Raw genomic sequence first — 144,179 nt, forward strand, 5'->3', positions numbered from 1 at the left:
GGGAGTGTGAGAATTACCTCTATTTTCGTAGGGTCTACCTGGATTCTAGCTTCAGAGATAAAATGTCCCAAGACCATGCCTTCTTCAATCAGTAGAAAGCATTTCTCACTATTAAGAGACAAGTTGTGTTCTTCACATTGGATTAGTACTTTCTCCAAGCCCTTACCAAATGTAGTGAAGTCATTCATGTATATTTCCATGCAATCATGTGATATGTTAGCAAAGATGTTGATTATAGCTCTCTGAAAAGTAGCAGGTGCACTACATAAGCCAAATGGTAATATAAAATAAGCATAGGTACCCTAAGGACATGTAAATGTGGTCTTCTCTTGATCTTCTAGAGCAATACTTATCTTATTGTAACCACTATATCCATCAAGAAATGAGAAGTATTTCTTTCTAGCCAAAGTATCCAAAACTTGATCAATAAAGGTCAAAGGAAAGTGATCCTTCATTGTGTCATTATTTAAATCTCTTTAATCTACACATATCCGCCACTTACCTCCTTTCTTAGGTACAATAACTAATGGTGATACCCATTTTTTATCAGAGATTGGATAGATGAATCCAGCATCCAACAACTTCTGCAACTCAGTCTTAACTATCTCATGCAATGTTGGATTTATTCTCCTCTGAGGCTGATGGAGTGGCAAGCTTCCATCATTGATGTAGATCATATGGGTGCAGATTTTAGGGCTCAGTCCTAGCATATCCCCATAATCCAAAGAAAAGGTTTTTTCATGCTGATGGAGGAGCTTAGTTAACAATCCCAATTGTGATTGGGACAACTTATTGTTTACATGGAGATTATGACCAAGAGAAAGTTCTACAGTATTTGTTAACTCTACCATTGACACTTCTAGTACTGGACTTGTAGCTACTTCACTTGGCAGTAATTGATCAATTATCTCAGGGCTTGTTCCAGTCTTCATAGGTACATAGCTTTAAGATAGAATTCTCAGCAATATCTCTGGCCACTATACATGCATTTGGTAAGAATGCTCTATATTACATCATATTCCTCCTGTATTTTTAGAAAGAGTGTGTATGCAACATCATGAGATGGGCTACAGAATTCAACTCTTCCTCTTCATCCCCTAAATCTGGCCAAATAGGTTCTCCCAAGTCTGGCTGGGGTTGAGTAGGTGGATATAGTGTTAGCTTCCTTATGGTTTGACCATTTGAAATTGTCATACTAACTAATTTGCAATTAATTTTAGCATTAGTGTTGGCTAACCAAGGTATCCCTAATATGATAGGATAAGAAAATTAGTAGGGTATTCCCATGAATCTAAAGTCACTATCACATCTTCTATGAGACCATCTAGAGTGACAGTTGAACTATCAGCAAGTTGTAACACTATGGGAGTTATCCTCAAGCCTTCTATGCATAACCTATGCATTGTATCTTTACTCATCACATTTATTATTGTTCCCAAATCAACTAAAGCATTTTTCATAGCCTGTCCATTTATGATCAGATTAACTACTAGACTACCAGGATCTGAATACTTTGGTATCACTACCTTCCTTAACCTGATATTTGCTAATTGCCTGACAACATGGACTATTTGAGGATCTTTCTTCTTCTGCCTTGGATTCTTAAGGCATGCTTCCTTAATAACCTTTCCATAAAGAGAGACATCTTTGATAGCTTGGAACAGAGGGATTTAGATGTGCATATTTTTCAGCTACTCAACAATATCATATATATCTTCCTCTTGGGATATAGATTTCTTGTTATTTAGCCTATGTGGAGAGGGAGGATTCACTGAGGTGTGGTCAGTAGTCCTATTGGGTACATCAATTGGTAAGTTGGTATTTGGTAGTATAGCTTCTGGAAGTGGTGTTGCAGGAGTGTCTACAACTTTCATGATAATAGGATATTTTGGTGTAGGCAGAGTTGTACAAGATCTCAAATGGATATCAAATATCTCTAGTGAATAAGTAGGGCACTACTAAGTATCAGTAGTGTACGTTTGTTGTTACTGTTGCTTGTTGCTTGGATTTGGCTAAGATTGAGCATGAAATTGGGTTGGCTTAGGATTAGCATTATTTGGTGCAGGAAGTGGCATTATTGTAGGTGGTTGCACTGGAGGTGGTATTTATGGGTTACCATAATTTTGGTTAGGCCACTATGGAGGCCCTCTCCATTTGTTATTTTACTGCCAATTTCCTTGCAGTGGTTGCCATTGATTCTGTTGATTTTGCCACTAGTTACTTTGTTGATTAGGCCACTGGTTGTTTTGCTGGTTTTTCCATTGATTATTTTGATGATTAGGCCACTGGTTGTTTTTTTTGGTTTTTCCAAGGAGGTTGGGAGTACTGAGAAGGATTCTGATAACTTTGGTTTTGCCACTGATTATTGTAAGGATTTGAAAACTATAGAGGATCTTGGGGCATACCTTGTCTTGAAGCCCATGGCCGATGTTGAGCAATGAAGAACACTTGATTATTGTCCCTTTCTATCTTCATATACTCAGTTGGAAAATGTTGATTCTCCATGTTGGCTACCAACTTACATGTGTAGTCTTGCTTTTGTTTGTAGTAGTGAGGACAATACTCTACCAATTATGATTCATCTTTTGCATGCTTCTTCTTTCTAGTCACGGTGTTGAGATGTGTAGTGACATCATTTATGATCTCCTACTTGAAATCTAAGAGTAAATTAGATATCTTGAGCTTTGAAATACCCTGACTAATCCCTTTAGTGACTATGGACCGGTACCCTCTACCTTTCTTCATAGTTGACCTTGAGTAGTTAAGATAGATTTTCTTGAGGTCATCCCAAGAAGATTGGTATATATTGCCACTAGTCATAAGGTCTAATGCTTCTAGACAATTATCATTTACCCCTCTTTAGAAGACTATCTTTTGTGAATCCTCTGTCAGTACATGCTAGGGGTTCTTCTGCATTTTGTACAAAAAATGTGAAACATAGTCTTCCAATATTTCATCCTCCTTTTGTGATATTCTAAAAATGCCATCTCCCCTTGGATCACTCCCCTTGTAGTAATCTTTGTATTTTTCTAGAAACAAAGTCTACATCTCATCCCAGGTACCTGTTGCATTGGCTCCTAAACCCGTGAACCATTATAAGGTTGATTCTTTCACTATTGTTGGAAACAACTTGAGCTTGTGGGCATCGGTGTTATAGTCAAAGCTACGACAGAGTATGTTGAACTTAAACAAGAAAGTATCAAGATCCTCAATTAGAAGGCCATAAAACTTCGACAGAGCAGTTGCAAATATATTTTTGAGATTAGCATTATTTATGAGGCTTGGGAGAGGAAATGGAAAAGTAGGGTGTGCCATTATTATAGGTATTTGATTATGGGGTTGCTGGTGAAAAGGAGCATTAGCTACAAGATTGTTAACAATAGGTGGATTTGGACCAAAACTATCAAGAAAGCTGGCCAAGATTCCAACAAAAGGTTAAAGACCACTTATTTCCAAAGATTCTACTCTAGAGGAAGATGTTGCAGGAAAATTGGGACTTGCATCCTCAAAAGGAAACTCAACTTCTTCAATTCTGTCATTCAAATTAATAGGCCCTCATGGAAGAAATCTACCATATTCATCTTGTCATCTTCCTCTTTGATGTATGCAATTGAATTCTTCACTCTTGTGAAGCAATTTTTAGGACTGCAAATCTCTATTTAAAAAAAAAATAGCTATATAAAAAGAAAAACTATGACTCAAAAAGATGTTCCTAGCTTGACACCATCCCCGGAAATGGCACCAAAAATGGTCTGCCTCACAATAGGTGTGTGATAATCATGCCCAAAGCCTTACTTAGGAATAGTTTATTCAATCTAAGGATTACTTCTCCCACCATGAGGTGCATTTTATTTGTCAACCCAAGGATGTATACTTGAAATGGTTAGTATGGTATGTGCACTAGATTCCTTGAAGAATCATTATGCTTATGCTGCAGAAAGTAAAATGCAAATAAATAACCTACACTAGTGTTGTAGGAAAGTAACACACTTAACTTCTTACTGAAATGAATGCTAGAAATGCAACTCTATGCTAAACTATATTTCAACCCAGACCATCCACTATAACTGCTCTTGCAAATGCTGCGAGAATATTCACAAACTATGATGTTGCTGGAAGAAACTGTAAATTCTATCCAAAATACTAGAAATGTTGGAAGTAAATCTACACTACTCTAATCTAATCCACCTCCCAAGTGGGCCCCCTTGGTTGGATTCTGCTAATCTACTAATACAGTATGTAAACCAAGAATTACTTCATTATATTTCAAAAACTCCTTACATAAGAATAATACATAAAATTGTAGATAACTTGCTACAAGAGACAACAATGTTTTTCCATAAGCTTTTTCCAACTCCCTTAAACTATCGATCCAATCCCTATATATAGAGGATCAACACTTATTCTAAAATAGAAAAGAAAACAAACTGACTGAAGATCTACCATAGAAGAAGAGGGAAATATAACAGCCTAGGGAATAAGAAATAAAGTTTGGGTGACCAATTCAGCACAATGGTAAATGCAGAGGGAATATAGCAACACTTCATCCCTGCATTCCTGGAATGATGGCTCCTCCTTTGTAGTAGTCATGTCTTATGGTGCCATAATGATTCCTCCACCACAACTGGGCCTTGATGCTCCTTCTTGAATGTTGTCGACCACTCTCCAGCTTCTTCCTTTCCTAGCAAGTCAATTGTGATGCAGAAATATTTATGCCAATAAGCATAATCAAATTAAATTCCAAATATTAGAAAACGCATTCTGATGATTATATGGAATACTACATTATATGTATAATATTGGCAAAATATGACATAACTATCTACCCATGGTTTAACAGTTCTATCTGGACTTTATCATAAGTTCAATTGGTTATGAGTTCACAAATTTAAAATAGAGTATTAAAATTAATATAAAATAGAGGCAATAATTGGCCTCATCAAGGACCATGCTTTTCATGAAGGGCTTATGGTTTTAATCATGAATCTACCGAAAATGAAGAAAGTGAAAATGTTACATATTAGCAGGAAGACCTTGGAGGATTATGATATGGAAGGGAGTGAATCTGAAGATGGCTATGAGGATGAGACAGATGAGGAGGAGTATCAGCTGGTGGAGAATAAGAGGAAGATTTCTAGCCACTATGGTTTGTCTTCTAATAGAAGGAAAAGGAACAATGAGGAGGTGGATTATGATATGGATTTGGGTATTTATGAGGAGATTGTTGAGAAAAAGGTAAGAAGGGTAAGGTGGGGGAATTATAGAAAGTAGTTGCAGAAGAGCTAATACCATAAATAAAAGAAGAATGCTAACAGTGGTAAGGACATTTCATTGGATGAGGAATCTCTTTCCTATAAAGGGGCTATGGACATTGAGGGAAAGAATAAGATGTCCAAAGGGGATGCCAATCTAAACCTGGAAGATAACACTGAGAATGTCAATTTGGACTTGGGGGAGGAAAATCTGAGATAGAGCCCTGATAAAACATTTCATGGGAATGTGACTGGTGTGTTTGGAAACCTAGGACTAATGAGGAAGGATATTGATCTGATTAAGGGTCAAATGTAGGATATCTAGAGGGAGTTTGAGCATCTTAGTAAAATCAATAGGGGAGAGAGAACTTTGGGACAAAATCTAGATAGACTTACTGATCTTATTGGTAATGTTGAAAATGTAACTAAAATGATGAAATGAGTGTCACCCCTAGAGGAGATAGACATTGAAAATACAAACAATGTGATGAGAGATGTGCAGAAAAGGGTGGATAAGTTAGACAGCGGGGTCATAGAAATGGAGAACACTTTAAAAACAATTGTTGAATAGAGCTGCTCAATTCTTAAGGGCACGGTTGAAAATCTTAAAATCCTTTTGGAGAAGCTAGAATAGGGGAGAAGGACCATGAAAATAAATATTTGAGGGATGAACAAGGACCTAGTAAACAAACTAGGGAAAGTTCAAAGAAACTTGAGGCTATGGATGATAACGAGCTTGATGAGCTAAGGGCTTCTACAGTTAAAATGAACATTCTAGCTGATTAGGTAGTGGACTTTTTGAAGACCTTATAGTTGTTCTTTTGTTGTCTTTTTTTGGTTTTTTTGTTGTCTTTGTTGTATGACCCTTTGTTGGGGGTTATTTGTTTCTAGATGTTTTTATTTCTGGCTGTTGATGCATAGTTTCATTTGGACTTCTTATGCTTACTTGTTTGATCTTTGTAAAAGGTTTCAGGTCCTATCAAAACCTATTTTTACTTAATCAAAATAATTGGGTCAAATGTTTCCTTTGAAATCTATAGTATCACATCTACTAATTGCCTATATTTTTAGCTGAAGCTATCTAGAAGCCACTAATTCATAACTATAAAAACTTCTCTATTAAAAACTTATATAATATCCTCTATTCATATGGTGATGTACTCTCACATTTTTCAGTTATCTTTCCTAAATTTCTATTTTTTCAAATAGGGCTTATAAATTGATAGAAGCTAACCCTTGTAGATTGAAATTATTTAAAATATAATGACTTTTTAAGCAACTGCTAATGGAATTGGCCTAGTTACATCTATTATTATTTATATAGGGATTGAATTTGGGCTACTTCCCCTTATATAAAAATATATTTCCATTAACTATAGGTACTTTGAAAATATTGAACTAAAACCTTGATGTTAGCTTTTATCTTTCTGAATGGAAATGCAAATTCAAGAATTTTCTTATATGGAAAACAAATTAGTGACTTTGAATGTCAAAGGAATGAGAAGGGACTATTTTATGCACTAGATCTTGGTGGAATCAACTTTTGGGTCTTATGTGTACAACTAAGAATGTGAAATGAGATATTAACCAAGAATTTGAAGAAGTTCCAATAATGCCAAATTTGATGGTTAACACAACCAAGGTTGGTGCCAGATTGGTTAAATTTGTATTTTTTTTCTATTTGCATAGAAAGTTTAGAGAATAAATTCTTAGCAACCTGCCAGAATTAGGCTGCAAGAATTGTTTGACTATATTGGACTAAGATTACAAGAAATAAAATGTACTTTATTTTTACCTAGTTTAGTTTTTATTAAGCATAACAAGATAGGTATACAAGTATCTTTTAATCTACTTAGAAAAAATCATCCAATACCATGTCTGAAGAATTTATTTACTTGAGGTCAAGCATAGATCCATTGTACATTTACAACTCTCATGGCTAAGCAGTAAGAAATTCAAGTGACAAATTATACAATGAATCTACTTTCCTCTAACTATATGCATCTATAGAAAATAGATAGTTGTTTGAATATGGTTAGCATGCAATGGTTCTACTTAAGCACTATGAAGACAAATGTCATTAATCATCTTGCTAGACCCTTGAATGGGGTAGTAAAATTTTAAATAATAAAGTCATCAATCCACCTTATAGTAGACAAATTTTAATGGTTGGCATTATGCCCCAATGTATTGTCCCCATCCTATCCCTAAGGCTAAAACCAATCAAGCATTAAAAACATCTTTTGGTCCAGGTGTGGCAAGCCTAGGATACCTTCAAGTTAGATAGCAATATAAGCATCAATTATGCATAGCAAGAGTACTAAAAGAATGAATTATTATCAATCATCATTAAGTAGTTTTTAAATGTTGAAAATAGTTAGGTTGAGAGAAAGTTCCTTATATTATCTTATGGATGATAGAAGCATATTTTCCTATGAGAATTTACATGTAGCTATTCAATGTCAAATTCTTTTACTAACAAAAAATATATTAAAAAAGATAATTGAAATGAGATAAAATATAAGAAATCAACTTTTTAGGATAGGCATGTTCTTTTGATACCTTTAGTGTATATGGTGAAGGTCCTAATTTCTTATGAAGTTATTTTGACTAGTACATTGGTGATCTTATGAGATGATTTTGGCAACAAGGTTAAACCTACACAATCTTAATTTATATTAAGGTTATTTTGGTCTATATTTTGGTGGTTTGCGGGATGATTCCAATAGAAAGACCAAACCGACATAGCTTTTCATTGTCTTCTTTCTTTTTGACAATGGAAATTTAAAGTAGTTAACAATTTTATGTTGTTGAATGTTGTCCCCATTTTAAATGAGTCTTTATCCATTCTATTTTTTGGTTTCTAGTTCAGGATGACATGTAATAATATATTGGAAATGATGTTGTGGCAGCCTTAAATGAGGCCCTACAAAGGAAAGGGTTAGACATCTGAGTTGCATCACTGGTAATGAATATTAACTATAATGCTAGCAGATTTTTATGTTAAATTTTAAGCACAATATACATTTATTTTCAACTATAGAAATCAAATTTTTTGTTTTTCTATGTATATATTTGTTACTCTTTTAAGATGGAATGAACATTTCATTTGAAAACACAAGTTGTGTTGCTTCAAATTTTAGCATGAAATCTTTCATAACTATTTCCTGCACTATAGAGGCTTTGAAAACCAATATATCTACTTATACAATGTCTAATAATTTAAAATAGATCAATGATATAATTGGAACTTTGGTTGGGGTAGGGACTAGGACTAATGCATGGTATGTGTAATGTGTAGATGTCATTCCAAAGGGGAAGAAACTTCTTCAAGAATCCATTGACATTGTTGTGTGTAGAATTTTATCATGTTTTCATTTATCTCTTTCAAATTCCTAGCTCAATAGGATTAAAATTATGTTATTGACTCTCTGAGTAAAATTGCAATACAAATTATTAAAGTATAGGATAAAGAGGTACTAAAATACTATCAACATTTATTTGATAAATTGGAAGACCTTGACTACTTACAGGTTATAAACTTGGAACAAGGAGATTTTTGGTCTTCACATCTTCCTGTAACTGAATTTGACAAAGCCTTGGATGTGGAAACATTAAAACTTGGTTATTAGGTAAAATCAATCTATATTAAGTGAATAATCTTTTAAAATGGATGTCAACTATTCATTAGAATCTAAATTGTTCATTTTATTAATGGTTTTGCATTATATACCAACTATTTGAAATTTTAATATCATGAATGTTCCTTGGAGATATTGTACGAAGAGTATTTTTGAGGATGGTTGAAGCAACTTCTTTATTTGGAGATTCCATTTTACCCAGACTTTCTATTCCATTTGCATTACGGTATGGAATCTTTTTATTTTGTATCATAAGACCATACTATCAGTCCAAGCTTTTGATTGCACAATTGAACCACAATGCTTATTTGTTACTCGTTATTCCCTCTATTTCCTTTTTAAAAAATAGCTTGTACAATATTGTTACAATGGTTATGGTGAAAATGATCTACTAGCCCCTATAAATGCTCGATGAGTAAATAAAACTTCTGATATACGCTTTACATTAAAATCATAGAGTTCTCTTGCCAACGCAGGATTGGTAGCATTCAGAATGGGTCTTGCCTCTTCAAAATTGGAAAAGTATTTTGTCAATCCTGTTTAGAGTAGGAGAAGCTCCCTTCAATGTGAAATGTTTATTATTCTTTGGGCTTTTATTCTTTTTGCACTTTGACAACCTGAAACTCCAAAATTCCTATGTATCAATTTTTTTGAGTTCTATCATTAGTTGATCAAATACATCTTAGTGCCAAGGGTCATTAATGCATCTTTTACTATATTATTTAATTTTTCTTAGTATAATATTCATTTATTTCAAAAGAAAATATACAAGTGTCTCTTGTACAAATTACGAAATGACATCTTCTTAAAAAGTAAAGGTAGCTTCTCCTTAGCACATCAAGTACAAGTACTAGAGAAATCTACCTTGATCTAAATTAATTGATCAAGATTTTAGGATCAAGGACACTAACATGGGAAACTTGGACTAGAATGTCTTTCTATAGTATTGCAAGAAATGTCACTAGATAGATCTAAAATGTGTATTGTCATGGTGCTAGTTGGACTACTACTCGCAATAACTCATCCTATGGCCATCTTATCTTCTAATCTGATAATGACATTGATGACCCATTATTTACCTAATGAGAAAGTAGCTAAGAACATAGTTAGAGGGGTCATCCTCAACCTAAGGCTAGATGTGATTGAACAGGTTTGCCAACAAATGGTATAAGGAGGATGTGGGAATTGCCAATAAGTTAATACTGAAGATAAAAAAATTTAAATTAAAATACATGACAATCATCAAAATTTTGACAAACTTTGGTAGAAGATTTGATGAGGACTATTATTGATGATGTAACATCATCATTGATCAACTATTTTTCGATGGCGAATATGGTGGAATTTATGATGAAATTTGGTTGAATGTTTGACGATGATGGTTGTCAAGGACATATCACCCTAGCCAAACAACTTTTTTTTGACAACCAATATGGTAGAATATTCTACACAATTTGATTAAATCAACTCTTTGTTGATGCCTCCTTAATTAGACACAAATTGCCTATTTTTTGACACCACCATCCATTGATAAATAGAAACACAAATACATTCATTGAAAGTTCAACAAAAACTTAACGACAAAGACTTTTGTCAAAATTTTGACCATTTGGCATTGAAAAATTGACCATTTGGCATCAAAAATTGAGTCCAAATTTAGTAGTGACATGTGATTGAACAAGTCAGATTAGTATCATAGAATTAAATTGACAATAATTTGAAAAGTATCTTAACTGATAGCCCATTCACTTCTTGTAATTTCAAATCTAGTTCCCAGGGGTATTGACTAAATAGCCAACTACAACGTAAAACATATAAAGGTGATTGAAAAAAAAAACTACCTCCCTTGGTAAGATATGTGTTTTAGTTAATTCACAAGTAGAATCTTTTTTTTTGCAGAGCCTTAGTTTTTTTTTGTATTATCTACTTTACAATTCTCCATGTTGTTGTAGTTGAGCTTTTAATAGCATTGATGCTCTGATGTCTTAATATATTTACACTAGAGAATAACAAAATGAAGAAACTCGCAAACTGATAGTACAAGAGCATGTAAACTACGTCAGAATTGGCTTTGGATGCTATGTGGAATTTAATTGTAAGTATGTTTGATATCAAGGCTAGCCTTCACATAGATCTAGATACAAAGTTCAGATTGAATTTATGTTTTTTGCCTCTCAATTTTTAAAAATTTTGCTATTGTTGAATTCAAGCATTTTAAATATCCCAAATTAAAAAATGTCAATATATTGTATTAATTAGCCTTAGTTGCAAATGCCTCCAATCAACTTCAATTTTTAGATTACTTGGCAATATATCTACATTAATTAGCCTTAGTTGCAATTATCTCTAAACAACTTAAATTTTAAAATTACTTGGCAATTTGTGGGTGCTATTTTGTATTTATAATTCTAAACTATAAATGCTTGTTTGTACTCTTTCATGTCATGTCTTTTGGTTGATGTACCAAGGAATCACATCTTGCACACCCCACACTTTGGGGGGAGCATTGCACCCAAGAAGACAATTTGTTGGAATTGATACATGTTAGGGCAAAATTGCAAGTTCCCCTACAACACGTGCTTGGGAATATTTTAATGGTTATGATTTTGAAAGATGGTTGGTTCGAGTTACAACTTGTGGTCAAAGGCATTGAAATGACTCAATGATGTGATTTATTAAATCATTTGATTTGAAAAAAACTTGAAACATGGTGAAAGTACTTTTTTTTTAAAAAACTTTTACCATGGTTCATTAAGATGGATAGATGAATGAATAGATTTTCCATTACAAACATTGAATTTGTAGAGTAAGGAAAATAAAATAATTTGTACCAAAAGATAAATGAAAATGAAAATTACAAAATTTGTTTTGATTAAGTAAAAATAGGTTCTAAAAGGACCCGAAACCTTTAACAAAGTAGCTAACAACAAGAGAAAAGAAGCCTAGAAGTACTGTGCATCAGCACCAAAAAAATAGAACTAACTAAAACCATAAATCTTAATACAAACAATAGGAAAAGACAGCAAAAAGATAGCTACAGGGTCTTCAGTACATCAGTAGCCTGATCTGCAAGGATATTCATGTTAACCATAAAGGCCTTTAGATCATCCATTTCTTTAGCTTCCATGACCTCAATCTTCTTAGAATTAGCCCTAGTATGTTTTCTAGGGCCACGTTCCTCTTTCAAATCCTTAAAACCTTGCATTCTCCCCTGTTCTATTTTATCCAGTAGAGTGTTAATTTTGTCCACCACAGTCTTTAAGATGGAGCAACTCTGATCAACAAGTTTATTAACCACCTTCTCAGTGTTGACCACTCTGTTATCCATGTCATCCAACCTTTTTTGCAAATCCTTCACCTTCTATTTTTTAGCTCTATTATTGGCTTCCAAGGGTGGGATTCTCTTCATCATATTGTTAACCTCTTCTGCATTACTAATCACCTCAAAAAGTCTATCAAGATGCTAACCAAGAGTTCTCTCACCTCTAGTGGTCCTACTTAACTGATCAAACTCTCTCCTAATGTCCTACATCCTACTAATATCCCTTTTTATCAATCTCATATTACCAATCATACCCTTCTAATACCCTTATTCCTTATAGTCCTTGTTATGAGCCAGGTAATCCTCATCTCTTTCCATATTGTCTCTTTTAGAATCTACTTCCTTAAAACCTTTATCATTAGCCCTCCCTTGATAAAGCATATTCTTCCCTTTTCACTCCATCCTCTTGATAAGAGGTTCATCATCAGAGGGAATATCTTATTTTTGGTATCAATATCAGAATTGCTAGTGGTTTTCTTCCCTGTACCCTCCTCTAGCTCCTCTTCAGATTTCGTGTCCATCTCAGAATTCACCTCCTTAGTCTTCCTTTTCTTCGTAGATGAGCTCCTAGGAGCAATCCTATTCCTCTTCTTAACCTCCAAATCATCATCTCCCTCCTCTATGTCCTTATTGTTTCCCTCATCCTGTTCACTCCCCTTGGTTTCATACTCCAAAGTTTTCTTACTAAAATGGGGTCTTTCCACTTTCTTGGCTTTAAGGAGATTCATAATTAGAACCATCAAGACTTCATGGCAAGCATGGTCACACTCAGGATTGTTTTGTATAGCCAGAATGCTTTTACCCAATGACTGCTTGAGATAGAAGGGTAGATTAAGTCTAACCCTACGCCTAAAATGGTTAACCAACATAAAATGATGCCCAAAAACCTTAGCAAAATGACCATATAGGGTTAGGTATTCAATCACCATGAACATGATAGACCTCCAAGGGAAAGAAATGGAACCAGGCCTAAAATAGGCATTGGCAATTTTAACCAACATGTTACCTTAGTCATCTCTATGAATTCTTTAATAATATGATCTGACAGCTTCCTATCCTTATAAAATTTGATACCCTCTGTATCAAGACCAGTAGCTTATGCTATAATGTCCTCTGTGACATTCATTCTCTGATTTCCCACCATAATACTACCATCCTTCTAGGTCTTAATAAATTGGCAAGTAATGGAAGGATTGCTACCCTTTAACTTCTTCATAAAGCCCATGAAATGACCTTGTTCCAAAATATCCCAAATATATATCTTCTTCTTCCATTCCTTGCAGCTTGCAGGTTCGAATCTCTTTCTCCTACCTCCCATTTTCCTCCAACTACAATAGATTCTCCCAGTTGCTGCAAAAATAGTCAATAAGGAAAACTCTATCTCGATATCACAACAAAGATTTTTGTTATGCATAAAAACCCACAATCTGTGTGGCAATGAATGAATAGTCCCTTCAAAATTACAAAATTTGTTACACATAGAAGCCTTGAATACATACCCATAATAACTCTAACATGTGTGCATACAAGCTACCTACATACCTGATTATTGGTAAACCCCTTGGGTATGGTGAATACAAGAACACCTAGTGATGATGTTACCATTTCAAGCAATGCTTCATAGACACCTCCACCCCCTTGGGTTACAACTGAGAAAGGAGCATCTGAAGCAAAATGTGCTTTCGTAAACTAGATGAGATCACAAGAAAATAAGTTGAAATGACTTGCCAAAAATATCATTGCTAATAGTACAGAAAAATTAAGGAATGTGAGTCGAGCGAATAACTCTATGCAGTGTGCAAGATGACGAGAAAGAATAAATGGAGAAGGCTATGTAGGGACACCATATAATGTGTGGAGTGATAGAAAATTATTGTAATTTAGAACATGAAATAAGATATGTGATTATTACAAAATGGGAAATTCTGGTACACTGAGATGTGCATAGCATACTTTTTCAAAAAATGTGTGGAATAAGGCCTTTATATATATGAATGAAAATTAGGTACTATGTTCTTGTAAAAAGATGGGATAGGTTAGAAATATGAAAGTTAGTCGCTCTTTATTCTATGTAGAAAGCTAAGACCTAAATTTTCTTGAGGCACTCGACAAAAGATTATAGTGGCCATTACATTCAAACTCACACGTGCTCTTTTGTATTAGTCTTCCAAAAAAGATAAAAGTGAGAAAATAAAAAGTCAGGGTCGAGTGTATTTTTTGTCTTAGTAGTATTACATGTACAGATCCATGTCCCTAAATTTAAAATAAATAAAAACCTGCTCATACAAAAAAACTTATTTTGCTTGGTGTGTGTAATTGCAAGATTCACGTTGTTAAATGGATGTATCTGTCCAAATCAGATGTACACACTTAATTTGTAAGCATTGACTATGCTATAAAATAATGATGTATTTCCATTATGCAAACAATATGTTAAGTTTTACTAAAATTTAGCTTGGAATGAACACACACCAACAAATTAATAGTTTAAATAATGATAGGCCAATACAAAACCATGTACAATAATGTTTGTGCTAGAATCTCTAAATTTAACAATAATTGCTTAAATCAAAGAATAATAGATTTCAACTTAAATTTTAATAACAAGTAAACAAATTAAATCTACCAATATTATTTTAAAAAATTGGTATCACATTTTTTCATTTTCAATAATAAAAAATAAATAGAGAAGTAATAAATCAATTCTTTAATATAAACTAGATATGTATAAATATATTTTTAAGTTAGTAAAAAATTAAAAATTAAATCAAACAATATAAGTTATTAACTTTAAACATAATGTTAACATTCCTTGTTGACCTATAAATTTTAAAAGATTTGGATTATTAAATTTAAATAATTGTAGAAATAAAATTTAAGTCAAGAAATTTAAATAATTTATGAATTCAACACCACTTCAAAAAAGAATGAATCTATTTTATTTATCATTAATCAATTTTAAAAAATCAAGGTACAATATTATTGTCCAAACAAATTAATGTTATTGATTAAATAGTTTAAGTTTTGACCTCACTAAGATTATATTCTAATTAAGAGTAAAGGTAGTTGTAGGGTATGTCATAGATGAGGGTTAGTTTGGGACAAGGAGGAGGTTTCAATCACATAAATAATTTGAGAAATATTACAATATCAATATAGGAATACCAAACTCTCGATAGAGTTAGAATCAAAGATACAATAAACCAAAGGCAACAATGAAAAATGCTATACTCATGAAATATATAGCTAATAATTAACCAAAGGTAACAATGGAAAATATTATACTCATGAAATGCACAGTTAACGTACAATTGAAATATCACATTAACATAATTGACAAATAATGAAGAATTACCCTAAACAAGGAATACTAATTAGAAATATGAGCCAAGATAAAGAATTGTATCTAACAATTATGATATTTTTGCATAAGCATAAAAGGTTTAACATAATGTCAACAAAATTGACACATGATGTTATCAACCAAATTTATAATGGTGCAACTATAAATAAGCCCACTATACATATTATAATAGTTTCTAGATTTGGACAAGGTGAAGAGTGCAACAAACAGTATAAAGTAGGCATATCTAATGCAAAACGCAAGCAAACGATGTCCCTGCCTATGCAATATAATCATTATGTGACATCGAGAGACATATATGAAGGAGTGATCATTCAATTGATGAAGTACAATTCTTCAAAAAGAAGTAAATTAAGGTGTACAAAATAATTAGACTTGGATTATGTATTGATCTCTACCTTGTTAATTACTTGACAAGTTGTTAAAGTGATATAAATAACTAAATGTGCAATAATTATGCAAGTGGATTATAATTTATGAGCTTGAAGTCAGAGGTGCACAATACAAGATCATTGGCCAACCAATATGAATTGGGATGGAACAAGGAAGCCTTGGTGAAGAAGACCCAAATGCAGCTTTGACCATGATGAGAAGTCCAAGGAAGGGTAAATTAATAATGCCAGTAACATCCAAAAAAATTGTATTTGGTTTGCAACCTATGCAAAGAGAATCACTAATCGCACCCATAAATAAGCTAAACCCATTCCAAACAAGGTGGACTATAAAAGTTTGTGTAACAACAAAGAGAGAAATACACTAATACAATGGGAAAAGGGAAGTGAGATAAACCTTCAACTTTGACATAATAGATGGAGAAGGTGGTGAAACACGAGTCCCCTATTTTAATGAAATTATCAATGTCCACTACCAAAAGATCCATGTTTGACAAGTATATGCATTGTCAAGAGGGACTATAGAAGATGAAAACCAAGCATACAACAAGATTAACAATGGTCTTGAGATCTTGTTAGCAGCTGAATCCAAAATCAAACATTGCAATGATGACCCCTATTCCTACACACACAAAAAAAATTCTACACACTTATAAATGAACTTGCAGAAAAGAGCAATAACATGATAGTAAATGTGCTAGGATATGTGACAGATATGAGCTCGTCATCTACAATGAGGAGAGATGAAACAATTGTCCTTCGTTGGACCATTAAAATAATGGATATGTTAGAGAAACATGTGGACATTGCATTGTAGGGACCAATAGAAAAAAGGGAAGGATATCATCTTGAAAAAAAATATTTAAAATTCAAGTACTAGTAGTGCTTGCCATAATAGCTATTCAAGTTTGTAAATATAATGGGAAATCTTTGAGCACAACAAGAAATAGTACATTGGTAATAGACCTACTCATAGAAGAGACATCAAAACTGAAGGCTTGGTATGAAGAAATTGGTTTTGCAAGATATCTTCTACAATAAGGTTTGTTCCTACACCTTTACCTACTACAAGAATGTCCATTATAGAAATGTGCAAAAAACTTCAAAATGTGATAGAACCCCTATAATGCACAATACATGCCACATTACATCTTGTAAAAATTGATAGTTTTTGTTATTTAGCATGTCCAACTGAGATCGATGGGAACCAATGCAGAAAATATTTGGTAATAGATGAAGGAGGAAATTTGGTTTGTCTGAAGTGTAAATTAATATTTATTGAGTAGAATTATAGATATATACTTAAGATTAAAGCATGGGATTACAATGATGATATGTGGGAATTGACATTTGATAAGGGAGCAACAAAATTAATGGGAATGTTGGTAAAAGAGCTATACTTGTTATAGTTTGCAGAATACGTGGAAAAGGATGCTCAGTAGGTCATAACAGATATACTCAACAGGTTACATGTGTTCACATTGACATGCAAAAGAGAGAGATACAATAATGCAAATTAAATAAAAACAATATTTATAGGAGCAAAAGCAAATGACTACAATGAAGAATGGAAAATTCTAAATAGTGAGATTGATGAAATCAAGACAATGACCATAATAAAGATTGAAATGTGAGTACAACTTCACCAAAAACAAAGGAATAAAAGAAATGGGGACTCAATGTAAAAATGGTTTTCTGGTAGATGTAATATTGTCTCACCATCCTACTAAAGTAATATATCTTCTATACATTGTGACAATCTAAAAACACATACCCATACTTATTGTAAACTCAAGGATATGAAAAAACATCTATATGTACCTATTTTCTATAAAAACAAATGGAATGTACTTAATAGGTCTCTATGTAAAAAGGATTTTTTGTAGATGTCATATTATCTGACCACCCTACTCAAGTAGTACATCTTCTATACTTTGCGACAATATGAAAACACATACTAATTATTATTGTAATCTTGTAGATATGAAATATCATGTATATGTACACTTAGTTGTGTTACAAAATGTTTTAGTAAATGTATATATTTTTAATGATCTTTGGTACCTAAAAATGCCCACTTGGAATAAAGGCCTCAAACCTATTTAGTTATAATATGCACACTTGTCCTATAAAGTTTGTTTTCATAATAAAGAAGAAAGTGATTATTCTAATGTTCAATGTATTCCTTAGATGGACAATGGAACTAGAGAGGGATAACCATAGACTCCGCTTCATAAAACAACACAGTAGGAAAGGCAAAGAAAAAGTAGAGAATACAAATAGTAGTTTGTAGGCACATCAAAAAGTTAAGCTAAGAACAAGATGCCAAAGACAAAGTAGAAGAACAATGATTACAATAGTGAAAGGTCACTCAAAAAGGTCGTGTCTATCATAGTGAACAAGAAACTATGCCAACACTAATTTTGAGTAATGACATAGCAACATACATATATCAACAAACACCACACAACAAGAAATTGTACATACATAGGGTAATAGGAAGGTCGAATACACAAGAACCCTAAAGAATTTTTACCAAAGAATAGACACACTATCCAACTTAAGAGTCTTCAACATATGCAATGAATATTACAAGGTCATGCTTGTCCAAACATCAAACTTTTCCCACTTGTAGAAAATGGTTTACCGAAAAGGGTGTACATCGATTCTTAGCAATGAACAACATGGACTCGAGAGACCAACCCGAGGTACTAAGGATACTGGCCCAGGTAGAATAAATTGTCATTGCAAAAGTGAATTTGGTGGTATATGTAACACAAAGTTTTTCAAGTCAACATAAATATAGAGGGCACACGATAATCTTTGCACAAGATATAAGAAAAATTACACGAGTGCTCCCACGAAGAGTACACGAGTTGGATGTCTCATTGCTCAAAAGATACATACACAAGGCTATTATAATGACTACTATGTGAGTAGGAGCCATGTCAGGGATGCACTACTATATAAATTCAGGTATGATGCATACTATAACAATGTTAATATAGATGCTTTTTAAGTCAAATTACCTAATAAAAGAACATATATTTCCAATATACTCAGTAGAATTGAAATAGAAGAAGACACAATATTGTTAGGAGATGGAATGGATGTTAATGAAGATTTGGACAAACAAAGAGAGCGTGACTTTCACATTATCCTTTGTGTTTGAACTTCCAAATGGTTGTCGTGAGCTAGAAATTAAAACAAATATTGAACCTTGAGAATGATGCAAACAACGAAATAACTTGGTCTGAAATGGACACTTCTCTAATAAATGAGTACAAAATAGAGGGTCAACTTGACATGGAATCTCCCACCCTATTCCTTGATGGATCAACACAACTCATGAAACCACAATTAAGAGAGGTAAAAATTCATGATTTTGCATTACACTTGATGCAATATCATGACCAGAGGTTTGGGAGACACTAGAAATTTTGATATTTTATCTATAACCTTATGATGAGACATAATAGTTAGAGAATTGCAACCATCTTTGTTGAGAAAAAAGAGGAGGAAAATATACTACCAATATTGAAAACCTTTGTGCCCACCTCAAGGACCTTATGAATGTACAAAAAGTAGAAGAGACCATGAACTTTGGATCTACAATCAGAGGTACAAGACCTTACTAGAGAAAGTGTTAATCAGATCTAGCTAACATGATCAATCAATTAGGTTGACCCACACTATTCTTTATATTAAGAATGAAAATACAAAGTGACCTGATTTACAATGCCTATTCTCACGAGGCAAACCTATAAATATGCAATCAAAAAAGTGACAACTATAAAACATAATTAACAACCCCCCCATCACATCATTATACCTACACCAATGATTCAAAAATTTTAGGGAAGAAGTGTTTAAAAAGTTGTTAAATGTGAAAGAGTGCTCGTATAGATATGAGTGGAAAAATAGAGGAATGACACGTATACATGGGTTTATTTGGCTTCATGATGCACTAAATATAAGCTAGATTAGATGAATTTTGCAGAAGTTACCCAAGCCAAAAAGTACTTTGATTGTATGTGTGTGCATGGAATTCTTGCAACACATAACAAATGAGCAACCCAATTCCTCGTTGTCCATAGGATGACCCTTATTTTCTAAATACAACTGAAATATATTTTATTGATTCCAAAGATGACTATGAGAACATTGTAAATCATGTTCATTGACATACCAAATGTAGAGAAGGAATGTGATTGTGAGAAAAAGGAAAAAAGGTAGAGAGACGATACAAAGCTCCATGGAAAGAACAACGTATCTCCACCTTATCTTGTGATAACAAGGGGATTAAAAATATGAACCTACAAGAAATGAAACCAAGTTGAATATACACAACCCAAACATGCTAGTGATATGGAGAGAAAATATACACTATCAACTAGTTGTCTCAACAACCCTTATTCTAAAGTGCATTACCAAGTATGCATCCAAAGAAAGTAAGATATTTGAGACTTGTACATATATGTTGGCAAGAATATCATCAACACGATAAGTATATGAGCTAGCTCTCACAACATACCATAAATTCATGGTAGGAATAGTAGCCGAGTGTGACATAGGAGCACAAGAAACATGCCACGTGCTCCAAAAGCTACCCCTAGTTGTTTGTAGCCATCCTTTGACATATTTGAATGTTGGATGAAAGTTATTCCAATGAATAGCATGAATGATAGATGAAAGCCAAATTTAGTCTACTTACATACAAACATAACCTCAAGAGCTAGGGACAATAATGTTGTCAGAGTCTGTAAGATCTTATACCTACTCAGAAAGTCGTAAACAATGCAATGGAAAGAGAGAAAAGGAAAATCCATAGTTAGTGTTTACCCAAAGTTCTTCAACATGCCTGATGAAGGTTCATATAACTTTGAAGTATTATGTTGGAGTGAGATGTTCTTGTACAAGCATTTTCAAGACATACCAAGGGAAATAGGTATAACATGGGATTTGATAATTATAAACTAGAATAAAATGAATGTAGATGGCTATCCATGGCATGTTAGCCACTCTATGCAAAAAGAAACTACCTCAAGAGAGGAAGAGAGTGATAGTGATAGAAATAGTGAGGAAGCAAAAAAGATGAATGAATGGCAATTATTTCCACATTTGGGCCCCTCAAATGTAACCATTTTAGATGAACTTGATATGATCGATAAGCACAAGTTTGATAAAAACAATAAATACTCGATCTAATTGAAATAACTAAAGGCATGCATGTTGTTGTAGTGCAATTCATAAATACAAAGAAATCATGTGGGAAAGATGGAAGCACTATGTTAGACTTCACAATGCCGAGGTATGAAATATTGACATAACAATAAATGACACTCAAAATAATCACCAACCATAGTCAATGCCTACATACCCAACTACTGTGCATGATCATACAAGGGATAACATGTATCAAAACATCATACTTGATAGCTTGCATAAGGAATGCATTGAACGATGTGATATTAGAGGGAAAAAAACTAGTTTCCCACCCTTGTGTCAATGTGAGTATTAGCATTCAAGATACATGCATCAACAATACATTTAGTCCTAAGGATTTCCATAAAAGAATGTAGTTGTTGCAGGGGTAGACATTAACAAGATTTTAGGAAGATTTATAGGGTCAAAACTATTTTGCGCTCCCCTTAATGCTGCAACAAACAACACAAATTGAGAGAACAAAATATGGGCGTCTTATTATCACTACAAATGTGGAATTACATAATTAAAATATGCAAACTCACATGGGCACCTTCCTTACAACAGTCTATAAGACAAAGATGCGACTATTACCTAGGACTACCCTTAACAACCTACATGTCTTCCTTGTATAGGCACTTTTAATCACCCAAGAAGGTTCTAGACACTAATCCCTAATCCTTGAGGTTGACCAACCTCATATTATATCATTTCATTACACTTTATTACATAAGATCAACTCAAGGCAATTCACAAATTATATTTTTCATATGGGTCCACTTATAGAGACCATAACTAGCAAACCATTGACCTGATGGGATATTATAACCCCATTCTATAATCCTTAGCTAGTGATCTATATCAATTACTTGCACAATTATCTGTCAGCTAAGGTTTCACCTCATTTCGGAGCCATTTAGTCCTTCATTACTAGACCTATAATTTGGATAGCCAAAATTCATACCAAAAACCTATAATAACTACACCAATACATATGATATGACAATAGAACTTATCTGATAGGCTAATATGTCAAAGATGAACCTCCAAATATGAGATTAGAACAATCTGAGCATATAATACCAACTTAATAAAATTAGCAAGCTCCCACAAATAGAAACTTTGTATAATAATAGCCCTTATTCAAAATTGGAAAATTAGAAAATTGGAAATAAAAATATTTTTGGGTGATGCAAGATTGTCCTTACACGTATGATGCTCCTGCATCAATAAGGAATGCATTGAACAATGTGATACTGGAGGAAAAAAACTAGTTGCCCACCCTTGCATCAACAGGAGTATTTGCATTCAACATACATGCATCAACAATAAATTTAGTCCTAAGGATTTCTATAAAAAAATGCAGTTGTTGTATAGGCATCCATTGACAAAATTTTGGGAAGATTTAAAGTACATAAGGTACATCTTAATTGATGAACTAAGTTTCATAGGGCCAAAACTACTTCTAAAAATTGTTCCACATAATCAACACATGTACTTTGGAGGAGTCTCGATAATTCTTGTTAACAACCTCACACAATTACCACCTATGATGGACAAGTCTAACTACACAGTGCAATTGATTGCAAGAGCAATATGGGAACAATTCACAATGGTGGTCACCTTGAAGATAATGTTTAGATAAAAAGGCACAAGAAAAGAGCAATATCACTTTTGTCAGCTATTAGAGAGCATGTTTCAAGTGGAACCAAGGATAGAACATTGGCATGCCTTAATGACACACACACACACACACCCACAAATAAATAAATAACACCAACAGAAAGGGAAGATTTTGATAAGCAGTGCACTTATTTGCAAATGACTCAACCAAGGTACACAATAGAAGTATGTTAAAATGATTGATTTTTCTAGTACCACTAAGCACAATAACAAGTACACATAGTACAATATAGAAAGAGGTGAGCAGTGAACAACTTGAAAAATACATCCAACTTTGCAAATGCCAATGTACAATGCTGACAATAAACATTTTAACAAAAGCAGGCCTTGTGAGTGGTATTCTTGGTGAAATAATAAACATTATTTATGGCCCTGGTGCTAGCCCATTCGATGTCCCAATGTTTGTTATAGTAAGAATTGAAAATTATCATGGACCACCATGGGATAAAGACGAACCCAAAGTTGCATCAATTATGTAGTACCCCTCCTTTGCTATCATTGTAGGCTTAGTTGTTAAAGTTCTATATGACTCTTCTATAGATTTTTTAGCCCCTATTTGATAATTGAAATGCAATACCTTGATATGCTGAGTAATTGATTATGCTAGGTTGTAGCAATTTCCTACTTGCAGTGATGATGCTTTAATTGCTTTTAGTTAGTTAATGAAATTACTTGTATGATATCGTCATATATTGTGTCTTAGAAAGATGTTTATTATGTCTCATGATGATGAGATATTCATGTTAGAATATAATGCTATTTATATTTAGGATTTACTATTATACTCACCCCATACTTGCATGTGTGTGTGTGTGTGTGTGTATGTGTGTGTGTGTGTTTTACATTTTATGTTTGATGTGCTTGATATGGTTGAGGGAGGGAGTCATAGTCATCTACTAATCATGATCCATACAATGTATCACTCCCCACCATTGTTTGGTTAGCTTATATATGCACATGTTAATGCTCGTATTTTATATAGATTTGCAAGTACCAGACATCGACTTCCCTAAATTGCTAGGATGGGTGTGCCCTATCGCAATAACTCAATGGTAAGAATGAGGAGATAATGTTAAGTTTCAATCCCAACCATATCATAATTACTTATCCTAAGAAGGAGGACATGTATATATTAGCATGAATGTTGATGCTATGGGGGAGAATTGCAGCACATTAATATGATGTATTCATGATTGTGTTTGTCATTGATGACAACTTAGTAATATGTTTGTAAAGATTGACAGAGCAACAAACAATGATTTTTGTATTAAGAGTATTATATTACTTATCTGATGATGCGTGATTCCAATGCATACTATAGTATGTATTTGTTACAAGGGTAAGTGTGTAGAACCTAATTTGACAGTGTATGGAAGATATGGTTGATCTACAAAGAACCATATGGAAATAGAGTATTAGGAAAGCGGTTCCTATTGTGTGATTGCTACAGTTCATCACAAATATAGTGAAAGGTAGCGCAGTTAACTAGAGATAGTATAATGGACGTTAATGATGTTAGAGAGTGCGCATGTATGGAAGTCATGCATGTGAAAGTTTGTTTATAACTATAATCCAAAAACATTAATTAAATGTGTATTCATTTAATTAACGTATTATAATTAGGTGGGAAACTAACTCAAGAATATATTATTGAGCATGGTATAAAGGAAAGATGTTTTTTGTGTTTAACATATACAGAGCAGATAAGACTTGTGAATTATTGAGCAGTAGAGCAGAGTGACTTACCAATGCATGTAAGTGGCCTTAAGGGTTATTATTACTGAGTATAGAGTTCCAGATCTGATTGCATGGTCTAAAGGAGGAGTCTGACATACTGGATAGAGGAAGAAGTAAAAGCTTGTTTTACATCTATTACTTTGAAAGGAATAGTCCTGAGGTCAATTAGACAGTGGGTTCGTTGATCTAATTCTAAAGCTATTTGAATAGTGGGTTCAACTATCTTCCACAACTCCTAATAGGGTTGGAATCTCATAACAGGGATTCAAAGTCTCCTAATAGGGACTCTTTGTACTAAATGTTGTAATAGACTACTAATAGGGTCCAACATCTAACAAGGAATATTTATATTAGTACATCATCTTGTGGGCATCATTCCCAACAGGGTTTTCCCTCTGATTAAGGGTTTCCCTAGTCAACATATCTGGTGTAATTGTTTATGTGCTACATCTTTATGGTTGTTGTTTACTTTCGTTGAATGGTTAAGTTTGTTGAAGAAGATAAATGTTTTAACACCCACCCCACCCCCCCCAGTTATCTTGGTGGACTATTGTTTCTAACAATTGGTATCAGAACCTCAAGTCCTTGAAGAAAAAGTTTAACTTTGGGAGATCCATGGAAAACATGTTCAGAAAGGAAAGTCCAAGATTTGATGGCACCAATTATGACAACTAGAATGATAAGATAAAGACTCATTTTTTTTGCATGGGTCTAGGGTATTGACTTGTAACCAAGACATCTAAGAATATTGTGGAAGACGACAATCTTGAAAGTTGTATTGAGGAGTAGAGAGAAGTATTAATGTGCAACATAAGGGCAAGAGAAGCAATATTGTCAGCTCTACCTAAAAGTGAGTATAGTCAGGTAAAACTACTCAAAACATCTCATGAAATTTGGAAAACTTTAGAAGCTAATTATGAAGGTATGTTTCTTAGCTATTCATTAAAAAGTAAAGCTTACAGATGTTTCAACTATAGAACATAAACTATAGTAGAATGCACAAATGTGAGAATAGATGAAAATTTTGGCACCAAAGAAAAGATGATGGATTGTAACTCTAATAAAGATAATTATTCTGGGATGATCAACAAATGTAATATATTATTTCTCAAGACTAACATTGACTTGCAGAATAATGTGCAAACTAAAGAAATAAGAAAAGAATAGAACACAATACCAAAAATAAGAGTTGAAGCAACATCTCCTACCCCAAATAAGAATATGATAAAAAAATCATCCTTCTGATCACATAATAGGAAGTAAAGAAAAAGGAGTAATGACAAGAAGCAGAATCAATGAAGAACTATGTCTAATATCTCAAGTAGAACCAAAGAGCGTAGATGAAGCAATCAACGATGATCATTGGATAAAAGCAATGGAGGAAGAACTTCAATAGATAATAAAGAATGACACATGAGAATTATTCCCTAGACCTAAGAACAAGAATGTGATTGGCACAAAGTGGGCATTCAGAAACAAAATGAATGAACAAAGAGAAGTAATAAGAAACAAAGCAAGACTAGTATGCAAAGGCTACTCTCAACAAGAAGGAATAGACTATGAGGAAACATATGCACATGTAGCAAGAATGGAAGCAGCCAGAATGTTCTTGGCATATACAACAAATAAAAACTTCAAGGTATATTAGATGGATGTTAAGTTAGCATTCTTGAATGGAGAACTTGAAGAAGAAGTTTATATTGAGTAGCCTAAAAGTTTTCCTCTGACAGATGAGAAGGATATGGTTTGCAGATTAAAGAAAGCCTTGTATGGATTAAAGTAAGCACCTAGAACCTAGTATGCAAGTTTAGATAAATACTTAGCAAAGCTTGGATTAGCTAAAGGAACAAAAGAAAATAACTTGTACCTGAAAGAAATAGAAAATAGTTTGTTAATAATCATTGTATTTGTTGATGATATCATTTTTGGAGGAAACAATGAAGCCAGTAACAAATTCTCATAAGATATGAAGAATGAATTTGAGATGAATATGATAGGAGAAATTAAATTTTTCTTAGGATTGCAAATTTTTCAAAACAAAGAAGGTATGTTTATTTCTCAGACTAAGCATTTGAAAGATTTGCTGAAAAGATTTGGACTAGAAAATTGTAAACCTGTTGAAACTCCTATAGTAACTAGTCACAAGTTATCAAGCAAGGATGAGACACCTATTGTTGAACAAAAGAAGTACAGATCTATGATTGGAGGATTTCAATATCTAACTCATAGTGGACCAAATATAGCTAATGCAGTTGGAATTGTGGCAAGATTTCAAGCTGATCCTAAAGAATATCAATATGTAGTAGTAAAAAGGATATTAAAAAATTTGAAAGGGACATCTGATTATGGCATTTGGTATGATAGAATTGATGATTTTACTCTTTGCCCTTATATTGGTGTTGATTGGGCTGGAGATATGGATGATAGAAAAAGCACCAGTGGAGGAGTATTCTTTCTTGGTGGAATATTAGTTTCTTGGCTCAACAAGAAACAAGATTGCACTTCATAAAGTACTGCAGAGGCAAAATATGTTGCAATAGCAAACAACTGTAACCAAGTTATATGGATGAAATAGATGATGAAGGATATTGGAATTACATTCAAAGAACCTATTATCATTTTTTGTAATAACACAAGTATAGTAAGCATGTCTACGAATCCTATCTTACATTCTAAGACTAAGCACATATCTATAAAATATCATGTGTTGAGAGAGAAATTTGTAGAGAAAGAAATCAGACTGGAGTATATTAACACTAAGGATCAGATTGCAAAAATTTTCACAAAGGCCTTACCAAAGGATACATTTGAGTACCTAAGAGGTATGCTTGGGTTTATGCCTTTGCCTACTTCAGAATAGAAGATGCAAAAGTGCATCAGTCCATGGTACATAGCAGTATCGTTAGATTGGACTGAATGTTGATGCTTCCTCAGTGGGGGAGCATATGTGATGAATAGAGTCAGAAAATGACTCTTGGTAATTGGTAATTAGTATGCAACAATGTCTCTAGACACTTAAGTTGTTTATGGATTTATATACAAAAATTGTAAAGCAATAGACTGACTTGTGGTCATGCTGGTAAATTATTGTATGTTCAAGAAATTGAACCATTTGTGTATTATCTTTGGTATTGATGTCAATGGGGGAGAGAGTGACATGAAAAACATTCTATGTTGTTCAATTGGGAAGAAAGCAAAACATAATGATGAAGAAGATGCATATTTGGTATTCTTGGAACTTAGATGTTTTTCATCTATGTTGCCATCAATGTCAAAGGGGGAGATTGTTAGCATGAATGTTGATTTTATGGGGGAGCATTGCAGAACATTGATATTATGTATTCATGACTATGTTTGTCATTGATGACAACATAATAATAAGTTTGTAAAGACCAACTATAATGGGCACCCTAGAAATGCCCAAGAACTGAACCAACTGTTAAAAGAGATTTTAATGTCTTTGCATTAGTTTTTGAAACCATATAACATGAACAAGAAGGAATTTAACATGAAGATTGAACCACTACTGAAATAATATTAGTTCTCAAATACATAGCAATGAATTCCAAAGGCCAAACCCCAAGGGAATGACATCTAGAATGTTACAAGAGAGGATAGACGTCCTCTAATGCCAAGAACAAATCTATAACTCACACCTCCAAGCTCTTATCAAATGCAATTCACAATCATTCGATGCTAAACAATGAAGCTCGTGCCTCTATTTATACTTTCCCTACACCCTTCTAGAAGGAAATCAGATATTAATTAATTGCAAGTACTAGAAGTTTCCCCCCTTCCAATAATTAAGGCACTCTCTAGAAACTCCTCCCTTGTAGTACAATAATTAATTGTGCTTCTAGAAAATTAAATTATTAGAGGCTTCCCCCTTTCCAATAATTAATACACACTTTAGAAGCTCCTCGCTTGTAATACAATAATTAATTTAATTAATTAAATATAAAGTCACCTTTTAATTTAATTTTATTTTTATTTTTTTTATTTTTTAAATCGGTAAATGGCCAAGGCCTTGATTATTTTATTAATTCAAAAGATAAAAAGTACAAAATCTTTCTCCATTCAAATGGGGATTGGTAGGAAAGAACGAAGAAGAAAACCTCCAGCCTAGCCCGGGACAAACATCCTTTATTATTACAACTTAAAAGGATCATACCCTAGTCAGATCTCATCATATTAAATTACATCAAATTGGATTACAACATATAAGGGAGGGACCCCAAATTAATTACATTATTATTTAATTGGAACTTATGCTTTGTTAGGAACTACTATGTTGCTTCAAATAGGTACACAATCACCTTATGCTAACCTTCTTCCCAATCTAGTAAAAGCATACAACCCTCCCTGTAGTCTAATCAACTAACATGGTTAGTGACAAATAACAACTATATTAATTAATGGCAGCCTTTCGAAGTCACCAAATTATCCTAATCTATAAATCTTCCATAATCAAAACATATACCAGCTGATTACAAAGCCAAATAGTGATTAACAAATGTAAAACCAAGTTAACAATGAAAGAACTAATAAATCTACTAATCATAACATATCTACCACTATTATTAAGATGAGCAGATTAATAATAAATACTAATAATCTGCCAGGCGATAGAGAGATTTATACACTACAAGCCCCTAACCAAGGAGAAACCCGAAAAATTACATACCTATCTAATTAAGGAAGAGAAGTCACACTCTACCAAAAGACTAAGTTGCTTAATTAGATCTAAACTGAAGAACCATGAATGATTACTTTCAATGTCACAAGCCAGCAAACTTAGCCTTTGCCATCGACATAATATCTAAATTTGAACTCACCCAAACATACATAGAAGCCTAAACACATAGAGCGTACAACATCTCAGCTACCTCTGACCCAATGAAATCATGGAATATTAATAAAATATCCATATCTAATCAACTAAATAACTAAGTTGAGAGCCTCAATAAGAATATCAAACAGAAGGCTTAGCCACAGAAATACTAATCTAAAACAACCCAAACAACAAGTCCCAGCATAATTAAAGTAAATGCATGCCCATAGCTAAGGGGAGAAATTATCCAAATAGAAGGTAGATGATAAATTGACCTGTGTAGAGCCTCCTCAAAATAGAATGGATCCATGATAGACTAAAACTATCTACATAATGTCATCTACCATCTACAATTATCAAAAGAAAAGAAACATAGAGACAAAGTCCTACGATATTACTGAATAAAGCAGGGAGCCCGAACCATAGGGGCTTAAATTCCAACCAAGTAAATACCACGCATCCAGATAAAGTGTTTAATGAAATTAAAATTGCAACCATCCTTATTATAGTAATCAACAGAAGGTCATAAGAATCGAGAACTCGCGATATAATCAAAATGCAACCAGAATCACCTACCCAAATACCAAATAGACTAAATATCTCAACCAAGATTAAACCAAATAGGAATAGCAAAAACACATACCATTAAATCTAAAAAACTAGAGTTATCCATAGGAACCATATAGCATAATATTATCATCGCAATGTCCATTTGAAAGTAGAGGAGCTAGTATCTCCATACAACTGTAAAAGTACTACAAACAACCCTATCACAAAGTGCCTACTAAATACACATGTATATATATAGTCCAGTACAAACACCAAAACATAGTATTAGGCTATACAATAAACACCAATCCTAATAACATTTCGACCTAAACGATACCAATTCAAACATATTGTCCAACTGAACCAACAAAACTTCCTTATTTCCAGTATACCATTATGATATCAGAGATGTCATTAGGATTTTCTGCATGAAAATTAGGAGGAAATTTGAAATCAAATTTAGCCCTACTTGTCTTCTCCATATTTGGAGTGTAGAACATTAGGGCTTCCAGATCCTCAAAAGTAACCCTGGGCTAAATGTAAGCATTAAAAAGTTTCAAGTAATTGAGTAACCAATCTCTATTCTCCTCCTCCACAATGCCCCTCCAACAAAAAAGGAATTGGATATTGGCCTCCATTTTGGGTCATTCTTTGTGTAGAAGGTGTAATTTTCATGAATAACTAAGGATGGACGACGGAAAGCAACTTCCACCTTTGGCGACCCTAGCGGGAGATCCATGTATTTCTTTGGAAGTGGAATCCTCAGCTTTTCATCAATACTACAGACAACTTGTTCTAGCCCCTTCCTCCACGTAGGATCAAAGATATTGCAGCAAAGGTAGATGATAGCATCAGAATTCACCCTTGCCCTCACCATACATCCAATGAAGGAACCAATTATGTCACTAATTTTTCTCCATGTATACTTGTAACCGAAGACACCCTCCCCAATTGCCCTACTCACTGCAATCCTTGACATTTTGTCCATAGGTTTCAAAATCTAACTCCAACGTTTAGGTTTGACATTGCCACAAAATGCCATGGTGCAAGATTTTGAAGTGTGGAAGACATAGACATTCGAATACATATTCAAAGAAATCAAACAAACTATTGGCAGAGAAAATGACTCCAATAAAAAGACAAAAAGTTGAACCCTCTAGAAGTCTAGGTTGTCATGACCTCATGTCTTGCTAACATTAGCAGGCCTAATCATGGGAAATAAATGCCATAATGAAAATTTCAAAAACCAAGAAATCATGTCACAAAGATTAAAAGGCAGAAAAGGAAGCCACCACTCCCAATGATAGGTGAAAAAAGGAAATGATTAACTCATATACTAAACACATAATACCAACAAAGAAGGCATATAAAACTTTAAAAAAAAGAGGCACCACCCCATACCAAGGTCGATCAAAATAGCAATAAGCTAAAAATAAAATAATAGAAAATGAAGAACGAAAAAATAGACCTAGGAGGAAGAACTAACTAAGATGAAATATGAACAATCCATCATTATAGATATGAAGATTAACCCCATCAGCTCCTTTGTTTGCTAAATAATCCGCTTTCTTATTACCTTCTCAGAAAATATGACAAATTTGAATATCCATGAATCGGCCTAGAAGATCGAGTACTTTGCCTAATTTAGAATTCAGGACCCAATTAGGGGTAACACACTTCCTAACCGCATTTAGGATAATCTGAGAGTACCTTGTATGATGACCCTAGTCAATCCTAAATCATGACACAACTGTAAACCTTTGTCCAAGGCTTCAAGTTCTGCCAAGTTATTAGAGGTAGGAAAAATGGACATAGCTTTCTTTGCTACCCACTTACCAGTATCATCATTAATGATACAACATATTCTTGTCGCACCACGATTACCTCTAGCTACTCTGTCAAAATTGAGTTTATACCATCCATATGGAGGAGGTACCCATTTGCACCTATCCCTAGCCTCCTTGTTTTTCCTAAGATATACAAGAGGTGGGTTAATCAAATTGGTCCAATTCTTCTTCATGAGACCATCCCAAATAGAGAAAGATCCTTCATCTTTCATAGATTTTCTAAGATGGGAATTTGTTATTTCCATTATTCTAGCCTCAATTTTTAATAATAACTCTTCTAATTTCATTTTAGTTTCGCAAAAAATGCATCAGTTTCTCTCCTTCCAAATTTCCCATGACACAATAGAGGGGAATATATTCCATAATTTATTATAGACTCCCTTCACCATGCTTTTAGGCCATGCTTTAAGAAAATCTAGGAAAGATTTCAACAATGGTGTTGACCACCCTAACCTAAGTTTAAGCCATTCCCAACAAGCCTAAGAAAAAGGACATCTATATAAAAGATGATCCATATCCTCATTGTTATGTTTACATAACACACACCAAGATGGACCTAGAATGCCAAATTTGGATAATCTATTGGCAGTCAAGATTCTATTCTGGAATGCAAGACATAAAAAGAAACCTTCCTTAGGGAGACACATAGCATCCCAGTAAAGCTTGAGAGGTATTTCAACTTTATTCCAACTTTATGAGTGAACCAAAGCTTTATATTCATTTTTTACACTGTAACTTTCGTCATTTGATGTAGCCCAAATAAGTTCATCTTTCCTTTCTGATTGCTTAATCTTCCTATCTAACAAAATCTTCTCATAAGCCTTAATAATCAAAGGGTCTATCCCCAACCCTTCCAAAGATCTCCACACCCATCGATGGGTACCTTCCGAAGAAATTTTAGTCTTATAATTATTGACTTTAACACCCCATAATGAGACCAATTTATCTTTGAGAACCTTAGGAAAGGGACAAGAAGTAATCAGAGAGTGTCCATCCCAGGAGTCTTCCCAAAATAAGGCTTCATCACCCAGACCCACATCCCAAGTGAGAAACTTGCAAATAAATGCCGACATTTTGTCATAAAATTCTAGCTCTTAGACCCTCTAGCAATTTTTTTCATTCTGAATATTGAAAAAGGGTCATCCAGATTAAGACATTTGTTGTAAAATATCTTAGCCCACTTATGGTCTCTTTCTTTATAAAGAAGCCAAATTGATTTCACACCTAAAGCTTCATTTTGCCATTGAAGATTCTTAATCCCTAACACCCCCATATCCTTAGGTTTACATATATTCTCCCATTTGATAAGTGCCAAATTTTTATCTTCTTCACAATCTTTCCAAAGAAAATTTCTAAGTTTGGCTTTAAATTTCAAGAGCGAACTCTTAGAGAGGGAAAGACAAGAAAGAGGAAAGGTAGGAATGACAAATAAAATAGATCTAATTTTAGTAGTCTTTCCTAGCTTTGAGAGCCATTTATCTTTCCAACTACCAATCCTAGTGTCTAGCTTCTCAAAAGTATTGTGCCAAACCTTACTAGATTTCAAACCCTTCTCTAAAGCAATACCCAGATAATTGCGCGGAAACTTACCTTTTTTATAGCCCATTATCTTACAAATATGATCTTCTATTTTTGTTTTAGTATTTAAAAAATAGATCTTAGATTTAAATTCATTCACTTTTTCACCTGAAGCATCCATATATGATTTAATGATGGCCTTAAGTCCCAATGCCTCTGAAATTGTACTCTTGCCAGGCAAAATCATATCATCTACATATTGTTGATGCGTAATGTTGGGCATGTCCCTAGCAACAACAATACCAAAGATTTTTTGATTATGATAGGCATTTGATATAACTCTCCCAAAGGCTTCCGCCATAATGATAAAGAGGGAAGGAGATAATAGGTCTCCTTGTCTTATACCCCTTGATATTTCAAAAAAACCTTCAGGCATCCCATTGATAATAATAGAAATTTTGGGAGTAGAGATAAATTTAAAAATGAGATTAATCCATTGATGAGAGAATCCAAAGGCTTCAAGAACCTTATAGAGGAAATGCCAATCAACCATATCATATGCTTTTTATATATCCAATTTCATAAACATGCATGCCTCTTTATTTTTTGAAGCAGAATGAATAGTTTCTTAAATTGTTAGAATGCCATCAAGAATGGATCTGCCAGGGACAAAACCTGTTTGTTCCTTAAAAATTAACTTCGGAAGAAAACCCTTAAGCTTATTTGCTAGAATCTTGGAGAAAATCTTATAAACCGTGTTGCATAGTGCGATAGGCCAAAAGTCCCTCAGAGTCTCAAGCTCATTCTTTTTAAGGATCAAAGTGAGAAAGGAGTAGTTAATTTCTGATAGTAGAGATCCACCATTCCTCAAAGCTTCAATGGATTTCCATAGATCTTCCCCAATAATATCCCAACATTTCTAAAAGAAGAAGGCCTAAAAGCCATCAAGACTTGGAGATTTATCCAAATTCATATTAAAAACTACCGATCTCACCTCTTCCAAAGTGATCAGTTTGTTTAAGACCTTATTATCCTCAGGTGAAATTAATTTTGGGATAAATCTAAGTAACTTCTCTTGGGCCTCTCTATTTGATCCTTCATAATTATTTAATATATCCTAAAAATGGGCTATGAAGGTATGCTTAATTTCCTTTGGTTTCTCAGTTCGTATACCCAAGAGACTTTTAATGCTAGTTATTTTACTCTTTGATCTACTATATAGGGTGGAATTATGAAAGAATTTTGTATTCCTATATCTCTCATCTAGCCATTTTTCTCATGATTTATGTCTCTAAAATATTTCTTCTTTGGATAATATGTCCTCCTGTCTAGCGAGAAGTTCTTTTCCTAATAGAAAACTTTCATTGTTCATACTTTTCTTAATTATTTCTAGGTTCAGATTTCTTAATTTATCTTCTATATCTATTTTTTTCTTAAAGATATTATTGAAATGTTCTTTATTCCATCTTAGGATCCTTTCTTTTAACATTTTCAATTTAGAAATGAAGATAAACATCTTGGAGCCTTCAAACTTATCTTGCACCCACCAATATTTAATATTCTTAATAAAATTAGGATCTTGGAACCACATCTTTTCACATTTAAATGGATTCCTAGTAGGTTTCGCTAGCTCACTAAATTCGAATCGGACTGGGTAGTTATCAGACCCAACAATAGGCATAATGGAAGATTGGAAATTTAAATTATAATCATCTATATCGCCTATGATAAAAAAAACCTATCTAATTTTTCAGCAATGAATGAAAAATCTTTCCTTCTATTATTCCATGTGAAATTTCCATTATTGATTGGAATGTCTATCATATTATGCTTATCAAACCATGCTTTAAAATCCAAAGACGATTGTGAGAGATGTCAAATACCACCTAATTTTTCCTCTAGGTTTAGAATAGTATTAAAATCACCTCCTGCCAAAAATGATCCATCTTTAAAGTTATTAATGAAAGTGCTAATTTCATCCCAGATGAATTTTTTCCCCGTATGACTAATTAGACCGTATACACTAATTAAAATGAATTGCATATTTGATTTTAGAATCTAAACACTCACACTAACCCAATTGTTACTATATTTTAGACAATTGATGGATACCTTCCTAGGGTTCCAAATTAAACCTAAACCCCCTAATGCACCAACTGACTATTGAAAGATGGAGCCCCAAAAACATAGCATCTTATTTAATTTCATACCTTCTGCCTTATTTAACTTTGTTCCTGAACTAGAATGATTTCTGATTCAAAGGTTTTAAGATTTTGCTTTAGTAACTTTTTTTTGCTAGGGGCATTTAAGCCCCTAGTGTTCCATGTGGTGATCTTCATGATTCCTTGGGAAGGCACTTCCCCTTCCTGTTGTTTATTAACTTATCTATCTTTTATTGTTCCCTACTAGGTCCATCTAATTCCCTGAGTTCCTTTAATGATTTTCTACCTCTTTTACCTTTCACTCTACCATATTTAGGTGAGCTCAGGCCTTCTTGATTCATTTGGATCTCGAGGTACTCTAAATCATTTCCTACATTTTGAACATTAGAAATCTTAATGCCACATTGTCCTTCCAATTCTTCAGTTTTGAGCTCTCTTATGATCTAATTAATTATACTTGGTTGATCTCCATCTTCCACATTTAAACCTTCCATGTTATCTTTTCCAGTCCCTTTATCTTTATGCTCTGTCTCTGTTACGTTTTCACATATTTGAATCTGACCCCTGATAGTATCCTCAATCTCTATGTTTAGTAGATCTCTTCTTAAATCTTCAGTTGTATAATTGTTACCCCCTAATTTAAGGATTCTTTGAATTAATCCCTCCTTCTGAGTCTCTGTACTATTATCAATATTCTCAAAGTTGAATACCTGGACTAATCATCAATTAATTGATCAAGATCCTTATCTTCTGATTTTAAGGTTTCCAATACTGGATCGATAATGATATCCTTATTTAAAAAATTATGTACTTCTTTTGACAGGGAGTTGTCTAACCTTTTTGCATTGCCATTCTTATCTATTTGATTACCGTTTGGAGTAAAAGGTGAACTTATAGTGGTAGATGGAGTCTGCCAAAACTTGGATTGTCTGATAGCAATCTCTTTGCTAGGAGTTGTATCTTTGTCTTCTGTGACCCACTACTGACACTGTTCCATATGGATATCTTCCTTCATAAATTTGTGAATTTCATCTCTATTTGTATTTGATTCGAAAAGCAAGGAATTCTCCAACTTCTCTATATAATCTTTTTCAGGAAACCATGATGCCTTATTTTGTGTAAATGTTGATACCTCTTTGTCTAGTTCTTCCTCACCCGTTAGACTTAACTGATTATCTGGGGCTCTACTAAGAGAGGTATTCATGCCCTATTGTTCAGTGTCAATGGGACTTGATGAATTTAATCCCCTTACACTAGTAGTAGATTGTTCTTGAATTTATTTTGCCTTTGTCTCACTATTTGTCATGTCTTCCCCTTCATTTGTTGTCAAACTTTGCCCTAAATTGCTCTTCGAGACTTTCTACTTCTTTTTAGATCTTTGTTTAGTTGATACATCCTTCTTTTGTATCAATTTTAGACTCTCTTTGTGATCAACCACTATGATAGATTTGATTCTTACATTAGGTCCCAAACTTTTCTTATTCTTTTCATAAGCAATCCTTTTAGTACGTCGAAGATTAGTTTGAATCTCATTCTTTCCATGAAACTATGAAGATGTATTCATATATGAGGATCTAATTCCCAAATTCTTTTTTTGGATGCTTATCATAGAAAACATACTCTGAAAGTCTGAACTGAGAGGTAAAGTTTTAAAACCTATTTTCCTGTTGTCATATAACTTTATAATTTCTAAAATTTCCCCTTCAAATGTTTGCAAATTTAAATTGTAAGATGCCTTTTTTGTTGTCACTTTTCTATGTATATGAAGAGATTGATTAAACTTTGTTCTAATCAGCAATTTCACATTATTGTAATACTAAAAGGAGGCATCTATCCCTATGAGCTCTCCTATAGTAGACCCTATTGATCTGAGTATCTCAATTTGATTCAACTCAGGCTGTAAAGATTGAATATTGAACTAGATTGGGCACCTAAAATCTATCCCCTCTATCTTAAAATTTGGATTTCGTTCTACAAATTTAATAGCATGACCATTGAAGAAGCATTCTAATACATTGATAAATTATTTTTTAATAGACTCATCCATACAATGCAAATATAGGGTTTTATCCGAAAAGTAAGAGATACATACCTGGTCGTGGCAGTTTTCTTCTAACCAATTTGAGAGAAAGAACAAATCTTCATTAGGGCCATTCCACACTGCAAAAATTCCAACTTTTTGGCATTCACACCATGCAGCTTCAAATTCCTCATTGTGAATAAAGATGGAATTATCTTTGCAAACTGGATTAGCCTTAGAATCTAGATTTCCTTTAAGGTTTGATGAATTCGTGTTAACCCTATTCGTGGATTGTCGGTGTGGAGGAATATAGGGGCACGAAGAATTGTCATGAGACACAAAAAATCTGGACCAATTGGAGTGAAAAGGAGTAGAAGATGCTACCCTATCAAACTCTGATGGAAGTTGAAGTAGCTTATAGAAGTTGGGGTGGGCATACTTTGTAAGATTGAAGACCCTAAATTGATTGTCTAGACTATCTATAGTGAAAATTGGTTGTGGATGAAAGTTACCAATTAATTCTAATGCATCATTAGGGGATTTAGTCTAAGAAATCTTTGACATAGCACTCCTTCCATTTAATGCTTCTTGCTACAGAATTGATTCACAGAGATGTCAACTTTGTCTCTTTTTTACCTCCAAATTTGCCAAGATGGAAAACTTATTTGTAGTCTTTACTATATATTCTGAATGTGGTAAATCCTGGATGCCCGCGAAGGACTGTCTGGAACAATAAATTGCCTTAGACTTGTTCCTGTTATCTGCAAAATGTTCCATTTTAGGGTGTCTATTTTTGTTTTGATTGTCGTATACCTCCTTTGCTTTTTTCGCATAATTGCCAAATTTTGCCTTTTTTTTCATAAATAATCAAAAAAAAATTATATAAAAAGATCCTACAATATTTTTAATTTATTTAATGACTTTATAGGAAATCAGTTTAATTTCCTCTAATGCTTCACTTAACCTTTGGAGAACATGAAGGCTAAGAACTCCACTTAGTTGCTAAAAAGATGGGGACATTACACCAACAAAATAGTAGACTATGATGTTTGTATTAAGAATATTATATTACTTATATGAAGATGCATAGTTTCCAATGCATACTTCAGTATGTATTTGTTACAAGGGTAAGTGTGCATAATCTAATTTGACAATGTACGAAAGATATGATTGATCTACAGAGAACTATATGCAAACAGAGTATTAGGAAAGCAGTTCCCATTGTGTGATTGCTATAGTTCATCACAAATATAGTGAAAGGTTGCATAGTTAACTGGAGATAATATACTAGACGTTGATGATGTCAAAGAGTGCGCATGTATAGAAGTCGCACATGTGAAAGTTTGTTTATAATTGTGAGCCAACACCATTAATTAAATGTGTATTCATTTAATCAACATATTATAATTAAGTGGGAAGCTGACTGAAGGATTTATTATTGAGCATGGTATAAAGAAAAGATGTTTTCTATGTTTAACATATATAGAGCAGATAAGACTTGTGAATTATTAAGTAGCAGAGCAAAGTAACTTACCAATGTGTGTAAGTCACTTTAAGGGTTATTGTTACTGAGTACAAAGTTCTAGATTTGATTGCATGGTTTGAAGGAGAAGGAGTTTGACGTATTGGACAAAGGAAGAAGTAAAAGCTTGTTTCACATCTATTATTTTGAAAGGAATAGTATTGAGGTCAATTAGGAAGTGGGTTCGTTGATCTAATCCTAAAGTTGTTTGAATAGTGGGTTCAACTATCTTCCACAACTCCTAACAGGGTTGGCACAACTCCTAACAAGGTTGGAATCTCTTAACAGGGATTCAAAGTCTCCTAGCAATGACTCTTTGTACTAAATGTTGTAATAGACTCTTAACAGGGTCCATCCTCTGGCAAAGAATATTTATATTAGTACATCATCTTGTGGACATCATTCCCACCAAGGTTTTCCATCTAATCAAGTGTTTCCATAGTCAACATATCTGGTGTAATTATTTATGTGCTGCATCTTTATGTTTATTGTTTACTTTGGTTGAATGGTTAAGTTTGTTAAAGATGATAAATGTTTTAATTCTTGAATAATTGATTCACCTAAATGTTTTAATAAAGTTAGTGGCTTTTGAAATATTAGGGAATAGAAACCCTAGTTAGGGTTATGATTCTTTATTAGAGGGTTTGTAGTTCATTTGAGGGACACACATGTTTTGAGGAGCAAAATTCAGAATTGGATCAAAATAATTATTGAAAGTTTTAGGGTTTGGATTTGCATGCGAGACAGTCTCAGATTTTGGCTGTGGTTTCGAGGTAGAGTTTGAAAACCCATTGTAGAATTTTATAGAAAAATCTTCTACTTCGTGTCTTCCTAGGTGCTTGTATGATGCTTATTAATTTATAATATTGATTTTTGGATAAAGAATTATGTTGTAGCTATTGAAAATGAAAACTTATTAATCAAGAAAACTTGACTAAGGAAAATTGTAGAAAAAATAGAAAATTATTATGATTGTATTATTTTAAAACCCTTTCTAATATTGGAAAAATTTGATTATCGAAAATTGGAAGAAAACAACAAATCGAACAGTTAAAATTTCAAATTTAAATTTGTCATTAGAACCATGTGATTATCATGAATTTTCTAAATAAAGATACATTATTCTTATATCTAAAATAATCTAGTTGTAAAATTTTTGGAAAAATAAAATATTAATTGAAAGGAAAGCATGTTGTAACTAAACTTATACATGCATGTAAAAACACATATATCAAAGGTAGAAAACCAAGTATATTATAGGTGCATGAATTGAGATATCAAAGACATGCAAAAATAATAATTGTATGTTTATTTTTATTTTATAAAAATACAATTTAATTTTCAAATTTATTTAAGATAAAAAAAAAAATAAAAAAATTTATGATTAATTATTTATTTCAATTTTTTATAATAAATTATTTTTAAAATTAAATTAAAAATAATGATTATTTACTTATTTCAAAAATTAAATAAATAAATAGTACTTATTTTCTTGCAAGTGAGTTTTTAATATTAATTCTTTTTAAAACTCTTAGTTGATTATAGCTTATTATATATTTATTAATGTAATTGTAGTTACAAATTAATAAATATATAATTGTGATTTAGTTGTTTTTTAAGAGAATTTAAAGTGGAGTTCACTATATAATGATCTAGTTATGAATATTTAATATTATGAGAGAAATTATAGATAACTTAATTAAAATTATAATTCAAGTTTGAGTTATCTTTAGTTGCATTGTGAATTAAAGAAAAAGTAAATATTAATATCGAACTTAAATAGAAGTTAAATCAATATTTTAGAAATAAAATTGATATTAATATTTAATCCAATATTATACATTTACATTATTAATTAAATCATTTATGATTTACAATTATTTAAATTAATAACATAATAATATTACATGATATTTTATATGTACAAAGAGATTGAATATTTAAATACGTATATTAGCACGCACACGCGCATGCGCATGCGCATGCACACGCACACGCACACGCACACGCGCACACACACACACACATTCTTACTTTATTTTTAAACACGTCTTTATGGCCCAAACTAAATAATAGAAAATGATGGAATAAAATCTAATGACTAAAAACTATATGTTTTCTTAGATTCTATTTATAGCTTTGTGATGTTTATTTTTGTGATGGTTTTCTTTGTGGGTTGTTTAGTTGGCCAAGTTAGGATGTGTATTAGAGGCATTTTTAAAATTTCTTTTATCATTATTTGACTAGATCTCATCATTTATTTTATGATTCAAATTGAGATTTATTTTATGAAATTTATTTTGATGAGCATTTATGAGAACTTGAGTTTTGAGAACTAATGTTATTTTCGAGTTGCCTATTAAGGGACCAAATTCAACCAGTATTACTTTTGTGGTATGAGACACAATTGTGGTTTGTGAGTTTTGGGAAGGTAGTCTATGTGCATGCCTATGAGAGTAGCTTGCAATGAGGGACGAGGCCCAAAATGGCTATCAGGGTAATTCATTATAAGTTGTGTAACAAGTGATAACATAGTAATTTAACATATTTAGACACATATTGAAAAGATAAGTTAGAGATATTGCCTTGCCCATTCTTTGAGCGCTTGCATAGGCTAAGGATGAGAATGTGATGACACGTAATGAGAGGTATGACTAATTTTCCTCCTCTTCATGAGAGAGTATTCTGGTTTTGCATGTGTCATGTTGAGGGTCCATGGTCCAAAGTGGCCAATCTAGGGTAACTCAATGTTTGAGGGTCTGGGGTCTAGTAAGAGACTTGTCTAAGGTAACTCAAGTAGTTTGACCATGTGATGACACTCCCTAGTATGTAGCTTGAGTCTCTTGCATGATTTTTTTAATATTTGCCTCTAGTGGTGTACTTGTAGGATGTACCTTTGATGGTGTATTTATTGTTAGTTGTTACTTATTGATTAGATGTCATTTATTGTTGATAGTTGGCTTTTATTTATTAGTGTTAGATATTTATTGATGGTATTTTATAGTTGGATGTATTTGTTGTTGATGATTTACTTTTATTAATGATGGTGATTTGTTGGTTTTTGTACTTTTGACTTGGAGTGGATATCTTTTGTTGATGTTATCTCTTGATTTATAGTTGGTAAATGGATGTTGACTTGGTGTGCGATGTTGGTATTGGAATGTGTTTCCTTTCTATTTTGATTATCTCTTCTTCTTGAGTAGTTTATGTTACCCTTGAGGTAGATTTGGCTATTAAGATTCATTTCCTATAAATGTTTTATGATTGATTAGCCATTTGTGGATCGTTCATTATCTTCGTTGCACGATGGGAGTGGAAGCCTGACTAGGTAACCACACGGTCGGGAGGTAGTGTATTCTTACCATTTGGGTCCCCCTCAGTTTGACAGATCTTAGATGCTCATGGATGTAATTGTACCATTATCATTCTTATTCCTATCTCGAAGATTTATATTTAGTTGATGTATATGTGTTATCATGTTATCTTGTAATTTGATGTACTTGTATCTATTCTCGCATACCCTGCGACATGTGCAATGGATGTTATTCATTAGATGTATTTCATTGTATCAGTTGTTTTTACGCATTTGCTTATGAGATGATATATCTGTTATTTCTTTATGATGTGAGACATTGTACTTGAGACTTAAACTAATTATTATAAACTTCTTAAAAGTGACTCAACATGAAGGAACCCTTGAGGAATGAAAAATTGTATTTATAATTGCTTATGTGTACTTGACATGTATGTGTATATTGCTTCTACGTTGTTATCTTATTTTGTTTAAACTTAAAAAAAATAGTCCAGTAAACATTGTAACATGGTAAGTTTATTTCTCTTGGGTCCTCAAGTAGGGTGTTACAAATCATTCTTGTGTCATTAGGCAACAAACCAAATATGTCATTGACAATGGCATGGGCCTCAACCTTACACAAATCCCAAGGACTGACAGCATGTAAAGCGACCATCGATATTGGAAAGACATAGAGACAAGGGTTGACATTTACAACCACGTCAAGAGCGAAGTCACTAAATGATGCAGGCAAGGGATGAATAACTAGAGCCAAAGGCTCACCCAGCAATCCAAACCACCCTGCAAGAGTTAACACAACTGAAGCAAACACAAGGGACAACAACCAAAGGAGGTGAAATACTTTTATTGATTCAACAAAATATCTTCATACATGCCCAGTTTTAAGGCCTTCTAAGTTACGACCAATTAAAAATACATTCACATTCAAAGATCCAACTGTAAATTCGCACTTTCAGTTCTTCTCTGCAATCTGCTCCCAAAAACTTTCCTAACTCTAACCCTAAACACTCTATATATACTTGCCAAAATGGCTTATAGATTATTCTAGAATATTACATAAGATGAGGGCCGACCCAACAACGTTTGGACACATCCCAAGAAAAGATCTCAACATAAATGTCACAATAGAAAATAAATCCTGCAAGTCAGCTAGCAGAAATCATGTCCAAATGTTGACACTCAGCATACATGAGGTAACTCGGCACATGAAGAAACACTTGGCATACACTGGGTAACTCAGCACATGAAGAGTCACTCGACATACATTGAGTAACTTGACACATGAAGGAATTGCTACAGTAACTTGACACATGAAGGACTGCTAGGCACATGAAGGAACTGCTAGGCACATGAACAAAAATGAGCAGGATAACAAGGCAACTCAAGATGCTCCTACATCAAACAATCGGGGTTGAAAGAAATGATTCTCCTAAATCATTGAGATGTCACAATCTAAGTTGAATCCAACTCAAATTGAGAAATCCACGAAGCATCTTCAATAGGTCTGTTCTTCCATTTCACCAAATATTCATAGTAATCTTTTCCTCTTGTGCTCTTGCCAACTCTCTGATCCAATATCTGTTCAAATTCTTCAATCTACTTCTTAGGATAATCGTCTGATATAACAACTTCATCCTCTGACTCATGAGACTTATACAAATCAAAAATATTGAATATAGGAGATATATCCATATCATCAGGTAACTCAACTTCATACGCATTACCACTGTCAAACTTCTTTAAGATTTTACAAGGTCCAAATTTCTTCATCTTCAGCTTACTGTATGTTCCAATTGGGAATCTTCCTTTCTTCAGATGAACCATCACCTCATCACCAACTTAAAAATCACAATGTCTTTTAGACTAATCAACATTCTCCCTATACTTCTAATTACTTTGTTCCAACCTCAACTTCACTTCCTTATGCAAAGACTCTATAAAATCAACAAATTTTTCTCTTGCAGCGCTTCTCTTTTCTTCACCAGCAATATCTCTCAAATCTGATATACCTCTAGGATGCATTCCAATAACAATCTCAAAAGGTGTCTTCACTGTACTCCTATTCACATAATTATTATATGCAAATTTAGCTTGTGCCAATACCATCTCCCAATTACTTGGCTTATTCCCAACTAAAACCTTTGTCCGACCATCTGTTTGTGGATGGAATGTAGAACTAGACTTCAATTCAGTACCCATCTTCTTCCATAAAGTCTTCCAAAAGTAGCCAACAAACTTACTATCTCTGTCAAATATAATACTTCTTGGTAATCCATGCAATCTCACAATCTATTTAAAGAAAAGTTCAGCAACACGCTCAGTATCTGATGTCTTCTTGCATGGTATAAAATGAGCGATCTTAGAAAATCTGTCCACTACAACAAATATGGAATCATACCCCTTCACTGTCTTAGGTAATCCAAGAACAAAATCCATACTAATGTTAGTCCAACGTTTCTCAGGAACAATAATAGGTGTATACAAACCAGTATTTTGACTCACCCCTTTTGCAACTTGACAAACTCCACAACTCTTTACAAATTTCTGAAGATCCTTATACATTTGTGGCTAATAATACTTCTCTTTCAACAAAATCAATGTCTTATCAATTCCAAAATCTCTAGCTAATCCACCATTATGCTTTTCCTTAATCAGATTCAACCTCATAGAACTTTTAGGAATACATAACTGAATGCCTTTGAACAACATACCTTCTTGAATGAAATACTCATCATACTTACTTATGTGATGTGATCTATCAGATTTGGTGCTCTGCAGTCTCTCCACACCTCAGAAAAATCAAGATCAACATCATATAACTCTTTCATTTCATCAAAAACAAGAAGTTCAACCTTCATTTCAGTCAACAAAGAACATCTTCTACTCAGTGCATCAGCAACTCTATTAGTAACTCCACTCTTATGCTTGATCACAAATGTAAAACTCTACAAATACTCAACCCACTTCATATGTCTCTGATTCAATTTATGTTGACTTCCTAAGTATTGTAAAGCTTTATGATCAGTATACAACACAAACTCCTTAGGAATCAAATAATGTCTCCACTTCTTCAATGCTTGAACAATGGCATAAAATTCTTGATCATACATAGAATACTTCCTTTTGGCATCATTCAACTTTTCACTAAAGAAAGCAATAAACTTACCTTCTTGACTTAATACAACTCCTATTGCATTACCACTTGCATCACATTCAACTTGAAATACTTTGTTAAAATTAGGTAAAGCTAATACAGGTAATTCAACCACCTTTTGTTTCAAAGTCTTAGAACTCTTATTAGCTCCATGTGTTCACTTGAATTCTTTTTTTATCTCCCCTCATTGTTTCGATCATAACATTACAAACAACACTGAAATTCTTTATAAACTTTTTGTAAAAACTAGCCAAACCATGAAATGATCTTACCTCACCCACATTCTTAGGTGTAGGCCATTCCAAAATTGCTTTAACCTTCTCAAGATCCATCTTCAATCCATTAGTTGAAATCACAAATCCCATATACACAATCTCCTCTTGCATAAAAGAACACCTTTTTCAGAGTAATCAGCAACTTTTCCTCTTTCAACCTCTGCAATACTTGTCTAATATGCTCAAGATGTTCTTCCTAAGTCTTACTGAATATCACAATATCATCCAAATAAACAATCACAAAGTTACCCAAAGATCTTTTCAGAACTTTATTCATCAACCTCATGAAAGTACTAGGTGCATTAGTCAAACCAAAGGCATAACCAACCATTCATACAAACCATCTTTTGTCTTGAAAGCAGTCTTCCATTTATCACCTTCTCTGATTCTGATATGATGATAGCCACTCTTCAAATCAATCTTGGTAAAATACTTTGCTCCACTCAAACAATCCATTATGCCATCCATCCTCGGCATAGGAAACTTATATTTCACTATGATTTTGTTAATAGCTATGGAATCAATACACATTCTCCATTCTCCATTCTTTTTAGGTGCTAATACAACAGGTACGACACATGGACTCAAGCTTTCTCTGATCAAACCTTTCTGCAACAACTCATGCACTTGTCTATTAAGTTCTTCATTCTCTGTAGGTGTTAATCTATATGATGCTTTGTTTGGCAAACTAGCTCTAGGAATCAGATCCATACAATGACTTATGTTTCTTACCGGAGGTAAACCATCAGGAATATCATCAACAATAATGTCTTTATTCTCATTCAACAATTCTATAATTTCTACTGGTACTTGGCTATCACTATCTGCTGTCACTTGGTCATTACTAGCTTTTGCTACTCCACCATTACTACCAACACTGAATCCTCTAGGAACTATGACAAAACAAACTTGATTCCTTTTCATTTCCTTTTCAAATTGTTTCCCATTAACCATGCAAATTTTTACAGTAGTACAATTAACCTCATATGGACTTTCAATCAAAGGCAACAATATTTGTTTCTTCCCATTTACCCAAAGAGTATATTGATTCAATCTTCCATCATGTACAACATATCTATCATATTGCCAAGGTCTACCCAACAAAATATGACAACAATCCATGGGCATAATATCATACAAAACTTCATCAAAGTAATGTCCAATTTTGAACTTCACAAGGCATTGCTCACTTAACAATATCTTATGCTCATCTTTGATCCATGAAACATGATAAGGTTTGGGATGTTTCAGCCTTTGCAACTGCAACTTGGTAACCAACTCTTTTGATGCCAGATTTGTAGAACTTCCACTATCAATAATCACTTTGCAGCATTTTCCAACCATCTTACATCTTGTCTTGAAAAGACTTCTCCTTAAAACAGGTTCCTCATCACTTCCCTTATTACATAAGGTTCTTCTCACCATCAGATTTTCTCCAGCCTCAAGTCCACTTGGTGAACCCTCGTCATCTCCTTGAATCATATCATTTCTATTACCTTGCCTACTTTCAGAGGATCTACATTCAAAAGATCTATGTCCCTCTTTACCACATCTAAAACAATTACCATGAAATCCACCTCTAGAATAGGAATTACCTCTTCCTCGGTAAGAATTAGTGCCTCCTCGATATGAATTACCACTTTTCCATTCGGTCTTGCCTTTGTCATCATTCTTCCTTTCAGATTTGCCTTTATCCTGCATAGAATTGTCAGATTTGCCACCTTCACCATAAGATCTACCTCTGCCTCTCTGGAATCTACCACCTCTACCTCTTTGTCTTTGTTCATGTTTCTTTGTCAAGATCTCCTCAGCTTTCAAGGCATATTGATATGCTTCTTCTACACTTTCCAACTTCATAAAACTTATTTCATCTTGTATTCCAGATCTCAATCCATTAATATACCTTGCAATTTTCTCAACATCATCATCCACATGTCTAGATTTGATGTCCAAGCTATAGAATTCCTCGGTATATTCTTTCACAGTCATGTCCTTTTGTTTCAAATTTTGCATCTTTCTCAACAGGCTAACTTGGTAATTAGCAGGGAGGAATTTGTTTTTTACCTTATTCACCATCTTTGGCCAAGTTTTGATCTTATCCTCTCCTCTCCTTTGTCTATCAGTTTGCAAGTGCTCCCACCATAGTGATGCATGACCTTTCAACCTAGTGACTGCAATCTTCACCTTTCTATTATCAGGAGTGTTTACGTACTCAAAGAATTTCTCCATATCAGAGATCCAATCCAACATAGCATTGGTATCCAATTTTTCATCATAAGGAACAACTTCTACAATAGGCTTTGAATTTTCCCTAGACAACACTTGCAACAATCTTTCCTCATCTTGATCTTCTTCAGGTTCTGGATTTTGGTTTGGTGCTGTTGCTTCATCATCATTCACATCTTCAAGATGTGCTCCTCTCCTCTAGGATGTCTCCACAACCTCTAATTTGGCTGCAATTTGTCTCAATTGATCCAATATAGCATTATCAACATGATTTCCTCTACCATGAACCATCTTTACAAATCAAGTTCCTGCAAGATCGTAACCCTTTACAAGTTATAGGTCAAATCCACAAATCTGCCATCCTACAACCAAATCCAAATCAAGGTTCTACATGATCCAATCTCCATAAAGATGAACCTCAAGCTATGATACCAACTGATGCAAGCAAGAGATGAATAACTAGGGCCAAAGGCTCACCCAACTATCCAAACCACCCTGCAAGAGTTAACACAATAGAAGCAAACACAAGGGACAACAACCAAAGGAGGTGGAATTCTTTTATTGATTCATCAAAACATCTTCATACATGCCCAGTTGTAAGGCCTTCTGGATTACGACCAATTACAAATACATTCACATTCAAAGATCCAACTGCAAATTTGCACTTTCAGTTCTGCTCTGCAATTTGCTCCCAAAAACTTTCCTAACTCTAAGCCTAAATACTCTATATATACTTGCCAAAATGACTTATAGATTATTCTAGAACATTACATAAAAGGAGGGTTGACCCAATAGTGGTCTGGACACATCCCAAGAAAAAGATCTTAACATAAATGTCACGATCGAAAATAAATCTCGCAAGTTGGCTCGCAAAAATCACATCCAAATGCTAACACTCAACATGCACTGGGTACCTTGACACATGAAGAAACACTTGACATACACTGGGTAACTCGACACATGAAGAGTCACTTGACATACACTGGGTAACTCGGCACATGAAGGAATTGCTACAGTAACTCGGTACATGAAAGACTGCTAGGCACATGAACTGTTAGGCACATGAAGGAACATGAAGGAATTGCTAGGCACGTGAAGGAACTGCTAGGCACATGAACAAAAATGAGTAGGATAACAAGGCAACCCAGGATGCTCCTGCATCACTAAACAACATTTACATTCAACCAATGTTTTCTTTTGAGAGATACTCGAAGATGCAAAATAATGCATATACAATGTTAAGGAAAAAAGAATAGGCTTAGTTGCAAAAACTTTCTATGTGACGAATAAAAAATGACAATTTCTAGAACAACTCTCTAATTCACATACTTATTGGTGTGAAGTATGGCTTATCATACTAAAGATCTAGAGTTGTTGTCCCTACATGTACTTGATAATATGCAATGTATACTTCAAAGACAAAAAAGAAACATCTTGACCCCTAGTTGTAATGATTTTCAAATGGTATAATAGAATACCCACAGTATAAAGGATGCTCGTGAATATAATTGAGTTGCTAGTGCTATTTCTTAGTATCATTGTGACTGTGATCTTGATTTTACAAATATTAATTACTGCTCCTATTTGTACTTCCTATATATTACCACGTAAAGTTACATTTTTCTATGATGCAAATACTAGTTTATTTTAACTAAAAAATAAAAACTAATCTTTGATTAATAAATAAATAAATAACATTTTGGGCATTAAATAATCTTGCATCATATGGGAACTCTAATTTGACTTCCAATTTGAAGGAAATACTCTTGAGATTGTGGAAGAGTATAAATACTTGGGCATAGACTTTAACAACAAGCTCAATTTGGAGAGCTTCGTGGAGGGCTTTCTTTTTGCTACAAAATAGGTGTAGACAAACAAAGCTCTGGGATTGGAAAACCAAAAAGATTCTTTTTGGACTGTTGGTCACCCCTGTTGGGTTATACAGGTGCGAGGTTTGAGGGAGAAGTCTATCTAGCCACAAATGGAAGCAAATAGAAATAATACAAAAAAGCTTCATCACTACTAACCTTAAAGTCAAATCAACTATACCATACATGATCCTCTTGGCTAAAGCAGGGATGTTCTCGATGGAAGCCTTTGCGGTTATACATGTGTTAAGCTATTTAAACAAGGTGAAAAATATGGACAAGCAACGATGACCCAAATTGGTGGTTGAAGAGGGGCTAGCCTGAAGGAAGAAAACGTGGATGAAGCAAAATGAAAAATGATCAACTAAGTGAGACATTAACATACTAGAGCGCCCCAACACCAATGAAGAGATAAAACGGTTTGTGTTGGAAAAATTTAAAGCGACCATGTGGAGAAAACAAATAAGGAAGACAAAGGCCCAATATGTGAAAGAGTTCAACCCCACGTGGTGCCATGAGATTAACGATTACCTATGTGTTGATATGAAAGGTAAAAATAGGCTACTAGTGGCGCAATTATGAACGAGATTCCATCATTTACGGTGTGAAACGAGGAGGTGGACGGCACCCAAGGAGGATTGAGAAGAAAGAAAACACATCTATTGAAGTAAATGATGTATCGAAACAAAATGACACTTTATCTTTGAGTGTACGACATACCAAGATATCTAGGACCAGTTTGAGGACAATTTGAAGGGGGGCAAATTACACCAAATTTTTGAGGAAACAAGACTATATAAAACAACGAGCTTCTTAAAGCAAATTATAAAAGAGGGCTGACATTGAAAAGAACATGGAAATGGTCCCATACGCTGAGTAGTCTCGAAGACGTCATTAAAATACCTTCATTCATTCATTCATAATAGAAAGCAGCATGCCACCAAGAGCTTTTCCTTCCATAATGACATCGTTGCTATTTAGATGCGTGCTTCTTGGGGTAGCCCCGAGTCCGCACAACTGCTGATTTTTCTCCCATATTTAAAAAATTAAAAACAAAGAGTATGACCAAAAATTAAGCTGGGAACTTATGAGGTATGAAAGGCACATCTGACCGAAGACAACAATGGCTTTTCCGGCAATGTGAGGCCCATGTCGTAGTGGTTGCCATCTCATTCCACGGAAAGAAACAAATAATTGAAGTTACAAAACCATCGGGAGGAGCCCAAATGTCAACAGGTTAAAAAAACTTCCGTTGGCAGGTGCATTTCCCACTTTCATCCGAGATCCCTGTCAAACAGATTTATTAAAAACTAATTGGATCCCATTTTGACAAAAGAGTTTGATAAGGCGTGCACCTAATGGAGACAATTCAGATCCGTCCCGCCAGGTTCCGTCTTTTGAACCCATCGTTGTAGGGGGTGGTCTCGAGGAATGTGTCCCTCTGAGCTTTACTTTTGTTTACCTCTTCTCTTCTACATAGTACATACCCACTTGCTTGGTCATTGCGCAATACCAAAGACCTTTGACAAATATTCGGTCTTGGAATTCAGACACGGATATGTTGGCCTGGTCGCCCATGTCCACGCCCATGCCCATTTCAGATGAATAGACCGAACGAAGCTTGGGTATCAAGGAATTCTCAAGTTTTGGGCTGTTATCGTCTCTTAAACCAATACCCACATGGAATAATATGAGTGTTAAGCTCTGCCATATAAGTATTGATGGGAAACTGTTTTGGTAGAAATGAATCCCCTCGGAGCAAAGTCTCCTCACACAGGCAAGGTACGTCTAATCTTTTTTCACGTTCTGTATCACTCTGAAAGGGTTATTGATTAATTGCAATTTGAAATCATTTTCCAAGACGAGAAATCCCTTGTAAGTGTTACAGATTCCGGGATTACTGTTTGATTAGAATAAACTTAGTGTATGTACTAACAACACTTCGCTTTTGTTTTACGTTTCACCTTGTTGGTTCTTGAATCGAACAGACCAACACTCTTAGGTTTATGCCTCCTGCGAGTATTTTTATTCTTGTACAAATTGGATTCTTGAGGGGGACGAAATGCTTCTAGATAAGATTCACGTCCCCTGTTGAAGTAAGCTGGGAGATGTATTTTCTTTACAGTGATGGATTCCAAGAGCTTATTATGTAATGCTAGACTAAATATTGAATGGAGATGAATATGTTAAGGAAAACTTCAATGTTTTTAATCGGAGAGCAAGCAACCGAGTAGTGTGGGGGTGCATTGATGATCGATCTCCTCTAACTTGGTACCAATCAAACAATCCGTTGGTAGTCCAGAGGCGATTGATGTCCTCTAGTTAAATGCCAAACACTGAGGGTTATTTATTGTGTCAAAAAAATGTCCAACTCGGCTTGCGCCAGACCTTATTCCTTAGTTGATTCTTCTGGTTAATCAAACCTTCGATGGGTTCTTTGTGCAGCATTGTTTACCCATCGATTTTTTCTCCTTTGGTGTGAATTGCAGTTTCCACCAAAGCTATTATTTATAATTATAGTTTCACTGTAGAAAAGCAGCACACCGTGTGGTGTATATGTGCAGAAATTTAGTTTAACACGGCAACCTCTGCAGCAAAATTACACTATTGACATGTGGGCGGGTCTTCAACAGTGCCTATATTAATTAAATTTCATGGATTAGAGCAAAATGAATGGATGCAACCATATTCTTAATGAATTTAATATGATTGTTTGGAAAAGACCCCTGTGATCAAGAACAACTTTAGAACTCCGTTGCCAGAAAATGACAGATTATCAATTACTTGGAATTTGATGGTGTGTTATCTGGGTTATATCAGTAAAGAGGAGAGTGAGTGGTTGTCTGACACATATTTTGTAGCACTGATATAAATGGATCTAGCTTGGATATCTGTGCGATTGTATCCTATGCTAATTTTGATTTGAGGATGGTTTGCCACAGACGGTTTTATTTTAAGCGATTTTCAGTATCAAGCTAAGTTGCCGGTTCAGATTCTGGTTCGTATGCATGTTCGACATGGGGGTTTGATATTCGGGTTCAAAATTTGCTCAAATTTTTTTTGGACTGGGTTCAGGTTTGGGTTCGTCTGTACAAGTTTTTAAATTTTTATTTTAATAAAAATATTTGTATTCTCGTGAATGTTCCTCTACCACGAATGGTCTGTTGTCTCTGTTCTGTAACCTCTGTTTACAAGGAAACAATGACAGAAAAACTGTAGCCTGTAATCTGTATCCTCTGCTCAGAAGAAAAAAGTAAAAATGGTAGAAAAAACTGCCGTTCAAGTCACCTGACTGTCTTTTGGATGCACGATAATGTTTCTGGATGCAAAGTATAATGCTTTTGCCCTGCCTTTTGGACGCACGATAATATTTCTGGATGCAAACTATAGTCTATAATGTTTTTGCATTTTGGACACACAAGAAAATTGACAGCAAAATAAATCTTGGACTCACGATACAAAACCAGAATGTGTAAATTGTTTTATAAAACGCAAAAGCAACTGAAAAAATCAGTGTCATTTCAGAGTTTTAATTAAAAAAAGTTTAAAAAATCATTTGAAAAGTCAACCATGACCAAATTTGTTGGTCATTTGCTCCGGATTCCATATTGGCTCGATGTGTTTTGTCGTCATTCGCTGCAAAATCACCCCGTAGTCATCCAGGGTCCTTCCCAGCGAATGATGAGTGAATTTACCAGTCTGCAGGCAAATTTGAAACGAATTCGAATTCAGGGTTGAGCATTTGGGACCTGTCAATAACTTGGTTGATCCAAATATCCAAATGTTTAAAAATATTTGAAACTTATTTTTGTGAATGACCCCAAACAAATACTGATTGTGTGCACAACTGGACATGCTACAGGGATAGGACAAAATGCAGATGGTAAATTTTTGAAGATCAAGTGTTGTTGCTCTGCAATCCTACCACAAATTTGTATTTATAAGCTTGCAAGGATTTTACTAAATTAAAAGTTTGAAGTACACTGTACACTTAAATTTTAAACATATACATTTCTTCACTTGGTTGTAGAGTGACTCTTTTATGAATGTGTAAAGGTGAAGAAAACAATCTTTACTCAACACGAACCCTTATAAACTTGTTACTCATCATTATTGATGTCTTGAAGGTTCTTATCAAGAATCAACCTCTTGACACAAAGGTTGAGGCCAATAATAACTTGTCATTTGCTCTGAGTCAAGTGAAGAAGAAAAACTTGGAGTTCAATTGGCAAGCAACAACATGAATATTTTGATTGAGTTGTCTATTACACCTTCGATTGATGATATGCTTTATGGGTTTATATGTTTGTATTTGACCTACACAATTGTTGAATCATCTCTTTGGTTATATTCTTGGCCTCGTATAGTCACCCTATTGAATTTTTAGCTTCATCCACCAACCATAGAACCATAATTTGCAAGCTCAGACTTGAAGAGTACTCAGCAAGCCAAAACAAAATTGACTTGAAAAGTACCAAAAAAAGCTTGACAATTTAAGAAAAATCACTCAAATTAAAAATATAACCTTTTTGAGAAAAATATAAATTTTATGCAAAATATAGCTATGAAATATGTCAAATGAACTTGGTGGGGGTTTTGAGAGTGATTGCCTCGCCAATGTTGATGGACAACATCCCTTGTGGGGGTTTGAGGGTAGTGCTCCCACTAGGGTTGAGGGGCAATGACCCTCATGGGGATTTGGGTGCAACAACCCCCTAGTAGGGTCAAGAGGCAGTGCTATTTGCGGGGCCCTTGTTGGGATATAAGGTGAGGCTAGGGGGCGTTTCCCCGCCATCAGCCCAAAGGAAGGCCTTCAAAACCACACAAACCTTTGTGGACGACACCGTTTTCATAACTTTTAAAAAATGGGGTTTCTGAACTGTCTAACGTTCATTCTTTTCCTAAAAATTGACATGTTGGCATCACGAGTTAAATGAAAAAGCTCACTAAGTTTTTGGTGAGTGTTTCCCAAAGGCTTGAGTTTCAAAAAATATCTACTAAAAAACTTGGTGAATAGACCTCACCAAAACTTGTGGAGCGAAAAATTGTGGCAAGTACAAGTGCCAAATATGCAAACTATGCTTAGAACCCTAATAATAGTTCGACACCTAAAACAAGAAATGGAATTAGTAAATTATATTTGAATAAAAAAATTAAAAAAATTTAGCAGCATAAAATATCATAGTTTTACAAATCATTTTTTTTAAAACATTATAACATAAAATAGGGCCATTTTTGTATTGAAAACTTATCTTTATGATCTCCAATTCTCCTCCATGACCTTAGGGAATATATCATAAAAAGTGGTGACTCACTACTTGTTGACCTTGTTGTGATAAAGGTTCTTCAGCGACCTTTTATACAAACGTGTGCTTTAGGTTTGGCAATGCAATTGCTGTAATTTGCGAGGTGAGGAAATCAGTGGCATAGTGTGCGACTTTTCATCAATGTGGTCTCTCCTTTGACTCAAGACTGATGTATGGTTGTAAATATACTTATATTCCTAACATCTTCCCCCATTTTTTATCACTCAATTTCCCTTCTTGCTATGAAGAATATCAAAGTGGTGGGTGGCACAAAAACTTCAAAACAGTGTAAGGTGTCTTGTCTCTAGAAGTCTATCATCAACCACATAAAAAAGATGTACTGCTAGTTATTATTTGGATGACACTTTCTGTTCCAACCTCCATCATCAGCTCATTTAACAAACTACACAATGTCCACCTTTTGAAAAGTTAATGAGCATCATGTTCCTATTAGATAAAATGTTGGAGCCTTTCTTTTTCCGAATTTGTTTTTGTTCCTTTGTTAGGTGTTTTGGAATGTATTTGTCAATAATGGGCCACTCAATTTGTGACGACTTGGGTCTTTCAATACCTTCCTTGCCGTGGTGTAATGTGCCCTTTTGGGCTGTCTTATATTTTCCCATAGAGTCACAAAGTCAATAAAATAGGGAACATGATATAGTTAGACATATAATGTTACCCAAAGGATGTAAGGCAAGATAGGTTCTTGTGAGACCTTGCAATCTTAGTAGACAACTATTGAGGACATAATTCATAAGATCAGCAGTTAGTAGGGTTAAAATCATGCATTCATAATCCTCCCAGTCATATAACATATTTAATTTATTGTTTGGGTTCAATTCATAGTTCCAAGAATCACGGCGATTCACGTGATTCAGCGAGTCAATTCCAGCCAAACGATTTTTTGTGAATTGGTGAATCAAATCAGCGATAAAGGGTTTATGAAATAAGTTACTCGGTAAATTTCAAGGTTTTTTTTAATTTACTGATTCGATTCTGATTCATGGCCAATTCATGATTCGATTCGGCCTTGCCGATTCCGATACTTATTACTTTGGTTCAATTATCACAGAGCTTGGATAAAGAGATGTGATAGGGTGCCTGAAGCAATCCTCTACCCTAGGCCCAAGAGCAGATATACCCCTTTTGGCCTCGTGGCTTTCTGCCATCCATATGAGGCGGTTTACCTAGTGAGGAATCCTATAGCAGTTCTCCCTTATCATGCCACCCTTATTCACTCTCCTATGATTGTGACTCCCTTGAATCCATTCCAACAATTGATCAATGCAGAGGTTAACGAGAAACTACTATAGGGTGCCCAAGGCAATCTGATGCAGAGCATCATTGAACAATCCCAAATCTGCATATTTGAGTAGTATTTACTTTGATGAACTTAACAGAGTAGAGACAATTTTAAATTTTAATACATTCTTTTACCAATTAACAATAGCTTGATCATCAACTTTTTCCAAATATCAAACAATGCCTATTGATACTCGACCAATGTTGTGAATACAGAACTGCTCCACCCATAATCAATCCCGAAACATTAACCCAACCTGTTATTGAAACAGTACAAAGAAGCACTTGATGAACCTCTATGGTAATCTCGGAATACTGATTCATATTCTTTTGAACAAACTTGATTCACATTCCCATCTATAGCTGGTAACGAATCTTGTGATTCCATGACATGAATCGGGTTTCCTTTGTTAGAATAACCGATACATGTAATTGGTTCATATTCCACTCAAACCAAGAACATATTATTTTAATTTATGCATGAAGTGTCAAGGATTCTGCAAATATGTAACAAAGTAAAGAATCCAATACCATTAACGTGTAATCTGCAGCCCATGACCTAAATTGATTCCCATTCCATCAATTAGGAATCAAACAGAATTGATATCCATTCTTTTTAAAATGGAGACCAAACATTATCGGTCAAGAAATAGTTCAAAATAACTGATCCATAATCTTTGAATTCAAGTTGATACATAATTGGTTTATGTAAAATCGATACTTTAACTGATTCTTGGAATTGGTTTATAAATGAAGGCTATTCCAAAATGAAGCCTGATACCATTCCCTAACAAACATAATTCAAGAACTTCGAAATCAGAAACGGTAACAGGGAATTCGACCCGATAACCTGATCTGTAAATCATTAGTTGTCATGCAAATAGAACAGATATTAATCTGTGAAAAAAATTGATTCTTGGGAAAGATATGCATACCACAAACAGCCAATGTTGTGCTAAGAAACACATTTGGATTCAAACAAAAAATCCATACCCTTTGGTATTCCAAATACTGGATATTCATATTCAATCTGATAATCTGAACAACATGATCATCTAAACCAGAAAATAATTTCAAACTAAAATCAGAGTAAAATGAAATTGGAGCCAATAGGTACGTAATAAACAAAACTGAACTTTGTTAATCATAGATCCTTCAGAAACTGAATGTTCTTGGCTGTTGACAGCCAGAGGAACAATATGTATTTTTCATTTTTTATTCCATTCTCTGGACTATGTTTGGTTCAAAACAAATGTAGCCCATTTATAATGTTTTGGGCAGTTACAATACTCTTCAGTTCAACTTTTTGGACAATTTGGTACAACATTGCAAAATTCCCAATTTTGCAATGTTAGTACCTTTACATCATTATTTTAATACAAATGAAATTGGATTGTGTTGACACAAATAATATCAGCACTACATAGATTCATCATATTTCTTCAAGGCTGAGGTGCCTCTGCACTACAATCCTCTACTCTAGGCCCAAGAGCAGATATGCCATCCCTCTTGGCCTTATGTGGCATCCACCATCCATATTAGGTGGTGTGCCTGGTGAGGAATCCTATAGCCATTCTCCCTCGGTACATGACTGATTATTGCTATTTGGAAATCCAGGTTATTACTTTTGTATAATATATATGATGCTATGTGCCAAATATATAAGCCTAAGTTGATATGTAAAGGGTTGTGCATTATCTTGTTGCTTATATCTGGCATACATGTTTAAACATAGATTTATGCATACTATGAATAAACAAGAATGTCACTGCCTGACAATCAAAACAGATTTTGATTTGGTCCTGATTGCTGGTATGAAATTGCTACTGCTTGTCGATGTTTTGGTCTTCATCTTTTTGATATCTTATGACTAAGCTACTCTTTATGATTAGTGATGTTAATCTGCTATGCTAATTGATATTCCTTTTATTGATGGTTTGATGCCTCCTCTCAAAATGAAGTTCCTCCTTATATAGCCTCAATGAGGATGAATAGGCACTGTTCTCAGCTTTTCACCAAATGACTTGTCTATTATAAAACAATCTCTGTTGTAAAATACAGACTAGTGCCGCTTAACAATCTCACTTCTTATTGCCTTCTTACTTAAGTCGGGTCACCTTCAAATCTGACTATTCTATCTTTCAACTCTGTTCAACAATCTATTTATATGTCAGCTGTAGTAAGCCTGCTTATGATTCTTTCTTTTACCTCCTCTTTTCCCCTTTCCATTGTCAATTTATCTCCTACTTATACCCTTTTAAAAGCCCAAGAGTTCTGATTGCATGTAGATGTGGCAACCCTTCAAGTAAGGTCGGCCTTCCCAACTTTTTGAATATAATGTTAATAATTAGAACACTGCACAATGTAGTTGGTCCTTTTGGATAAATCATAGTTGAAAAACTCGGACTTGCCTCGGACATGGCAAACCAAAAAATTGGATTTGGACTCGGACTCGGAAGAGACTCGGGAAAGGACTCAACAAAAGAAAAAACTGTAGTTTTGCAAAAAAACAAAAACCTGGATGTATTTTGCTAATTTGATGTTGATTGTTCAACTTCTCCACATCCTAAAATCCTATTATGATCATGGGCAAACAGAAAATGAATGAAAAAAGTAAAAAAGAATGGCACTTTATTCAAGATTGGGCGTGTTAACTGGGCGATGCAAGTGCATGCCTCAGACTTGCGAGTCCAGAGGCAGTGACTCGCCTGGACTTGACTCGTGAGTCCATAGCAAGTCGACTTGGCTCACAATTGAACCTGTGAGTCCAGATGAGTCCATGACAAGTCCTACAATTTTTTAGTCTATGGGATAATCCTCTGTCTTTTCTTACCCTAGATGGCCCTCTTAATTTATTTGCGACTGCCCAGACTTAAATCCTTATTTAAGGCTCTAATTTAGTTTTGTGAAAGTATGTAATTTGCCATAGTCTCAGGTAGTGTATGACAATCCTTCCTTCCCCAGTAATGCTCATCCTCAAGCAATGGTTGAATGATGACGGAGTCTAATTCATAATCCACCTTTTGCTGCACTATTATTTTTATATCAAGTTGTTAATTTTGCACAGCTTAACAAAGGTATTGTAAATTTGCTAGCTTTGTAATATTATTGCAAGTTCTCTTTAACTTGAATGTTTTCATGGGTATCTTGTTGATTTCCTAGCAAGGGTGTGCTTCCCATATATTAAGATGAGAATTAGAAACATGACATACATCTAGAATGTTGTGTATTAATAATGGAGCACATGCACCTAATTTGCAATTTGAATGCAAGAATATGAATCTAGAAACAATTATTGGTACTCACATGGAATAACTTAATGGAAACACATCGGACATAAGGCATACATTAGGAAAGCGCACACAGACCCATGAAATAACCATGTTGAAAACACCTCAAACATGAACCAAACATATAAATTCACAGAAGATGTGAAGCATATCCATAAGTACAAATGAAAAACAGACATAAATATCTGCCAGGCATGGAGTATGCATGTAAGGCATGAAGCATACACATAGCGCATGAAATATCACATGACAAATGAAGTATACGCACAAATACATGTAAGGCATGAAACATTAGTAAGATTACACACAAGGCATGAATCATACACATGAATACGCACAAGGCATGAAGCAATACAAATGCACGTAAGGCGTGAAATTAACATGTTAATTTGTAATGCATAAAGCAATACACTTAAATACATGTCAAACGTGTAAGGCTTGAGGCAATACACAGAAATGCACATCAGACATGCAAGGCACGAACCAATACATAGAGGCAAAAACATGAGGAATGTTCTCATGGAGTAAACATGCCCGAAGGTCATCAGCCATGAAGCAAACACCAAGGCATACATGTGAAGAGCATGCATATAAAGTATACATTGAATAGGCGTGCTTATGTAGACATGAAAAATCTAAAGGTGCATACATAATAAAATGCAATGTTGACCTGATTGATTTTATTTAGCTTCACCTGCTTAAGAAAAGGACTTGATAGTTAACCCTAATTGAATGGCGATCAAAGTAGGTTTGTCTTGCAAGATGGAAGGGTTTAATGCTTTGATACCAATTGTATGTTCCCTTTTTGGATTGTCCTATATTTTCCCCAAGAATCAGAAATTTAATAAAACAGGGAATGCAATACAGTTAGATATTCAACTTTACCCAAAGGATGTAAAGCAAGACAGATCCTGGTTGAGATCCTACAATTGTGCTAGATAAATATTGAAGTTATAATTCATAAGATCAACCATTAGTAGGGTTAAAGAACATATATTAATAATCATCTTAGTCATATAACATATCTAATTTATTGTTTGGGTTCAATCACAATGGGGCTCCAATAAGCAGACATGATAGGGTAGCTCAAAGTGACTCTACCCTAGGCCCAAGAGCATGTATACTAATTCTATTAGCATCATATGGCATTCCCCCATCCATATGAAGTGGTGTGCCTGACGAGGGATATTATAGTCGTTCTCCCTCATCATACCACCCCTATTCACTCTCTTGTGATTGAGATTCTCTTGAATTCATTCCAACAATTCATCAATGTAGAGGTTGGAGGAGAAACTACAATAGGGTGTCCAAGGTGATCCTCTACCCTAGGCCCAAGAGTGGATATACCATCTCTCTTGGCCTTGTGGCCTTCCGCCATCCATAGGAGGTGGTGTACCTAGTGAGGAATCCTATGGCTGTTAGCGTTCCTTGTATTTACTTGCTCACCTTTCCATGATTGATTGTTGCTATTTGAAAATCCTTATGATCAGTTAGGTATAATACATATGATTTTATGTGCCTAATATGTTATCCTACATTAATATGTAAAGAATTGTGCATTATCTTGCTGTATATGTCAAACATACGTATTCAAACATATATTCATGCATGCCACAATAAACAAGAATGCCACTGCCTGTTAATCAAAACAGATTCTGATCTGATATGAGATTGCTATAGCTTTTTGATATTCTGGTCTTTGTCTGTTTGATATCTTATGACTGATCTGCTCTTTAGGAGCAGTGATGCTAATCTGCTCCGCTGAAAGATATTCCTTGTACTGATGGTTTGATGCCTCTTCTCCAAATGAAGTTCCTCCTTATATAGCCCTCAAAGAGGACGAACAGACACCTCTCTTATCTCTTCCCAAATGAGGCGTCCTCTCTAAAATAATTGCTGTTGTACTGCCTATTCAATCTTTCAATTCTGTTCAATGATGTATTCAAATGTCAGCTGTAATAAACCTGCTTATTATTATTTTGTTTGCTTCCTCTTTTTTCCTTTTCCATCATCATTTTATGTCCTACTTACAGCCTTTTGATATTCCAAGAGGTTCGACTACATATAAATGTGACAACCCTTCAAGTGATGTCGGTCTTTGCAACGTTTTGAATAAAATGTTAATAATTAAGCACTTTACATTTCAGTTGGTCGTTTTGGATAAATCCCTGTCTTTTCTTATCCCAGTTGGCTCTCTTCGTTTATCGGCCACCGCCCAGGCTTTAATCACTATTCAATGCTCCAGTTAAGTTTTGTGAAGGCTGTGATTGATATGTAATTTGCTCTGGTCTCAGGGAGGTATGACATTGTCAAAATAACCAGCTATTCCCAATAAGGACTCAAAGTAACGTTTATATTTTATTGTAAAAAATTGGCATGCGCCAAACTTGCCCAATGTTCCTATTCTCTATTTCACAGAGACATTCCATGAGTGTTACAAAAATTGGAAATACAGCTGCCCTAGTTGTTTAATCTATGTATCTAATATCTATGGCCCAATGGAAAACAAGAGCTCCTTATATTTCCCTTTGACTCTATAGAACTAAAACCTGGGGCTTGGCCCTGTTTTTCTGTTTTTGTCTGCTTTCCTCTAGTCGTACTGCAATGAGAGCTTTCATCTGTAATGCCCTTATTGGGGATATTCCTTATTTCCATTACTGTGAATGGTATTAATCACAAATTATTGATATGAGAAATATAAAAAATCAAGAAGTTACGATAATATTCAAATCATTACATTATGGTATATTCCTTGCAGCCAATCACGTTGTGAGTTTCTTGGAAACTCTTGCAAATGGCAATTATCAAGGCTGGTCGTCCTTCAGCTGCTGAGAGCATATAAGGTGCGCTGCATATTCCCAATTTGAGATATTAAAAATACGATTAAAATAAATTTTAATTAAAGATTGAAACTTATTTATCAAATATACAGCACTTACCAAGTAGTAAGGATATCAATATTGATGATAAATGAGTGTTCAGCATTAATTCATCAGCGAGCATGCAGAAAGACCGACAATTGAGAAAGGCTCAGCGAATGGTCACAACCATAACAAAGAGTTTCAAGTAGTGATATCAACCAGAGTAGATCTACTAAAGAATGAATATCGCTATCTTGTATGTGCCAAAGATGATTTGGACATCCAACCTGAAGCCATTATAAAGACACGAATATGGAGGAAGAGTACCACCTCAACACATGCCGTGAATATAATTAAATAAGTGTCAATAATAACTAAGACCAAGGGTTGAAGCTCATAATCAGAAGACAGTTAAGAAATACATGTGGAATGATCAGGATGTGCACCATCAAGTAGAACACTGGGACATGGATGTTATAACCGTATAAGCCATAATCTTCAGTGACGACACCTATACAATCATTGTTGATGAAAGTATAGTAACAGCAATACATTTCTTAGGGATATGTGAAGGCATTGATAAGATTGGAGAAGTCCAAGGATGGGTATATCACATAAATGAACGGGTATTTACTATTAACACTATACAGGCTGATAAGTAGGAAACTTTGTAGTTAAGCGCGCTTAGGCTGGAGTAGTACTGGGATGGGTGACCTCCCGGGAAGTCCCGGTGCTTCACCCCTGTGAGCATCACCTAGATCCAATGAGTGCTAAGTGTTCCATTTATTCTCATGAGAGATGGATTCACGTTGAATCACTACTCATGAAACTATTACGAGGTAATTGGTAAATACTTGCTTATTAATAACAGAGACCGAAAGGTCAATTTATACAAAAGAATGAGACGATGTTTCCTTAGGAAACGATCGTAAAGAATAGAAACATTCTATTCCAGAGAAAGCAAAAAACGAAAGCAAACTAAAGCTAAAGATATTTACAAGATAACCATTAACTAATAATAGACGTCTTATCTATTATTGTAATACCCTCCCTTAATGGTTAATCTATCTAACACACCAAGCTGTCCTCTGAATTTGACAAACTTATCAGGACCAAGAGGCTTGGTGAGAATGTCTGCAGTCTAATCTGTGGTAGGAACATACTGCAGATTTATAGTCCCGTCTTCAACCAGCTGTCGTATGTAATGACAATGAACATCCACATGCTTGGTTTGTTTATGGAAGACTGGATTCCGTGCTAACTTGATAACGCCTTCGTTATCAACAAACAGAGTAGTCGGTCCTGCTGGTGACATCTGCATATCCCCAAGCATCCGACAAAGCTAGACAACTTCACATCCTGCCTTAACAGTTCCTCTGTATTCAGCCTCTGTAGAAGAGAGAGAAACTGCCTGTTGCTTCTTGCTGGTCCATGTGACTGCACCGGATCCCAAACTGAACACATATCCAGATGTTGACTTTTTATCATCAACAGAGCCTGCCCAATCTGAATCTGTGAACCCATTGAGTTTAGGATTAGAACTCCGAGAATACAGAAGTCCATAATTAGAAGTGCCCTTCACATAACGAAGCACACGCTTTGCTGCCATCCAATGATCAGCCTTAGGAGCTGTCATAAAGCGTGAAATATAGCTGACTGCGAAGTTGATATCAGGCCTAGTAGCAGATAGGTAGATGAGGCTGCCTACTAGTTGCCTATACGTAGTATCATCAACGGAAGGAGAATCAGACTTGGCTGATAACTTGAGACCTTTCTCCATAGGTGTAGATGCAGGTTTGCAATCCTGCATTCGGAATTTTTCTAACAAGGCCCTGGCATATTTGGACTGAGAGATGAATATACCAGAAGACTGTTGCCAAACTTCAACACCTAAGCAATAATGCATGAGCCCAAGGTCAATCATATCAAAAGACTGGCATAAGTGTTGTTTGATTCCCTGAATCAAAGATGCCGAACTGCCAGTGATGATCAAATCATCCACATAGATAACCAGAAGGATGATGTCACTGTCAGTAGTCTTGATGTACAAATTTGAGTCTAAAGAACTCCTCTTGAAGCCTTGATCACTGAGGTACGTATCAATCTTGATGTACCATGCCCGAGGGGCCTGCTTCAAACCATAGAGAGCTTTTACCAATCTGAGAACCTGATGGTCTTTACCAGCAACCTTGAAACCAGGAGGCTGCGTCATGTAGACCTTTTCATGGAGATCACCATTCAGGAAAGCACTCTTTACGTCCATCTGATGGACCTTCCAGCCAAACTGTGCTGCCATGGCTAGGACTAATCTGATGGTGCTCATCTTTGCAGTAGGAGCAAAGGTCTCCTCATAATCAATGCCCTGACGCTGAGAAAAGCCCTTTGCCACTAAACGAGCTTTGTACTTATCCAAAGTACCATCTGATTTGTATTTGATTTTGTAGACCCATTTGCAGCTAATGGGTTTCTTCCCTGGGGGAAGATCAGAAAGGACCCAAGTGTTGTTCTTCAGCAAGCTCTGGTGTTCAGATTGCATGGCCTGTTCCCACTCTGGAATTCCTTTAGCCTCGGAATATGTTTGAGGTTCAAACACACTGTGAATGTTGGCCATAAGAGCAAAGTTAACAGAATCTGTAGTTTTGCTCTTTTTTCGAGCAGTTCTCCCATCAATGAGCTCATCATCATGAAGATCAGCAAGTGTCTTAGCCCACCACTTAGGCCGGAGAGGAGAATGACCAAGAGTAGTACTAGGAGATGCTTGATCAGCAGGATCCTGATCAGAAGAATCTGGATCAAACTCAGGTGAAGCATCTTCAAAACGAGGTGATCCTGCAGGAGAAGCCGGAGGTGGTTGTACAGGTATCACTGGTAGGATTGGAGCTGGAGGAGCTACTGGAGCCCTCCCATCAGGTGGACCTAATGGAAGCCGAACTCCCAAATCATGAACCTGCATAGGCTGGTCTGCTGGATCAGGAACAGGAGAAACAGGCATGAATGGTCCTCGCTGCTCATCAAAGACTACATCGCGGCTGTATATGAGACGAGATGTCTCAACATCAATAAGGCGGTAGGCTTTGTGAAGACTGCTATATTCAACAAGCATCAGTTTCTGACTCTTGGCATCCAACTTGGTGCGTGAAGCATCAGGGATCCAAACAAAAGCAAGAGAGCCAAAAACCTTCAGGTGACTGATTCTGGGCTTGCGACCTGACCAGACCTCTTCCAGAGTTTTACCTCTGACCTCCATACTGCCGTGACCAGCTTTAGTCGACTGAAAACCACCATTTTTATCAAGAAATCTGAAGTTTTTCAAATTTTTTTCAGCCAGGGCCTTTTTTTTCGAAACCCTAATTTTTGGGGTTGAAATTTTTTTTTGTTTGCAGATTCTTGGTGGGTTTTTCGAGAGCTCAACAGGGTTGTCATCCGTTTTTTCTGGGTGCCTCAATTTTCGAGCTAGCGGATTCAGAAAACGACAGTAGATTCCTTCTGGGTTTTTCGAGCTCTCTTCTGGGTCATTCTCTGATTCTTCTGGGTCTTCTGTATTTTTGCTTCGAAGAACGTGCCTTCACAGATTTTCACAGATTTTCATTGAAAAACGTGCCATGGCATCTTTGACAAATATTCTGCTCGAGCATAATTCCAAATTCAATGGTCGCAATTATGGAACTTGGAAGCAACACATCATCACAATCTTCAAATATCGAAACACCGATCAACTTGTTCTGGGTGTGCAAACTAAAGCTAAAGATATTTACAAGATTACCATTAACTAATAATAGACATCTTATCTATTATTGTAATAGAAACATGGGTCAATGAGTTTGACTCAAAAATCACACAGTTAAATCTTGATAGCAATATCACAACTATACAGGCTATTGCAAATATTGTATTCGTCTGCGGTGATATCCTCCTGTCTAAACATTAATTTTAGGAGTAAATGATTACTCAATATCTGATCAATGATTAATGAATTGGTGATTCAATAAGTGGCAACTCTTCATTATAATTATTATTATGTGGAGTGGTGACTATTCTATCATGCCTCCTCAGTTGGCCAATCATGTACATATATGGATACCATATCATTGCAAGAGCAGATAACAAGAATTGATTTTATATAACTTATTTCCCTCTGTGGAATCCGCTCAATAATAAGAGCATCGCAACCATTCAGTTCAGGCAATTCAATTACATATCAGAGACGACATCATTAAAGAGCATATATAATCAGATTGATATCAGAGACGGCTCCTATAACAGAGACCATTGCGTATATCAAATCAGAATATCAGAGACGACATAATCATTGGTTATCCTGTAGATCACAGCATATATCACAAAGCAGATCAGACACAGCCATGCACGATACCTTGCATAATATACATTGTAATATAAGAAACAACCATTATATTACAACTGCATTTTTCAATTGCAGAAGACTATTTGGAATTACCAGTCATGCATACTATCCATTGTAACTGCTTTCGCATTTCATCGTTGAAGCATTAGTAACTACTAGTCATATATACTTTTATCATTGTATTTATGTTTCACAGCTGCTGCATTCAAAATTATAGTAATTCATATATCTGCATTCCATTGCATTTTCATTATCTAATTGAAGAAGGTCTGGAAATTCACATAGTGTCCATATAACCAGAAAAAAGGGCATTGCAATTTGTATCAGAGCTAACAAACCTGCCATCCAGTGGGGGAAACATATTCTATATTAAAATGGAAACAACTGAGAAGATAATATAACAAAGATCATAAATGGATGAAAATGAAAAGCTGAATAATCTTTTGGATCAATTCATTGAAGGTCAAAGAGAGATCCAAGAAAAAGCGGCCGGGCTTGTAGGAGTACTCGCCAAACAAGAGGAAGAAAGGAAAAATGATAGAATGTTTAAAAACCGAAGGAGGGTAATGAAAGAAATGATCATCAAGCACCACATGAATCTTTCAAAAAGCCACGAGTTCAAGGAGAGAAAGGAGTAACTATTGACTGTCTTGTATCACAAATACATCAAGTATATGGATTCAAAATGATGATAAGGTTAACCTCACATCAAAAACAAGGACCATGCATAGAGGACAACACAAAAAAGGTTAGGACAAGAAGCCTAGAGAAGACATTATCATCAAGAAGACAAAGCAATGTGATCAAGCACTTCATGGAACATAGTGACAATGAAAAAGATGATAAGGTTTGAATTATTGTCTAAAGAAATTAGATGTTAAGATTGGTCATGGGAACAAACTTCAACCTATTCATAATCCATTAATTGAAGTTGATTTACACAAAATCCGTGACAACCCACAACTTGAAGTGAATGAAGAGGCTATTTTGAAATCACATAAAATAAAAGATGAAAATAGGCTGTGGAATCCCAGTGTTTCATCGAGCAAGAAAGCATTAAAACCTTGGTGGAATAATAGAGAAAATTCGAATGATGATATTAAGCATCCTACAATTAGACTTTCTGAGACTACAATTCAGATTGACGTTTTGAGGAAAGATACAGGGAATTTTATTTCAGGGTTGAAGAAGGTTCCTTCCCCATCAATGGAAATTGATGGCATGAGTTTGGAACACTTCCCAGAATATTAAGGGATTTTTACAGCTTGGGCATGTGAATCAGCTTCTCTAAATCAGGATAAAACATCAGCAGCATAAGTATACACTCATAAGAGTGAACTGGAATTCGATTTTTAATAGGAATTCTAATCTTTGTGTTCCAAGGTCTACATGGTAAGTGGATAACATGATGAATTCAGTGGCATCTATATAAAGCCATGGAAAAAAGTTGAATCATTTTACAGATTTATTTGGGATCCAGGAATCTTCCTGGCGATTAAGGAATGCTTGTTGTCAAACATTTCCCAGGAGGGGTAGACTGTCGTATTCCCAATTTGAGATATTAAAAGTACAATTAAAATAAATTTTAATTAAAGATTGAAATTTATTTATCAGTTACATAACACTTACCAAGAAGAAAGATACCAATATCGATGACAAAAGATTGTTTAGCATTAATTCATCAGCTAGTATGCAAAAACACCGACAATTGAGAAAGGCTCAAAGACTGGTCACAACCATAATTAAGAGTTTCAAGCAGCAATATCAACTGGCAAAGGTTTACAAAAGAATGAATATCTCTTATCTTGTATGTGCCAAAGATGATTTAGACGTCCAACCTGAAGCTGTTATTAAGACAGGAATATGGAGTACGAGTACCACCTCAATACTTGCTATGAATATAATTAGCAATGTGTCAATAATGATCAAGACCAAGGGTTGAAGCTCATAATCAGAAGACAGTCAAGAAATGTGTGTGGAATGACGAGGATGTGCACCATCAAGCTGAACAATGAGACAGGAACTAGAGACTCTTGATGAACACCGTAAGGCTGCCTTTGATCACATGAGGGCTTATCAGAAGCGCATGTATGCTGTCATGACCCCTCTTTAGTTCGATATGATATTTTCCATGGATTTGCCTATTATAGACTCTCGTAGGTAGAGGGTTTTGATGAGAGAGTCATTTTGGCGTTTATTTGGGGATTGGATGGCTTATTATACTCTTGGAGATATATATATATATATATATATATATATATATATATATATATATATATATATATATATATATATATATATATATATATATATATATATATATATATATATATATATATTTGATTAGACTATAGGAATCGGGTGCAGCACGGCCCCCCCTATAAACTACAGTGCGCTGGGTAAACTTTTTAACGTGACCGGTAGCGCTGGCGCGACATGCCCACCAGTACCACGGGGACGGGGGAGACTAGAACCCGTGACCAACCCCCTGCAGCAGGGAAGGTTTAGCCAACCGAGCTAGGGTCCTCGCCCATACTCTTGGAGATATTATTTTTATTATATTTTATCATTACTTTTTATATGGGGCTAAAATGTTATATTTTGCAGTTGAGTTGCACTTTTATTTTTATAAAGTTACCTTTTTTCTAAAAAAAAGTGCAAATGGACTTCATAAGAATATTTTGGATGTCTCTAGAAAGTGAAGTGGCTTCTAGAGGAAGTTTCTAAAAAGTGAATAAATAGATCCTATGGGTCTTTCATTTGATCATCCAATTTTGATAATGATATTTGCTTGTGCACTTGTGGAGCCAAGGGTTTCTACAGACTGTCTTTGGGAACGAAAATTCCCATTGATAGCATAACTAAGGAGGTGAAAGATCCCCCCGAAGGGTTTCAGCTAGTGGAGGAGATAACTCAGTCTTCTCATTGTGCCAAATTTTGTGGCCTAGGGCCAAAATTGTGCGGAAACGATTTGAGGAATAATTCTGATACAAATTTCAATCATATTGCAGCAGTGTTGGGGTCCCATGATTTTTTTTTTTGTAAGGCTGAAGGTGACATGAACGGTAGTTGTGAACAGTGACGCTATAGTGACACTACAGTAATTTGATTTATTATCCAGCTTTGAGAGGGCAGTTTGGGCTAAGAAGAAGCTCCTTTCAGTAGTCATTGATTGCATCTTCGTCTTCAGCATCAAGCGCTTCCATATAATCAGGTTCCTCTTATAATTTTCAGATGTTTGCATTGGTATATCAAGTGTATTTAGGTGCTGCTGTAGATGATCTTTCATATCAGATTTAGCATTATACTTGAGTATCTATTGTAAGCCAAGAAGACTTGGCATTCCACTGTATTTAGAGATTTTGGAGCTGAAGTTTGAATTGATTACATTGTTTCTAGTGTTTATGTTTGCATGCCAATTGTATGACGAAATGCCACTTGGCTGTGAGTGTTAATTTGCATTGAATAGATGTCATATATTGCATTAGAAAAATACAAAAGAATTACATTTCATGTTAGGTGTAGACTAAGTGGAAGAGAAGTTCATTTTTCAGTCATCCTATAATCTTAAGTCATCTTCCTTATTCCTGAGAATAAACTGAAATAAAAATTTAGTCATATATCCCTCTGTTGTACAAGTGTTTGACGAAATTTCTAAAAGCAACTACAACAAGTTTCAATCAGATTTGGACAGGGATACTACATATACTCAGTATAACAAGAAAGTTCACCCACGTGAGTTTCAAGTCGGTGAACTTGTGCTTAGAGAGAATCCCAAAAATCAGCAACATAGAGAGCAAAAGGGAAAGTTTGAACCTAACTGGTTAGGCCCATGCATCATAGTAGTATTCGGGTCTGGTGCTTATCAACTGTCTACTCTTGAAGGCAAAGAACTTGCAGAGCCTATCAACATCCTACATTTGAAGTTCTATGCTTAGAGGTTCACTGCGCAACTATCTTGTACATATCTATGATCTCAAAAAAATCCTAAAAATCAGAAAATGTCTTGAAAAAATGATCATCTTAGTGAAAACCTAGCAATAGGCACTTTGATGCATCACCTAAAAAAAAAAAAAAACAAAAAATTTGAAAAAGTCTTGAAAAAATCTGTCAAGTGGTGAAAACCTGGAAACAGGTGCTACTTGAGACCCTTGCACCTATGTCTATTAGTCTCAATCACCCATTTCGCTGCACATTTTCTAGCTTGGGATTGTTTCTTGTCCTCGTCTCGAGGGCACTGCTTCTTAACCTATTGAGGTATTTGTTGATGTGAGTTTTTGTACCACTACATAACATATTAGTAATTGAATATTTGATACGGAGTATCAAACACACAATTCCTCTCTTGAAAAGTTAATGCTCACGGGATATGAGAATAACTCCAATGTTCCTTACACTTGTGGATACTCGCTCAGTTTATCGATGTGATTTGCTGGTAATCATGTAGGCGGCCTTACGCTATTCATTCGAGGATGACTTGGGTTTTTGGTGAGATGGTGATGATTTTATATGAGTGCCAAGTGATGTTGATGGTGACAGTGATGGTGGAGGATGTAGCGCCAGATAATGTTGATTGCGCAAGAAGGCAATAATGCTTCTAATGACTTCTACCTTCAACTTTCTTAGAGTGAAATTTGACTATTCAACTACTCGCTATTCTACTCCTACTCCTATGAATGAAAAGATTAGCAAATGGACGAGGATCGAATCTAATGAAAGCTTACCAGCATCTCCACCTCCATAGATGCAATGATTCAAAGGAAAAGAGAACTAGTTACCACACAAGGCTTCCTAACTAGCGGCTAAGATGCTAATGGCCTAGTTGTAGATCCTTATCAAACATTCACTAACATCACCATACAATTCGCCATCTACTTCTACTCTACAACATGAAATGAAATCCTATTTTAATTTGAGAGATGAGAAGAACTATGCAATACACCAAAATGATCGTGTATATCCACCATGCAAGCCACAACAATGAATAAAGAACAATTTTGATAGTATTTTGGCAACAATTCTCCAACATAACTCCCCACAAATGAGAGCAAAATGGCCTTATATAGAGGCCAAAATTACAACCAATAGTAGAGATAAAGAGGCAAAATCGACAATCCAGATTGAATCCTAGGAACCTTAATTAGGGTTGCCACCCCATCAGCCAATGAGAAGATGCCACCTCGTCAATGGACCAATGAAAAAAGTGGAAAAGTGGCAACCAATGAGAAGGCACCAAAATGGTGGCCAATCAGAATGATTTTCTAATATAACTCTCCCTTTTTCTTTCATTATTTTAGCTAAGGTAATGAACCTAGCTAGCCTTTCGTTGACTTCTTCCATGGGAGGACAAGGTGTATGCTTTATCTTGAGCTCAGCCAATTTTATCATGCTGCTTGCTGCCTATAGTGTCGTCTCATGATCCTTCTCATATTCTTTTGCAAATCCTGTAAAGGCATTGGGAGGCAAGGGTGTTTCAAATGTTTCTTCTTGATAGCAACCTTTCCTAACTCATCCAGTCTTGATCCGAGTCTTGTCTCACTGCTATCCTCTTCTTTGATGTCTTCAAAATCAAGCGCCATCCCAACTTCGCTCATTATTGTTGAAATGGAAGTGTCGACGCTTGGGCTGTGCAATGCAACTACCTTCTATATCTTCTCTTTGCCAAGGGGGATTGTTCTTCCTTTAGTCTGTCCTTTATTTGTAGCATATTTACTGTACCGACATTGGTATCGGTTATTCGCCTCATTTTCGAGAAGAAAGTTGTGTTGGGCATCATATCCTCTTTGTCTTTCATACTGTTTGTTCCCTTAGGATTCTTGCTTGCACTAACATCTACCATCTTGTCAACCTATGATAGGATGGTGAAGTGGTGGATAATGAATGCATGAAGAACCAAGGGAGACAATATCTAGACAAGAACGAAAGAAAGAAATCAGCTTAAGGACCCCTTTCAACTTTAAATGATTTGAAATTACCTTTACCAATAGTCGGGTCTTTTTTTTGGAATCTTTACTTGTATCATGTTTACTATACCGACATTGGTATTAGACTTTAGTTATTCGCCTCATTTTCGAGAAGAAAGTTGTTTTGGGCATCATATCCTCTTTGTCTTTTTTAGTATTTGTTCCCTTAGGATTCTTGCTTGCACTACCATCCTCCATCTTGTCGCCCTATTACGAGATGGTAAAGTGGTGGACAATGAATGCAAGAAGAATCAAGGGAGACAATATCTAGACAAGAACGAAAAAAAGAAATCAGCTTAAGGACCCCTTTCAACTCTAAATGATTTAAAGTTACCTCTACCAATAGCTGGATCATTCTTTTGGAATTTAGGATCAGACTTTGAGAATTTCAAATCCCTTGCAAATCTTGAGGCCCTAGCTGAAAAAATCAGAATTTGGTGCTCTCGGAATTGTCCACCATTTGCCCAAAAAATGAGACCTTTGATCACAATAACCTCCTCCAAATAAAATCGCCCAATCTCTAGGAGAAAAAACACAGCCTTTCAAAAAAATCAGAATTTTGTCTTCCACAAATTTCGGCTCCCACAGAATTCGGCTCCCTCAAAATTCGCCAAGCAAGAAAAGTGCAGATCTGCCCTCAATCATGGAAAATCGCCAAACATAGTGATCTCTACCATGAAAAATTTTGCCAACAATAATGCCAATCTGCCCTAGGAAAATTGCCTAAAGGAGAAGAAAAATCTGCTCTAAGCCAAAAATCGCGTAAGCACCCAAGAAGAGTGAGGAATGAGGAAATGAGGGGAAAGAGTTTCCTCTTATACCCTACTTGCTCATCCTCCCTAGCTGGCCAACTGGGACCTTGGGAGCAAAAATAAATTAATTAGAACACAAGGCATGGCCCCCAATTAAATGCTTAGCTCAAAATTAACTTTGCCAAGATGAAATTTACTTTTTTAAATTGCCAATTAGACCAAAATTGCAAAAAGAAAGTAAATAATGCCTTGGAGATGCTAAGTGTTTCCATTTTAATGACGATTTAGCAATTAATATATCATCAAAATCGGATTTTGGCTAGCCAAAAGCCATTTTCTATATTCAATTACCAATTTTATTAAAGGCTTAAAAAAATTTCAAGACAATTTTAATCCATTTAGAAGCCAAATTTTTGCAATTTAATTCAAATCGATTTTGCCAAGTAAATTTTTTTTTTTGAAATGTTCCTCACGCACAGGAGAGTGCTAGAAGACTTTGACGGTGCCTTAGAGAGGCTGTACAGCTTGCAAACTAAGAGAGTGCAGTTTTGAAGGTAGTATAGGTCCTGTACGAAATGGTAGAAGTTGATGGGCGTCAGGAAGGTGAGAGCCTGAAGGCCGTATGGTGAAGGAGTAATGCCCGTACGGTGATCAAGGAAAGTGTACGGTGAGGGGGCGAACAAACTCCGTACGGTGGGAGGGGTTGATAAGGCCGTACAATAGACACAGGCTACTCGTATGGTGGAACCAAGGAGGAGCCCATACAGTATGAAATGAAGGCCGAATGGTGATTTAAAATGCCGTACTGGAGTCTTAGTGACTGTACGGTAGTCAACTGTACAACAAATGATATGGATGCAGAGGGGATACTGTATGTTGCAACAATTGAAGTAGAGAATGACGTATATGGTGATTAAATGAGGGAAGCCGTACAAGAAACACAATGGTATGTATAAAACACAGAATATTGATAATATAGCACTGATCTCTAAATCATACCCGAATGATTATGGAAGAAAATCTGCTAGATTGATACAAATTTGTAAATAATATAAGTACTCCGATTTGCTAGATACTGACTAGTTGAACACCGACGGAATAGGGTGAGCGCTGATTCCCACCGAAACCATGCAAGCCAAGTAGGGAAGGTCTTTCACTTCCGAAATGGCGAACAATGCCGAACTCCAACAAGAATCCGCAGTACAGAGAGATATAATCCAAAAAAGCATACTTACAGACAACCTATAGCCGTGCTTAAATACCTGTCGAGAAACATTTTGAGGGTGTACAAAGATAACTGGTGACGACACAATCTACTAAGACAAAATAAATATGGGTCCGAGATAAATTAAAAAATAATTGGCCCATTACACAGATTAATTAAATACATTTTTTTTTTGTCGGGGACATTACAATCCTCCCGTCCCAAAATTTGCTTGTCCCCAAGCAAGTGCAGTGTCGGGTGCTGGAGGATGTGTTAGCCTTCCCACGTTGCGTCATCCAGCGGTAGATGTTGCCAACATACCAAGTACTCCTTGACGGTTCGGTTTCGGAAGACCTTTTCACGCACTTCGAGAATCTCAATAGGTTCCAAAATGAGTTTCCCTTCATTGAGTGGTGGCAAGTCGGTAGGGACAATGATGTTTTGCCTGATAGCCTTCTTCAGACAGGAAACATGGAAGATATTATGATTGCGGCTATCCTCCGGAAGCTCCAATTTGTATGCTACCTCACCAATGCGACGGATCATGCGGTAGGGACCATAAAACCGTGGCTTCAGTTTCTCCTTCCCTGTTCCCTTTAATGAGGATTGCCGGTAGGGCTGAAGCTGGAGATAGACCAGATCCCCCACTTCAAAACTCCTCTCAATTCGATGTTTGTCGGCGTACACCTTTTGTCGGGTTTGTGCCTGTTGAAGGTTTTCTTTCAAGCTCCTTAGAATGTCGTGTTCCTATTGAAGCCAATCCTTCACCCTTGGAGCGCGGCTGTCGTCCATAATTGTATCGATGAAGGAGAGTGGTTCATGCCCGTATAGAGCTTTGAATGGCGCCATCTCGATCGACATGTGATATGTGGTATTGTAGCAGTACTCTCCGAGATGGATACATTTCACCCATGCGCGTTGTTGTGCTGAGATGTAGTTCCGTAGGTAGCCTTCGAGCCATTTGTTCACAATTTCAGTTTGGCCATCCGTCTGTGGGTGGTAGCTCATGCTAGGTGATAATTCAGTCCCTGCCATTCGAAATGGTTTTGTCCAGGAGATACTGATGAATCGTCCATCCCGGTCGTTGACGATGTTTCGGGGTAACCTGTGCAGGCGAAAGACTTCTCTGAAAAACAGTTCGGTGACGTGCAGCCTGAAGGTCCGAGGGGATGGTGAAGAAGTGAGCATACTTTGTCAATCGATCAACTACCACGAAGATGCAGTCCTTTCCGTTCACCTTGGGAAGACCTGTTATGAAGTCCATTGATATACTTTTCCACTTATGTTCAAGAATTGGTAGAGGCTGTAATAGTCCGATAGGAAGAGTGTGTTCAGATTTGTTCTGTTGGCAAACAATGCATTCTCTGACATGCTTCAACACGTCCCTTTTCAGTCCCTTCCATGAAAATCTCTCTTGTATACTTCTGTAGGTCTTAAGGAAGCCAGGATGTCTAGCCAGGGGGGAGTTGTGCACTTCCTTCAGGATCTTCTGCTTTAGCTTGGATTCTAGCACTAGGTAGATCCGATCCTTATAGTAGATGATATCATTCACCACCCTATATCGATCATCGTGGATGTGACCATCCATTATCTCACAGGCAAACATATTTTTGGAATATTCCACCAACAATTGTGCCTTCCAGTCGGCTGAGATCTGTTCTAGTGAGCAGATGGTGGGTTTTCGGGACAAGGCATCTGCAACTACATTGTTTTTCCCTTTTACATATTCAATGTCGAATTCAAAAGACTGAACCTTACCCATTTTTGTTGTCGTTCGTTCAAGTCCCATTGGTCCAGGAGATATCTTAGACTGTTGTGATCCGTACGGATAACAAACTTGGCACTAACTAGATATTGTCGGAACTTGGTCAATGCGTGAACAATGGCCAACATTTCTTTATCGTAAATAGAATACAAGCGTTCGGCTAGTGTAAGCTTCCTGCTCTTATAGGCGATGGGGTGTCTGCCCTGCATCAAAACCGCTCCAATGCCTTCCCCTGACACGTCGCATTCCAAAATGAACGGTCGGGTGAAGTTGGGCAGTGCCAACACCGGACAAGTGCTCATGGCCTCTTTTAGCTTATCAAATGTGAGTTGTGCTTCTTTGTCCCACTGGAAAGCCCCTTTCTTCGTCAGATCCGTTAAAGGTGCGCTGAGTTGAGAAAAACCTTTGACAAATCTTCTATAGTAATTGCACAATCCGAAGAACCCTTGCAGATCTGTGAGTGATTTCAGGGGAGGCCAGCCAAGGATAACCTGAATCTTCTCCTGATGCACTTGAACCCTGTATTGACTGACGACATGCCCCAAGTACAATATCTCTGTCATTCCGAACTCACATTTGGATTGTTTGGCAAATAGGGACTGTTCTTCCATGATACTTAGAACCTCGTTCAAATGTTTCAGGTGCTCTTCCCACGTCTTACTATAAATGAGATCATCAAAGAATACCAATAAATACTTACGCAACTGTTTGTTAAAGATGCGGTTCATGCATGACTGAAATGTAGTAGGTGCGTTGGTCAGACCGAATGGCATGACCAAGAACTCTGTGTTCGTAGTGGCAGCGGAAGGCCATTTTCTCCACATCCTCTTCCCTCATTCGGATCTGATGGCATCCGGAACGGAGATCTATTTTTGTAAAATAGACCGCGCCATGTAGTTCATCCAGTAGCTCATCTATCCTTGGGATGGGCTACCTGTTCTTTATTGTCCTTTTGTTCACTGTGCGATAGTCCACACACATGCGCAACGTTCCATCCTTCTTGACCAACACCATGGATGACGCAAACGGGCTAGAACTAGGACGGATCCATCCCTTCTCAAGCAACTCCTGAATCGTCTGCTCAATCTCATCTTTAAACTTCTTGGGGTGGTGGTACGGTGTGGTTATGACAGGTTTCGCCCCTAATTCCAACTCTATTATGTGTTCAAATCCTCGATGCAGTGGTATGCCAGGAAGAATATCCATGAAGACCCTTTCATGCCTACTTAACATATCCTGAAGCTCTTTATCCTATGGATGTGTTCGGTGCCCCTTTATAGGTTCTGCCGAGATAAAGCATTGCGTAGTCCATGCAATGTCAGCGTGCTGCAGTATTGCCTCCATCCGATGCGCGAACACTTCCCTTGGTCCTTCATTTGCCATCCCTCGGAGGACCACCTTCTTCCCGTCAACCACGAAAGTGAAGTCCATTCACTTGAAACTCTACTCATCAAGCATCTCCATCCACTGTATGCCAAGAATGACTTCCATGTTGGCGAGGTCCACTATGAAAAAGTCCTCCGTCACCGTATGATTTGCCATCGTGATGCTCAACTAAGGAACAAGGTGTGTGTAGGGCAGGAATGTCCCTCCAGCAACCTTGACCTAAAAACTTGTGTGTGCCTCCGTCGAAAGATTTCTTTGCTTTACCAAGGAGTTTATGAAATTCAATGTAGCTTCGCTATCCAACATCATTGTGACCCTCTGTCCTTGAAGGGTAACTCGCACACGAAAAACTGTGCACCTCAGACTGCTAGCCAAAGCAATGGATCCACCGCGCTGTACCAAGGCGGCAATCCTCTTCGTACGGTTTAAGTTGGCCAAGTTGGTGTCACTGCTAGGTTGGATATCTTCCATTGACATTGCCTCTTGTTCCTGTTCATCTGCTTCATCGGACATTATCTCGATGTAATGAATTTTTCCTTTCTCGAGGCATCGGTGGCCAAGTTCCCAAGGCCCCTTGCAATTGAAACACAACTTCTTCCTTCGGAGTTCTTGTTGGGATGCTTCATCCAATGACGGCTTCTTGGGCAGAGGTTTGTCCCTTGGAAACGTCGGCGGTTTCGGATGTGAGTGACTCCGAGAGGATGAGGATGATATTGACGATGATGCCATGCTATGTGCCTTATTGATTGCTTCCGACAAGGTTGACGGATTGAATCCCTTCACCCAACTCTTCAGTGGTTCTGCTAGCCCGTCCATAAAGAGCACGACCCGCCTTCATTCAGAGATGTCTATGACCAACACAGAAAGTCTCTGAAATTTTGTGATGAATTGATCTACCGATCCTGTTTGCCTCAGTTGCGCCAGATCTTTGAAATTGAGTTCGGGGTCTTTTCCATCAAATCGTTCAATTAATCTCTCCGTGAACTCTGCATAAGTCTTTATTTGATCATGCCCAAGTGTGATAGTGCCATGGTGCCACCATTCGTGTGCAACGCCCTCCAAGTGCAATGCGGCAAATTTGATCGCTTCTGTTTCAGGCATAGGATTTAGTTGAAAGTAGGTGTCGGCTTTCGTCACCCACGCTTGTGTTGAAATGGAGCTCGAACCATCAAATGGAGATAGTTTCACTTTACTCAATTTCCTCCTCAGATCATCGTTAAAGTATCCTCCTCTATTTCTGCCTCTTGCGTATCTCATTCTTAGATTTGCGTAATCCTTGTAGGAAATGTCCTCTTCAAGATTTGCATTCCTCCAATCTTCCCTTATCTCTTCGAAGGTTGGAAGTTTTTCTCTACGATGTGTCTCTATCTGTGGTGGGGAAGTCGGCATGGACGATCGAGAGCGTGTTGAGTGAGGGTGTGATCTGCCTGCCACCGAGTCCGCGATGTGCCCATTCTGTTCTCCAGATATTTTGTTTTCCGCCAACTTCTTGAGAGTTTCTTCCATGAGCTGCTACGTATCAGTGATCTGTGCTTGGTTCTGCGCAAGATCCCTTAGAAGTGCAACGAGTTCAGCACCTGGCGGATCCCATTCCTGTTCTTCAGCCATTTGATCAACAGAATGTGTCCTTCTCTTCGGACTATAAACTCTCATTCACTGTCCACAGGCTGGTAGGATCAAAGGCTCTGATACCATTGAAATGTTAGTCATGCATAGCAGAGTGCTGGAAGACTCTGACGATGCCTCAGAGAGGCCGTACAGCTTGCAAACCAAGAGAGTGCAGTGCTGAAGGTAGTATAGGTCCCGTATGGAATGTTAGAAGTTGATGGGCATCAAGAAGGTGAGAGCCTGAAGGTTGTACGGGAGGATAACTGATGGTCGTATGGTGAAGGAGTAATGCCCGTACGGTGATCAAGGAAAGTGTACGGTGAGGGGGGGAACAAACTCCATATGGTGGGAGGAGTTGATAAGGCCGTACAATAGACACAGGCTACCCGTACGGTGGAACCAAGGAGGAGCCCGTATAGTATGAAATGAAGGCCGAATGGTGATTTAAAATGCCGTACTGGAGTCTTAGTGACTGTACGATAATCAACCGTACAACAAATGATATGGATTCAGAGGGAATACCGTACGTTGTAGCAATTGAAGTAGAGAATGCCGTATATGGTGATTAAATGAGGGAAGCCATACAGGAAACACAATGGTATGTATAAAACACAGAATATTAATAATATAGCACTAATCTCTAAATTATACCTGAATGATTATGGAAGAAAATCTGCCAGATTGATACAAATTTGTAAATAATATGAGCACTCCGATTTGCCAGATACCGATTAGTTGAACACCGATGGAATAGGGTGAGGGCTGATTCCCATCGAAACTGTGCAAGCCAAATAGGGAAGGTCTTTCACTTCTGAAATGGTGAACAATGCCGAACTCCAACAGGAATCCGCAGTACAGAGAGATATAATCCAAAAAAGCATACTTACAGACAACCTATAGCCGTGCTTAAATACCCGTCGAGAAACATTCTAAGGGTGTACAAAGATAACTGGCGACGACACAATCTACTAAGACAAAATAAATATGGGTCCGAGATAAATTAAAAAATAATTGGCCCATTACACAGATTAATTAAATACACTTTTTTTTTGTTGGGGACATTACATTTTTTGACAAAAATAAAATTGTCTCTAGAGTCTAAAATCGATTTTGCAATTTGATTTCATCTTCACAAAAGAAATTTTTTTCTCACCAAAGAAATTCAAGATTTTCCAAAAAATTCAAATCTAACAAGGAAAACTTTTTGAAAATTATTTAAATTTATACAATTACATCCAAATTTTCAAACGAATCGTCTAAGTACAAAATTTACAATTTTATCTTGCCAAGTGTTGCTTTTTGAAATTTTTGTCCAGCCTAAGGATGAAATTGGTCATTTTGGAAAATCAATCTTAAAACTGGGTGAAAATGAGTCTAACCCTCTCCCTTCCGGCCCTGAAGGTGTCCAAGGCTTAAAGTTTTCAAAAATCAAATCAAATTTTTTTGGACAATTTCAAAAAAATTTGCCAAGGATTAAAAGGGGGGTCCCCAAAATTTTGGGGCGATGGTGTGAGAACCTCATAACAGTATTCTTGTGCATTAGGGTTTCTTTGACAACTCACAAAACAGTGTTTCTCAACACTACCCCCAACATGACATCAAGTGTTTTTCGACACTTTTCTAATAAGTTTACCTATGGTCTCCAATGTTGCGATATTTCTCACTATCAAAATCAAGTCTTGAAGAATTGGCCAAGTGACTTACACACACGCACTTAAACATTTGAATGATTGAGCTATGATGATCTTTATCTACTTTGTGTGCTGTCTATGACGATTTCTTTACTGTATGTTCCTTCCCTAATAGTCTTTCAAGGATGTCATTGACTAGAACACTGGTGGCATGGGGCATGTTTTCTTGATTTTTGCTTGTGGGTATACTTTATTTGTCTATAGTGTTTTAAGCATTCATGCTTGTCCTATTTGACACTTTGACTTATAAATGTATCATCCTTGACTGTTTTGCAAGACTACACTCAGGGGTTATCTTGGCACTTATGCTTTGATATAGGTGTAATCTTGCTATGCTAAACGTAGGGAATTTAATCACGTAGTTATCCTGACTTACATGTCCTTGATGCTTAGATTGGATTTCCACATACCTATCTAATATCGATCATATTCATATCTTCATAGTTATACTAGTGATGTTGTATGATCTCATGATGTCCTTAAATAAATGCTCAATGATGAAATAGGAGTCTAAATGTTGTGCATTTCTTACAGGTAAACCACTTTTCATATGAGTTTGCATTCTAGGGTTCATTCCAGCTTAGCTTTGCATTTTTCATGTTGAGAGAGCTCTCTTCTTTATCTTTCATGGACATGTCAGAAATACTCTATCATCGCTTGCTGCAACTATCTATTTCCTAGGAGCCTATGTTTGATCTTTTCATTTGCTCTTGATCTATCTGCTTCACTAGGCGTTAGCATTCTTCTTAAATTCTGACATCGTTTTTCTCCTAATGTTCAGTACTACTGCTATCAGGCTGTACATTCAGGATGTGCTATCTCTTCCTACTTTTCGTTCTTCAGAATCAGATATCTATATCTATCGCTGCCTAATTGGCTTCTGTTTTCTTTGACGTAATGTGTTCCCAGATCCATCACACATTAGTCAAAGAGGGGCAAATGTAATCACTTAAAAATGGTCATCTAGATTATTAGCTCCCTTCTCAACATTTTGGCTAATTTAATTAATCATTTACGTAGACCAAATTGCTAATAATCAATTAATTTGATTATAACCTATAGTTTGACTATGCTATCCTAAGTTCATTATTTGATTAAAAGAACATGTCCCCTTTTAATTAAATAAAATACCCCATTCTTCTAACCCACTTAAAGTGCACATATAAAGTCTTTTTTCTAATTTTCAAATTAAAAGAAAAGGCTTTGTGACTTTTGTCTATTGGTTGATTTGTGTGTGCACATGGATCACTCCTCTTTTCGAATTCCACCATTGATCATCCACCATCTTCATCTTAATCTCTACCGTCCGTACGACTTTAAAAGTGAGATCTTTCCCTCTCAAAGGATCCATCCTTATTTGAATATTGTTATGCTGCAAGTTTTCTAATAGGTTTCCTTGGAGCTTTGTGGAGAACTTCTCATGCCTTATCTCATTCTCTCATCACCATTGCGTACTAGTTTAGAAGCATCTTGCATGGTAGTTTAGTTCTTTTTGTAATAATCTAAGATCACATAGCACAACTAGTTTGGATTGTAATACTTCCATTCTTGTTAACATAGCTGCATTTTGCATATTCATTCTAGCTTAGTCTCCATTTGCATTACATTTTTGAGAGTTCTCATTGTAGACACCTACATCCTTGCTCTTGTCTCAAAGAGCCCCCATTGCATGGTTTACTAGCAAGAAGTGTGTCTCTAAGGCTCAACTGAGAGTCTTCATACTTGAATCGTACCTTCTTGTACTCCATGGATAGGGAGCTCTAAGACGACATCCAAGCATTCCGAACTCATGGAATCATTTGGATAGAAGGGTTTAGAGTGTGACACCTTTTGAGTGTATATTTTTGGCGCCCCATGGTGGGTGCTAAAAATGTGTGCATAAAAGTGTCACACTTCTATAAACCAATTATTCTTGACAAAACCCATGGAAGAGGGAGTCTTAAGAGCCGGCTTATAGCTCTCTATCTATGACGTGCAAAGGCTATGAGATGGTGACTCTCAAATGAACCAAATTATGCAACCCTTGCACGGTGCACCATACAACGAGAGATTCAAAGAGTAGAGGCAAGAGTGCCAATATCCAAGAATCTAGAATAAAATGCAATGCAAATGCAAGCAATTCTAAATGAAATGCAAGCTAACAAAGAGAACTAAGCTAAAGCATAAATGAAACCAAGCTAAAAAGTATGCCATAATCTAAGTAGAATGAGAGCTAAGCTAAAATGCAAAAATGCTCCACGTCTCCAAAATCACCAAGAAAACCTGCAGCATAACAATAGCATGAGAGACTAAGATCTTTGAATGAGGAGAGAACCCTTCCTTTTAAAGAAAGATGGATGGTAGAGATTAAGAGGCAAAAGAGGCATAATCAAAGGAGGAGAATGCATCTTGAGTGATCCATGTGCACAAGCATCTCAACCAATTGCAATTAATGATTGACTTTTGAGAGAGTTTGAAATGTGTGGAGGAGAATTAAAGTTATTTTAAAAATAGAAGATTCCTCTCACATAGAAAATTGTGCATTCATGTGTAGACAAAAATGCCTTTTCATTTATTTCCAAAATAGGAAAATGCTTTATGTGTGCACACTTAGGATAAGTGGGAAGTGGGGATTTTTATTTAATTAAAATGGAGCATGTTATTTTAATTAAATAAGAGACTTGGGATAAAGTGGTCACACCATAGATTATAATCAGATAAATAGATTTTTGAGGATTTGATCATAGATAACCAATGGATAAATAAAGCAAAAATGCTAGAAAGGGGGCTCATAGTCCAGATGACTATTTTTGGGTGATTACAACATGGTGCACTTCCTTGCGTGAGACTATGGTTGTCCTTCCTCGCGTGGAAAACAGGGGGCATCTATGCTGTTTTTCAGGGAATGCATTTTGGTGTTTTGAGTATTGTTTAGGATTGCTTGTATTTCTAGACTTCGACAGATCGAAGATTTTATGTTCTGTTGTCGCCTTTGGTTTTCGTCCTTTAGTTTGAGTGCGTCAGTTGGTAGTGGTGCTTGGAGATTCGTTGGTTGTCAGGATTGTTGGTTAAGTCTTCCATTGCGATCTTTGTGATCCTTGTATGTTGATTGTCGTGTGCATCCATACTTGTTTTAAAAAAAAAAAATCGTGGTTTTTATTTATCCTTGTTCCAAGGATCTCGGGGCGGGGCATTACAATATATAACGAGATTAATTAGAAATGGCTCCTATAACAGAAACCATTGTATATATGAAATCAGAATATCAGAGACAGCATATCTCTGCTTGAGATCATTGTCTATCTTGTAGATCACAGCATATCAGACACAGCCATACAGGGTATTGTGCATAATATACATTGTTATATCAGAAACAACCATTGTGTTACAACTGTATTCCTGATTGCGGAAGGGCATTTAGAATTACCAGTCATACATACTATCCATTGTAATTGGATTCACACTTCGTCGTTGAAGCATTTGTAACTACCAGTTATATATATGTGATAGTTAATTATTTTACAGTTGCTGCATTCATAATTGTAGTAATTCATATATTTGCATTTCCATTGCATTTTCATTGTCTAATTGAAGAAGTTCCGCAAATTCACATAATGTCCATATAACCAGAAAAAAGGACATTACATGGGCCTCCCTTCCATTTCTCAGAACACCTTCAAGGCTTTCTGCCCTCCTTGATCAAGTCCAAGAGCATGGGGGCTGGCCATCCTTTCAACTCCTGTTCATTTTTTCAAGAGCATGAAAGGGTGGCTGTCATTTCCTTCCTCATAAACATGGAAGAGATTTCGTCCTTCCCATTAACAAGACTCTTCCCAAAATTCTTAACTGATTTGTCAAGGAATTTGCTAGATTATTGCTAACTAAGTGCTTCTTTATGAATTAACAAGTTTATTCTCAGATGCCTATAACAGACTATATTCTGCTGTATATGTCTATTTAATATTTTTATAATCTGAATTAATTCTTCAATCAATGATCTGAATTTATTTTAATTGCTTCTAGATGATTGATGTTTGAATGATTTGAGGTTAGAATGAGTTGATATTTGAATGATTTGACGTTTGAAAAATTGATATTTGAATGATTTGATGCCTGAATGATTGTGATTTTCTTGATTGCTGAATTGTTTGTTTTCTGGATCCCAAGATGAATTAATGATTGATGCTGATTTGTTAATTGTTTCCTTGATGTTTTCTGAGTGATTGTTTGCTTGACTAAATATATATTCTCTTTATTGAAGAGTCACAGCCTTATTCACACTATCACTACTCTTTGAAACAAAAAATAAATTTACTATTCTATTCCTCATTGATTGGTTACTTGTTTGAATGTTTCATTTATGAATTTATTATTTATTGAATGATTCTCTCAATGGAATGATCTGCCCTTTATATCCATTTCTTAAAGAGGTCACCACCCTTCACAAGTAATGAGTCGTTGATTGATTACTTGTTTCATTTATGAATTGATTATTTATTGAATGATTCTCTCAATGGTCTGCCCTTTATATCCATTTCTTGAAGAGGTCACCACCCTTCACAAGTATTGAGTTGCAGCCCTTCATGGCTGCCTTGTGAGAATAATCATTTTTTTTCAAATTGATTGATTGCTTCCTTCATTAATCCTTTCTTGATATCTCTTTCCCAAGAAATGATCTCCCCTTTATATCTTGTTATTTAGGGGGTCACAACTTTTCATAATCGCTGCTCTTTGAAAGAGTTGCAACCATTCATAATTGATCACTTGTATTGATCCTTCATATTTTAATTTCATTCTGATTCCTTAAGTAATCACTGCCAATGATTTTCTTAATTTAACTTCATTTAAATGCTTTTATGTATTGCCAACTGGTATTCTTTTGTATAATCTTAACTGACTATTTTTTATGGAATCAATGCCATCTTATTTCAATGTGTACGTTGTGAGGTACGGCCTACAATCTATTGTATATTTTAAAGTTACCGATTCTGGTTCTGATGCTGATGCGGGTGTGGGATTCTGATGCGTGGATGCATGTGTGTGTGTGTGTGTGTGTGTGTGTGTGTAGAGAGAGAGAGAGAGAGAGAGAGAGAGAGAGAGAGAGATTTATATATGCAAAGAATGCAAGAAATATACAAAAATAAACCATTCCATAGCATGATAATTCAGCAATGATAACCTCTATGTTGCTATTGCACGAAATTTGTATTGCATAGTAAATTATTGCTGAGGAGAATTCTATTTAATGATAATTTGATCTTTTTTCTGTCTAAGCCTTCATAAAAAAAATATGTAGTTGCCAGTTCCGGCTCTAGAATGGTTCAGATTTGGGGGTTCAATTACTGCTGAGAAGAATCCTAGTTAAGGCAAATTTGATCTATTTCTCTGTTTAAGCCTTCAATAATAATTATAAAAATGCTTAAAACATTCATACATTTGCTAATAATTAGTTTGGGTTGTAACTGAATGTTCATACAGACATTCCTTTTTATAAGTTGCAACCATGGTTTGAGTTTTCTTATAAAGCATACGATCCATATTAATAGATAAAATCATCCAAATGAACCAGCCTGTTGGATTAGTTTGGGTTGTAACTGAATGTTCATACAGACATTCCTTTTTATAAGTTGCAACCATGGTTTGAGTTTTCTTATAAAGCATACTATCCATATTAATAGATAAAATCATCCAAATGAACCAGCCTGTTGGACACATGCAAGTGTATGCAGTGCTTACAGAGGTTTGAATTTGAACAGTTACTAAAATTTTAATGTTATTATTTTAGTATGCCCTGGGCGCACTAGTGCAGCACCCAAAAGCACTAGTGCGCCCAAAAAAACCAGCATCCGCACCTGGCAATTTCCCAGACACACCGGTAACTAAGGTATATTGAGGACATGACATCATCTCCTTCTCAGGCTTTTGGAGCAGCTTTTGTAGATGACACAACATCCCAGCAAGGTAACTGTCTCATGTTTCTAGAGAGGGCCCCAAGATTTGTCATCAATTCTCCTATTTGCAGATGCCATATCCCTGTTGGAAAAAGGGAAATCAACCCTAGAAAAAGGGAAGTAGCAGAAACAAAAACTTAATTAATACCGTAGGAAAAGGGAAATAACAGAAACAAAAAAAAAACCCTAACAAAAGGGAAGTAACAGAAACCAAAAATTAATCAATAACCGAGGCTTTACATAGAAGTTATAAGTAAACAAAATAAAACAATTCATCTGACAATTGTCAGAAATAAAAATAAATCTGAATCTTTGATTAAAAACCTTAAAATGTTCCCTTTCAAGTTTCAGTCAAAGTTCAAGGCTTTTAACAATGTATAAAAGGATGAACAATGAAACAGATTATTGCAGCTGCAGGACCCAGACATAGCTTTAATGAGGGAAAAAAAAATTAAATATCTTAAACAGATCTGCAATTGAGTGCACATAACTGCATTTAACATTAGGCCTGCAACCCATTCTGTAATCCTGTCTATTATGCTGCTACCCATAGGCCAAAGGTTCAGCCCCAAGCACACATTGATGACAAAAAACAATCATGGAAAATGTGAAAAATAATTTGGCAAATTATGAGATATTACAGTTTACTCATTGTGAGCTTTTCTACTTGCTTGTCCCCACGTAAGACTGCAAGTTGCTCATAGCTGATAGTAGCTTGCAATTACTTGCGAGTCAGGTGAGTACTTGCAATGTTTTTCAACCATGATTTAGATGCTATCTTCCTGCCATGCATTCCCCCATCCTCACCCACACTTCCCAGAAACAATTTTTTTGCCATCCCAAAACTGCATCCCCACATTTCTATGTTACCTTTCCCAGAATTTCTGAGAAACACTGTTATTATCAGTTGTCTCTGGTACAGAAGCTAAGGAAAAGTTATCAGTAGGAATCAGAAACACCAATGCCCTGGCAGTGACTGGCCGAAAATCCTATCATCAGGCAAATGGACTTCGGAAGCATAAAACTTGCAGGATCCAAAGCCGATGAGTTGCAGAGACCTAGAAGTTTCCCACTAAATCAGGCAAAGAAATTAGGCTGGACTTGTTGAATTTCTTACAGTTACTGGCAAAGCTTGGGCAATGGAATCATGCTTCATCTTGTGACTCCTCACCATTCAGATGTAGGGACCTGTCAAATGTAATCTGCTGGCTTTCTACTTAGCAAGCAGCATTGCAAGTCTTGCATGTTGTACATGAATTTTTGGGGCTGCCAGAGATTGCCTAGCACCTGTCTCCCTTATCAAATGATCTCTTTTTGATTAATATCAACCTTAATTTTTTGAGGTCTAGACAATGTATGAATAATTATTAGGCATATCAACAATGCAATTAATGTCTTTGATGGCAGCTTCAGCTGCATTTCCCAATCTGAAAGTGCCTTAGATCTTGGCTGGAAGTCTACCTTAAGAATTCCTATGCTGACATTTGGGTTCTCTCCTCAAGTACGTACGATCCATGAAGCCTTGGGATTTATCCAAAACTGTAAGAAATACAATTATTAACACAATGCATCTCATATTGTCATTTATCTTCAAGTATACTAATCTTGTACTAGTCAATACTTGTTACTTGTTAGAACTCTGTTGTCGCCACTACAGATTAATACACTCAATAATAATAACACATTTATGCACATTCACATACTAGAGGTGCGAGAAATAGTAAATATGGGAATGCCTTTTTTGTTGAGTCTAACAGAGAACATCATGGAGCCTAACTTGGTTCAGGAATGAAGATGCCCTTGTCCCCTTACTGGCATATTACTATTTGGGCCACCACATTACTGTTCTACCACAAACCTTTGTAACCAATTTTCCTGACAACTTTATCATCTAGCAGCATCTGATATATTCCTTCGAGTTATGTTCATATCTCTCAACATGGCATATCCTATAACCTTCATATTTGTAAGCTCCAAAAATTACAGTACTGGACATGTGTTAAAAACTAAGAAAAATTTACTATCAACATATCGTATACAATATATGTGACAGTGCTTTGTGATTGCTGCTATGCTTCTTACTGATGGCACCACTTTGTTCTTAGGTTCGGAAGGTGGTGCTAATTATTTTCCCTGATCTGTTACTGGTGCTACATCTTTATTTATCCAAAACAACGAAGAAGTTAGCTGACAACTGTAGCATTTTGGAATAGTGGGTATTCAATTGCATATTGAAAAACAAATTCTAAATGAGAAAGGATAGCCAGGGACATTGAATTTGACTGCTCTTTGAGCTCATAAATATATCCCTGTTCAAAACTCAATGGTGATGGGATCAGGGACAATCTTACTATAATCAATAACACATTTGGCCATATTCTTTGTGGATAATACAATAATTAAGAGATAATCATCTCTCATTTGATGCCATAGATATTTATCCCTATATGATTATTTCTTAACTGCCATTCATAAATTCAAAATTGATGACCTCCAAATGATTAAAACTTGCCAAAGAAAGCTGTCTAACCTAAGGATTTTGATACTTGTTGATTGGTGAGGGGGTACCAACTCACACATTGCCAAACCAATCTATCTCTTGGTTTATCCACTTTCTAGCAGTGGCAAAAATATTATAGATTCTAACTTGGATTTAAGATCCTTTGTCTTCTCTTTGAGAGCAGAAAGTTTTCAATCAATACATGTATTTTTTCCGACTCAATCTATTAGAACCTTGAGCTACCTTCAACGGTATGTTCAAAATAGCCTCTCTCAGGGGCCACTTTAAAATTGTCTTGAGTGCTTTAACTTCTGCTTTATTATGTATGGTTGCATTGGAGTATAATGGGCACTAATACCATCTCTTGAGTTGGATCCCAAAGGATTTCCCAGAACTAGCCAGGCAGGGATTGCCTTTTGGCTATTGAAACCATTATTGCCAGAAGATCTCAGTATAGGTACATGGACCACATCCCCCATTCATGCTCACATCATTTGGTGGCTCTATTTATATATAACATAGGTGAACCTTATTCATCTGCTCCTATCCCCTGATATGAAAATATTTCCCGCCCCCCTGATTCTTATCTCAACATCAACAGGTAGCTATGTGGAAATCTTATCAAAATTTAAACTGACATGACTTTTGTGAGGATTTTTCTTCGTAGCTTTAGATCCAACTCTCTTTAACTAGCCCATAAGCAGGAAAGTTGACTGAGTTTTTCATTGCTCTCCTTCATGACCCTATTATAAAGTCTAACCTAATAACTTATTAACTTGTGATTTAAGTCTGAAAAAATTGTTTCTATTTAATGTTTGTTTGGCATTATTTCTTACTCTTTTTATTACTTATCCCCATCAGTGGTAAAGGTTGGCTTTCAGTGGGAAAAGTTTGATGACAGATCCCGTGATAAAATTTGAAGTTTCCAGCTCATTACTTGTTTGTGTTCTGTGTAAACCGTGTGTTTCAACTCAATAAAGTAAAAATGGTTGTGCAGTTGAAACTTCTAATTTACTATAACTAGTTCTGAGATCTCATCTATTTCTCAGTTGATTACTGCACAGGGCCTCCTTAAATTTAATCCTTGGATTGCTAGTCTTTTCTATAGTTCAAGGAGTGTGCCTTTGGTTTGCGACTTTTATGAAGTATATTGTAGATAGATTGTTCAGATTCCCGCAGCTAATATGATAGCTATTTTTGATATATATCATGTAATTCACAATCCCTATAAGCTTTTGATTTTCTTCCACACAGATTTTCTATGAGTTATGATATTGTGGGTCTGATGATATTGGGTTCTACAATGTAGCAGATTTTGCAATTCAGCCACAGTCACCACAAAAAGTGAGGAGGAGTACTTCAATTGCATCAGAAACTAGCAACGGAGGAAGCATTCCTCAAACTCCTAGGGGCGTAGAAGACCTGAGGCAGAATTCTGGTTCAAATGTACTTGTATTTACATACAATGAATTAAAGCTCTCTACAAAAAATTTTCGTTCCGACCATGTGCTTGGTCAGGGAGGATTTGGCATCGTCTACAAAGGGCACATAGATGAGAATGTCAGACCAGGTCTCAAAGCTCTATCTGTGGCAGTTAAGGTTCTCAATCAAGAGGGTCTCCAGGGGCATAGAGAATGGCTGGTAACTAATTAGTCCTTTTTCCATTGTCAATTCTTTTCAACTATACAATTTAAGGTTGTGGGTGGGAACATGAAATTCTACTAGAATAGTGGTTCAAGATGAGTTATTGATAGATTAAAATATATAAGATGATAAGATTCTGGAGTGTAGACGAGAATGATAATAACTGATACTCAATGAATAGAAACCAATTTCATCTGATGCTTATTTTTTGCATCTGTCAGGCAGAAGTCATCTTTCTGGGGCAGTTAAGCTACCCACACTTGGTTAAACTTATAGGCTACTGCTGCGAGGATGAACACAGGTGTCTGGTCTATGAGTATATGTCACGTGGCAGTCTGGAAAACCATCTATTCCGAAGTATTTCTTTGCTCTTCTATTTGAGATTTCTAGTATCTGTTTGAGCTAGCAGAATAACGGAATAATTAACGAGCATGGCTTTTTTGGGTCTTAACTTTGCAAGCTTTGAGAGCCATGTATCAAATAGTGTCTATAAAGACATTAATGGTAATATTTCACGTTGATTTGATTCTTACAGAAGTATGCATTGCGATACCTTGGTCAGTAAGAATGAAGATTGCACTTGGAGCTGCTAAAGGACTTGCTTTTCTTCATGGACTGGAAAGGCAAGTTATCTATCGCGACTTCAAGACTTCCAATATTTTATTGGACTCGGTTAGTGCCTTTATAAACCCAAAATTGAGCTATATTTTAAATTGGTTTTAGAAATGTCATTTTAACATGTGGGTTTAAATTCTTGGTAAAATATAATCTGAATGTTTGATGTTTGCTGATTTGGCTGACAAACTATTTTCTTATAAATCTTTTTGGAGCATATTGTGTGTGAAATTTGATCCTGCAAGCTGCAATCCAAAACACTCAATAGATCCTTGCATGCATCGTTAGGTTAATCAAATAATCAAATGAAACAGCATATGAAAACTACAAAAATAGATCTATTGCCTCCTATTGAACGTGAGTATGACGCTCTCAGATTTTTCAAGCCTTCAATGACTATAGACAACAATGATACAAGGGTTTTGAATGAAATGCATATTAATGTATTTTTTTTGGTATTTTGTGATGCAAATAAGAGATGAAACAATAAACAAAGTAAGCTAATCAATGCATGATATTGAAAATAAACATGATTCTAAGCTGTGATATGATATGCAATTCTAGGCTAAATTGATTGATTGATTGATGCACAATAGCTCAATAGTAGAAACATCATAACGATACTCTCTGATTGCACATAAGAAATGAGGAGGGGAGTCTTGATTTTATAGAAAACCCAAGTAGAATCAACAGTCAAGATCGATTGAGATGAATAGTCAAGATTAATTCAAAGCCAAGTTTAGAGCATTTATTTGTTGATGTGAGTTTTGTTCCACTACAACATGCAGAATCTAATACTTAATATTTCAAGGAGAAACACCAAACACTCAACCCTCTCTTGATATAAGATCACCTCTCATGCTAAGCTTGAAAACTAAGATCATGAAATGACTTCAAGGTTCCTGCTTAATCGTGGACTTCACTCGGTTTTATGATGTGATATGTTGGTTATCACAAAGGGACTTATGCTATTCATTCAATGGACATCAACTCTTTCACTTCTAAAGATTTGGCTCCAAAATGTGCAATGAAAATGTAGGTTGTAACTTTCCCATTCTCCACTTCAACTTAGACTTAAGCTTCTACTACTACTTTTACCTCTACTTCTTACTGTGAATGCAAGGTATCATGGATGACTTGGACTCTATTAGGTGTAATCTCGCTACTAACTCCACCCACCTAGTGCAAGCTTCTAAGGATATGCTCAAATGGTTTTCAAATCAATATCTACCCTCTTCAATCCCATTAATGGATGAAAACTATAGGTTGGATATCAATTGAAGTAAAGTGCATTCAAACATCGACTTACCACTCAAGGCACTCTTATCACCAACATGAGGCTAGTGGCTCGGATTTGTTCGAGTCAAACAAGTGAACATCCACAATGACTTCCATCCAACTAAACTACCTTTAAACAACTTGAAATGAAATCCTAAATTGAGTGAGCAAATATGGATTACCATACAATAATGCAAACTTAATCACAACAATTCACCATGCAAGGTACAACAATGAAAAGTAGAGCAAATTTGGCATCACAATAGCAATGATTCCTCAACAAGTCCCTCCCTTAGCTATCCTATTCTAATCTCCTAGCTCTTTACTACCTCCAATCTCTAAGCTAATCTAATCTCCTAGTCTCACCTAGTGAATTACAAATGAGAAGGCCTTGGCCTTTTATAGTAATTCAATTACAATGGAGGGCCAAGATCAATTCAAGATCAAGGGCTGAGATTTCTTCCCACAAACCCAAATTAAGGTTGCCAAACAATCAATTACGTGAAGGCACCAATTCATGGCCAATAAGAAAATTATAATGATTTTTCCAACCAATGAGAAAATAGAACACTTGGCATGTTGTGATTGACTGTGCTTGAAACTGAAAATTTCTAATTGGAGGAGACAAACAATTGCCATCTCATCATCCTTATCATGTGCTTGGAGTCTTGGCTTGTAGAAGGTGTTTATAAAAATTGAAAAATTTCTCAACATTTGAGATTTTCTCCATCCTTCGAAATTTCCTCATGGAGTAGACTTGAACCACTTGCATCTTCGTTAACCCGTGAACTTGATCTTTCTTGATTCTCCTTGAATACGTCCTCATGTAGTTGGATCCTTTGTGCTTTCCTGAATTTCCGCTTGATTGCAATATGAATTTGCGGGTTGATAGCTTGAGCATGAATCTTTCCTCTCACTGGAGTTCTTGGGCTTGAGCCATCTTCATGTAGTATCTACTTGAAGTTTTGAGGCCTTGATCATCACCTTGCCCTCTAGCTCTTCCTTTTGTTGATGTGACGATGGAGGGTATGTGCACCAACAATGTTACAATTTTCTAAGATGTTCCAAGAATGAATTTCAATTCATCCCTTCTTCTTGAATTCAACTTGCAAAACAAAGGAGAAGAGCATTAAGCGTCTGAAAATAAAAATCACATCAATAATAAACAAGTCTCATCCCAATTTAAAACCAACCAATCTGCAAAGTCCAGGCAAATTTTTATTTCATCTCAATCCAATAGCATTTATTATTTATTATTTCTAGTTTTCGTCACTTTCTCTCTCAATTTATTTTTTATTTTTTCTTTGAGAAGTAGGGTGGTTTTGACGATTATAAAGGATAAGAGTTGGCTGGTGGAAATCCTTAGCGCTAAGGATTTCCACCAAATACAATGTAGCCTTCCTTTGTCTTAAAACCTTCCAAACTTCATCATTGTTGCTCAATTTCATCCTAACCCAACATCCTCTACCTCTGACACCTGCTTAAAATGCATTTTGGTTTAAAAATGAAAGGGGAAAGAAATGGTGGAAATCCTTAGCGCTAAGGATTTCCCTCGGGGGAAATCCTTAGCGCTAAGGATTTCCATTGGGTATGGTTTTCTCAAAGTTTACCTTATTTTAACATTCCTTGGTGATTGCTTGTTCTAGTTTTGCTCATGATGTTGCCCTCAAGCCATGAATTAGATTTAAATACCTTAGAGGGTGGTGGAGGATTAATGTGGGGGAAACACTTAGCGCTAAGGATTTCCACCAAATTCCCTTTTGCCACTTAGACTCCCAAATCTTGACATTTCGCCCCTTATTCCAATTCTTCCACTAATTTTTTGATTTGTTAAGCCTTAGCATGACCCAGCATCTCTTTTGGGTTGACGAGGAGAAGGGGGAAACCCTTAGTGTTAAGGATTTCCACCAAGTATGGTGTCAAACATTATCCTTAAGAAAAAATACCATTTTCTTCTTCTCTTCATCATTTTACCATTACATTGATTAGTTTGCCATCGTAATAAAAATCTCTTGTCATGCTTGCACACCACCTTGCCCAAAGGGGAAATCTTGAGATTTTGGGGAGAAAAGATAGCCGGTGGGAATCCTTAACACTAAGGAATTCAACCATGGGAAATCCTTAGCGTTAAGGATTTCCACCAAATATGGTGTTTGCTCATGATCCTTTTCCCACTTCTCAAACATGTAAGCCTGTCACCCAGACCAAAACTCTATCCTCTCACAAGGACTTATGCTATGAAAACTCCTCAAAAGGACACGAAAACCCCAAACATACATCACTTCTCAATGAGCCCAAAATTGCCCAGACTCATCCTCAGAACTGGAGGCTTGAAAATGCTGCCAACTCAAGCCGCTTAAGACAACTCCTGCTAAAGCAAAAAGAGGGGGACTCCATTTGCAATGGGGTGATGGTGTGAAAACTACACAATAGTATGTTGAGTTGATCAATTGCTTTAAGAGGTGGAAACTGAGTTAATCCATGCTTTTTTTGAGTGATTTCAGGAGATAATAGAGATAAACCAGATTGATTTAATCTGCATGCTCAAGTTAGCAAGTTTATCTCTTTCTGATTTATGCATGTTTCAGTTAACTGATTTTCTCATTTTCCTGATCTATTAAATTATAAAACTCAACATTTTAATTCAAGTTTTGATTTATTCCTTGTTTTTATCAATAGGATAATTTATTGCTTTTGTCAAATTCATTTTTCTCAATTTTGGATTTTTAAATAGAAATTAATTCCTTTTTATGTGTAAATGGCACATGTGTTCAATTTAATTAATGTGCTAGAACATATAAATAAATTAATTGATTTAGATTGATTTAATTGCCAATTTGATGTTAATATTTAGGAATTAATCGATTTTGATGATTATACAGAATGATGAATTATGCAATTTTGATGATCAGATCAGATTAATAATAGAATAGGATTGCCTTTTGGTTGTGACTTTTGCGATTATGATAAATAATTGAAATTCAGATAAGGGGTTCATGGTTTATGAGACCAATTTTAGGTGATTGCACATACTAGTTAAGTTCCTTCCTCATTCACTTTGTTTTTGTGTAGGATTATACAGCCAAGCTTTCTGATTTTGGACTTGCAAAAGATGGTCCCGAGGGAGACCAAACTCATGTTTCCACTCGTGTGATGGGTACATATGGTTATGCAGCTCCTGAGTATGTAATGACTGGTAAGCTTAGTGTTCTTATATTTAAACTTTTATGTTCAAAATTTGCTTATAAAATTAATTATTTTACGAATATGATTCTTTTCTCATCTAAAAATTTGATTGTTGAAAAATCCCTAGTTACATCACTAATAGAGCTTTTCAAAGCTGTTGGAGCTAACTTTTCTCTGTCCTCTCATGATAAAGATTTCAAGATTCCTAATTCTTTTTTGCTGGTTTCACTTATTAACAACTTATAACAGTTGGTTTTTTGGTTTTAAAGGTCACCTAACAGCTAGAAGCGATGTCTATGGCTTTGGTGTTGTATTACTGGAGTTGCTTCTTGGTAGGCCATCCATGGATAAGACGAGACCAAGCAGAGAGTATAACCTGGTAGAGTGGGCTCGACCACTTCTGAACAATAACAAGAAACTGCTTAGAATTATAGATCCAAGATTGGAAGGACAGTATTCTGTGAAGGGTGCACAGAAGGCTGCCACCTTGGCCTATCAATGCCTTAGTCAAAATCCTAAAGGTAGGCCTGCAATGAGTTTTGTTGTTGAGCAATTAGAATCGTTGCAAAACACAATGGGCTTGGCAGATGCATCTTTCACTTATACCGTAAGCAGTGGGGTGACTATTTATGAAGTTCACAATCAACCAGCAATAAATGGTGGCAAACCCAATGATTCTGTGTGTGAAAATAAATTATCCTGTCAGTCTCAGAAAGCAACAACCAAAAGATTATTCAACAATGAATCTGATTTGTATAGTCAGTCTCCCTAGTGTCATGGTAGAGGTGTGTAAAATTTTGGAGTTGGAGATTGGAACATTTTTGCTACTACGTAGTTTTGTGTCTGCATCTTCACTAACTATTGAAGATGCCCTCCATTTTGGAAGTATAACAGCATGGGACCAGACCTAGCTTCTGTTTTTTGTCACTCCTGCTGGATGTATTTCAGAAAGCCATGTCTCTAGATTAGATTATTGGGTCAATTCTCATGCTTGTTCGCTAGAAATTTTGGGTGGCATTTCATGTTGTGCTTGATAGAAAAAATGTAATTTTTTATTGGAAAATGTACTCTAGATTATTTGGCCATCTTACTTTCCTTGAAATGCTATGCATTCTGATTCTGTAAATCAGCTTTTAAGTTTCTGTAGAATCTTGAACTATTTACAAAAATGTTGAGCAACCTATCAATTGCCGAGAAAAAGGTTTGTCTTTTTTGTAGATTTTTTTAGAACTTACTAGTGGAATGCATACTTCACTACGTGCTGTATTTTATTTTAATGAGCCACATAAATTCAGTCAAAGCACGTGGTGCCTATCTCAATCAACTTCAGATACAGCATTTCTTTCAGACAGGAAATTAGGGGACTGTGTTAAGTAAATTTAGCACTTCTACAATCTTCTAGCTCTTGTATCTCTTATATGGCACCATATTATTGGAGAGCATTTGTATTCAATACTTCGTTGGACTTATCATATGAATATGGTTTAATAAACGGATACAAAAGCCTTGCTTGGCAGTAATGATAAAGGAAACAAAATGGATTTAAATTCTGGCTCTAGGGAATTTTCTTTCGTTTGCTTTGCTTGTCATTTTTGATGAATTATGAAGGTTCTGTTTGTGTATTATGTTGCTTGCAACGTGGTGCTTTAATTAACATGTTTCAATATAATTGTGCAAGAAAGCATAGAGTGAGATTCCATGGAAGGGACTGCTGCTCTTATTTTTATTGAGCCGGTGATATTAAAAAGCTGTACGTGAAAACAGAATCTCACCCAAAAATTCAGAGTGGCCATGATTTTAGGAGAGCTCTAGTGGGCACAAGAGGTGAGGTGCCAGGTAGTTTGTAGGATAATGCTTGGAAGACATTTGGAGGTTTTATTAGCGAATGCAAAATGTACATGCTTCAAGCATTTTTTCCAGTCATCTTTCAAGATATTCGGCGGAAGTTCTTGTTTAGATTCTCAAGTTTTATTAGCACAGCAGCAAATTGAAACTAAGATGGGGCCAGTTTTCTTGTAATATTTTCTGAATTTCTTTTATCGGCACCTGCTAAGTAGAAATGGGTTACCCCAGTCCTTAGGATTGCTAAGTAAGGCCACAGGCCAATCATGTTTTATGGAAGGTTAAAAATATGAATCTCTTCAAATCAGCGAATTCATTCCAACGCGAAAGTTTGAGAACTCCATTTAATGTTTCAAATGCTTTTCTTCTATGACAATGACCAGGAGAATATTGAAGTACAAGGGTTTTACTTTTGCATCTAGGTACGCAAAATTTAAGAACAAGAATTAACTTATTTATTTCTATTTCTTTATCATGGCAGATCTGGATTATTAAGAATTTAGGGTAATGAATCTGTCGTGATAATAAGGCTTCTATTATGCAACAACTTAAACCATATCTTCTAGTGTGCAGGGTATAAAGAGCGAAATGACACGGTACAAGAAAATAATCAGAGAAAATCAATTTGAATATGAAGACTTCATAGCATGATTAATTTCGGCTCGATGACAATTTAAGTCTGGCATAATGAAAAAAGTTACCTTATGTTGTATTTTGAACAGTTTACAATTTTGAAATAGGCAACTGATATATACACTGTGTACACGTTTTTTGTGAAGGTTTTTGTGTTTTGAAATGTTATAGGTGCAAACAGTGCAATTTTCACAAAGAGGAGTATTTGCTTTAGAGTGACGCAACTGATTTTCTAGGGCCGGCTTTCTTAGTTTACATATTTTCACAATTGATTTGCAGATTGTCACAAATGATTTACAAATATTTCCGCAATTGGTTTGTAGATTTTATTTTGCAATTGATTCTTAGATTGGTGTGATTGATCCTTCGACTGCAAGTGGTGCAAATGATTGGTAGAATGACACAAGATGAAATTAAAAATACCCGTTTACAAAGCTACCATAATTTTTGCATAACAAATTTGATTTTTGAGATTAAAAAAGTGTTGGAAAAGATGATTCGGTGATCTACGATATGGTGAAATTAATATTTCTACATATTCTTAAGAAATTGGTAAATACACTCAAAGTTAACTCTTATTTTGAAACTTTAGCTGTCTTAATTTTTTCATATGGAATTGGTCAATACACTCAAAGTTAACTCTTATTTTGAAACTTTAGCTGTCTTAATTTTTTCATACGAATTTTTTTATCGAGTTTTTCTCTTCATATCTATCAAAAAGTATAAGAAATCCACTTTCTTGCATATTCTCTCTTTCTTTGATGATCTTGATACGCTTTTGGCTCTTGATTTGATTTGTGCAACATATCTATTTCAAGGTTACTTTTTCTTTAATTTTTGTATTAGCCCACTTAAATTTCATAAGGGTAAAAAAAATTCCTATCATGTTTGATGGACCCATTGGCATATTTATTCCCCCCTTACTTCTTGAGCAAGCTTGGAGATCAAAATGATTCTTGAGTAGACATTTTTCACCCAAAGAGAGTGCTGAGGTGCATTTTATGACCGACCACAGAATAAAATATTGAGATATCTTATCCTCTCTTGATCAAAATTGTGTGTATGCTAAGATTGTACAAGATAGTACAGTTGATTCCAAGGTTCTTTTTATTTCAGTTTTTTAATTATGGATAAGTTCAATAGTTGATGTGATATGTTGTTTATCATGAGAGACCTTACATTACTCAAGTTGCCTTCAAATGATATTGGCTATAGGAGTTGTCAGATGATATAGATATGGAGTAGATTTTTTTGTAAGGTTTTAAATATGCAAAAAGTAAAGTAGGGTTTATGAGTTCTATTCCACTCGTAAGGTCAATTAATATTATTAGAAATTTCTTTGATGAACACATTCCAAAATAACCAAGTTTTTCAGTTCCAGGGTCAACTACAACATCCAAGAGCTGGTGCAATCTTTTATGGGTTATACAAAAAGATTTTCATACCACAATGAACACTATCAAAATGAACAATGCATATTTTAATGTATGATCGAATTCATCGGACATCATTACATTCTCCATTAAAATTAGGACACTCTATCTAACAAATCAAATATAATTGAAGGAACAAACAGAACATGTCAAGAAATCCCCAAACTTCAATAATAACTTTATTACCCCAGTAGCTCATAACAACCACCTCGAAATTTTCCCCTCTACAAATGAGAAATGAGGCCTTTATAGGTCCCTTATTATAATAAGTGGCTGAGATTGAATAAAAACCTATGACTTAGATTGTTCCATCTCAGCCCTAATTAGGGTTAAAGGAAAGAAAGAGAATCTTCAGTTGTATAGGTCCACATGCCAATCAAAATAAAACCAGTTTTTTAGTGGGGTAATAAATGTCCACTATGCTAGCCCATTCAATTGGAGAGGGGCAATATCAATGCCCACTGTGTTAAATGCTCATTTTCCAAGAATGGCCAACGTTTGACTTTTTCCCCGAATGCTTGGAATATGGTCAACACAGTCTCCAACTCATCTACGTTGACTCCCGCTTGAAATTCAGAACTATCATTTCTCGCTCTTATATTGTTCTGCCACTTTGGAAATGAGTACGACATTTAAGAAAATAAAAATGTTTTCAAAGTCCTCCTTTGTGAGCAGTTCAACCAAAACGAATCTCCCAGTCCCGGTTTACTTCTTAGGTTATCCAAAGTTATATCATTCTCGACCAATCGTAGTTATAATAAGGTTACAACTGTGTAGGAGATTCCTTGCTGGAAATTATTGATAACCTTACTCATTGAAATGTTCAGTCATCTCATATCTCATGATTATTGTGTTGTACCGCTAGGAAAAGTCATACACTTCTTCTCTGACTACTTTTTTGTTAGCCAACAGTCTCCTAGAGAGGATGGAGGATGCTCAATGCCCTTTGCACACACTCTTCAACAAACTTCTTCTATCCACGTTTTCACATTTTCAGAAATCTGACCGATTCTCTCATATTACCTTACATCGGCTTAGCTGAACAAGTGCAGGAGGAACAATGGTTTGAATTTCTTCCCTTACTGGATGGGATAAGTTGTTCACATCGACCCTTGCTCTCGCTTTTTAATTTCTACTGTTTGTGTTCGAATATAGTCATCTTTCCTTTCATTAATGCCTACGCAGAATCCTCAAATTCTTCATACGCGTTTTGTCAACTGCAGGTATTGCAAACTATAAAATCTTGGATCTGGATGAACTTTGCAAACCTTTTGGCCCTGCCTTTCTCTTCTATTATGTTCACTTGGTTCAAAATCTGGCAACTCGAATGTCGGGTCAATTTCTCTCTCTTGACTTTTATGCAGTCTTTGCCTTAACCTATCTGAAACAACAACATAATGATCATGGACTGATAATTGATCTCATTGTGTACCTCTCTTTCTTAATCTCTTTTAGGTGATAAAACTTTATGTCATTGCCTTAGGAGCCTCTACTCCTATAGTGGAAACTTTTGTCTACTTCTATCTACATCATTTCTTCTTCCAAAATGGTGCCAAGATTCTCCTCAACAAAACTTCTTCTCTATCTCTTCCTTAGGTAGATACCTGGTAAGTATTGATGCTCTCTCTATCCCATACTGACCTAGTCATTTGATCTTCTTGTTATATCCTCTTGCCGCTGACTTTGACAAAAACTTTCAATGGCATATGAGTTTTTTGTTTTGTTTTATCAGATCTTATGAGGTCAAATGTGTCAAATTGTTATTTTATTAGAAAATGCTCGATGTTTGTCAAAATTCTGACGATGTTTCATTGCATTGAAAGTTTGATGAACATTTCATCAAAATTTTGATAAAGCTTGGATCGTGCCCTAGGTGATTTTGACAGTGTTGATGCCTCTTAGTCCTTGGCTCTAAGCCAAAGAGGTTTCAAGCACGAGTGGGCCCGTATCGGTTCTCTAAAAAGTCTATGTGGTGGCCTTCAATTGTTGGTAGCTCGCAGGCTTTGTGCCTCATTGAGTTACCTCGCAGATCTGAACCCTCCATCAATTTTCTTTTTGATGAAGCAAGAAATTAAAAAATAAAAAAAATCCTTAGGGTTAGCCTTGTAAAACATATATACACTTGTGTAAATAGTGTTTTTTTTGTACTTGCGACAATAGTCTGCCAGGTTTTTGAAGGTTATAGACATAATTTGTTGCATGTGAAGAAAAATCATGTTAGATAATATTAGTCAAGAACATAACAAAGAGAAAATTACTAAATTGTGGTCTATAGTGAAAAGAAAAGGTGATGAAAAATGTTGTAGTCCCTGCAATAATTGCAAGGGCTTAAAGACAAGGAGACTTTTAATCACAACAATTGAGAAATATTGTAGGCAACATGGTCACATTGAAGTGGGGCATGATTGTCATCCATTGATACATTATTTATTTTGTGTTTATATTGACTGTATTTGTAAATGTTTATATCATTTTAACATTTTATATTATTTCATTTGATCATGATCATGGTTTATTCGTGTTGACCATTATTATATAGGTGGGGCATCCTCAAGCACATGATATTATTGACAATTTGGCTAAGGTAAGTTGATAGGAGTTATCACTAATGGAAACATTATGATGTATTGAGGCCGTTGATTGTTAAGTTTAGTACTAAGTAACCTAGAAAATTATCTAAGTATGAAGAAAAGATGTAGTGCACAGTTCTATTTAGTTTGGTGAGCATCATAGGGAGAAGATATAAGTCAACAAGCTTTAGGGAAGTTAGTTTGGATACCATAGAAGACATGTTTAAGGATGCTAAACATTATGATGTAATTTTCCTATGTTTTCGATAGATTTTCTCGAGATAGGTTTGACATCAAAGGAACATAGCTGTTGACAAGTATTGACAATTTGGTCAAGAAATTGATTTAACTTGTCAAATCAAGAACTTGACAAGGTAGAGATGACATCCTAGATGTTAAACCTCACACAAAAGATTATAATTTTGAGCTTTGGTAACATGTGAAGAAGATCAAGGTCGACAGTTTAAAGATTTTGGTATAAAGAGAAACTTTTATTTAGTGAAGTGGCGAATTGTATTGTAATGATATGATTGACATATGAACACTTTGTTGGTATTGTATAGATGCAATTTTGATGGTTATATTTGAGCATGACAATGCTATGCATGTTTTGATGCAAGGAATTACAAGGGATTGATCATATAATGAAGATATCATCACAGTCAAGGTTTTGGTAATCATCTATACTAAATGTAAATTTGTGTAAGTTTTGTATGAGAAGCGAGCTCACCTATCTATTGCACTCATAATTCCTAATAGGATTAAGGATTTTAACAAGGCCTGATTCTCTAACAAGGAAAGATACACTATATGTATGTAATAGACTCCTAACAAAGTCAATATCTTTTACAAGATATTTTTGATTAATGGATCATCTTATGGTTACCATTGCCACTGTGGTTTTCCCTTGGCCAAGGTTTCCCTAGTTAACAAAATATAACTTGTTATGAGTTTCCTTATGTTTATATGATTGTTATTGCTTTTACATTATGCTCATTTATGCACGTTTAAAGTTTGCAGTTGATATCCACAGTTAAGCAAAAAATTGTTTGTGGAGTAATAATTCTGTTGGCAATTTGGCTATGGATAGTTTTTAGGGTTGTCATTAATGGAAACATAACACATTTGTTTAGGTAGCTAAGTCAAAAGACAAGTTTAGTTGAAAGGTACTTACAAAATTGTTGACGTATAAAACTAGTAAACAACAAATTGTTATACTATCATGTTCAGTGAGCTTCATAGAAGGTCTATAAAGTTATGCAGGCTTAGATACAGCTATATTGGACATTATAGATGATGTGTGCAAGGCCGCTAAAGTTTTGGATAAGTTTTGCACGAGTTTTAAATTTTTTTCCAATAACATTTATAACACCGCAAAATAGGGTAACTTGCAAAATACTATTTTGTTTGTTTAAGGAATTATTTTGACTTGACAAAATAATTGCTTGACAAGCTTGAGCTGACATAATAGAACTTAACTCTCACATCATAGACCTTAATTTGATGATTTGGTAATGTGCAAAGAAGACCAAGACTAATATATTAATGTATTTGGTGTAAAAGGAAGATCTTTTGGTTTACCAAAGTATCCAATTGTATTGTAAAGATATGATTGCTATATGCACACTTGATGGTTTTAGTAGAGTAGATAAGTTGTATAAAATTTTGTGAAGTGGAACTACAAAGACAAATAAGATATTAAAGATAGCAACAAAATTGAGGTTTTGTATCCATTCATTTAACTAGTGAAGTTATTTATGCATGTTTGGGCAATGGGATCAACTTGTATTTTGTATTGTAATTCTAACTCCTAACAAGTTTGAGGCTTCTAATAAGGCCTAGTCCTCTCATAAGGACATATACACTATATGTATTTAGTAGATTCTTAATAAGGTCAATATCTTTTATAAAGTACTTTTTATTAGTGGATCATTTTGTGGGTACCATCCCCACTAAGGGTTTCCCTTGTCCATGGTTTCCCTAGTTAACCAAATATGGTGTTACGAGTTTCTTTATGTTGTGCATGGTTTTACTTTTCAGTTCACTGAAGTTTAAGATTTGTAAATGATATTTATAGTTGGGTATAAAATTGCTTAAATATTATAACTGATTAACACCCCCACCAATTATATTAACATACTTTACTTTGTAACAATTGGTATCAGAGCTCAATTTCTCAGAAGAATTTTAACAACTTGAGGGAGTAACTATGGATTCAATACATTTGCAAAAGAACCTTGAAGTAGACCTTGAGGAATTAGATCTGGTTAATGATAAAAAAAATAAGTTGAAGATTAAGTTGAAAGATGCACAAGACTTTATTTAGAAGTTGAAAGATCAGATTAAAGGTTCAATATCTAAAGAAAAAGGAATCATCTAAACAAATCAAGGATTACGAGTCAACTATAAAGATTAAGAAGGAGAATGAAATTATGAAGCATGAACTCAGAATCAAAACATTGAAGATGAGTATGATGGAAGAGTAGCAAAAGAAGTTAACTTGTTTGTTAATAGTTTGTCATTCCTATATTTGGTGTATAACTTGACTCTTTATCTGCCCAATGTGGCGGTAGAAAAAGCTATAATCAATAGATGGACTAGTGTATAGGTAGCATCATTGCCTTCTGAATTTAAAGGATATAACTCCCCTCTGCAAAAATTTGCAATGAATTAAATCCTACTTCTAACTTGGGATATGCTCTTAACCAGATATCACACAAGGAAATTACTAAGTCACTTGAAGCCTCAAGTTGGGTAGATTGATGTATATGATAGCTCACAACATCTACATCTATGAGTGCATGTAAATTGCTTTTCACCTCTATTGCTCTAACTCCTAGTCTGTAATCTATTCTATCTTCTATATGCCCGACTATACTAATTGATGCAAACTGCATAGAAGATAGAAATATAATCAATGAGAAGAAAACACTTAGATTGCCCAAGTTATTAAGCTTTAGAAATACTCATATTACTTTTTAATCTAAAAACTTTCCATTAACCATATCCCAACTCCTCATACAAAGAAATGAATATTCACATTAATCTAACTTATGCAAGAACAGGGGAAATGAAATATAAGTGAAAATGATAGTAATACTCAGATTACAATCTATTAGGGAAAATAACAACACACAAATTATTATTATTATTCATCAATAATTCTACTCAATTCCCATGCACATCTAAACTAACATGAACAAAAAAAATCTTAGTGTAAACACAGAGTCTCACTCAGTAGTCACAGCTATAGGGGTTTGTTCACACTAAAATTTGCCGATCCTTTATTCATCTTGCATGATTACAGTTCAAAACTAGTAAGGTGGCATAGCCCAACATAAGATTGAGTGACAATCATCCATTACATAATGCATGTGAGGAGAATTGCCAAAAATGACTACAACAATAGAGAGAGAGAAAGAGTGATATTTGTCAAAAATTAGACTGAAGATTCATCATGAGAAGAATATGTAATGCTTTTGGATATCTTAGTTCTTCTTCTTGGGTGTTATTGACTTGGCCTTATGCACTTTCATACCATCAACAACTACCCTTAGCTCCTTGACACCTAGGATGAACACGTTGTCAACTCTGACTACCCAATAGTCATGTTCCTTTGTCAATTCTTCTATTGTGGTGACCTTAGATTTGAGCTTATTTGATGCTTTCTTTAGGCTATCGTTAATTGTTGTCAACTCTGGGATCTTGGAATCTTGATAATTGGCTGGACTAGTAGTCTCCTCAATGAAGCTAAAAAACGTTTCCTTCATGTGCTGGATATACAAAAATGTTAGGAGCCACCTGGGATTCAGTATGCATATCCTTTAGGTACACGTAGATTTTCTCCATAATATTCTTCACATCATCATACCCACTCTTCAATTCTTGCTCTAATTTCTCCAAGCTCTCTTTCTTGAATTCCATTGAGTGCTTCCATTGGTGAAATGACTATTTTCTTGTTCTTAGGATGCCATGATTGATGCCTACATCAGTCTTCATATCTATCACCTCTTAGAGTAGAATCAATTCCACTACTAATTGTTGAGCTCCATATTGCATAAGGCTTGGTGACTAGTCATTATCTCCTTTAGCTTGTCTATATCCAGTAATAGGTCGCCAAGGTTTTCAATCAAAGGAGAACCTTGGGTCTTCATATCCTTTATCCATGTATGACCTATTTAACCAAAATGCCTCTCCTATTGTAATTTATCATAGAAGTTCTTATTCTCCTTCGTAGTAGGATCAAAAGTGCTTGGAGTAGCATTGTTTGTTGGAATAATTGCAAGGGGCCCGAGCATATCACTTATACAGTCATTTAAGTCCTTGTTTTAGGTTTTCAAAGTTGCTTTAGTATGCATCAACTCCTCTAATCTATCCTTGATCTTGACATTGGAGTATTTTCACACATTGAGCATGGTATCATGCATTGGAGGTCCCATATCATGTGTCTTACTTGGAAATATCTCTTCTATTCTTCCCTCCTTTTAAGGTTCAACAATTTCCATCATCATGTGCCCCATGTTAGAATTAGTAGCAAGAGCTGCTAATGTCTTTTTCTTCTTTGCCTTCTAAGATGGGGGTTGTGATTGCATGGCTTGGGCTATGAGTTTCTTAGGAGGTGCACTATCCTCTAACCTTCTCTTCTTTCTCTCAATAGTATCCTAAAATCAAGAATTAGTTGTGAGGACATTGACTGCTGACTATAGCACCGAGGGATCAAACAACTTCCTCGCAACTGGAGGAGTCTCTTTCGTCTTGCTAGAGAAAGGGAATGTAATAGTCTTAGTTACATAATAAGAAGGGGAATTATCTTGACCAATTTCTCCTCCTTTTTGTTGTAGTTGTAGATTAATTTACACTTGTCCATCTCCATCAGGGCCATTGCTTGCTTGGTTTCTATCTCCATCAAGATTTATCACTAGTATTGTTGAAGAGTCTTTGCCAACTGCTTGCTCCTTTTACCTCTCTCTCTCTCTCTCTCTCTCTCTCTCTCTCTCTCTCTCTCTCTCTCTCTCTCTCTCTTTTCTTCTGCCTCTTTCTCTCCAACATTTCTCTTGTCAGGCAGAGAACCTCCTCCACATGTAGGACTGATTTGAACATAATTTTCAAGAGGCTGGTCACCTCCTCCTCTACCAACTGATTGTGAAGGTCCCATAGATGTAGAGGTGGTAGCTGTGTGGTAGAAGAGTGTGCTAATGCTACTTGAGCTCCACTAGATATGTTTTTAGATGAATTGGTATCTCACATCCTTTTTCTTTAGGCTCTCATCCACTCTACCCATTTATTAGTTCTCTTGATGATGTTGTGCATCAAAATGTCCATTTTATCAATTGTGGGGATTTTAGGCATAGTAAACACAATAGGTGTGTCTTTTATCTCTTTCTCATATTTAGAGGATCTCATATGTGATCAATCATCCTCTATATCCTCTACATTGATGTTCACCTTATATAGTCTCACTTGCTCAAGTGTGAGCCTTGACCAAAACTTTTCCTGAGTTTGAACTTTCAGATAGAAATCAACCTAGTAATCTTCTATAACTGGCACATGCTTGGAACTGGATCCAAGCAGTAGGTTGTCCTTTGCATACCCCACTAGATCAAATTGCATCCTTATCACTTCATAATCCTTCATCTTATATTTTCCTTCAAAGGCCTTCAACAAATTCTTTGCATTTGATTTGGATGCACATGAGTATCTCCTACCACAATTAGGAAAGGAATCCTTGCTTTCTTAATTTATGATCACAAGGTATTAAGTTCTAGAACTTGCCTACTTAATTCAATAAGCACAATTTTGTCTTCTAGATACCTTGGTAATCTCCTTGGGAATCCATAAAATCCTCATATTTTGATATAAGAGAAGGATGGGAACTAGATGAAGAAATATCAAAATTGGGTAACCACTGAAATAGCTTTAGGCAAAAATCTTATTTTTGGACACCCTTGAAGCTCTCTACACAGCCTCATGGGAAAGGCATCATTAACCTTTACAAACTCCTCGTAACTTTTCTCCAGGTGCAAGAAGGGGTAGAAGTCATAAACCTTTGTAGTCTCATCAAAATATTCAATACATGGAAAGCTAGGCCACAAATGATGTGTTGCTAATACATATATGAGATAGGAAGACATATAGAACTGCTTCAATGCCTTGGCTGAGCCCATCCAACTAGTGAATTCATCATAAATAATTTGAGCCCAATTGATGTATTGGTCATGTTAAATATTAATAGTGATATTCATACTGGTCTAAGAAGTGCATATCGTACCTTAATCTTCTCCCCTTATACCATTCGAAAGCATTATATAAACTACACTTGGAAAATAAGATAGGCGACGATCCTTGGAAATAACCATGTTATGTACTAACTATAACTAATTGTTATGTTAGTTAACATTCATATTTTCTCCCTCATGGGCGCCGATTTCTATAAGTAATGTATGGGCTAGCCTAGAAAGGGCCATGTCCCTTTAAGGGACATGCCCTTTGGTCTTGGTATAAGGGGTGGGTGTTATTGTAGTTTAAGGACACACAACACATTGAAGTTTGCTCCTTAAAACAATACAACCGTATACAAATTACTATAGAGACAAACAAGTTTCATAATAACATTTAATATTCTGAAAATTACATTCTACATTTTTAAAGAAGAAGAAGATCAGAACATCAAAAAATATAAAGGTGTTATCTTAGATCTGAACCTATAGAATTTGCAAAATTTGTACATAATATCAGAACTCTAGTAGTCGAACCTAGGCTCTACGAATTAAATAATTAGACTTGATATATATCTAGCATCATTCTCCTATCTTCAATGGCATACACAATCAGACTCGAGGATAGATTTGATGGGAAAGAACACTTTGATGCCTGGAAATTTAGAATCATGATTATTCTTGAAGAAAATGAAGCAAAACAATTTGTTGATTTAGAATCCAGACAACCTACTATTGAGCCTCATAAATTTATCTAAAGGAAATAGGAAATCCATTCATATCATATTAGATGGAGTGAAAAATGATATAGTACCCATGCTAACGAACATCAAACAACATTTAATATGATGAATGCAGTACTAAATGTATATGAGATTAACAATGCAACTAGAGTTCTCGCACTAAAAATGCAATTAAATCACATACAAATAAAGAAAGGAGAATCGATGAATTCCTACTTCCTAAGGGTTTCCAGCCTAAGAGAGAACTTTCAAGTATAGGAACCATCATTAATGATATATAACTAACATTGATGGCTATAGATGGATTACTAGATTGATGGGAGATATTCACACAAGTAGTAAGTGCTAGAGATAATCTTCTTGACTTCAATAGACTTAAGGGAGACTATCTTCAGGAAGAATCTAGAAAACTTAAGGAAGGAGGAAAATTAAAAATAGAAGATGAAGGACTTCATGTTCTTAATACAAATTACTATAAAGGTAAAAATAAGAATTTCAAGAAGAAAAGGGGTAATCAAAATAATGATAAACGTAAGAAAGATCTATCCAAAATAAAATGTTTTAGAGGTGAAAAGTTTGGACACTACAAATCAAATTTCCTTGCAAATTCTAAACAAGTGAACTCTACAAACATCACTATGGAAGAAGATAACTATGATCCTGAGAATGGCATATTGTATTCCGCACTATCAAATGAAGTCTCAAGTGAAGCATGGGTGATTGATAGTGGATATTCTCGACATATTATAGGATACAAAGAAGCACTAGACTCAGTGTTAGAAAAATTTAATGCCAAAGTCACCATAGGTGATAATTCAACACATTATGTCAAAGGAATTGGAAATTATACCTTGAAACTAAAGTTAGGTAGTTCTCTACTTATCAAATGAGTACTCTATGTACTAGGAATAAAAAAGAATCTAATCTCAGTTATGACACTTGAAGATGATGGACATAATGTTGCATTCATGGACGGTAAAGTCATAACCTGAGCTAAAAACTCCTCAATTAAGAAAGACAAATTGATTGGTTAGAGAAAAGGATATTTATATGAATTAAATTCAGAACCTAGTCGACCTATTCAATACTTAATTCATGAAGTTGCATACATAAATGAAATATAGCACAGAAGGTTAGAGATCTAAATTTAAAAACTTTATCAACCATGGAGAAGATGGTTACTGGTTTACCTAAAATGAATAAAGATCACTCAAGCATATGCAAAGGATGTGCTCTGGGTAAGAACACCAAAAGTCCATTTCATGATAGCACTATAAAAACTAACAATATTTTGAAATTAATCTATTCATATTTATGTGGACCTATGTCTATTCCTTCTCTTGGAGGATTCTGGTACTATATTCTATTCATAAACGACTTCTCTAGGAAAACTTGGATTTGCTTCTTAAAATGCAAAGAATCAGAATAAATCCTAAAGAGATTAAAAGAATTTAAAACCTTAACTGAAAACATATCAGAACATAAAATAAAAAATCTTAGAATTGATAATAGAGGGAAATACACCTCAGATTTGTTTAAAAAGTTTTGTAAATAAACAAGAATTAAGAGGGAGTATACCGTTCCTTATAACCCACAACAATATTGGGTAGTAGAAAGGAAGAATAGAACAATTATAGAAGTTGCTGAGCTATGATATTTGATCAAAATCTAGAATATTATCTTTGGGTAGAAGCCACTTGTCCTATTGTCTATATTCAAAACAGAAGCCCTTACTCCTACCTTAGAGATAAAACTCTTGAAGAAGTATTTACTAAAGTTAAACCCAATATAAAGTCATCTTAGGATTTTTGGGTGCCTTGTATATATCCATGTTCCAAAAGAAAAGAGAACTAAGTTAGAATCCTCTGGGAGGAAAGGTATTTTTGTAGGGTATAGTGAAAAATTCAAAGCATATAGGATTTTCATACCTAGACAAAAAAATATTAAACTTAGTAGGGATGTAATTTTTGAAGAAGATTTAGCATTCAAAAGAGTCCTAAGTTCTGAAGAACCCCCTCCTTTATGTAGTTCTCAAAGAAATTTTGACTTTGAATCTCAGAGGGAGAACATGGAAGAAATTGAAGATGAAATTCAAAACCTTAATCTTGAAGAAACTCAAAATTCAAAGAAAATACCACTTTTGGCCATTAAAACAATAGAAGTAGCATAAAACTTTGTTGCACCTTCTGGAATAGTCAGAGAAAGAAAAATACCCAAAATATTTTCTAGTTATACAAAAAACATGAATGATTTTTCTAAATCAGAACCAACCAATATTTCAGATGCTATTAAACATACAATTTGGAAAGAAGCTATGATAGAAGAATACCAATCTATTATGAAGAATGATGTTTGGGAAATTAATCCAAGACCTGAAGGAAAGTATTTTGTTTCTTCCAAGTGGATATTTAAAAGAAAGCATGCTATTGATGGTAGCATTGAAAAATATAAAGCTAGATTTGTAGCCAGGGGATTCTCTTAGAAAGAAGGGACTGATTATGAAGAAACCTTTGCTCCTGTTGCTAGATACACCTTTGTAAGAGAAGTCCTAGCTATCACAACAAAAAAGGGATGGAAAGCACATTAGATGGATGTAAAAACAACATTCATGAATGGAAAGATTAAATAAAAAGTATATTTGGAGCAACTTGAAGGATTTGAAACTCATGATCCTAACATTTTTGTTTGCAAGCTCAAGAAAGCTCTCTATGGGCTTAAACAAGCTCCAAGGGCTTGGTATGAAAGAATTGATAAGTATCTTACTAGCTTAGGATTCTCCAAAAATGAAGCCAATCCAAATATATATTATAAAAGGGATAAAGATGATATGGTAAATTTGATATTGTATGTTGATGATTTACTAATAGTAGGTGATGATCATCTCATAGATCAATGCAAGAAAGAGCTAATTAGAGAATTCGAGATGAAAGACCTGCGACTCCTTCATTACTTCCTAGGACTAGAAGTATGACATAATTATAATAGTATTATACTTAATCAAGGGAAGTATAGATTAGATATTTGGAATGTGGAATTGCAAGTCTATGTCTTCTATAATGGAGACTAATCTACATAAACTTAAAGAAGCAACACCATAATCACCTTCCATAGATTCTACTCTCTATAGACAGATGATTGGGTCCCTTATGTACTTGGTAAACAAGACCTAATATTAGCTATGCTGTTGATGCCTTAAGTTAGTTTATGTGTGAGCCAAAGGAGATTCACCTAGTTGCAGTCAAACACATTATGAGATACTTACAAGGCACTCTTAATCTTGGGCTCAAATATGAGAAAGTTGACTTAAATTTACATGGATTCACTAACTCAAATTGGGGTGGAAGTGTTAAAGAAAAAAAAAGTACTTCAGGATGTTGTTTCAATTTAGGATCAACAATGATATCTTGGATATACATAAAACAATCTTCAATAGCACAAAGTTCCACAAAAGCTGAATACATTGTAGTAGTGATGGCCTCTCGGGAAGTAGTTTGTCTTTGAAAGTTACTAATGGGATTATTTGGGCAAGCCATGAATCCTACAATTATTCATTATGATAATTAGAGTTCTATCAAGCTTTTAGTGAATCCAATTTTTCTTGACAGGTCCAAGCATATTGAAATTCCTTACCATCATGTAAGAGATATGGTAGATAGGAATACTGTAAAATTAGAATACATTTGCATTGCCAATCAAACAATAGATATTCTCACCAGACCTCTCTCTAGAGTGAAGATAGATCACTTTAGAAAAAGACTTGGTATGGTTGAATTGTAATTCATTTGTATTCTTTAAATTATTAATAAAATAATTTTATTGTCAAGCTATTGAATGTTATGGGCTAGACCATTTGTATTCATTATTTAAGAGGTAATGATCTCTGACGTAATGAATACTTGTATAAAATACATTATGAGAGATGATGATTTCTTAGATAATGTATTGAACAATATAGAAGTATTGTTAGATCTAAGTGAGTTTAAGATCATTTGTGACATAAGCATTTCTATGCCTATGAATTACAACTTGGATAAAGGAAGAATTTATTCTTCAGACTTTATCCTATGTTTTGGTAGATCTCAACTCAAGATCAAGTTGTGCTATAGGATTGCTAGTTCCTATGAGTCACAACCTAGATATATGAAGAATTTAATCGTTCTTCAAATTTTATCTAGTGTGTATTGCATTACATGCAATACTGACATCACTAGTATAAGTGATAAGTCATATCACAAGATGGTTATATGACTCAGTATCATGTGTTCCATTATACCATTTTTTCAAAAGATTCAAATAGATATAGAGTATCAAACTATGCTTATTTATCGTAATTGATAATGCTAGATATGCTATCTCTTAGTATGATTATCAAGCTAAGAGGGAGTGTTAAATATTAACAATGATATTCATACTGGTCTGAGAACACCTTAATCTTCTCCTCTTATACCATTCAAAAGCATTATATACACTACACTTGGCAAATAAGATGGGTGGCAATCCTTAGCAATAACCATGTTATGTACTAACTATAACTAATTATTATGTTAGTTAACATTTGTGTTATCTCCTTCATGGGCACTAATTTCTATAATTGATGTATGGGCCAACCTAGAGAGAGTCATGTCCCTTTAAGGGACATGCCCTTTGGTCTTGGTATAAGAGGTGGGTGTTATTGTTGTTTAACGACACACAACACATTGAAGTCTGTGCCTTAAAACAATACTGCCCTATACGAATTATTGCAGAGACAAACAAGTTTTAGAATAAAATTTAATATTCTAAAAATTACATTCTACATTCTTAAAGAAGAATAAAATTAGAACATCAAAAAATATAAAGGTATTATCTTAGATTTGAACCTATAGAATTTGTAGAAACTTTACAGGTCATCCACACAAACTACTTGCATTAGGAAGAAATGGTGCTCCATGAAATTGAGGATTTCTTCATATCCATTTAACCAAAGGAGTAGGGCTAGGATATCCATGATCTCCTACTTTAGATTGGTTCCAAAGAAAGTCTTAGGAAGTTTACTCTTTTTGCTCTTTGGTGGCTGGAACCATGTCATCTGAATGTCTCCTCGCCTTAGAATTTTCTTCTCATTAAGCATAGATGTGGACGAGCCAAAAATCAATATCAAAATATTTGGCCCTTTTTGGAATCCCAAAAGTACTCTGTATCAGACCCCTATCAAATGTGAGAAGGAAAAAGTCATCAATATCTTGATTTGCTTTGCTACTGGGTTACATCTGGCTATGCACTCCTTAACGAGCTCTAGTGCCTAGATGACCATTAGAAAACTAGAAGTCTCCACTAGCCCACTCTCTTTAACCTTCATAGTGATATGATGAATGGGCTAGGTGCTGAGTCTTCTATGCAAACCCCTCAAATTATAAAACCTAAAAGATGTGCCTGTGTAATTCCTCACTCTCAAGAATAGGTGAGTGATTACTACCACCGATTCTCCCTACCATTCTCTTTGTGACTCAAAGCAAGAGAATTTTTCCATTAACATGAAATTGTGCTCATTACAAGATGAAGAAGTGAATTCACCAATAATTTTATCTTATTGAATTTGAATTTTAACGTTGGGCATTGGATTTCTTGCATCATATGAGTGAAGAACAACCTCTTAACTCAAATATATCTTTTAATGGTGCAACGATCATATTTAGATTTAATTCGGTTGGATAATGACTCCTTTGGAGGTCATTTGATCAAATCCAACATTAACAAGGAGCTATAGTAAAAAATGGACCTTTTGATTCTCCTTCTTTATATTGGATTTTTGGAGGAGTAGCTCTTGGGGTGAGAATGCGACTTGAGAAGAATACACTTTGCTTGGTTATGTCATAGAGAGGTCTTTCTTCCTTCTTTCTTCAAAGAACTTCACCTATTTTGAGGGATTAGTTGGTTCACTATTTTCTCGATAAGTTTAAAACTTGCCCATTTCTCCTTTGTCAGAATCACAATGCCACTTTGGGTGCTCTTCTAACTACAGATAACATCATTTTCCAATTTTACAAAAACCCTCATACTTAGCCACATTAATCTCTTAGGAGTCTTTAGGAAGTATAACAATGACATATCTTCCTGAATATTCTATTTCATAACTGTTGCCACAAATTTTATTTACGTGGCTCATCACATAGGTAGCATATGGATTATTTTCCATGGAGTATCATAATATGAGAATCCCTAAAAGATCATTTTCTTCCATTATCAAAAGATATACTTCAAGTTTTCTTTGTCAAAGAAGTGGCTTATAAGGTGCTCCTCTGATGAAAGAGTAGCTGAAATGGTGCAACTTTGACACAACTTGAACTTACAAGGAATTCTCTGATTAGATTGTACCTTTGGCTCAAAATTTTTGTAAGTAACTTCAAGGAATGAAATATTAAAATATATACCTCAAACACTTGGTCAAATCTACAATTTCAAAAAATTGGGATCACGGGTGCTCTAGGTGTCATGAGGCACTAAAAATGGCCTATTTTTGAAATTTCCATTTTTGTCTTTGAGACACTCCATAGATTGTTCTTTTACTATTAGGATGCCCTCAAGTGCCTCTAGAATAAAAAACTTCACTTCTAAAGCTCATGAAATGGATAGATTTGCACCTTCAGAAAAGTGCATACCAGGGTGCTCCATTGGTTGGAATCACAGTCACAGAGGTGATTTTTTGACAAAGGAAAAACCTTATCATTTTAGCTTTGAGGCTCATGATAAATATTTCCTTATGGATTAGAATCCCTCTAGGAACCTCAAAAACATGAATTCTATCCATTTTTTCTATAGAGTGGACCCATCTCCATGATTTTAGAAAATGGTGTAAACAGCTTCGTAGCTCACCTGAAGTAGCCTATATTCAAATATGTTCAACATCCCACATTTCTTCACTTAGGAAATATTTCTTCCTACAAGAAACCTTATTTATGATCTCTATAAGCATATTCTTTATTCATTTGACCAGAAATGGAGCTACATTTCATCTGTTAAAAAAATGGGTTCCAGGCTACTCCTCTTTTGGGGGCATAGTCATAGAGGTAAATTTCTAATTCAGTCTTCAGATTAAGTCCTCCATTTATAGGAGAAATTAGGGGCTCTTTTTTTTAGATACATTGTTTTGAATATCTCCACTTTGTATTCCTTCAACACCTTGATTTTGGATATTGTCTTCCTTCCCATGTTAGAAATTCATTGCACGAGTTTTGTCTTTGGCAAAAGAGTAGATGAACAGGTGAAACTCTGAAGGAGCATACTTCTGCAACTTTTGATGGTTCAATTTGAGATTTTAGCTTTCTTCTCATCATGGGAAGATGCTAAAAAAAACTGCCACCCAATCCTAAGTCACCTAAGACCAATACACACTAGATTTATATGAATCTTACAATAAAAGGTTAGGGAAGAAGGAAAAATCAATGAAATCCTAAAATCCCACATGGTGAGGATAAACATGAAATTAATGAGAAGAAATAACTTAAGGGGAAGACCTAAAATTAGACTTTGACATGTTTGTATTGAATTGATCCCAAGCTAGAGCTTAATAAGGGGAGACTAAATTTTTGGCAATAATTGGCTTTGACCGGGGACTTAGGCATGCAAGTGACTAAGCAAGGGGCCTAGCATCTCTAATTTTGTACAAGAAAGAATTAGAAAAAACACGTGGAAAGGAAACCTAAACTAAGCACATGCAATAGAAGGCAAACTAAGCGAACTAAAAAAGGGAAAGAAAACTAAACTAAGAACACGATAGGAAAAAAAATCTAATTAACTATTTATAATGTATGGAGTAACTTCTTTTACTTGCATGCTTAATAGAGCTTTAGATCTTGGCTATTTTAGAACAATGGTAGAGCCTGTCCAGATGGATATGCCAACTTGAACACATTGTGCTGATTCATTTGAACTATCTTTAAAGGGCCCTTCCACACTGAGTCAAACTTTGAATGCATCTCTTTTGGCTCTTTTGTTTTTTCCAATAACAACACCATATCTCCATTCATGAAATTATTTGGTCGTGATCTTTTGTCAAAGATATTCTTTACATACATATGGTGCTGAGTAATATGATCTACCACTTTCTCACGTTCTTCCTCCAACTTTGTGAGATAAAGAATTCTCTTCTCCATGCTATTTTGGAATTCCCCATCTTCCACTACCTGCTATAATTTGCATATTGATAACTCTAAGGGAAGAAAAAGACTTGCTTCAACTCCATATACCAGCTCAAATGGATATATGCTGATGACTCTTTTAGGCATAACCCTATTTTCCCATAGAGCTTCATGCAACAAAATGTGCCTATTATTTTGATTGTTAGAAATGAGCTTCTTCATAATGTTGATTAAGTTTTTGTTGCTCAATTCTACCTTCCCATTCCCTTGCATGGAATAATTTGATGAATGGCTTAGATGGATACCATTGTCATAGAAAAACTCCATTAATTTTTGCCGAAGATAAGTATGTAGCATTATCCATTACTAGCTTCAACAAAACTCCAAATCTAACTAAAATTTTTTCCTTCAAAAATTCATAGACTACCTCAGAGGTGGTCTTCTTTGTTGGCTTCTCTTCCACCCACTTTGCGAAGTAATCCATTATAGTGATAATGTATGAATGGCCAACACTAAAGGAAAGACTAATTGGACCAATAAAATCTAACCCCCACTACTAAAAGGGATCTTCTATCACTACTAGTTTAAATGACAGGGCAACTAATTGTGGTTTTCCCAAAAACATTTTGCACTTTTCGCACTAGGCTACCCATTTGTATGCATCCTTAAACATGCCTGGCCAATAGTAGCACTATCTCAAAATCTTGAAAGCTATGACTGAGGATGAGTAATGCCCACCACAAGATTCATTGTGAAATGTTTTGAGAAACTTCTCTTGTTGAGGATTATTCACACACCTCAAAAATGTTCCATCTACTAATTTTTTTTACAATTGATCATCCCATATCACATACTTAGCTGATTTGGTTCTTAGACCTCTCCTTTTATTATATGTTATACCACTGGTACATTCTCCATAAGTTAGGAAATATGCAATATAAGAGAACCATGGATCTTGCAGGCTTACCATTAGCACCATCGAAGTTTTGTTCATCTTACTTAGTTCCTAACTTTTTAGAAGTGCCTTACACAGACCATTTCCCTAGACTAAGTTGATAGGATTTATTTCAATGCCATACTCCTTCACCTTATCCACCCAAGTTCCACATGTGTTGCATCCTATTTCTTGCTGGGAAGAATACTTTTCACTACCAAATCTGGCACATAAACTACTAATTTGAGTCAAGTATGTAAAATCAAAAATTCTTTAGAGATCTTAACATTGCATAAGAATGCTTCTCCATTTGAGAGTACTTTAACTCATGGTCCTTGAGAGGTCTACTCATAAAAGCAATAGGTGCTTTGGCACCTTTTTTTTCTTCTCCTACATGAGTATGACAAAAAAATATGCGCTGATGCATAACAGTATATGATGAACTCCTTGGTATAGTCTGGGTGAATCAAAATAGGGGCTTTTACAATTACACTTTTGATATCTTCAAATTCCTTTTTGCTAAGGTCATTCCATTTGAAATTTTGACTCCCCTTCATCTTATTAATAATGCACTTGGTTATCTTAGAGAAGTTAGGGACAAACCTTCGCAAGAAGTTCATATGGCCAAAAAAGGACTTGACTCCTATCTTGCTCGATGGAAGATTCAATTGTTAAATAGTGCAGACTCTTTCAAGATCAATCAAAATTTCTTCATGAGACAATATGTGTCTAAGCAATTTGCCTTTAGTTTAAAAAAAAAATGATGTCTTTAGATTTAAAGAAATCCTGTGCTCCTAGCATCTCTGAAACACTTTCTCCAAATCCTTCAAATGATCTACTCTCTTCTTGGCATCTATTCTATCCTTTAGATTCACAAATAGCATGTTCATGTCCCTCTAAAATTTTACTCCAGCATTGATTAACCTAAATGGTATTCTATTATAGGCAAACGTTCCCCAAGGAGTGGTGAATGCTATCTTGTGCTGATCGTCTTTATCCATCTTAATCTAGTTGAAGCCTGAGAAACCATCCAACATTGACATAATCTCTAAGCCTTCCATTGTCTGTAATAAGTGATCCATATTGGGCAACACATATTTTTGAGAGACACTTGCTTCAGATTTTACAAATCAACACATATCCTTATCACTCTATTTTTCTTTCTAATAGGGACAATGCCATCAATCCATTTTGAATGATGTATGGGATAGATGATTCAGGCTTCTAGTATTTTGTCTACTTCTCTAAAGATAGTGTCTGCAACCATGGGATTGTAATCATGCCACTTCTATCTAAAGGGAATTGCATTAGGTTTGAGAGGAATCTTGTGCTTGAACTCTCCATTCATGAAAATTTTAAAATCCTTATAACCCCACACAAAAAAATATTGGAATTCTATAAGAAACTTCTTTACTTCAACTCTTTCTTCCTTGGTGCAACATTTCCCAATGTTAATTATTTTTGGATTTAACTCACTTCTTATTTTCAATCCATACTGTTCTCTAGAATTTCCTCCTTTTCTACCACTTTCTCTTCTGATATATATACCATATCGATTAAAGAGCTTCTCAAGTGAAACTAGGTGAGGAGGATTTTATTACCTTTTAATTGCAAAATTCCTAGTTCTAATTCTTTCTTACTATCGGGTGAGAAATCTTGGTTGAGATTATCACTTCCTTCAATATATTAGCCTTGAAATGCTTTGGTTCCTTCTAAGAAATGCTAGGTTTTTTGTCACTTTCAATTACTTTCCATGAATCCACATTATTAGGCACATTTGGTTTGAACATGACTTCCACTTTGGATTTTAGATATTTGAATTCAAGACGAGGTAACAATAGGGAGGCTAAAATTGTCAATGCATCAACTCTTGCATTTTGTTCTCTTGGAACTACCTCAATTGACAAGGCATCTAGACCTTCCAATTCATCCCACATTTGGTTTCTATAATTCTAAATTATGTGATTCTTAAAAATATATTGGCTTCAGACTTGATAACTACCAGTTCTACATCACCTTAAGCCTTCAAAATATTTACTCCTTTCTATTTGGCTACAACTATACCCAAAAGTAAAGCTTCATACTCATCAATATTATTTGTATTCTTAAACTACAACTTATATGCTAGCTACAATAATTCTCCCTCCGAGGACACTAACACCCACCTGCTCAAGAACCCATAGATGCACAACTACCATTAAACACTAAAGTCCACATTAATTGATAATTAGGGGGCTCTTCTTCTTCCTCCAAAGCACCTAAGTCCACAAACATGTAGTTTCCATATTCCATTTCTTGATACAAGATTTGGGCTTTATGATCATTAGATTTCATCACTACGAACTTGGCATTCTCCTTTAGTTCAAGCTTGATTCTCTTGCTTCCTACTAGGATGATGACATGAGATAAATCAAGTTTGATCTCACCTCCCATTTCTTTGTAGAAACTATAACCTAAGAGCATGCCATAACTGGCTAGTATGTCTGCCTTTAGGATAATTAGCTTTGATATCTTTGTTGGGTAAGCTGCTAAAACTTCCTAAGAATCCTTGATCTATCCTACTAGGGGAACTTGCTTAGCATCCATGGAATAACAATGCCCAAATGTCTTAATTAATGGTAGACCTAAAACTCTAGCAACAATAGAAGTCATAATATTATGTAAGTATCTAGAGTCTATAATGCAACTACTCAACTTATGGCCATTGATGAACATGAAGACATAGAATGGGTCTAATTTTTGGCTAAGGGAGGTGGCTAGAATAGTATATTCCTCTTCTTGAAATAGTTTAGCTAGCGCAAAATCTTCTTTAGAATGGGTAGTCACACTATCACTAATATTAGTGTTAACAACAATATTGGCCTTATCTCTTCTATCTCCTTTACAATAATCAACAAGATTTTGTAATAGGGAAATATTGAACTTAAGCTAATCAAGTGGAGATATTTGAATTCTAGCATCATTGTAGTGCTGAATAATATCAAATGAGTCTCTAGAATTACCACTTTGCTCCTTTTGGAAAGTTGATGACACAAGGTCACTAACTCTAGCTAGCATAGACGTAGAGGTATTATTCTGAAAAGGTATAGAGATAGCTAGATTCTTGTTCTTCTGAATTTTGGTCATCACAATCATTTATGCTCCATCTAGGGTGGAAAATTAATTGCCTCCCCTTTTTGAATATGACTCATACTCCAAATAAAAGTTTCCAAATTTTCCATTGGAAGTAGATTCATCTTCACTTTTAGGAAAATCTATTGATAGTCCTTTGGTTGTGCTCATTTTCATTTATCTTGTCATCTCAGGACAAGAGTAGCTATCATGACCTATGGTTAAATGGAAGATACACATGTTCCTCTTCTTAGGAGGGGCTTCTATAGCTAGCCTTTGTTGAGCAAGTGGAAATTACAATACCTTCCCTTCATGGTTCTTCCTTGGTATGCCCTAATATGGTTGTTGAAATAAAGGACCAGGCTTTGCAATTTGTCTCTTCAAAGCAATCATCTCATTTGATAGTTTTTGTAACATAACTTCTATATTAGCGGCATTGTTAGAACTATTTTTAGTGGATGTTCGAGATTGAATTTAACGCTTCTAATTACCAATAGCTATAAGATCATCTTCAAGTTCAATTGCCATATTTTGGGCTTCTCAAATTAGCTACATGCACTCTTATGATGTTGAATCTTATGTCAAATAAAAAATCACTAATGAAGAACATAATTTGATTACCTATAGTCGACCTACTAGCTGTAGGGATGTGATTGAATAGCTTGCTGAATCTGGCAATGAATTCTCTCATTGGAATGCTCAGCTCTTTGATTTGGTTAAGATGAGATAGAAGAGTGTATTCATCCACCATGCTCTTAAATCATGCCTCAAATCTTGTTCTCATTTCATCCCATGTGGTGATGCATCCAACTAGAAGCTGTTGGAACCAATCAATCATGCCTTCAACTAAAGTCTCCACAAACATGTGGACAAAAACATCTTCATGTTGTAGGGCCACAACACTATAGGTTGCAAAGAATGAGGCAATATGTTCTTTAGATGAAACCTTCCCATCTCCATTTAACTTTAGAAATTTCTTCTTTGAAGCTCTTGGTAAGTCATTATTTTCTTCCTGACAAAGAGGATCAATAGGATTACCCCAAGTTACTACCATGTTTGCTGGTAGAGTAATAGGAACAGGTTTGAATGTTACACTAGATGGTGTGACAACTCCATTTAATGTTAAAGTGTTGCACACCAATAGAGGTTGTATTCAAAAAATTAGAGGAGAGGAGGACTTGCTTCATCTCTGCCAAGTAGGATTGACAGGTGGGAGTAGGGCTCTTTGGATATCTTCCAAGACAGGGTCTCTAGAATGACTCCTTCCACTTCTCAAAGGGTCCTACAAGATATGAAAGTTATATTTCTTTAGCTCTTCATATACTAGATTAACTTTACCACATCCTTTCATACTCATGGTGTACTTGGGATCCAAGATGGATCAACATTTACTCATGTAGGTGCTTTCAGGCTTGCCTCAAACTTTGCTGTTGAAGAAACCTTTCCCAATTCTCAACTTTGGCTTCTTCTCATTTCAATACAAAGCTCACTCTTCTATACTCATTCAAAGATATTCTACTCTTCTAGGTAAGTGTGTTCAATTGATTTACAAAGTCTTCTTGTTCATCTTGGAAACTAAGGTTGGGTTGTAAAATAGGTACTAGGCCTTCATGAGGTAGCACCATATTTCCTCATGGATCATGAACTGCAACTCAAGAAAATGTAAGAGTGCTAAGATCTATTGTGTTCTCCCTGATAAAGCCTAAAACAATTGTAGACGAATCAATGGGGGAACTTGTACAATTTAGGAATGAATTCAATCCTACTTCTAACTTGGGGTATGCTCTTAACTAGAGAGCATGAGAGGAAATTACTAAGTCACTCAAAGCCTCAAGTAATTAGGCATATTGATGTATATGATAGCTCACAACATCCACATCTATGAACACATGTAAATTACAATTCACCTCTACTTCTCTAACTCCTAATCTTCAATCTATTCTATCTTCTATATGCTCAACTATACTAATAGATGCAAACTATATGGGAGATATAAATATAATCAATGACAAGACAATGCTCAAATTTCCCACGTTATTAAGCTTATAGTAACACCAAGATCACTTTTTAACTTAACAAATTTCCATTAACCATATCTCAACTCCTCATACATAGAAATGCACATGCACATTAATTTAACTTATGCAAGAACATGGGAAATGAAATATAAGCGAAACTGATAGTAATACTTAGATTATAATCTGTTAGGGAAATTAACAATGCATAAATTATTATTATTCATCAACAATTCTACTCCATTTCCATGAACATCTAAACTAACATGAACATCAAAATTATTAGTGTAATTTAAATTTTCCTTAGTCTGCATCAGCTCCTCTATTCTTCCCTTGTTCTAAGGTTCAACAATTTCCATCACCATGTGCTTCATGTTAGTGTCAGTAGCAAGAGTTTCTAATGTCTTTTGTGTCTTAGTCTTCTAAGATGGAGGTTATGATTTCATAACCTGGGCTATGCAATTCTTAGGAGGTGCACTATCCTCCAACCTTCTCTTTTTTCTTTCAATAGTATCCTCCAACCAATAATTGGTTGTGAAGACATTGAGTGCTAATTGTAGCACCAAGGGATCAAACAACTTCCTCAAAACTAGAGGAGTATCCTTCTTCCTACTAGAGAAAGGGAATGCAACAGTCTTAGTCATAGAATAAGAAGGATCATTACCCTAATAAATTCCTCCTCCTTTTTGTTGTGGTGTGGAGTAATTTTCACTTGTTCATCTCCATCAAATACATTTTATGGCTGGTTTCTATCTCCATCAAGATTTATCATTGGTATCATTGAGGAGTCTTTGTCAACTAATTTCTCCTTTCCCCTTTCTTTCTCTTTCTCCTTTTCTACCTCTGTGTCCCCAACATTTTTTGTGTAAGGTAGAGAGCCTCTTCCACATGTAGGAGTGACTTGAGTTCTTTTTTAGAGGCTGGTCTCCTCCTCTTCCAACAACTAATTATTAAGGTCCTATAGATATATAAATGGTAGCTATAGTGGTAGAAGTGGATGTTGATGCTGCTTGAGCTCTATGAGATACACTTGCAGATGAACTAGTAGCTCCCATCCTCTTTCACTGAGTGCTCATCCACTTTATATACCCATTTATTAGTTTTCTTGATGATGTTGTCCATCAGAATGTCTATTTTATCAATTATAGGGCCTTCAATCAAAGTAGAAAAAATAGGTGTGTCTTTTATATCTTTCTTAAATGTAAAGGATCTCATATGTGATCCATCATACTCTATATTCTCTACATTGATGTTCATCTTATATAATCTCACTTGCTCAAGTGTGAGGCTTTACCAAAACTTTTCCCAAGTCTGAACTTCAGTATAGAAACCAACCTAGTAATCTCCTATATCTGGTACATGCTTGAAATTGGACCCAAGCTATAGGGTTTTCTTTACACACCCCACTCAATTAAATAGTAACCTTATCACTTTATAATCCTTCATCTTATATTTTCCTTCAAAGGACTTCAACAAATTCTTTGCATATAATCTAGTTGCACATTAGTACACTCCTACCACAATTGGGAAATGAATTCCCACTTCCCTAATTTTTGAGCACAAGGTATTAACTTCTAGAAATTTCCTACATAATTCAATAAGTACAATATTTTCTTCTAGATACCTTGGTAATATCTATGGAAATCCATCAAATCCTCCCATTCTAATATAGGATAATGCTGGGAACTGGATGAAGAAACATCTGAATTGAGTAACCATTGAAATAACTTTACGTAATAGTCTTCTTTCTAGACACCCTTGAAGCTCTCTGCACAACCTCATGGAAAAGGCATTATTAACCTTTAAAAACTCCTTGTAACACTTCTCCAATTAATTTTAGGTATAGAAGTCACAAACCTTTTTGGTCTCATCAAAATCTTTAATACATGGCAAGCTAGGCCACAGATGATGTGTTTGCAAGACATATATGAGATAGGAATATATATAGAATTGATCGAAAATTCATCACAAATAATTTGAGCCCAATCAATATATTGGCCATTTGCACAAACCACTTGTACTAGGAATAAATTGTGCTCCATGAAATTTGAGAAATTCTTTATATCCTTTTAACCTCAGGAGTAGGGCTAGGATATCCATCAACTCTTGCTTTAAACTGGTAAGTCCTAAGGAATTTTAATCTCTTTTACCTTTTATGGTTAGAACCATGTCATCCAAATGTCTCCTTGCCTCAGAATCTTCTTCTCATTAAACATAGATGTGGATGAGACAAAAACAATATCACAATATTTGGCCCTTTTTGGAATCCCAAAAGAGCTTTGCATTAGACTTCTGTCAAATGTGAGAAGGAAAGAGTCATCAGGCATATTGATTTGTTTTTTACTGGGTTATATCTTGCTTTGCACTCCTTAATGAGCTTTAGTTCCTGGACAACCATTACAAAACTAGAAAGCTCCACTAGCCCACTCTCTTTAAGCTTCAGAGTGATAGGATGAGTGAATTGGGCATTGAGTGTTCTATGAAAATCCCTAAGATTATAAAACCTAAAAGATGTGTCTGTGTAATTCTTCAACTCACTATCAAAACTAGGCAAGTGATTACTACCATCAATTCTCCCTTCCAAATTTGAACTTAACATTAAATTATACCTTTTACAAGATGAAGAAGTGAATTTAGCAATAATTTGATCTTATTGAATTCTAATTTTAATGTTGGGCATTAGATTTCCCGTGTCACATGAGTGAAGAATGACCTCTTAAATTAGATTTCTCCTTTAATGGTGCAATGATAGGACTTGCATTTATTTTTGTTGGATAATGGATCCTTTGGATATCATTTTCTCAAATCCACCATTAGCAGGGAGATGTACAATGGTTTTTAGCCTTTAAGCTCTAGCGTAGCAAAACATAGACTTTCCAATTCTCCTTTACATTGCCTTTTTGGAGGAGTAGCTGTTGGGGTTAGAATGAGCCTTAAGAAGAATATGCTTTTCTTAGTTATGTAATGGAGAGGTATTTCTTCCTTCTTTTCACAAAGTGCCTCCTTTATCTATTTCAGGGGAGTAGTTGATTCACTACTTTCCTGATAAGCTTAAAACTTGCTTCCAATTATCTATTTCTCCTTTGTCAGTATCACAACACTTTGATTGTGCTTCCAGTTATGGATAAAACATTATTTTCCATCTTTCCAAAACCCCTTGTACTCAGCCACTTTAATCTCTTGGGAATATTTAGGAAGTATACCAATGGCATCTCTGCTTGAATATTCCATGTCATAACCACTACCACAAATTACATTTTACATGGCATGTTAGGGAGGTAGCATATAGAGTGCTTTTCCAAAATTGGAGGCGTCAATTTTCCAAAAAGGCTTTATAATTGGTCACTTTTCTATGGAGTAGCATAATATGAAAAACCCCAAAAGAATATTCTCTTTTATTATCAAAATATATATTTCAAGTTTTCTTTTTTGGATAAGTGGCTTATAAGGCGCTCCTCCGACGGAGTAATTAAAATGGTGCAACTCCGACACAACTTGAACTTACAAGGAATTCTATGATCTGATTGCACCTTTGGCTTGAAATTTCTTTAAGTATCTTCAAAGAATTAAATCTTCAAAAATATACCTCAAACACTTGGTCAAATCCACAAAAACTAGGATCACAAGTGCTTTGGGTGCCATGTCACACTGGAAATGGTTAATTTCTAAAATCACCATTTCTGTCTTTGAGACACTCCATAGTTTTTTCTTTCACTATCAAGTTGACTTCAAGTGCCTCTAGAATTAAAAAATTCACTTACAAAGCTCATGAAATGCCTATATTTGCAGCTACATAAAAGTTCCTTCCGGGGTGCTCCATTGGTTGGAACTGCAGTCGCAGAGGTGATTTTCTAACAAAGGGAAAATCTTATCATTTTAGCTTCGAGGATCCTGATAAATATTTCCTTATGGTTTGAAATCTCTCCAGGCAACTCCAAAACATGAATTCTAGCCATTTTCTCTATAGAGTGGACCCATTTCCATGCTTTTAGAAAATTGTGTAAACAACTTTGCAGCTCACCTAAAGTAGCCTATTTTTGAAGTCGTCCATCATTCCACATTTCTTTAGTTAGGAACTCTTTCTTCCTATGAGAAACCTCATCTAGGATCCCTATAAGTATTTTCTTTATTCATCTGACTAGAAATGGAGCTAGATTCACTTTGTAAAAAAAATGGGTTTCGAACTACTCCTCTTTTGGGGGCGTAGTCATAGAGGTAGATTTATGATTGAGTCTTAAGACTAAGTCCTTCATTTCTGGGAGAAATTAGGGACATAGATCTAGTGAATGTATAAAACCTAATAAAAAAGATAATATGAGGATGTATAGAATGACTAATTATGCAACTAGTAGACCTTTGGGAATGAATATCATCATTACCAATGGATTTATGTGTTATAAATGCAGCAAATTTGGACATATCAGAATGGGAACACGAAGCAGGTAGAAAGTATTGATAAGACATTTATAAGAGAGAAAACACTAGCAAAAACCAAAATTTGGGTAGAAAAGTCAAAAGAATAATTTGATAATAAGATGAGAGTAGTACCTAGTACTAAACCTCTTGCATCAACATGAATTATTATCTTTTTAGCATAAATAGGGGATATTTCACCAAAAACTTATCATACCCTTGAATGATGGGTTTAATTTGTGTGAGGTTAGCAACAACCTGAAATGACAACATAGAATCCAAAGCTAGGGCCACATAAAATTGTATGCATATTGTGAGGTAGTAATAGATTTGATTAACATTGGTATTGTGGACAATTTTTTAACAAATATATTAAATGCATTAATTGTAGCTCCAATTTCGTAAGGATTTATGGGTTGAAATTGTTAGTGTTAGTAGAATGAATTGGAAGAGAGATAAAAAAATTTGAAGTGATTTTATATGGAAGCTCTAAATTCAAGGAAAAAGGTATTTGTATTAGTTGCGAGTTCATATTAAGATTTGCATTTGAATTTGAATAGAAGATATGGCTACACCAGTGGTATGTAATGTGAAAAACCATCCTAGATATCAATTTAATAAACACTCATTTGTTTCTTTGGGAGATGATCCCATGGGAGAATTTATACAAAATTTGGATAAGGTTTTACATGTAGAAGACATACGCACATATGTTCACTATAAATTTGAGACCTTCGATGATAGTGACAATCAAAATTTGCACAAATTTTATAATAATTGCAAATCTTTCAAGCAAAATTTTGAACATTTAGGTGATTTGAATATCACCATAAATATGTTTTATGAGAAATTTGATCATCCAGAATGGACTTGAATCATTTTCAGTAGGTTTCATGATATTATGCTTTGGATTGGAGATATTCCTATGATGATAACTAATACCATTATTCAAAATTTAAGTGGTTTGAGCAATCAAAGCATAAACCCTATTTATGAGAAGCAAGTCAAGAAGTTGGTTGAGATCAATACAACAAACAAATGATGTGGAAAATAAATGAACTTTGATAAAATTAGAAAAATTAATGTTAGGTTGATAAGCAAGATTATAGGCTATAAAATGAATTATAGCTCAAGGTCTAATTCTATGTCACTGGTTTTATCCATGCCACTTATAAGATGATTGTTGATAAAGAAAAGGTTAACATGTTTTAAATCTTGAGACAATAGATAATTGAGAATGTTAAGAGGATTAACAGGGATAAATACACTCCTTTTAGATTTGAATCCTTACTTATTCACCTATTCGTCCAAGTGGGAATTTTTGTTCCTAATATGCCTAGTTATGAGTGGACAATTGAGAGATGTGCTATGGACTTACATAAGATATGAAACAACCTACTAATACAATTATAGAATATATAAAATGAATGATGAAATCTTTTCAGATGGAAATGAAGAAGAGGTTTAGAATTCCAAAGTCAAATGTAGAAAAGTACAAAAATGATTTAAAAAAAAAAAAATGGTAGAGACAAACTTCAAATTGTATGCAAAAATTAGTGATAATGTATAAAAGACTAATCTAATCTAATAATGCACATCCAATGAAGGAAAGAAAAAGTAAGCAAAAAATGAGACTTTTACATCTACTTACTAGCTGCAACGTACCTCCATTTTCCTCCAAAGCTTGAGTTCTTGGGTTTATGCGCTCTCAGAATTGAATAAACTCTTTTCTTCAAGATGCTTAAACATGTTGGAGAATATAAATTCCAGTGCAATTCTATACCAAATGAACCTAGAAAGCTCTATGAACTAGATGGAATGATGAATGTAGATGGGTGAGAAACTATGATCCTAATGGAGCTATGATGTGATGATGAAAATGCTATGGATTTTATTGATAATTACTTGATTGCCAAAAGATGCTAGAATTCTTATTGCTTGATTTCTAATTTGATTACTAATTATCTTGTGTGATGGAATGATGGTTCCTTTATAGACTTTGGGAGGACCCTAGCCTAGGTGGTGACATTTGATGGTTGAGAAAAAAACTTAAAAAACATATTGACAAATGAGATTGAATCGATTGAGGGAGTTTAGAGAAAGAGAGACTTAGTTAAAATGTGAGAGAAATACTAGTTAAAGGGAAAAAACATGACACACATCTCACCAAGACCCTTCCCTCAAGGAGGACTCCTAGACAAGTGTCTCATGAGTCATCTTTGACCCTATGAGGTAGATTGATTGACTCCTAGAGAGTAGAGGAAGTGGAAGAATACTTTTGTCACCTAGAGTCATGTGTCCCAAAGACCAAGTCATATGGGGACACATACCACTTTATTAACCCATAAAAATATGACACGTGGGTGAGGATAGATAGGATTAATTATTTGTGCAAAGATGATGTGGCACATGACATGGACTAAATAGGTGAACTAGTACACTTAGTCACTTAGGTGAGTGTATAATTAAGTAATTTTAGTAAATCACTTAATAGGATTATTTAGGAAACTTAGGATAGTGAAACTAACCTAGGTGAATTAGCTTAATAAATTATATAATTTATTAATGCTAATAGAAGATTAATATTAATTAAATATAAATAATTTAATTAATTGACATAAAATAAATTAACTTAATAAATTAAATAATTATTAAAGTTAATAGAGGAAAAAAATTAATTAAATATTTAAATATTTAATTAATTGACTTGACAATTTTTAACTATACACATTTTGCCCCTCTTTGAAATAATGTGCGAACAACACATTGTTTCAAAGAAACTAGCACTTTACCCTATTGCCCTTGCCCCAAGAATTTAGATGATGCAGACTTGACAAGATGCCCCCTCAAAGATTAATCAATTTTTTTATTATTTTAATGTTTGCAAAAAATTAGTTTTAAGTTGAGAAATATTTCAATAAGGATTTAAAGAGGAATGATGAAAAAGTTGAACAATGAATTAAGTTGATGCAACATAATATCACTCCCAAGTAATAGGACCCACAGGTATATATGGGACCAAAAAAAGGTGGATGAGTCATCATTTTCACACTTGGAATTAGAGATTGGAGGAGAGATAGCATAGAGAAGATGTCGTTTCCAATTGAAAACCATTTTGAGCATGTTAGGAGACACCAATGGCCAATTGACTATGGCGAGGTGGTAAGTCATCGATCCCTCTCAATCATTTGATAGATTTAGCATGAATTTTAATAGGTTTGATAGATTTTTGAAAGATTTTTGATAGGATGATAAGCTAGGCTGATTTTGTTTTTGAAATTTTTGGTTAGCGTGAACAGATGCACAAGTATATTGCATCCATGTGCATCAATATGCAATAAATGTATAGCTACACATATGTTGCATAGAATGACATTTAGATAGGTTTGAATGACACATACACATACAAATGTGCTTTTATGCAAGATGTAGGCACATTTGTTTTATCTTTTGGTACTTATGTAAAACATGTGCTTATGTGTCTTATAATTGTGCAAATATAAGTGACTTATTCCTTTTTGCTAAAATTATGCATCAACTTAGGGTTTCAATGTTTTTGTGATATAATATTGTGCAACTATTAAATAAGCACTTTTGTGTAGATCCTGCACATCAGTTAGACAAAGTTATGCATGTGTTCTAAGTGATATGATATTTAGGTGAATGAGTTGACAATGCCCAGACATGTGACAAAGTAGAGTCTATGATAGATTAGGACCATGGTTACAACTATGAAATATATAGTAACTAACCTGACCCTTTTTGGAATCATTGTATTGGTGTGTGCTAAAAACCTAGCTAGGCATAGAAAAATGATAAATTTGTCTAATAAACATGTGATAAGATTAGTTATTTGATAAAACAATTAGATCAAAATTATAAATGATATATGTCTAGAATGTACATTGTATAATTTCATGTGATGTTGATTTTTTTAGGAGGATATATCTAATATTCTAATGTCTAGAGAGTAATTTTCTGACATACATTCATTGAGACCCCAATAGACCAAGAGTGATCATGTGTTGATTTCCTCATATAGATTGTACCATGCATTATATTGGCTATGATAAGTGCCAATCAGGGTCTTCTGACAACATTGGCCAAGACATGGCACTCTGAGACTAGTACATTTCATCTATCCATAGGAGAGATGAGTGTGACACTCGAGGATGTCTATTGGACCCTTAAACTTCCCATTAGTGGCAAGCTAGTACAATATTATTAGCATGGTGGATTAGAGGAGTGTAAAGATATATTTAGAGATCAGTATTTGGATGACTACGAGATCAATTGGGAGTTCATGGTGGAGGTCTATGATCCACTTCATGTAGTATTGGCTGACATGATATTAGGATATATTTATCCAGATAGGAGATCAAGAGGATTCCTAATAGGATTAGGGTGGACTTTGTAGAGGATGATGGAGGAAGGGACCCATTTTTCTTGGTGATTGTGTTTTCTAGCACACTTGTATCATGATCTACATTAGGTGGTGTACTCTAATGGAGCATCTTTATTAGTAGGTGTGACATTATTACATGTCTGTGCATGGGAGCACATAGTTGTTACATGACCAACACATATGAGTTTTAGGGGTGCAAGATAACCATATGTACATCTATATGTTGTGATTAAGTCCCATTCTAAGCTAGGGATACTTGATTACTAGAGGCATGTTCTAGACACATTGGATTCAATGATATGGATATCTTATTTAGATTGTGAGGGCTAGGATGATGAGATGGAGGTGGAATACTATTTTGAGACCAGATGGTTGATTGGTTGAACACACCACATTCTAGAGAGATAATTAGTAGGCCATGTGCAAAGATAATTTGGATGACTATAGGGGATGCCCTAGGGTGTAGCCAAGTTTTCCTACACATATCAAGAGAGGAGAGATTAGAAGCCTATGCCCTCATATGGGATAACCCTAAAGGAGTTTTGGAAGATGACATCTCTTTAATGGATGATGAGGAGAGATGTAGTGGATCCTAATATGATAGGAGAGTATGAGAGATACCTATAGAGGTATCCATTTCTTAGGATATCTTCACTAGATGAACCACCTCTAGTGGTTAGAGGAGATAGGAGAGGATAGAGGAGGAGATATGGTAGGAGAGATGGTGGTAGAGGTGGAAATCAAGGATCACCTCCAAGTAGATGTAGAGGTAGAGGTGAGGGAGATAATGATAGCAATGGTGATGGTTGAGGAGATGAGGGAGGGTAGAGGAGATCTCATACATGTGGTGGAAATATAGTTAGAGATAGAGGACTGAGACTACTTCCTTGACCTTCAACATAGAGACATGTGGCGACGATATAGTTAGAGAGAGAGGACTGAGACTAATTCCTTGATCTAGCATAGGATTTTCCATAGGATATGGATGTTGGACATGGTGACCCTTATTTTTAGATGCATTGACCAAATGAGGTTGATCTTGATCAAGAAACAAATGATTTTATAAATATAGAGAGAGAGGATGTAAGGGTTATGTAGTTAGAGTGAAGGATATTTGTGGTCGGAGAGACAATTGAAAGGGGCACTCAGTGAGTGAGATAGATCTCTAGAAAGATTAGGTAAAGAAAAGACTATATTAGAGAAGATGAAGAGGTTTTAGACATTGGTTCTGAACACAAAGAGCATGAGACTTATGTTGAGATCTAGTGGAGAGATTACCTACTAGAGGAAGGCTTATAAGACAACCATTCTAGAGGATCAACAAATTGGGAGCTCTAGAGAGAGATCCTATTATTGTAGACCATCAACTAGAGCACCTAGAGCAAGTGGGGATGTAACCTCGAGACCACCTAGGCCAGAGACATGAAGACATACAGAGGTAGGTAGAGATATGAGTAGGGTAGAGACTGTAGGACCATCTATCCCACTTCATAGAGAGAGACATATAGAATCAGGTGTGAGGTCCAATTAGAAATTTTGTATACCCTTTGGATAGACACCTTGTATTTTGATGGATATGTATTTTGAGACATGTTATTATCATGTGATATCATTAGCTATTGGACATTTGGACTGTATAATATTTATGATCATGCATGGACATTCTATTATAGATATTCAACACCTTTGTTTAATGATAATATGTACTTTCTATGATAGTTATGAATGATGTATACTAACATATGATTATGTAGGATATGATGACATGATTTTAGTTGTAACTATATACATGTTTCGTGATGTCCTATGATGTGATGCATTTATTTGCTATATCATGATACTATTATTTGCTTATTTTCTATATTCATTTATTATGGTAGATAAAAATATTTTATGGATGACCTATTTTACACAATGTTTCTAAATGGTACATGATGATTGCTAGATGATACATTAATGCACTTTGTTTTACCATATATAAATGCACCTAATATTATGTCGATGAAAAAATCATGATATATGTTTATGAATAAATATTGGCATGCATGACACTAGATTAATAAATGGATATGGATGCAATATAATATTTTTTGTATGATTTCAGTGTGATGCCTAAAATGACAAGTATTTAACTAAAATAAAGTAAAATGATGAAGGAATGCATATGTTTGGGGGAATGTTTATGATTATTTGAAATTTTTGTAATGAATACTCATTTTGAAGTCAGAGTATGCCAGAAGTCATGTATATACATATATTTTATAGAGTGAAGTCTTTGTAAAGACCGAGTCATTGTCAAAGGGGGAGTTCTATTTTTAGTTTTAAATGTAATGTTGAAAGATGAAAAAGTGTTTGACACTAATAGAAAACAAACTCTAGGGATCAAAACTCTCCCCCTTTGACATTAGTGGCAAAAACACTTTTTCATGATTCAAAATTACATTCAAAACTAAAAATAGTACAAACACACTCCCACCCCCCTTGACCATGACTCATTCTTCAAAAAGAATTCACTATATAAAACATATATACATGAATTATGACATACTTTGACTTCAAAATGAGTATTCATTACAAAAATGTCAAAGAATCATAACTTTGGTATGCATCTACATACATTTCCCCCTTTATAGACATTCCCCCAAACATATACATTCCATCATTTCCCCCTTGTTTTTGCCACTCATGGCTGCTAGGGTGAAGGGGTCAAACCATACTTGTCCAAAAATGGTTTACAAATGTGTATAACCATTAACAAATAATTATCTCCACTCGATCTGACATATTCCAAAACTAAAATCTTAATCTCTAGCTAAGTAGCTAGATCAACTAGAATTTCTATAGTAGAGGCGTGAATCTCTATTAGCTATCTCCTTTGCAAGTGATAACTCTCTCTACATCACCTCCAAATGAGGTATGAAAATTGACTGAATGGAGATTAGTTTAACTCTCATTCTACCATCCATGGCTTACAATTCAACCAATCTCCCTTGAACAAAAATCAATCTATTAAAATGAATGAAACTTGAACTTGCATCCATGTTAAACGAATGTCCTCTAAAGTTTAGATCTAATTAAAACTTCTCAATATGATCCTAAATACCTTGTGTAAACTTTGGCACATCACATAATATCTTATACAAAATTTGAATATTTTTCACTACTCCTACATTATTTACAAGATTTGAAAGTTCAACTTGCCTTATACCAATTTTTGTTGACACTTTCTCTAGAACTTTCTTCTCAAATTTCTTCTCAGACTAGTACAATAACTTCTCATTGGCATCTATATCATCATTATTGATATTCTCTACAATATGCACTAATTGGACCATTATTGGGGATTTCCCATAAATAACTTTAATATCACATGCATCAACAAAAATGTCTATTATTTCTTGAAGTACATGTTTCTGTTGATGCTCTCTTCTCAATTCTTCTTTTCTAGTCTTCCTTGCTAATATAATGATAGCCCTTATTTTCACCATGCCAAAACTTTGGAATTTATTATGAAAATATTTTGAAATGTGTTGTATTGTTAAGTTATTTTCTTTATTTGTTATCAATTTTCCAGAAAAAAACCCTGACTTGATTATTTTTCCCTAGCCCAGTGTTAAAAATCTTGCCCTAGAGGGAAAATATGATATGGTAAGATTTATGTCTTTACCCTCTCATGGAGAAATTTCTTAAATCCACAATCAATTTCAAACTTTACCCTAGGTCTTGTTTTAAGCAGGAGATCGTATGTCATTTAAATTTTTTTAATCATGTGATATGATCTTATGATTGAGGTTTTAGGCATCTAGTCATAAGCTTAAGATTTCCCACTCCTGATGTTATGAAATGTAGGCTAGTGGAGGATTGTAAGGGTAAAGTGTTGAGTCTCTTGATCTCATTATGTATCATATGGTCATAGCATTGCAGGTGTTTAAAATGAAGTTTCCAATCTTAAAATCATGCTTTTATCATGTCATCTTAAGTTTCTCATTGGAAGAGTTTGAAGTTAAGTTATAAGATGATACAACAAGCTGGAAATCGTGTAATCGTAAAGGAAAAAAGGGAGACCTACAACCATACGAGAATAATAGGATTGTAAGATCACAAAGATGTAAAGTGCAAGGTTTGTGAAGAGTTCCCATCCTATTATAAATAGAAGATCATGAGATTGTAAAGGTTCCTAAACAAATTTTTGAAGTTACAATAAGGAGGCAATCGTAAGATCATAAGAAAGGAAATCATAGGTGATATGATGCAAGGTGGGGCCAAGTGCATGAGCATAAAGATTTTTGAGACACATAGAAATTGATATCTTATGATGCTACGAAGAATAGTAGATTGTATGATCGAGAGGGAAAATCATGAGCTTTCTGAAGCTACGAGGCAATGCTAGATTACAAGATCATAAAGATAAAAGTTGAAGCTTCTGAGGCTACAATGAAGAAAGGTGAGGACCAACATATAGGTGAGAGTCAGAGGTAGCAATTAAAGATAACTTCTAAAGTTAGTTAATTGATTGTGATCGAGAGATTGTAGGGTAAGAATAGTTAAATATTGATGTTATGCCAAGATGTGATCATGAGATTGTAAGGGTTTATGAGGTAACTTCTAAAGTTACAAAAAGGCTCAATTAACCATAATCATAAAGGGTTATTAATTGCTCAGTGTAAGTTCATGGCTCTTGAAAGTAATTTTTTTTTCCAGCGTTCCGATCTTACGATGTGTCGTGTCTCGTAAGATCATACGAAACTTAAGGGACCTCTTCAAAGACACAATAAATTGTATATCGTAAGATTGTAAAGGCCATTTTCAAGGCTTATGAGAATGTGATAAGGGTTGAATTCAAAGTGATCGTAAGATTGTAAAGGCCATGTTCCCTACCTAAGATGATATGAAGGGTTTACATTTCAAAGATGATCATAAGATTGTAAACTCTAAATAAGACATGACAACACTTTTTTCTTTTTGTTTGAACTAGAATAACAATGTATGTTGTTAACCAATGAGATTTGAGTAAAATAAAATGACTACAAAGCTAGAGAAGTTATGTCAAAACATCATGGAAGTGATAGAGAACACTAAATTTTAGGCTCAAGCAAGCAAGAAATCAATGCATAGAGAATGTTGGTAAAGTATGCATAGCATAAATATATTCTCTAAGCCAGTAATATGTTACTATTTGTAGAGAGAAGAGACTTCCAGTAGTTGCAAAGCTTTCAGTGCAAAGGATTATTGTTTTTAGTGCTAACTATAGATATTCCCAATATTTTTAGTCTACGGTCAAGATGTTTGATAATGAGGTTGAGGAGATTCAAGATACAAACATGGAAGTTGCAAAGACCTATACTACATAAGGAGGAAAGAGGCAAAGGAAACCAAACCAATTTGCAAATGAATGAATTGAGTTATTCCCTAAATCTTCAAATGCCATCTTTCGAAATGACCATGACTTCCATGACCCTTATGCTTTCTGTAGGGATGCTATTTTCCTTGGTGTCAATGGTTATGAACTATTCAGGTACTTTTACAATAATAGGACAAACAAAATTCCTATTTGCAACCCATGGAAGAAGAATTTGGCAAGGCTCATATTTCTAGAAGTATTTGTGGTTGTTGATTTTTTGAAGGCTCTTATTAAATCATACAATCCAACTACCAAATCATTCTATATGTGAGACAAGACCATTTTGTGTACATTAGACCATGCTTTTTTCATTGAAGCTTTTGGATTAGAGGGTGCAATGAGCAAGCTAGTGGATTTAATTGGCCTTCAAGAAAAATTTGAAAGGAATACCAAGGATTACATAGGGAATTCTATGCTACAACACATCCTCATGGACCTCAAGGAGGCAGGTGATTATCCTAAGAAAGTGGATAAGAAGATGCTTCTCGACAAATTCAAAAAATATTTTGTAAAGATAGTGTATGGTGTCCACAAAGTGGTTGGCATAGATGGAATTGATATGGTATATGGGGAAAAGTTCATTATTGCCAGAGATGTACAAGACTCATACCATGCTGGAGAGTATGACTATGTGGAGTGTATTCTAGAGAAGATGAAGGATAACATTTAGCTGGTACAAAGTGGGGAGATGGGAAATTTCAAATTCCATTATCACTCACTACTGATGCATTTGATCTTATATAAGAACATGGGGTATGTTAGCTCATATTTCATTGACCACACCTATGATGCAAATGGATAGTTTCTAGTTGAACTATGGACACATGTATGGGATAGTTCCTATCACTAATCTAACTTTGTTTCCTTTTCTAATAATTTTAGTACTATTATCATAAAAATGTAAGACCCTAGTTACTTTACGGCACTTGAGATTTTTTAAAGCTATTAAGGCGAGCCCTTCTACCTAAAAATAAAAGGTTAGATCATAATTGGGGGGACATATTCTTATTCCCAATTTTTTCCCTCAAGAAAGTATATGGTTTCCCTCAACCTCCTCCTATATTGCCCAAATTTATCCCTCCTAGACTAGCCATCATTGAATTCATGTGGTAATTGATGATGGTAAACAAAGAATATGTATGGCCTAAAGTGCATAGAAACACATTTTTGTATAGGTGCTTTAGAATAGGGGACTTTTCAATAGGAAAAGAATCCCAGGATCAAATACATTCTTTCCTCCACCATTTCAATTTATCAACTACCACATATATGATGTATGATCTAGATAATTGGATGAGGAACACCCTCAAAGAAATTAGATGATAAATTCATCAAGTCTACTAAGTTCAAGAGCTTCCTCTTCAAGATCAAATAGAGTGAACTGGTACTAAAGATGAAGCTAGGTCTGATGAGGAAAAGAAAGAATTGATTGAAAAACTTCATGCTTATGATCCTAAGAGTGAGGTGATGACCCCTCAAGAGGCTAGGGAATTAGTGGAAAGGAGTGACATCCTCCTAGTACCTAGCTAGGATTTGGAACAAGCTTTCATGCTTGACTAGATCAGAAGACGAGAGAATGCAATATCCTATGAGGCATTTGGTGTAGGTGGACTTTAAAGGGGATCAAGTTTTAACATTGATTCCAAATCCTTGGAAGTATGCAGCATGACCCTTGATACAAATAAGCCAAACTTGATGGATGTGCTGAACACTACCCAAGTAAACATGATAGTATGGAATTTTCTTGGTACCTTAGGTACAAAAATCTCCAAGGCTATGAAGCATTTCTCATTCATGAATAAGGCCAAAATAGAGGAAATAAAGAAAAAATTGGCTAAAGCATTCGATGACTATATAGATGTTAGGAAGTTATATGAAGATGAACTCAAAAAGGGCCATGTGTACAAATAGAGAATTAAAGATTTGGAGGTCAAAGCTTAGGGGCTAGAAGTTGAAGTAGCATCTATGATAGAGTAAATAGCTGGTGTAGAGAAAAATAAAGAGCAGAGCCTTCAAGAACAACTAGCCGAAATCACAGTAGAAACAACTACTCAAACATAGGAGCTGGAGGTAGAGGAAACATAACCAAGAATAATGAACATAGATGCTCCATCTACATAGTAGGGTGGTGACATAAGGCCAACTATCATTAAAAGTATGATAGGTCATAGAGTGGAGACTCTAAAAAATATATCCCAGTAGGCCCACGCTTTGCATATTTTTTTACAAGATGCTGAGCAAGTTTTCAATGAAGCACTTGCATGGCTATTACCTACTTTTAATTTGTGGGGGGCATACACTCAATTTTTGGAGAGGCTATTTATGTTGACGGCTAAAAAGCTAGATTTTCCTGACAAAATCATTATAGTAAAGGAGGGTCTGTAGATAGTAAAAGAATTAATAGGCTTCTTTACTAGAAAGTTACAAAGTATACAGGAAAAGATGAAAATATTATCACAGGGGATTGAGCCCTATATTCCACCAGTTTTGAATGTAGATGGTAAATTAAAAGACTAGTAGGAGTGGTTAGATTCTTTTGATTCTATACTCACTCAAGCAGGCACACCATGAATTTGATATTAGTGATATTCCTTTCAATAACTTGATTGATTCTTTATTTAAAGTTGAAATAAACTTAAAATAAGTTTTTAGCAGAATCAAGGGCCATAACTAATGCCAGGTAGAACAATGCTACAAAGGAGTTAGATGAAGTTAAAGGCACTAAGTGGCCCACAAAGAGGGAAATCTATGTTTGGGAAGCAGTGGGAGAGATTAAAGCTCTGTCAGTGGTAGGTAGCTAAAGATTTATCAAAAGGGATTAAAGTTAAAGCTCCTAAAATAAATTCTCATTTGCTGACTTTATAACTACCTTCCTATTTTTGGTTCAAACTCATAGAATGTTTTAATTATAGACTTTCAGACATATCTTGTTTTTTTTCTTCCATTAGGGTTTTTACATGTGTCCTCCCATCTGAAGCTTGTTACAATCCTATATATAAGGATTTCCAAGATGTGAAGTGAGGGTCTAAAGTCTGTAGAATTTTTAGTGTTTTATGTTATTCACAGTTGGTCCAATTTTTTGTATCAATTATATGATTGTATTCAGCTTTGCAAATCTAAGAATACAATGAATATTGAATGATTAAGATTGTCAAGTTTTGAGTTATAATTTGATTTTATATCAGTAATGTATTGTTTTCAAGGAAATTAATACAAAGAAGAAGTTATGCATATCAATATCTCTGAGTTTTGTCTCCACTTTTATATATCTATATATCTTTTGTCGATTTCTTTCAATTCAAAGAATTAAGTAAGTGCTTCCAAGAATTGATAAGGTTTTTGGATATATGGGAGGGATACAATAAGAATGAAATCCAAGGTTAAATGCTGAAAAATTTAATTACAAGTCAATTAAATAGGTCAAGGGCTACTATTTTGACTTTGTGTAACAATGGATAAAACATCGATCAATTGATTCAGTTGCAAGTTGATATGTTCATGTGATTGCACATCATAAATCAATTAAAGTCAAATTTCCATTTAAGTAATGAAGAATTAAATTTTTGCTCACTACTTATTTGTAATGGTTCTCCTCTGAGTTATAGTTAGCTATTGTAATCAAGGAACCAATTTCAAATCCAAGAAGAATATTGACCATTTTCTACTATAGGGGATAGATCTAAAAAGAACTATGTGAGCGAGTGAGTTTTGAAGAAGAATCATAAAATAAATCATTTCCATCCCTAAGGTGTACCCACCTTGGCTGTGCATATCCTAAAGTGTAGAGAGTCCTTTGTACTCTGTTGAAGTTGGTCTAGAGCTGAGATTAACCCTACTGAATATAGGATCTAGATATTCCTTAGGCTTGTTTTTATCTTATGCATCCTAATATTGGGTTTAGAGCAACCTGGTACAAAAGAACTCCAACAAAATGGTGACTCTACTGGGCACCTATATAAAGAATGTTGTCACATGAGCTATAGTCTATACTGTTATTTATACACTTTTAGAACCTTGTCTATAGAGTAAAGTTGTATTACTTAGTGTGTAGTATTAAAAAGATTCTAGTTGGCACTCTCTATCAGATTCATTTTTTAGAGTTTTTCTCATGATATTTTCCAGTCTCTAAGGCCATTTTAAAATACTTTCCCTTCATAGGGTGGCAACTTAGTCAAAATTTTTTGTAGCTAGTGCTATATATTTTAAACATTTGTAACCAATGGCTGATAAGAAGAAAAATACACAAGCTTTTACAAAGGCCAACCCATAAATACCATTGTACATAGAATTACGTCCCGGGGGGAGGAAGAAAAAATAAAAAGAAAGTAGACTCTAATCCTACATGGAAGCCTAGGGCTAGTGTGTCAACCCATTCATAATACCAACCTATGGTAGAAAGAGAATCATCTTCCTTGAGTTCTGAATCTAAAACTAGTATACTATAGGGAGAGACATTCACCAACCCATTTCAAGAAGAGAGAGTTTATCATTATAAGAATGTGTCTTTTGTAGGGGACATTCCTTGTAGATTGGATATGGTGAATGAGATGAACCATAGGTGGGGATATAGGGGTAATATGGATATTGGATTCAATCCTAGACAAGGTCCATATGAGGAAAGAAACCTCATAGATCTGGATGACCCAGTAGATTCAGATGCTACTTCTGCAGACCCAAAATTATTTCTAGAACTAGATCTTCTCAGGAAAAGGGTTGCAAAAGAAGAGGAAAAATATATAAGTTTGGAGGAAGAGAAAGAAAAAATTAGCATAAATACTCTCGATTAAAGAGATAACTTTCTTAGGAGAATGACTTCTTTGCAAGAGCAAAATAAAAGGCTAGAAGAGAAATCTTCTAAACTACACTCATATGTATTTAGAGATGCTAAAGTTTTAAGATCCAAATTCCAAGAGTAAGATTGCCTTCTTAAAGAGAAGGAGGGGCATGTTATCTCATAAGTCCAACATTATAGGCCTAATGAATCTAAGTTTATATATCTAACTGTGAAAGATTTGGATAAAGGAAAGAAAAAGGTTGTAGGGGTACAAATAAATGAGCTCCAAGTTCTTCCTAATAAAACTACAAGCCTTGTCATGTAAAAAATTGACTTAGACTTGGAAAAGGTCAAAAAAGAGAGGGAAGATTGAGCCAAAGAACTTGAGAAAGTTGAGAACGAAGCCTAAGCTACTGAAGCCAAAAGGAAAATATAATTTATTAAATCTAATTCTACCTTAGTATCTTGGCCAAAACAATCATCATAAGTTATCTATTCTATTCCTACTTTTGGACCTCTACTAACTAGCCAAAACATTTTATAGTCAGCCCCTACCTCATCTTCTGCTACTATTAATCAGATCCCTATTATTTAGCAAGTCCAACAGACTCAAGTCTCTATCTAAAACCAAGCTACTGGAGAAAGTACTTCAAATGTTGTAGGATTCTAGAGAAGACCTATCTATATGGAAAAATATAAACAAATATCCTTTGTAGGCATCCCTGGGTTTCCACATTCTATTTTTGATGATCTAAGAGATAAGATTATACAAATTTCAAACAATAATGCCATCACTGGTGAAGAGCATCTCAAGAAGTTCATTGACATGATCAATGACTATGAGGTAGAATATGAAGATGTAGTGATGAAGTTGTTTGTTCATTCACTGATAGAAGATGCTGGAGATTGGTTTAGGAGATTGCTTGACGACAACATCAATTCATGGAGTGACTTGGAGAAACTTTTTAAGGAGTTGTATGGTGATAATACCAATGCTGGTTTTATGCTAAATGATTTCAATAATATAAAAAAGGGCCTGAATGAGGCA

The 144,179-nt window shown here is 35.1% G+C and overlaps 1 protein-coding gene across 2 annotated transcripts; it reads left to right on the forward strand.

Annotated features, from left to right (window-relative positions):
* The first annotated feature begins 51,006 nt into the window (after nucleotides 1–51,006).
* LOC149573038 (putative serine/threonine-protein kinase PBL8) lies at nucleotides 51,007–97,610 on the forward strand. 2 transcript variants are annotated; one of them, XM_089814207.1, is made up of 6 exons: nucleotides 51,007–51,663; nucleotides 91,115–91,443; nucleotides 91,668–91,803; nucleotides 91,982–92,118; nucleotides 96,412–96,535; nucleotides 96,795–97,610. In XM_089814207.1, exons 1-6 carry the CDS (start codon nucleotides 51,603–51,605, stop codon nucleotides 97,295–97,297), a joined length of 1,290 nt encoding a protein of 429 aa, XP_089670333.1. In that variant the 5' UTR covers nucleotides 51,007–51,602; the 3' UTR covers nucleotides 97,298–97,610. The 2 variants fall into 2 exon arrangements, with proteins under 2 accessions (XP_089670333.1, XP_089670334.1); XM_089814208.1 differs by having other exon boundaries at nucleotides 51,116–51,658.
* The last annotated feature ends 46,569 nt before the right edge of the window (nucleotides 97,611–144,179 follow it).

Source organism: Cupressus sempervirens, chromosome 2, assembly GCF_028749045.1.
Source record: "Cupressus sempervirens isolate cs-2001-9-10 chromosome 2, ASM2874904v1, whole genome shotgun sequence".
Taxonomy (NCBI): Eukaryota; Viridiplantae; Streptophyta; class Pinopsida; order Cupressales; family Cupressaceae; genus Cupressus; species Cupressus sempervirens.

Excerpts from the sequence above, each read along its gene's own strand:
- LOC149573038 (XM_089814207.1), top strand. The coding sequence starts at position 51,603 with ATGGGAAACTGTTTTGGTAGAAATGAATCCCCTCGGAGCAAAGTCTCC. Across the intron at positions 51,664-91,114 it reads AGTCTCCTCACACAGGCAAG|ATTTTGCAATTCAGCCACAG; the intron begins GTACGTCTAATC and ends ACAATGTAGCAG. Across the intron at positions 96,536-96,794 it reads TCCTGAGTATGTAATGACTG|GTCACCTAACAGCTAGAAGC; the intron begins GTAAGCTTAGTG and ends TTGGTTTTAAAG.